At 45.1% G+C, this 121,896-nt stretch overlaps 1 protein-coding gene and 1 long non-coding RNA gene across 3 annotated transcripts; one reads left to right on the top strand and one right to left on the bottom strand.

The window, feature by feature from the left end:
- The first annotated feature begins 320 nt into the window (after window positions 1–320).
- Window positions 321–93,288, top strand: NEK7 (NIMA related kinase 7). Of its 2 annotated transcripts, none has more exons than XM_066379880.1 (10): window positions 321–439; window positions 34,604–34,688; window positions 44,791–44,931; window positions 52,365–52,427; window positions 53,868–53,978; window positions 65,896–66,004; window positions 66,965–67,072; window positions 77,106–77,200; window positions 81,275–81,388; window positions 91,524–93,288. In XM_066379880.1, the coding sequence occupies exons 2-10, from the start codon at window positions 34,629–34,631 to the stop codon at window positions 91,632–91,634; spliced, it is 912 nt and encodes a 303-aa protein (XP_066235977.1). In that variant the 5' UTR covers window positions 321–439; window positions 34,604–34,628; the 3' UTR covers window positions 91,635–93,288. The 2 variants fall into 2 exon arrangements, with proteins under 2 accessions (XP_066235977.1, XP_066235976.1); XM_066379879.1 differs by having other exon boundaries at window positions 335–618.
- On the bottom strand, window positions 78,821–86,610 carry LOC136402037 (uncharacterized). The gene is made up of 3 exons (XR_010750940.1): window positions 86,495–86,610; window positions 84,438–84,505; window positions 78,821–79,682 (listed from the first exon to the last, which is right to left on the bottom strand). It is a non-coding gene; the product is annotated as an uncharacterized lncRNA (long non-coding RNA).
- Window positions 93,289–121,896: the final 28,608 nt, after the last annotated feature.

Below are 121,896 nucleotides of genomic sequence, written 5' to 3'. Positions count from 1 at the left end.
CGGGAGACCCCCTGGGAGACCCCTGGCTCGGAGGGAGGTGGGCCCGAAGGAGGAGGATACAGTTAGGGGAGCAGAACGACAAGTCCCGCACCGCCAGGCCGGTCAGCACCAGTCATGTGCGGGGAGGAGCTCCTCCAGGGCTGCCTTGGCTCCAAGGTGAGGCTGCCAGGCACCCTCGGCTCGGCAGGGAGCTGCACGGAGGCCCGCAGAAACCAAGGGGAAGAGGACACGCTGCGCCAGGGCGCGCGGGAGGGGGGGGGGGGGGGGGGGAGCTGGCCAGCGGCACAGGGGGTGTGGCCGGCTGCCGCCCCGCCCTCTCCTCGGGGATGCCGGGATGTTTACACTCCTGACAGCGCCGTCCGCGGGAGGAGGAGCGGGAGCTGCAGGAGAGGATGGGCCGCTGCTAGGCTCGCACTCTGGACGCGCTGCGCCGTGCGAGGTGGGTGGCCGCACCTGCAGCGTCCGCGGGGGCGGCGCGGTGCGAAGTGGCCTGCGGATCCAGGCCCCGCAGCCACAGCCCCCAGCCCAGCAAGCTTTTCCGCGGCGCCCACTGGCCGGGCTGCCTGCCTGCCCCCGAGTCCCTCGTGGGCAGTAGAACAGACGACTCCCAATTTCCTGGTGAGTCGCTGCGGGGTCGCGGGCGCGGGGCCACGCGCGGGGGGTGGGGCTCCGGGCCCCACAACCGGGACGTGCCGCACTCCGGCCGGGTGGTCGGGTCCAGCTTGTGGGCCGTGCGGAAGCTTCACGCCTGCCATCGGTTTCGGCGGCTGTGGCCGCGGTAACTAAGAAACTGCGCGGCCACGGCGGGGACTGCAACAGGTCTTCGGTTTCAGGACCTGAGGAACTTGGGCGAAATCCCGCCTCCCGCCGCCCGGCGGGTGGTGATTGGTGGCGCCGGTTATTTATCCGTCACTGATTGGTTAGACCCAGCTGTCAGGATTCGGTCGCCACCAGACCTGGCAGAGGGAAGTTCCGTGGAGAAGGTGGGCGGCATAAAGCCCCCTAGAGTTTTGAGCAGTGCGGGAAGGATGAACGCCTTGTTGAACAGTGAGATTTCGTGGGACTCCAGGAGGGTGAGAAATGTCAGAGAGAGGAATGACCAGGCCCTAGCGAACAATGGTGGTGATGGTGGCAGTGGAAAAGAACGAAATTGAAAACTGAGGCCAAAGCCAGAAACACGAAGGAAGTCCCAAAGGAAAAAGGAGATAGATGGGAGGGCCACATTGCCCAGGACAGTGTCAGGAAGCGAACGCAACCCAGAGCATGTTGCCGCGGGTCGCCCCTTTCCTTACACTGTAGGCCTTGGGGCATGATGTCGCCAACAAATGAATCGTGTCCTCCACAGCCGTAGTCCTTGATAGGGTTAAATACTGAAGACATATTTATTTACGGTAATATATGCCCATCCTTGGGCAGTGGTGGTGACGGAGCTGAAAGTTACAGAATGAAATGATTTTCCTGCTCCTTGGAGACTAAGGATGCTAAGGATGCAGTTGAAAAACTCAGGATGCCCCTAGTTTGTTGAGCACTGTGTACCCGTCATAATTACAACCACTGTTTCTAATTCCTCCTCCGAGGGATTTTGAATTTCAAGAAGTGTGCACACTCCCTGCAGGCGACAGCAGTGTCATGTCAGGTTGCATTACAGAATCAAACACAGAGTGTACGTCGATAAAATCTGTACAGGAGCTTGAGCTGCTGCGGGTCGGTCGAAGAGTGGCATAGGACTTTCACTCAGAAAGCGTGTGGTACGTTTGGGACAAGCCGACCAATGCTGACCACAATGAGTCATTACAAGAGATACAATTAACCCTGCCATGCTTTGGAGCAACTCTCGTTGAATGGACACGCAGTGTTCTTGGCCATCACTGTTGGCGAAGGCCAGTGCACGTAAGACGGTAAAACGTTAAACTTAGTTATTTCATTTCTCGGGGAAGCTATCCTCTCTGCTGGCCTCAGGAAGATCCATTCCGCGGCTGGTTCACTGCTCAGACCCCCGCATCCTCTGTTTGGTCTTGGCCTGGGAGCTTGCTGGGGTGGGGGAGAAGAGGAGGAGCTTGAAAACTTTGGGCAGAAACTGTGTGGGGATGATGGAAGAGGGGCCCATGAAATAAAAGGGCGAAGAAACCCCTTTTGGAAGCTGATTGCTTTCTCGCGGGCTCAGGGAGCCCTGCACCCTGGGAAGTGCGGGCCTGAGGTTCCGCTCCGAGGCGCGAGGCCCCGCCCTCCGCCACACTGATGCGGTCCACAACCAATGATCTGCGAGGACAGCCCGCCTCTCAGACGGGGGCGGGACTTCCGGCTTCAGGGCGGGGCAGGTGGGGACTGAGAGTCCCTGCTGGAGGGGAGTTTGTGGGCGGTGGGCCGTGCAACCCACCCAGGGCCAGTGAAATTAATTCTATCTGGAAGTGAGGGCGGGGAGGCCCCCCGTTTCCTCTCACCCCCTTGTACATGTCCCGCCCCCCCCCCCCCCCCCCCCCCCCCCCCCCCGCTTCGGCTGCCCCTTTGTCCACCGCTGTAACTGAAACCGGAGGGCCCACAGACTAAGTGTGGCCCCGTGACCTATCGGGCTTTCCTCTGAAGTTGTCTGGCATGTCAGGGTCCATCCACAATGTTCAGCAGCGGGCACGTGGGGGTCTTTGCACGATTAGGCTTGTTTGTCAGGCGGGCAGCGAAGACGTGCCCCGGGTGTAAGCAGACTGCCCTGGATGGGAGTCCCCGGCTCACTACGTATCTCCCCGGTGGGGCGGCAGGAGCCGGGGCAGGCTGCTCGTCTACTCCCGACACAGGAAATCAGTGTCGCGGGTGTGTGCGATCCCAGGAGCAGGTGCTGAGTGTGCAACCCTAGGAGCAGGTGCCAAGTCTGCGCAGCGGAATTGAACTCCCCTCCCCGCCCCTCGAGCGGACAGCTGGGGGCTCCAATGTGTGCAGACATTTCTGCATTCATCTCCAGCATCGTGCATTTATCGAGGTACATTTGCACCTAAACACGTGGGTTGACGTAGCATTAGAGACTTTTACAGCATGTCTAGAACCAAACATTGTTTCCTAGGAGCCTGATCTGCTGTTTCAGAATCTATCTGTGTAATAGTATTAACATAGTTACCACCATTCCGGGCATTCGTAGAGAAGAGTGGTTTCTGAAAGCAGTTTTGGAAAAGAAGTTGCATAATTAGATAATAAGTTCCAAAATTCCTTTCAGGTTTTGTTTCCTTTGAGGTTTTTTTTTTTTTTTAAATTAGGTCTTGGTATTTAAAAAATGTGCGGTGTAGCTGCAGCTGCACGAAGTACTCCGTCCACATTCCTGGTGCCATAAAAGCAAAAAAACTTGTCCTTTCAGATACTTGCTCAAGAGGTTGCAAGGGTAGGTATTTAGTACCTTATATATATAAGACAGGGGAGCACACTTACTCTGATGCTTGAGGGTGTCTCAAGAATGACCTGTGTGATTATCATTTGCTCTGAATTCATTTGTTAGCATTTCTATCAATATGTAGCAAGGTGTTTAACAAATGTTTGTTCATACTTTTGAATATTTCAGTTTAGCTCCTCTTTCATTTTTGTAGGGCATATGGGTGAACAATGTTATATAATTGCAATCAAATGTATTTATTTGCAGGATACAATGGGAGTTGAGAATTTTTAAACTAATAAACTAATGGAGATAATAAACATAAAACTAATGGAGAACCATTCACTCAGTTACAAAACTTCTAAACTGCTGACTCCTTTTTTGGTGATTAATAGTTGGGTTATCCTTATGTGTTATGTATCTTCACAATTTCTTTTTTATTCTGAAGAAAACAATGTTTTTCATGGTTTTTAGTGAGCAGTGGGAAGAGGACAGACAGGTGGTCACGAAGCATTCCTTAACTTTGAGCAGTGTAACTTCTTTTTTTAACCTTTGTCAAAATAACAACTTGGTCATACTATACATATTTTCATAATGAGTTTATACAATAAACTATTTTGTAATAGTTATATAGAGTTAATCAGAACAGTATATGAGGACTTATTTAATTGGCCTATAGAAATACATATGTGTGTGTGTGTGTGTGTGTTTGTGTGTGTGTGTGTATGTATATATCAGCGGTTCTCAACCTGTGGGTCGCAACCCCGGCGGGAAATGGACCTTTTCGGTTAATCTTGCCAGTGTTTTTTTTGTTGATAATCAGTATAAGTACCAGTAAGTAGTTCAGGGCACGCTTTTTATTTCAGGTTGCTTTTACCTATTTCTCTATTCCGAGGTGTACACACTTCTTTCTAAAGGGTAGATAGTAAATACTTCTGGCCTTGTGAGTCATGTGGTCTCTTGTCGTGGCTACTGCATTGTAGCCGTGGGCAGTGAGTGTCCAAACCGATGGGTGTGGGTGTGTTGAAGAAAACTTGATGAATAAAAGAGGCTGGAGGGTCACCCCTGCTTTCGAAGACAATACCGAAGGTCTAAGCAGGACTTGAGGCCAGCGATACTCGGGTTGATGTGGCTTTTCTGCAGCTGTGTTTTATAGCTGATTGGGTCCTCAGACTCTCGTGACAATCTCTTGATTTTCTGCAGTCCACTCAGAGGAATGCCCAGTCCTTCATTCCCAAATTTTGTGTTCCGTCTCAGAGGCTTCCTAAATATAGGAACTTCTTCTAGATTCACTCACCATTTGAGGGTTTCCCAGCCTTCTTTGCGTGGGAGGGACCTCATCACTGTCCTGTGACACTGATTGACAGTGCACCTCTCTCCAACTTCCTCCTCACCAGACCACGATGCGCTCCAGTGCCAGGCATCTATTTTCACCTGACTGACCGATAACACTAACAGGAATGAGTTTTGGTGGTTTAGCCGTTTTCAGTGTGAACCTCCCACATTAGCTGCCTTCCTTCCTTTTAGAGGGAATTTTGGGCATGAGCGAGAGGGCAGGCAGATTTTATTTTTCTTTTAAAAACAGTTGACTTAGTCTTTTATAAAATACTACTTTTCCATTAAGAAAAGGAATACTGGGAAGGACCCGTGCCGGTGGGGAGAGCCACAGTCAGCGTGTATACCACGCCCACCCCATTATCTGACTCTGGGGCCCCAGTCCAGTGCTCTTCTCTGTCCCCCATGGGATGAGGAATCTCAGTATGCCCCATGTGCTCGTCTCAGACCTCAGTTTTCCCAGCTCAGGTGAGAATGCTTTGATGAGAAGATAGAACATCTTTGTAAGGTGTGGTACTGGGCTCAGTGAGTGTTTTTCATATCACCCATTTCTCTATTCCAAGGACCTTCCGTGGTGTGGACACATGGTTCTGCTTCTTCTGATGACCCGCTTGTTACCCTCTCTGCCTGGGCCAGCTGGGTCTGGGCAGGCCCTACCCGGCTCTCCTCACTTCACGTTCTCGGCTTCCTCTGTGCGCTCTGATTTCCATATTCATAATTTAGTGGTTTCCACATTTGAGTCAGCGTGTTTATAATTTTTTGGGAGGGATGACAGGGAGAGGCAGTAATCCTTAGTTTCTCAGGTAGGAAAAAAACAGAAGTTGGGGGAGGGGCTATATTTTAGACAGCATTAAGTTGGGAGTTGCAAAAAAATTCCTAAATACCTTTTCTAATGGCAAAATTAAAAATAGTCTTTCTAGTATGCTTATAATTCTGTGTTTTCATTGTTAAAATATTGTCCTCATTGTTAGGTTCAGGTCCAGGGCCCCCCACCAAATGCCTTGGCTAGCCAGGCTGAACTTGGGTGACTTGGCAGGAGGGCAGTTCCCATAGCTCTCCACCGGAGCAATCCTGATCGATGTCTTCCCGCCCTCCCCCCCACCTGACCCTCGTCATTCTGCCAGTTAGTCATGTCCCCTTTACTTACTGAACATTCTGTTCCTTAGTCAGCACCCCCCACACAAAAACAATTGTTTAAAGGCCACAGGTAACAGAACTTTCCCCCTGCAGCAGGAATTACCATCAAACCCCATTCTGTATCTCATGAGGCTTACATTCCTCTCACTGCCGAAGCCACGAGGGTCTCAGCCCATCTGTTCTCAGATGCATAACTAAATTTCCTATAAAACTCCTCAGGCCTTGTGCATCCCTCCTTAAGTGACCTAGCACTCATATTCTCATATTTACCTGGGAAATTGCTCCAGTTTTTATTGTGGTTGTAACCATAACAAGACCCACATCATTTCTCTTACGTTATGATTGGGAAAATTAAATAATGTGCTTATGAAAAATTCTTATGCTTCTAAAATGTAAGGCATTGCATATCTTTCATTGCCTTTTATATCTGGCTGCTGGATGCTGTAGTAAAATAATGTGACATGTTTGCATACTGTCACAAAGGCACCATGGACAATAGTTCATGTATTTTAGGCAAATACTTATTCCTTATTCCTAACAGTTTATGTCTAGGCGTGGTGTGTTATCCAACAAACATGGGTAAATTGAAAGGTATTTATTATACAAGAAGAATGCTTACTGATGGATTTGGTTTTATGGAGAGGAATTTATGTTCTCTTCTTAATATCTAATAGCAACCTACAAACTCAGGCCTTTTGCTTTCTTCACTGTCTTTGGTGTCAGAACTCATGTAGAATAGTGTGGTGGCAGGTAGGCTATTCAGTGAAAACTGGCGTTTAAAAAATATTTTCAATATATAACTAAAACAAAGTTTTAATAAACTTTCTACATTTGGTAAATATTCTGATTGTTGAATGGCATTTGTTTTCATCTTCACTTTGTCATCTTATGACCTAGAATGTTTACCTGTCAGCTGCTAATAAAGAGTTGTGTTTCACTAGGCAGTTCTCCCATGACTCTTCTCATCACTCTCTTTTTTAATTAGGAAGGAATTTATTACACACTGTTTAATGGCTGGCAGGGAATTTTAGCTCCCTGCAAAGTTTCCCAAAACCAGGCCCGCAGGGGAGTGCTGCCTCTTCTGTGATGGGAGAGACGCTAGCCAGGACGGCACAGCCCACTGCATTTTGGGGAGCCCAGAACCATGCCTGGACTGTGGTGGTTTAGGCAGTGGATTGATAGGTCCTTGCCTTTAACATCTGGATTAGTGTCCTAGGGCTGCCCCAGCTGGTCAACACAAAGTGACCAGCTTAAAACAATAGAGATTTATTGTCTCATACTTCTTTCTTTCTTTCTTTCTTTCTTTCTTTCTTTCTTTCTTTCTTTCTTTCTTTCTTTCTTTCTTTCTTTCTTTCTTTCTTTCCTTCCTTCCTTCCTTCCTTCCTTCCTTCCTTCCTTCCTTCCTTCCTTTCTTCTTTCTTTCTTTCTTTCTTCCTTCCTTCCTTTCTTCTCTTTCTTTCTTTCTTTCTTTCTTTCTTTCTTTCTTTCCCTCCCTCCCTCCCTCCCTCCCTCCCTCCCTCCCTCTTTCCCTCCCTCCCTCCCTCCCTCCCTTCCTTCCTTCCTTCCTTCCTTCCTTTCTTCCTTTCTCTTTTTCTTTTTTTCTTTTTCTTCTTTCCTTCTTTCTTTCTTTTTTTCTTTTTTCTTTCTTTCTTCTTTCTTTCTTTTTGTACTTTGTGAGGGGCAGGGAGGCAGAGACAGACTCCCACATGTTCTCAAGTGGGGATCTTACCTGGCAAGCCCACTAGGAGCAATTCTCTGCCATCTGGGGCTGTTGCTCTGTTGCAACAGGAGCCATTTTAGTGCCTGAGGAGAGGCTATGGAGCCATCCTCAGAACCCGGGCCAACTTTGCTCCAATGGAGCCTTGGCTGCAGGAGGGGAGGAGAAAGAGAGAGAGAGAGAGAGAGAGAGAGCGAGAAGTGAGGAGGGAGAGGGGTGGAGAAGCAGATGGGTGCTTCTCCTGTGTACCCTGATTAGGAATCAAACCTGGAACATTCACATGCCAGGCTCATGCTCTATCCCTGAGCCAACCAGCCAGGGCCAGTCTCATCCCTTCTTGAAGGTCAGGAATCAAAAGTCAAGATGTCCATAAAGATGTCCATAGAGAATGTGTTCCATGTCTGTCTTTTAGCCTCTGGCATGGGCAGCCACCCCTGGTGTTCCTTGTCTCTCCCATCTGCCTACATCCCGGTGTTCTTCTTGTGTGACTCTGTCTGTCTATCCTCCTCCTCTTCCTCCTAAACTCACACTGGGTTACGACTGCCATATGACCTCTTCTTTACTTCTGATCACTCTTACACTTAAAATTTAAAGTCCATACCTATCCTTTCAGAGCTTTACCATACCAAAGGTTTTTAGATTTCTGATCTTTTTGTTGTGAACAAAGTATTTTAAGGTTGTGCAGAGATTGTACCTAATAGAGAAAGGCCCCCAAGTGATTCTGCACATGTGTGATCTGCAGTGAGTGTTCTATTACTTCCACAGAGCAGCTGTTCCCAGTCAGGTTTTCCATTCTCCATTATCTGGTGGTTTCCTTAGGAGGCCTTAAGTGCGTGGTTCACTAAGTCACAAACCTTTAGACTTAGAAGGACACTCCAAGCTGTCCTTTTCAGTTAATGTGAGAATAAACTGTAACCCAAGGATGTCAGCTTGCTGACCCACATCCCTTTGGATCCGTGACAATCAGTGCTGTCTGGTGTGTTACCCTGGCAGTGTTCTTGGTATTAGGCAGCGTGTTTGTTTTCCCCATGTCTGCATCAACAGAATTGTGCTCTGTTCATGGTACATACTCACTGCAGACTTGCTGATAGAGCGATGGCGACCTCTGATTGCCCCTAGCAGGGCTTTGACTCAGGTCAGCCAGTATGTGAGTGCCTGGTGGACTGGGGGTGAAGCATTTTTGTTGCCTCTGAAATGAACATTAGGTGTGTTGCTCTGTCCTCACTGTGAAACAGGATCAAAGAAGGAGCGGCAATGACCATTTTAGAGGCTACTCCTAGGCCAGAAAGGTCACGCATGGTCACAGGCTTGTCTGATTATTTTTTCATAAACACATATTTCATTATATCAGAAACCTTGATTCGTAAGAGCTAGCCCCTCGTTGCATTTTGGTATATTGAGTATAACTTACGTGCCCGTTGCTTCTTGTAAGTGTGTCTGAAGTGCTCTGCATGCCCTCTGATTCTCCTCCCCTCTTGGATTCAGAGATCGCAGCTCACTGTTTCCTTTACCTTGGTAGCCGTGCCTCTCTCTTGAAAGTTGATTCTCATTTATTATACGTGTTGCCTGTGAAAATCCTACCTTACAAAGCAGAATGATTACAGGTGAGTCACATTAATCCTAAAAGATTTATTTCACGAGTCCTTGAAATAGTTGTAGTATTGTTTGTACATTGAAAATGATTTTTTACAAAATTGCTATAGCTGTTCAGTAGTATATGGGTGACCTTTCTGCCCCGACTGAGAGAGGCTATGCTTTTAAAGCATTCCTGCTGTGTCTCTCAAACTACAGCCCTCAGAACAACCATGTCAAAGATTCTGATGTGATGGGCACAGGTATTTGGAAACAAGCACCCTGGATGGTTTTGTTCGCAGACTTGGAAGGCTGCTGGTCTGTGTTGGGGACAAGCTTTAACGTAAGCAGGGTAGGTTACTCTGCTGCAGGTGTTGCTCAGGCCACACTGAGAAATGGCACATGGTCTTTTTAAAAATATGTTTTAATTTAAAAAATTAGTGATTTATGTATAGAGGCCATTCCTACTGTTGGTGTCATTTCTAGCCAGGGATGCGCAGCCTCTGCAGTCGGTGAGGCCTAAGAATCAGCCTCTTCCGGCACCTGTCATCAGCGTCTCCGCCCAGATGCTGACTGGTAATTGAAATCACTATTATAAATCAGTTGAAATGAAGTTTGAGACAGAAGTATAAATATTTTATCAATAACCAGTGAGTAATAACAAAAGAGAAAGTGCCACTTCAAACAAGGTAAAGGAAATCGTGCATCTAAGTGTTAAGTTTTGGTTCCATCCCAGCCCCACGGTCCCTGTCAGTGTCCTGCTTATGCTGCGTGCTGTTCTCACCATTTTTGGCATTTCTGCAGTATTTCTCTCGGCTGGGTGTGAAAGCTTACCACTTCCCGTACCCCGGAGATGGTTTGCAATCCCGTCATCTGAGTTCTGACTCCCGGGCCTGGCTGCACACAACTTTTCCATCTTCATATCTGGCCTTGTGGCCGGTGTTCAAGACGTCACGATGAATAACCTGTTCCTTTTTCCATGACCGCCTTCTTTCCGTTGATAACAAGTGCTGGTGCTCAGGCCCTTCTAACTGCCCCCTCCCGCATCATGTGTCAGGAGACAGGGATAGGTCTTCGCATGTAAGTAACGGTATGCAATCCAGGAAGCTGAACGGTCATTTCTTTTTTTTTTTTTTTTTTAAATAAATTTTTGTTAATGGTAATGGGATGACATTAATAAATCAGGGTACATATATTCAAAGAAAACATGACTAGGTTATTTTGTCATTAAATTATGTTGCATACCCCTCACCCAAAGTCAGATTGTCCTCCGCCACCCTCTATCTAGTTCTCTGTGCCCCTCCCCCTCCCCCTAACTCTCTCCCTCCCTCCCTCCCATGTCCTCCCTCCCCCCACCCCTGGTAACCCCCACACTCTTGTCCATGTCTCTTAGTCTCGTTTTTATGTTCCACCAATGTATGGAATCATATAGTTCTTGTTTTTTTCTGATTTACTTATTTCACTCCGTATAATGTTATCAAGTTCCCATCATTTTGCTGTAAATGAGCTGATGTCATCATTTCTTATGGCTGAGTAGTATTCCATAGTGTATATGTGCCACATCTTCTTTATCCAGTCTTCTATTGAAGGGCTTTTTGGTTGTTTCCATGTCTTGGCCACTGTGAACAGTGCTGCAATGAACATGGGGCTACATGTGTCTTCACGTATCAATGTTTCTGAGGTTTTGGGGTATATACCCAGTAGAGGGATTGCTGGGTCATAAGGTAGTTCTATTTGCAGTTTTTTGAGGAACCACCATACTTTCCTCCATAATGGTTGTACTACTTTACAGTCCCACCAACAGTGAATGAGGGTTCCTTTTTCTCCACAGCCTCTCCAACATTTGCTATTACCTGTCTTGTTGATAATAGCTAATCTAACAGGGGTGAGGTGGTATCTCATTGTAGTTTTGATTTGCATTTCTCCAATAACTAATGAATCTGAGCATCTTTTCATATATCTGTTGGCCATTTGTATCTCTTCCTGGGAGAAGTGTCTGTTCATGTCCTCTTCCCATTTTTTTATTGGATTGTTTGTTTGTTTGTTGTTGAGTTTTATGAGTTCTTTGTAAATTTTGGATATTAGGCCCTTGTCTGAGCTGTTGTTTGAAAATATCATTTCCCATTTAGTTGGCTGTCTGTTTATTTTGATATCAGTTTCTCTTGCTGAGCAAAAACTTTTTATTCTGATGTAGTCCCATTCATTTATCTTTGCCTTCACTTCTCTTGCCATTGGAGTCAAGTTCATAAAATGTTCTTTAAAACCCAGGTCCATGATTTTAGTACCTATGTCTTCTTCTATGTACTTTATTGTTTCAGGTCTTATATTTAGGTCTTTGATCCATTTTGAATTAATTTTAGTACACGGGGACAGGCTGTAGTCGAGTTTCATTCTTTTGCATGTGGCTTTCCAGTTTTCCCAACACCATTTGTTGAAGAGGCTTTCTTTTCTCCATTGTGTGTTGTTAGCCCCTTTATCAAAGATTATTTGACCATATATATGTGGTTTTATTTCTGGGCTTTCTATTCTTGAACGGTCATTTCAAACTGACTCTCTGCCAGTGTTTGTTTTGTTTTTTTACCTTTTTCATTCATTTTGGAGTTTTGCTCATGACCATTCGTGCTCACCTTTTTTAAAAAAATGTTAAAATGTGTATATATACTGAAAAGAAGTACTTGCAGAAGAAGGTTTTGAAGTCCTGGATGAAGTCCAGGTTCTGGTTTATATCTTTTCAGCTGCCGACCACAGAGTTTGAGTCTCCGTGTGAGCTGAGTTAGCACCGACGGACTCAGCTGGAGAGGCGCGGCAGGCCTGGGGGTGAGCGGTGCCCATGGGGTGCATGGGCAGCCAGTCTGCAGGGGTGGATAACGGGTGTTGAGTCAGGAAACGTGAGGACCCTGAGGTTCCAGCTGGTGGTCCCTGACAAGGTCTTTTGTTCACACGCTGGTTATCATCCCCTGAATGCCAGCCTTTCCCCAGTAAGACGTGAAGGCCCGTTTGTTTCTTTCATATGGACTTTGTGGGGTATTTGCACATGCTTTTCAAAATGGGGCCCGGCGGATGGTGCAGCAGCATCCAGTGTTACAGTGAGGTTCATGTCACGGTCAGCTTTCTCTGAACTTGGAGGCCCATGTGCCAGGACACAGAGACATGGAGCATTGGTCTCGGGAGACTTCCAGCAGCCACGAGACAAATGCGGCCGTGACTCCCTTTGCGCCACGTGCCTTCTTTCCCATCTGCCCCTTCATTCTCCCCACTCTCCTAGTGGGCCTGCCTGGTGCACAGGTGGGAGAGAGAAATGTGGGGGTGTTGGTAGGCTGCTGAAAGTGAGCAGCCATCTAAACACAGATCTAGCTTGTGCTTCTAGAGACACATCGGTTTCTATGGCGTGCAGAACATGGGAATGCAGAAATGGCCGAACACGGCACCATCCAGCCTGACCCACCCATTTCCCACAGTCCCACATTCAGCCTGCCTCTGACTGGCCTTTCTGGGTTCATTCTTTGCACTCCCCTATATTTTAGTCACATAGCACCACTTACCATTTTTTTGGATAAATTTTTCACCCTTTCTGGCTTCCTTTGTGGTTTATCTTTATGCTTTTTTCCCCACCGTTTTTAATACTTGTTTTCTGCACTTCAGCCATCCACTCTCAGTGTGTGAAGAAAGTCTTTGTTCTGTGAGGTTCTGCTTGGATCCGACACAGGAAGTTGGAGGAAGTCGTCCTTTGGCCGCCTCAGGGTTCAGCACTCTGTCCCGTTGTGTTCTCCCGGCATCTTTTGGTACCATGGGCTTCTGGAAGGTGTGAGTCACCTCCCGTGTGTCTCTATGTTGGCTCTACAGCCACTTGTCAGAACTGCTGTTGAGGGGATGGTGGGTGACCCCAGCTCCTCCATGACTTGGGCAGAAAGTCTGGGCGGGTCTTCGCAGTGAGAAAATGTCCAGGGCAGTGGAGCAGCTGGTTTCAGGGAAGTCTGGGATGAGTGCCAGACACGAGTCCCTGCAAGGCCCGGGGAAGGGCATGGATGAGGGGTCTCACATGTGACAGAGGTAAAGGATTGATCTGCAGGTGGTCATGAGCATGTCATAGATCTGAGCACAAAGTCTGGGCTGGTGTCTGGTTTCCGAATTTTAATTTCTGAAAGGTCGCGGAGTGGGGTGCGATGGGAACTGGGCTCGGATGGGAACCAGGAGTAGCAGACATGAACTTGGGGAAAATCAGGAGAGTGTAGGGTCAGTACAGACAGACACACGTTTGGCGATGAGGTGTAAGCTACAGGCTTGGGCAACAAGGAACAAAGAACTGAGTTCTTGGAATGAGGAGACGACGTTGAAAGGATGAGCAGTTAGGTTAGGCTGATTTGCGGCTGATGAACTGAAGGCCCCTCCTTAGCAGGTGCGCCCCCAGATCCTGTGAAGGGGTCTGGCTTTCCACAGGGGGGGCGCCATGAGAGGTGCTTATTATAGAGGCTTGCCAGATTAATTCCATTCTGACTTTCTGACACTCTCCTCACAAAGAAGACATCATACTGAGCTGCCTAAGGAAATGACTAGCTTAACACTGAAATTATTTCCTTCTTAATAATTACTAACTGTAAATTGATGGAAGATTGTCATCTGGTATGTGGCGGTCAGATACTGGCTTAGAGAAAGGTTGTTCCACTTCTAAATAGATACATTTTACTTAGTATCTTTTCATAGTTTTAATGGCTGGAAGCTTAGAAGAAAAATCACAATGTCAGTATGACATCATGTTGGCTGCTCCTACTATTAATTTAAACTAATAATCTTTATTCTTTGGATAGTATCTGTGAAATTGTGGCTTTATATGATAAATGCAGGTGTTTTTGGTGTGTGTGTGTCTGCGTGTGTTAAGGGGAGTACACACTGTGTGGTGTGTGCTCCAGACAGCGAGTGACGGTGACGTGCCCTCAGTGAACTGGTTCGGGTTTGGTGAGACCACCGGCCTGGCGCTGCTGCAGTGCACGGTGCGCAATCCGCCGAACTCGAGTTCAGCTCTGTGGTGTCAAGAAGAACGTAACAGCAGTTTAGTTTGTCAGGAGGCAAATTTTAAAATGTAAAATATAACCATTATTGACCTGATGAGCAAGAACGTTGAGAAATCTTATTAAAAGCTGGGACAGTTATGGGCAACTCTGAGTCAGTGGCTTTTACATACTTGCTTTTTTCTGTCCTTTCTGAATTTTCAATTTGCATTGGAAGTCTGTGCAGAGTGAACGAGAGCTCAGGCAAACCCGGAAACCCAGGTATTGTTCCTCTCTCTGTTCGGAGGGGGGAGGCTGAGCAGGAGGGAAAAGGCAGCTCTTAGCAAAGCGGGGTGACCAGTCAGTTTGTTGTGTTAACCACCAGTTATGTCCTCCTCACCGGTCTCCCGTTGAATAGACTGGTGGAAGCCTAGCTCAGATCCTAAGCCTGTCACGAGGGCCCAGGGGAGGGTCCAAGTGACACTCTCTGGGAGGGTTGCAGGGGATAGATTCTGGCCACTGTCTCCCCAGGGCGCTCTGGGCCTCAGCTCCCTGGTCTGGGTTTTAGCAGCATCAGGCGGAGTAATTGAGAGAAGGAAGTCTTTTAAAACTACTTCCTGGTTTACTGTAAACCGTATTATATGAAAAGAGGATTTTGGAAGTTCAGGAATAACCTGTGCATAGATCAGTGTCTGATAAAGTACATATGCAAAACAAATGAGTAAATAGCATTAATAAGCTTTTTATGAGGATTGAATGTAAAATCATGTGTTATTTCTAGAAAACCTATTACATTTTTCTTTTATTTAAATGAAAAGTGGTTTTTTTTTCTGATGATTTTTTTTTGGTTAGTAAGCACTTGTTACAGACTGAAGGCTGTTAAACAAATGACCTTACAATAAATAATTCATACTAATGAAAGCATTTCCAAGAAAGAGAATGTATTCCATAGGGCCTTATCAGTGGCACTATGATAGAATCCACTGCCATGAATTATTTAGCACAAGGAATTCAGTAGAAATTTTTTAATAATTGGGTTTGGAAGATGGGTTCAAGCTGCTCATCTCAGCCCTTTCTGTATGCCTGTCTCTTGCTCTGGGTGCTTCTAGTTAGGTGGCCATGATCTTTCTAGTTTTACAATGGAATGGTTGTCTAGTGACCATGCCTTTGCCAGGGTTTAGTTGTTGCTGTGTGAGTAACTGCATGATCTGGCAGAAATATAATATAATATAATATAATATAATATAATATAATATAATATAATATAATAATGTAATATACCCACACTTAACCTAAAATTAGAAAGTCTATCAAAAATTTTTTGGACAGATTTTGAAAGGGCCGAATGGACATCATTTACCTTCATAGGGGAATTCTCCTGTAAGGAAAGCAGAAGGAATATTACTACCTTATACCTGCGTACCACTTCATACTTTGAGAAGTATTCAAACTTAATTCTCTTAACCACTTTATTACAGCAGAAAGCTTCCTGGACTTGTTACTGTGAGATAAGGATTTGAGCCCTATCCTGTCATCACAGACTCTCTGCTCATTATGAATTCTCGCTGGGGGGAGGGGGGGGTGTGAGCTGACCTCTGGGGTGTGACTTGTCTTACTCATTCAAAGTAGATGCTCATGTGAGTTTGAACTAGGCCTGGTGGTTAGATCTGTATTGTATTCTTTATAATTCTTTGTTTTCTAAACTCAGTTATTTAACAATATTTATTGGGCTTTCATATATAGTAGAGGTAAAAAAAAAAAAAAAAAAGAGGAAGAAACAGATTCTTCCCTTAAGTAGTAGTTGCTGTTGCTGGTGTCAGAGGTTAGGACCCCAGACGGACAAGTAGCTGAGTCTGAAGCAAGGCTGTCCAGGTGGCTAGCCGGGAAGGCACGCGGCCGGGAGCTGCCCTGGCACTGGGAGAAGTGTAAACGGTCCACTGCGGCCAGAGCACAGCATTTATAATGGGGACGTGCAGCCTGGTGAGGAACAAGGCGAAGAGAGTGTGTTCCACTCAATGAAGGGTTTTAAGCAGGACTGTGTCCTCATTAGATTTTCTCTTTAGATGGATGGTTATTTATTTATTTATTTATTTATTTATTTATTTATTTATTTATTTTTTACAGAGACCAAGAGAGAATCAGAGAGAGGGATAGATAGGGACAGACAGACAGGAACGGAGAGATGAGAAGCATTAATCATCATTTTTTGTTGCGACACCTTAGTTGTTCATTGATTGCTTTCTCATATGTGCCTTGACCGTGAGCCTTCAGCAGACCGAGTAAACCCTTGCTCAAGCCAGCGACCTTGGGTCCAAGCTAGTGAGCTTTGCTCAAACCAGATGAGCCTGCACTCAAGCTGGTGATCTCCGGGTCTTGAACCTGGGTCCTCCACATCCCAGTCTGACGCTCTATCCACTGCGCCACCGCACGGTCTGGCGAGATGGATGATTATGTTGAGTGTAGAGAGTAGGAATTAAATGACCAAAGTTGGCAGAGCAGCTGGTAGAGCTGTAGCGAGAGTCCTGAGGGCCTGGGAGAAGTGGAGAGGCGATGGGGAGATGGATTTCATAGTGGGGACTCTTATACAGGTGAGGGAATAAAAGGGACTGTGACCTAGAAACTCCATGGGGCGCCTGGGTAGCAATGCCCTTCACTGAACAAGGGATACAGAATAGAGCGGATTTGAGGTGCTTGGGATTCTAGACCTTTCTGGTTTGGCTGCCGGGCTGGGAGGTCCAGTGTGGGCGGAAGTGAGATCCTGGGGCCACCAGTTCATACATGGTCAGTGTGGAGGAGGCAGGTTGAGTCTGGCTGAAAATGCACGGTTATTGACTTAAATAATCATGGGACTAACCATTAAAAGGATCTCGGGCAAGAGAATCAGCAGACTTGCTTATTGACCATTGAGCAAAAAATATATTTTGTAGGCCCTGGCCGGTTAGCTCAGTGGTAGAGCGTTGGCCTGGCGTGCAGGAGTCCCGGGTTCGATTCCCGGCCAGGGCACACAGGAGAGGCGCCCATCTGCTTCTCCACCCCTCCCCCTCTCCTTCCTCTCTGTCTCTCTCTTCCCCTCCCGCAGCTGAGGCTCCACTGGAGCAAAGATGGCCCGGGTGCTGGGGATGGCTCTGTGGCCTCTGCCTCAGACGCTAGGATGGCTCTGGTCATGACAGAGCTACACCCCAGATGGGCAGAGCATCGCCCCCTGGTGGGCATGCCGGGTGGATCCTGGTCGGGTGCATGCAGGAGTCTGTCTGACTGCCTCCCGTTTCCAGGTTTGGAAAAATGAAAAAAAAAATATATATATTTTGTGTAGAAATGAAAAAAGCAGATAAAATATTTCCTTAACACGCCGTTTATAGTGCTGATTCACACTGCTAGCCTGGTTTATTTCAAGTAGGTACTAGATTAAGTAGTTTCAAATATGTACATATGCAGTTCTTAGCAATACTGTGGTCCCCAATCCCCGGGCCGCAGACCGGTACTAGTCCGTGGGCCATTTGGTACCAGGCCGCAGAGAAAGAATAAATAACTTACATTTTTGTTTTATTTATATTTAAGTCTGAATGATGTTTTATTTTTAAAAAATGACCAGATTCCCTCTGTTACCTTTGTCTAAGACTCACTCTTGACGCTTGTCTTGGTCACGTGATACATTTATCCATCCCACCCTAAAGGCCGGTCCGTGAAAATATTTTCTGACATTAAACCAATCCATGGCCCAAAAAAGATTGGGGACCACTGCTGTAATTGATAAAAGTAAGACACTGGAACTAGTACCTTCATCCCAGAAACAAGGGATCAGAGTGTTCTCTTAGTATCACAGAGGCCAGAATAATGGACAGTCACGTTGGATGCCTGCTGGGAACAAAGCAGAAGGCTGTGACTACAGAGTTGTCTGCACAGGTGAGGTGTTTGCAGGGCCGAAGTCCTGTTCGCGTGTGAGGACCACGAAGCGCTGATACTAGGTTGGCCAGGGTTAGAGATATGTGTCACGTGTGTGCCGCCCAGTCTGATTATGTGAAAATGTGTTGTAGAAGGAAAGTCAGGATGAGTTTGGGAAAAGGACATCTTTGTCAAGCACATTGGGAATGAGCCCTGAGACAGAAAACACATAGAGGCAAGACTAAGCGGTGTTACACAGGGTCGGGAACGGGGCTGAAGGCCAGAAGTAACTTAGAAGACAGGCTGTACCTAAGAACGTGGGGCCGGCGGGCTAGGGGAAGGGCACAGCGCAGCCAGCCCTAGATAACTGGACCAGACTGCATTTCCTGATGTGGATTTCAGGTAACCTTTGATAATCCACCAAAATCTGGTTAAAGGATTGAAATGAAGTTGGAAGCCACCATACAGAGCATATGTTTGTTAAAGTCATGGACAGTGTTCAGGTGAGCAAGGGATGGCAAGAGGTGAACAAAATAAACAGCAAGGAAATGAAAAATGAGAACAAAGATGATAAGTATCCATGAAGTAGTTCCCTGTTCGTATTCAATTTCTCTGTTACAAGACAGACTCAGGCCCTGGCCGGTTGGCTCAGTGGTAGAGCGTCGGCCTGGCGTGCAGAGGTCCCGGGTTCGATTCCCGGCCAGGGCACACAGGAGAAGCGCCCATCTGCTTCTCCACCCCTCCCCCTCTCCTTCCTCTCTGTCTCTCTCTTCCCCTCCCGCAGCCAAGGCTCCATTGGAGCAAAGATGGCCCAGGCGCTGGGGATGGCTCCTTGGCCTCTGCCCCAGGCGCTAGAGTGGCTCTGGTCGCGACAGAGCGACGCCCTGGAGGGGCAGAGCATCGCCATGGTAGTTCTATTTTTAATTTTTTGAGGCTCCTCCATATTGTTTTCCACAGTGGCTGCACCAATTTACAACCCCACCAACAGTGCATGAGGGTTCCTTTTCTCCGCATCGTCGCCAGCTCTTATTATCTCTTGTCTTTTTGATGATGGCCATGCTGACAGGCGGGAGGTGATACCTCACTCTGGTTTTAATTTCTGTTTGGGACAATATGGGTGAACCTTGAGGGTGTTTATGCTAAGTAGAATAAGTCAGACAGAAAGACAAATACTGTATGTTCTCACTTATGTGGAATCTAAGAAAACAAACAAGCAAACAAAATCCCAAACTCATAGCAAAAGAGATCAGACTTGTGGTTCCCAGAGGTGGAGGAAGGGGGTCAGCAGGTACAAACTTCCAGGGGTGGGATAAACCGGCAGTAGGAGGTAAAGACAACATGACTATAGCCAACACTGCCACGTGATACATAGGAACGTTTAGAGGAGATCTTAAGAGCACTCATCTCAAAGAGAATATTTTTCTTTTCCTCTTTCCTTTTCTATCTGTATGAGCTGATGGATAGTAATGATAACTGAACCTATTGTGGTAATCATTTCACAACAGATGTAAACCAAATCGTCATACTATATGCTGTAGACTTATACAGTGATATTTGTCAATTATTTCTTTTTTTTCTTTTTTCTTTTTTGTCAATTATTTCTGAATACAACTGGGAAAAAGAGGATTATCCTGACCCAAAGTGTATCCTTGGTGAAGGAAGATTCCTAAGGACTCCTGTAATGGCGAAGGGTTCATGCAGGGGCATCAAGGGATTGGGGGGGGGGGCTGCGGCAGGCTCAGCACTCCCCAGGATGTGGTTAGGTTTTGAGCTAAACACAATTTTCTATGGTCTTGAGGACTGCCATGCATCCCATGAAACCAGGGCTTTGGACTGTGGCTTTGCAGGGCCTGAGTCAGTTGTGTTCATACAGATTTCTGCAGTCTTTCAGTTTCCAGGAAGAGACTGCAGTTACACAGGGCTTGGCATGTATACAAGTGTGTGTGTATGTGAGTAAACACATAGACTGGATATAATACCGATTTACAAGTGTCAGAAAAATCTGAGTGCTGTGATTGTCTCTTTGTGTGATCTTCTGTCAGTCATGTGACTTCTGTAGTCTGAAAGTGATTTCCCTTCCTCCCTGTGAGGTGTGAGAAGACACCCTGCAGAAATGTTACAATGTTAGTGAAGCATGTCACTCTCATTTTGTGGGAAGAGGTCACATGAAACATAGGATTTAGAAGCCCTAAAAATCTTGGCAACGAAAAAGCCTGCAGACCTCAACCACCCCTTTTTTTCTTTTAGGTTTTCAGTTTAAAATCAAACATGAAGTTTTAACTTATTTAAATGCCTCCACATTACAGAGAAAATTGACCAGCAATGCAGTTGTGTTGTAATTCACATCGGTTTTTATGTTGCTAACATTCTGTTAATCAAAGTAATTTATTCAAGCTGTGCACCGAAGCCTGTGGTTTTACCTGTGCAGCCCGATGGACTAGGACAGAAGAGGACAGAGCAAGATGTCCGTCCTTTGTCGCCGTTGGCTGGAGGAACACAGGCTTCTCCTCACTTGCCCAATGGCACTGGGAGACCCTGCCCTGACAAGGAACGGGGTCCCCAAGCTTGTCTTCGCTGGGTGGTGATGGAGTCTGTCCTGGAATTCATCATTTTTGTTGCTCAACGCAATTTCCCCCTCGGGTATGTTATTGTTATTGTTGTTATTATTATTATTTTTGCTGATAATTATGACCCTGCACCAATTTTGATAATTATCGTAATCTTTTAGGAAGGAAGACAATTGATGTGTAGCTTTTGCTTACGAATTGAAGAGTCACAGAGAGAACCCATACAGAGTATTCTCAACAAGAAGATGTGTTGAAATGTGTTTCTTTGAGAAAACACATTTTCAGGCTTGTTAAGTAAAGGAACATTCATATAGTCACTTACTAAAAATAAAAGTGTGAGTAAGTGGTGGGCTTATAATTTCACGCATTTTCCAGAGTTGGTTTATAATGGGGAACACTGTGTTTAAATACTTCACAAAATGATGCTCTCAATATGCATTCAAACCATGATTGACTTCTTTTTAGTGTAAGAGAAACATCAATACAGGGAAGACTACAAGGGGATAGATAAATTATGAATCTGAGATTGTCACCTGTATTGCATAGTTTTCCCATTAACTTTAGACATGTGGTAGTTTGCTACTTTGATGAGGTAAAGACTTATAAATTGGAATCTTCGAGCATTACATCTTTAAACAGTTCAGGGAACAACAAATGCAGAGCACTAACTTAGTTTTTTTGTGGGTCAACTGTATACTTGGTATATAAGCAAATCAAAGCTTTTTCTTCCTGGTATTTTAGACCTCAAATTCATTGATCATCAACTGCTTTGTAATAGTGCTGCCCTTCATGAAGATACTCATGGGGCGGGGGTGGGGGTGGGGTCTCTGAAGATTTACACCTGTATTACCACTTAGTATGTGCATAATCTGATGGCCTTTTTTCAGTTAGGAAGGTGTTCTCGGACAGACATTAGTAGTAGTTTCACAGTTCTGGTTTTTTTCTCTTATTTAATCGTATATTAAATGCGTAGGATGCATAGGCCGCCCCTTCTATGCGGACAGGTTGTTTATCTCTTAGGCTTTGGAGAGAAAGCGTGATGGGTGTGAAAGTGTGTGTGTGGTGGGTGCTCCTGCTGCCAGGCCTGTGCCCTCCGTGTTTCAGTGACGTGGAATCCAGTTGATAATCAACAGTTACCTACTGTAGCTTGTGAAGGCATGTTGTGGGGACACAGCCGCTTGATGGAAGGGGGGTTCAGAGGAACCCCGCACAGCCTGTACCATTAAAGACTCTGTATCTGACTGATAGTGTCATTACCAGTGTAGGGAAGGTCTGCCGTGCCCATGGAGCATACCATGCTACCACATGGCACACTGCAGAGCAGGGCTGCCATGGGAACTGCAAGGGATGCGTGTGGTTGGGACGGACTCCGTGCATGTCCCATGGGAGCAAAGCGCCTGTGCTGGGCTTTGAGGGGAAGCCACAGTGGCAGGGAAATTCAGATTCCTGAAGCTCAGAAATGGGCCAGTTTGGCAGAAATAGTAGGACATGAGGCTCTGACTCATTCTCTTTCTAGCTGCCAAAGCGGTGTCTGTAAAATGAAAATCCACTGCCATAATGTCCTGAGAAGCCGTCTTTAGAGGCAGTGCTGAGTGGCCCGAAACGTGAGCCATCTCCCGGTTTTCCTTGGGCTGTGTCACTGGCCAGTGCTTCTGAATGCTTCCTTGCGAGGCGATGAGCTCTTCAATGGAAGGGTGCATCTGCTGCACGTCTTTTATCCTTGCTACCTGCCTGCTTCAGAGAAGGAATTCAGTGCATTGTTGTGGAATGCACAGGGGCCAGGCTAAGGAATGTGGATTTTATTCTAAAGACAGCAGGGAATAATTAGTTCTTAAAACAAAGGAATGATATAGTGAAAGTTATTTTAGGGTGATTCATTTATTTGCAGTGAATTATTATGCATGCCAGCCTTCTAAACATTATACTCTGAAATACTTCGGACTTATAATAAATAGTGTATATAGTGAATGATGTCCTAAGCACCTGTGGTAGTTAGTTGATGGAACCAAGGTCAAATACCTGCTGCTTATTTATTTTTTTTTACTATAAATTAGCATTATAATTAGTTTTTAACCACTGGTTTTTAAGTTCACTAAGACAAAGCAGGATTAAGTATGCTTTATTTTTTCATTCATTTGGCAAATATTCGAGTGCTTGCTATGTGCTCATCATGTTCTAAGTACTGGGGACACAGTGATGACAAGCAAACACAGGATACCTGTGACTACAGGAAGCATTTTAAATGGCCAAGTCACTGAGAACTCGAGTTCAAAAATCATGTGAAGAAAACGTAAAACAAAAAAAAAAGTTTTCCTTTCTCTATTCTGTTTTTCTCAACAGGACATCACAGACGGAAGTCTGGGAGTGCAGGGACATCCCCTGGACTTCCTTGGACATTGTGCATATTGGTGGTTTCTGGACCATTTCTTAATGTGATGCCTAATTAACAACGACTTTCTTTAAAATGATCTTATAACGACATATGCACATGCCAGACTTCAGTTTTTAAAACCGTATTAATGCCATTACTGCTCAGTATGCGTAGATTACTCCCAGTACGCTAGTTCGAGCAGTGTGTGAGGCTTTGGCTCTGTTCATTGGGCAGGTTTACAAACGGGCGCACGTTGTGAGGACAGGTGAATGTTGTTTCTCTCAGGCATCAGAATTCTTTATCAGTCTATGGCTCTGTAACTAAGTGCTGTTTTCTGAAAGTGCATGTGAAAAACCACCATGAGTTTTAAACTTTGTTTCTTCAGTTGATAAGCTCAACGTACTTCCTGTCAACCTATTTGAGGGAGAGACAATTTTTACATGGCTGTTGCTGGAAAAATCTGAATATTTTTTGCATTTTTAATAAGCTACTTATATATTCATAGAAGTTTTTTATTTTTATTTTTTTATTTTTATTTTTATTTTTTCATTTTTCTGAAGCTGGAAACAGGGAGAGACAGTCAGACAGACTCCCGCATGCGCCCGACCGGGATCCACCCGGCACGCCCATCAGGGGAGACGCTCTGCCCACCAGGGGGCGATGCTCTGCCCATCCTGGGTGTCGCCATGTTGCGACCAGAGCCACTCTAGCGCCTGGGGCAGAGGCCACAGAGCCATCCCCAGCGCCCGGGCCATCTTTGCTCCAATGGAGCCTTGGCTGCAGGAGGGGAAGAGAGAGACAGAGAGGGAAAGCGCGGCAGAGGGGTGGAGAAGCAAATGGGCGCTTCTCCTGTGTGCCCTGGCCGGGAATCTAACCCGGGTCCTCCGCACGCTAGGCGGACACTCTACCGCTGAGCCAACCGGCCAGGGCCTCATAGAAGTTTTACTATCTATCTGGATCATTCAAAAATCTAGATGATTTGTAACTAATGGTTAACTTGAGGATTTTTAGATGATGTTTGGACTGTGCTGAAAACAGCTTTTCCTTCTGTAAAACACATCTCCACAACATGGGCAGGGCAACAGTGACAACATGACACTCTTCTTCTCAAATGAAGTGTCAGGATGTTCTGAGCCACAACAGAGCATCCCTGGTGGGTCTGGGAAAGTCCGGTGACAAGACACTTGCAAACTATTAGAAAAGTTTGTATCGAAAACAGTCTGTGGTTAACAGGTAGAGGGGCTCAACTGTGTGGTTATGAGAGGAAGTTAGACTTTTGGGGGTGAGCACAAGGTAGTGTATATACAGATGTCAAATTATACTGATTGTGCACCTGAAACTTACACAATGTTGTAAACCAATGTTACCTCAATAAACAAAACAAAACCAAACAATGTCTTCACTGTCCTGTTTCCGAAATATATACAAGCATGCTAATGGGGACACTGGGCACATTGTTAGTATCTATCCCCTCTCTGAGGTGCTTCTTTTACTAGAAGTTGCTGTCCACATTCTATATTATTTCTTTTCCCCAAAAGAGAAGGCTTTTGCTTAGTGATCCTGTATTTGAACTTTGTGTTGACATGATGGGAATTGTGTCTATCAGTTGAATGAGCCAGGTTTTCGGGCAGATATTTTGTTTTAAAGAAGTGTTATCAGTGGTCACCTCCTTTTGTGTACCGTTCAGATTGTGAACCCACGCCATATCCCACATTTTTTTCACTTCATGCTGCTCTGGGAGGGAGCAAATGAATTCTACCCGTTCCAAATGTGCCCCATTGTGGCTTTCATGGTGATCTACAGACATTCTGCTCTGGCCTAGGAACTGAGAAGCTCATTTCTTAAACATTATAATGGTCTAATGTAAAAAGATTGGAGGGTTAAGAGTCCCATTGCTTTGACATGTTAAAAGTTGCCAGCCACCTCTGACCACCCATGAACTGACCTTTCTGTATATGAGGCGCAGACTGAACACCCTGTGTTGGGCAGTGCTGCCACATGCCTCCCCCATATCCCCTCGCGGGAGGAATTCCTGCTTGTCCCCTCAGCAGAAGATTGAACCGCCCTGATGACGTATGAAGACTATAGAGTCTAGTCCAGGGGTCCCCAAACTTTTTACACAGGGGGCCAGTAGTTCACTGTTTCTCAGACCGTTGGAGGGCCGGACTATAAAAAAACTATGAACAAATCCCTAAGCACACTGCACATATCTTATTTTAAAGTAAAAAAACAAAACAGGAACAAATACAATATTTAAAATAAAGAACAGGTAAATTTAAATCAACAAACTGACCAGTATTTCAATGGGAACTATGGGCCTGCTTTTGGCTAATGAGATGCTCAGTGTCTGGTTCCATATTTGTCAATGCTAGCCGTAACAAGTGATATGACGCGCTTCCGGGGCCCTGACGCGTGCGTCCCGCATCGCTGCGCTTTGTGGCGCCACCAAATACAGCACACAGGATGCATCCTGTGCTCTCTCACTGACCACCAATGAAAGAGGTGCCCCTTCCGGAAGTGCGGCAGGGGCCGGATAAATGGCCTCAGGGGGCCACATGTGGCCCGCGGGCCGTAGTTTGGGGACCCCTGGTCTAGTCATTGGGTCTGTAGTCTTCTGTTTACTGTTAAAATGTTAGTTCAGTTCACATGTGGCTCATTACATATTATGAATATAATTCTGAATTCAGATTTTATGGGGTTTAATGCCATAAAGGAAGAAAGTGAAAAGAATGTCATTTAAAATAGACATTTGAAAATTTTGTTTTTGGTTAATTATTATGTAATAAATCCCTGATTCTATGAGCCGACATCTTATCATTTGATTATATTGAAGCACAATTGAGTGAAAAGGTAGATATCTGCGTCTTTCAAATGATAAGAAATAAGGACTCATTCTAATTCTGGGAGTCGGACACCACTCATAGGATACTACTGAGTACAATATTGTAGCATTCGGCCAATTTTAAGTCAGACTTTCCATTATTAATCCTTCTTTTGGCTTATATAACTTTTGGTTGAAAATTCTTTCCAGGGAACAATTTGTACACAGACTTTTAGCCTGGGAACCAGTATCATGAGCCACTTACAGGTCTCTTTCAACATGCCGACTAATGTTAAGGGCTTTTATGATGAAGGCAAATTTTATGTTTCAAGATATTGATATTTATTCATTTGGGACCAACAAATTAAAATTATTTAATTCATCCCTCGGGAGGCTGCATTATTTTTCATATTATACTCAGAATAGCTTCTAAACTCAGATGATAAACAAAAAAAGACTTGTAACTCCTCAGTTCAACAGGATTTAGTTGATTTTAGGAAGCTGTTGGAAAGAATAAAGAATTTGTATTTCGATTTAAAAGTTAAACTTAACTTTAGATTTCAATGATCAAGAAAAAAGGAGAGGGGATTATTATTTTGTGTTACTTATGTGATTTGTGTGCTATATAAACAAATGTTAATTTCAGAATACAAGGCTGCTGGTCAGGGCCCACCAGGGAAACAGAACCAGTAGGGTCCACATGCAAATGCACACAAACACACTTCTCTCTGTGTGTGGTTGCCTTAACCTGTGTAACTAGCTATATCTACACACACACACACACACACACACACACACACACACGCAGGTTTAATGTAAGGAATTGACTCACATGGTTATGTAGGCTGGAGAGCCCCAAAGTCTGCTGTCAGCAAGCCAGACACCCAGCAGAGCGGGTGGTGTGGCTCCCATCTGAGCCCAGAGGCCTGAGAACCAGGGGTGGCAATGGTGTGAGTCCCCATCCAAGGGCAGGCAGGAGCCAGAGCTGCAGCCCCGTCAGGAGGCACCCCCCCCCCCCCATTGTTTCCTCCAGGTCCTGTGGACTGGCTGAGGGTAAATAATTTTTCCTGTGCTCTTGGTCATATCATTTCCAAAAGTGCGTGCAGTATACTGGAAGCAAGTGAAACAGGTGAAAGTGTGTTTGTGAAAATATGAAACTCATCATTCAGCTTCATTTTCTTAAAGATGTAGATGTAGAGGTCCCCCCACTCCACAACTACCCCCCACCAACAGAGCTGCTTTCAGAATCCACTGTGAAAACCTGCAGTTTAGTCCATTTTAGGGTTCTCGTCTGGGAACGTTGCCAGTTTTCAGTCAGATGCAACAAACATAAGCAACTGGTAGAGATGCCTCTGAACCCCAGGGTGCCCCCACGCCCCAAGTCCACGCCTCGTATTTTCTCATCAATTGGCACGCAATCCACTCAAACCGGGAGAGTGGTGACATTTTTCAGCCGTTATTTTTCTTTAACACTGTGGGATGACTTCCGCTCGAACAGAATGACTATGAATTGGGTGTGCTGCTTTATGGGGAGCTAGTGTTACCATGGCTCTTTCTGGTGGGCACATCACCTCTCATGTGGTAACGTGAACTGGTCTGTGGGCGGAGTGCCACCTGAGTTGTCCCTGGTGGTGTCCCCAGTGGCTCATGTCCACTGATCTCTGCTTTGCTCTCCCTCCCTCCAGGTGGCCTTTCTACGGTCCAGGGTTATTGGATGGACTTAACTGAGCACCTGCCGTCTCTTTTGTCCTTACGTTGTTGAGGTCCATAGACTTACAGATGGTGATTCTTGTAGCATGTGATGCGCAGGTGTATTTTACTGCATAAGACTTCATTAACTGACTGACTTTCTGGGGAGGGGGTGGCGTTGGTGCGTGTTCTGGTGAGGAGGGGGTAGCAGACGTGTGAATTCATGAGACCCCCCAGCACTTATTCCATAGGTCATTTCTGTGTAAAGTAGGTGGGATAGCCCCAGAATAGTTCAGTCTTATTTTAGTATAAATTTAATAGGTCTGTATTCTATTCTGTTTCAGGGATTGATTTTATTAATCCCACTGGAAATGGGCAGAGGGTTTCAGATCACCTGGGCCAATAAAATAGTGATATCTCTCAGGTCCCGAATTGTCACTGGGCCAGAACATGACTGACATTGCTCGGATCAGGGTGAGCAAACGATGACCTGCAGGCAGATGTGGCTGCTGCCCATCTTTGTCAATAAAGCTTTATTGGAACACAGCCTGTCCTTTCTGCTGCTTTACCATGTGGTTGTGTGGCTGCTGTAGACAACAGGGCCTGTGACGCTGTCAAGTCCCCCCTCTGCGCCTGACGTCTGCTTTGTCAAACCTAGAGCTTCCCTTCTTTTTTATACAGCCTCTTGTTATTGTTGCAGTGTGCTGGCCAGGACTTAGAAAGACACAACTCTCTGGTTGTCCTTACCTGATTTTTACACTTGCCTTTCTGCTCCCGGGGCTTTGCTCTGTTGACTGTCATACCCTGGAAGGATGAGGTGACTTTGAGGGATGCAGGGTTCCTGCACCAGCATGGGGGAGGGGCAGTGAGTGTGGAGGAAGCAGTGGGGGAGGGAGGTGTGTCTCCCCATGTAGAGACATACTTGAAGGTCACATTCAAGTTTAGGGCAGGATGGAGCATGTGTTAAAGTTGACTGAGAACACACCCTGGTTCAAAGCCGTTGGAATCAGGGAGCCCCTTGTCCAGCAGGAGCTTTCCCAGAACCACGCGGGGCTGTCCCAAAGAGCATGGTCACTTGAATTCTGCAGCAGGGTAACATTGTGTGTGTGAGGACAGGTTATCGCAGTCATCCATCGCAGGGTGTCCGGTCTGCTGACTCTTCCTGGCGGGACGTAAAAAGTCAGAGGTGCTGCAGCCACGTCTGTTTCCAGACCAGAAATAGCTCAGACGCGGCCTGGGCAGCTCCTGAGTGCCACATTCGTCACACTGGCTTAGGCCGTGGCCGTCCGGTCTGTGGGCATCAGTTGCAGTCTGTCCGCGGGCGCGGGCGCTGGAGCAGGTGCAGGTGTTGTTGGGACCCGGGAGATGTGGCCAGCCTCCGTGCCCAAGGGGGACTGAGGCCCCTGTCAATCACCAAGTGAGTAACTCGCTCAGGCCTTGTGTGGAAACTCCTTACTCTGGAAGGTGTTATTTTTGGGCTGGAAGCAGATGACTGGGCCCCAGCAATGCTGTGAGTGCAGCTTCTCGGCGGAGCAGGTGGATGTGCTTCATGCGCCTCTTCTCTGCTCCCACTGTCCCGCTGCGTGCCTGCTGGGCTCCCCCTCGTCTGAAAGGGCTTGGGTACCAGATGGGAAGAGGAAAAAAGGAAAGAAAAAGAAACAAAAATTTGTTGGGAAAAGACCTTCCTGCCACTTTAAAAAAAATCATTTTTAATTAAATTTTTTTTTTTAAGTTAGAGAGGTGGAAGCAGACACTGACTCCTGCATGCTCCCCAACTGGGATCCACCCAGCAAGCCCCCTGCCTGGGGATGCTTTATGCATCTGGGGCTGCTGCTCCATTGCTTAGCAACTGAGTTACTTTAGTGTGTAAGGCAGAGGCTCCATGAAGCCATCCTCAGCACCTGGGGCCAAATTACCCCAACCATTTGAACCATGGCTGCAGGAGGGAAGGAGAGAGACAGAGAGAGAGAGAGAGAGAGAGAGAGAGAGAGAGAGAGAGAGAAAGAGAAAAGGAGGAGTGGTGGAGAAGCAGATGGTTGCTTCTCCTGTGTGTCCTGACTGGGAATCGAACCCAGGACTTCCACACACCTGGCCAGTGCTCTACTGCTAAGCCTATCTGCCAGGGCCATGCCATGTTTTTATATAATGGGTTTAGGGGAAAGGAGAGAGGGAAGAGAGTAACATTTGGAGGGTTTAGTAAGGGCCACGTATTATTATCTTAGCTTACAAGTATACAGTATAGGATTTTAATTTGTGAAAACAAATAAAAATTACCCTGTATAATAATTTTAGATATTTCCATATTTTGGCTTTTTAGTTTGTTTTTTTGCTTCTAATGACGTCACCTACTGGCTTTTGAAGTTTAAATTAAGTTTTAACTTTAGTCTCAAAAAATAAGGCAGAATGAAAATATTAGGTAATAGGAAGTCTGTGTTAAGTACATTTACGGTGCACTGAGTTATAGTAAATCCGCAAGACCTATGTCAGTAAATCTGCAGGACATGGGAACTGGTGAGTTGGCCGAGGTATGCTCTTGCGTGATTTGGGTCCTTGGTCCCTTGATTATTGGTCTACAAAGCCTTTGTGTCTAAGACCCTTAACATGTATGTGTTCATTAAGGAGGAAGATAAAATTGAACCAGCAGGTGTCAACAGCCTGTAATCAAACCTTGCACTGAGGTGAGGCTTTGCTTTGTCACTGTGCAGAGATTCTGCATGTACCAGCTCTCCGGGGTGATGCAGGGGGCATCTGCGTTCTGTGCAGAGTTCTCCTTTACATGTGTTACCCCAACAGGAGATGGTCTGTGTTTCAAAGAGCATGTCTCAAGTGTAGCAGTGGCCCTAACAACATTTAGTTCAAAGAAAAAGATGTTGTGAACTTTTCTTCATTTCAGTGTCTTGAAAAAAAATCCACATAAATTATCCCAAATCAAAAAAGCTTACATTTAACAGTTGAAAGATTTCTCTGGTTCTCCGTGCTGTACTTTTTTCGATGTTCCATGCCTATTGGCTAGTTAATAGCCATACGCATCTTATAGGAAACATTGGTCCCTATAATGGGCTTAACTTTTCGATGAAAGTATGGCATTTACATCCCTTCAGCATATAATGAGCTGTTTTACTTTAGATCTATTCTTGTTCATTGAATAGTCATAGGAAGGTAATGTCTACTTTTCTATAAAATTGGAAGGTCCATTACATTGCTCAATTTTTAAATAATTTTTATTGGAAATGCTAGCTTTTATTTCCCTCTCTCTCACTCGATGACTTAAAAAAATACAAATCCAGTAGGCAAATATATTCAGTCTTTTGCAGTAATCTCCTTAACTTAGTAACAGTACAAGAACGATTAAGGAAATCATCAGAGACCTTAAGGGAGATGTGTGGGATACAGGATGACCTGTAAAATTAGAGTAAAACCTCATATTCCTCAGCAGTCCCAGTCCTGGATATTTATTTACTCAAATAAAATGAAGGCTTGAACCTGTACGTAAATGTTTATAGGGCTTTATTTGTCATTGCCCCATGCTGGAAGCAATGGCAATGTATTTGGGTTGGAGAATGGATAAACAAGCTGGTACATCCATACGCTGGATATGTAGATGCCCCTAATTTCAGGTCATGTGTGTTTCCTTCTGTTTAAATCAGGGTTTGCAGCTTTGGCAGGATTCTCACAGAAGTGTTTTCTTCTAAGTGCATCATGTTTGGAAGTATGTGATGTCTATCTAACTTTAGTTTTCTGGCTAAGGTGAGGTGTGCTAGGTTCTCTACTGTAAGATTGCCTTTTCTCTTTGTAATTAATAAATAATTTTTGTGTGTGTGGGGGGGATACTTTGAAACACTGTCATTGACTTGCTCCACTAGATTAGCATCCATTGATGATTCTTGCCTGAATCAATTATTTCCCTGAAGACTGGCAAATAGTGATTTTTAAATTCTGTCACTTATTCTTTGTTACGTGGCATTATCTAGTAAGGAGTAACTTCTTCCTTTTCCACTGTTTATTGTTTTCTATCTTTTTGACTCATGAGTTTTATTTTATTCAATGGATTATAATGTTACTCTTAAATGGTTCCAAATGTGGCCAGTGGGAACCCATTCAAGCTGGCTGGGTCCTTTTGACACGTCCACACTGTTCTTTACACACTGACTTATTTTCTGGCACCATAGAATGTTTTGGGCTCAGTGTATACTTTCCTAGCCCCAGCCCTGTCACCAGACATCTCCTGGGAGCCCTGAGTCCTGTGAGTGGAGAATGGCATTTAGAAACCAAGAATGGGTGCTGGATCACTTTCATGGTTTTCACTATAAACATTGAGGTTGGGGTGCTTGAGAAACAAATCCTTCTCTTCAAAGACCCAATAGTTATCTTAGTAGCTCTTGAAAACTGACTCATAATGACCAGAAATGTATGAATGAACTATTGATTCTGGTACTTATGCTCACTTCTCTTTCTCTTGTTTGATATGGAAATCTTACTGGCTTGATGATGGGAAATACTGCATGACTCAGCCAGTTAAATTAGAGACCAGAGGGTGAGGTCAGAAATATTCCTGCTGAATGGTGAGTTTGGGACCAAGAAAAATATTTAGCTCTGGATTTCACTATTTAGGCTGTATCAAGTATCAGTCACTCTAAAATTTCCATGATACCCTTTTTCAGTATATAGGTGTCACATGGGATGTAGGGTTAAGCTGATGACTCTCTTTTGTACTAAAGTAGTATTGCTGTTTTAATACGGCTGATCCTCATTACTGTTATTCATAAGTTGTAGCTGTTTTGCAATGATGTATAGCTGATTTCTATTTCCTCATAGATTATTTAGATGTTACTTACAACTTGAGATTTTATGAATAACCTTGATGAGTGAAGGGTACCTTCATTTCAAGAAAAGGAAAATCTTAAATAAGTTTGAATTATTATGCTTCAACTCTTCAGAGTTCTAAAAAAATCAAGAAAAGAAAAACTTCTGCCTGACCAGGTGGTGGCAAAGTGGATAGAGCGTCGGACTGGGATGTGGAGGACCCCAAGGTCACCAGCTTGAGCGTGGGCTCACCTGGTTTGAGCAAGGCTCACTAGCTTGGACCCAAGGTTGCTGGCTCAGCAAGGTGTTACTCAGTCTGCTGAAGGCCCACGGTCAAGGCACATATGAGAAAGCAATCAATGAACAACTAAGGTGTTGCAACGAAAAACTGATGATTGATGCTTCTCATCTCTCTCCGTTCCTGTCTGTCTGTCCTTATCTATCCCTTTCTCTGACTCTCCTGTAAAAGAAAAAAAGAAAAAAAAAGAAAAACTTCTAAAGCTTTTATCTGAAATCTCTCTTTAGACTTATATGTGCATAGCTTTTACATTGAAGATTTCACGATTTCATGTGGCCCTGGCTGGTCACTCAAGTGGTAGAGCATTGGCCCGTGTGTGGATGTCCTCGGTTTGATTCTGGGTCAGGGCACACAGGAGAAGCAACAGTCTGCTTCTCTCCCCTCCCCCTCTCACTTCTCTCTCTTACTCTTCCCCTCCTGCAGCCATGGCTAGATTGGAGTGAGTTCATCTTGAGTGCTGAGGATGGCTCCATGACCTCCACATCAGGCACTAAGAAGAGCTCAGTTGCTAAGCAGTGGAGCAATGCTCCAGATGGGCAGAGCATTGCTCAGTAGGGGGCTTGCTGGTTGAATACTGGTAGGCGAGCATGTGGGAATCTGTCTCTGTCTCCCCTCCTCTCACTGAATAAAAAATAAAAAAATAAAAAAATTTCATGTTGTGTCAAGAATTGGTTATAGAGAAACTATGTAGTGTGATGGAATCATCAAAGTGCATGTTTGAAGAAGGAAGTATTTTGAAATGAATAGAATCTGAACATACATTTATTGTCCAATCAGATTTACTCTAAGCTTTACATTGTTAGAAGTTTTTAAAATCTCATGTGCAGAGTGTGGTGGGAGAAGAGAGACCAGGGTGGGGGCTGCTATAGTAGTCCCTGCTGGAGAGACAGTGGCCCCTGCTGCAGGTTGTGCCGGTACTGAGAGAGACAGTGGACAGATAGACCTGAGGGACTCTGGAAATAGAACCAGTGGCAGTCACTGGTGTGTGGCTGCGGGAGCAGCAGATGTGGGTAAAGGAAGAATGAAGAATGGATTTGGGTGTTTGACTCAACTGGCTCCCCTGAGGATGGTGGGGTACAGGGTGGGGTGTGGTCCTTGACCCCCTCTCGTGTGGTCTGCAGGATGGGCATGATTTCTGCAATACCACTAAGTCATTATTCATGAAACCACTGATGCCCCAGCTTGAATCCCGCGCTCAAGCTGGTGACCTTGGGGTCTCGAACCTGGGTCCTTGGCATCCCAGTCCGACGCTCTATCCACTGCGCCACCACCTGGTCAGGCATCAGGAAGGTTTTAAGAAGACAGGACACAGGATAGAAGAAAATATTTGTAATACAATGACCCACGCCCAGAATATTTTTGTTATTTTTTAAAGAGGACAGTGAAGTGAGGCTGTTTGTTTCCCCACCAGCTAATTCCATTTCGGAGGATCCTGGTTTGGGCCCACACGATGTTGCTGTGGAGAGCTTGGACACTTGGCATTGTGGGGTTGGTGTGGGAGCATCTTCTGGAGGACATGGCCCATGCCCTGTTTGCAGCTCAGTGTCTGTGTCTTGTGTGGGCCTGGCACGCACCTGATATTCAGCCTGTGTGTGCGAAATTAGTGGAATGAATGTTACAGTTACAAGAATAAATGGCCTCCTATGAGAACTGGCCTTTAAGTTCAGACCTAAAAATCACAGTCTGCATTATAACTGAACAAGCAGAGCTAAGTACCACCCTTAGTAGAACATGACCATGGGGCGCATTTTAGGCCTGTTGGACACCGAGTGTAGTTGCCGGAAGCTTCCTATGGCCTTTTCCTCCTCAGGGTGGGGAGTGGAGGGCGGAGCCTCCAGGATCCATGAGGCCTAATGGGGAAGGAGAATTTCATCCCACAGGCTCGGGTTTGCCAAGCACAGAATGCTGCCTTGGAGTACAGAAGCGGTGAAACCATGACTGTTGGTGTTGGCTGGCTGGAGCCAGGGGCTAGTGATGGCAGTTTTTGAAGTGCTAGGTAGTTCTCTGGTGCCTGATGATCAACACACCCTGGTAATGATGTCGTTACTTAAATTTTGTCTGTGTGTTTTTGCAGAGCTCTCAAGTTGCTGTTGCTTCAGATGATGGATGAACAATCACAAGGCACGCAAGGGCCACCTGTTCCTCAGTTCCAGCCGCAGGTAATGTTCTCGTGAGGGCGGCAGAGGGCAGACTTCTGCATTAGTGTGGCACTCCCAGTTCCCATAGGAAGTGAAGGAAGGAGCCCATATGCTGATTATGAGTGCCTGAGTCACAATCAGAACTGTTTATATTTTCAGAGAGTATTTTAGAAGACTTAGCTCTCCTGTAAAAAAATGAAAAAAAAAAAAAAGTGACTTGTGGGCTGTGAGGGTTACTCTTAGGCTTAGGAAGTGAAGGCCAGAGGGTAGTACCCAGGGTGTGCCTGTATTTTGTGCCCATCTTTGCTGTGGCCAGTGACCCTGCTTGTCCACACTGCCTTCCATCAAAGCCACTCTTCTCACTCTCGGACTGGTACAGTGCTTCTCCTGTTATGTAGTTGCTTGGTTTTTTATAACATAACATGGAGTAAGAAGAATGTTTCAGTAAAAACTGCACCTACACCACTGAACTTAATTATCTAGTGTCCTGCGTTAGCTGCAGAGGCTGCCGTTATGGGGAATTGGCACCACCTTCCTGCGGTGGCACCTTGATCTGGTGCACCTGCCAGAGGCTGCGTCTTTGTTTGCCAGTGGAGGCATTCTGCACTGTGTCTCTGTTTTCCTCTGCTACTCTTGTCTCGGTTTTGCTTAGACAGTAATGCAGAAATTGTGTGCAGAATTGATAGGTTTTCCAAATGAGTTCTGTGGTCAGATGGGTTTGGGAGACGTGGGTTACATTCTATGATGTTTCTTCCTCAGAGCCTCTTGTACCCTGATGTGCTTGACTCTCCCAGAGGAGGACTTCGGGCGTTGTGTTTTCCAAGCTTCCTTGCAATCCTTGCAATGGGACCCTATCTTTCTCTCTTTCAGCCCACCTAGCGACTTCTCCCAGAATCTATGTCTGTGAGTCCAGTTCAGAGTTAACTGTCTTACCTGTCTAAACTGTCCTGCCTGCCGCTGACTTTGTTCCTTGTGACCTTCTGTCTTTTCCAGCGTTTGAGATCCTGCCCATCTATCAAAGACCATCTAGAATACCATCTCTATCAGGAAGGCTCCCCCATTTTTTAATTTAATAGCTTTGCTTGGAAACCTAATTATACATTCTTTGTCAGTCTATTCTGGTATTTCTGACACCTTCGTGCCATTTCCTGTGGACACTTTCCTCCTCTCTCCTGTTGAGTTGAGAAGAGTACCCTGCACCGAGGAGGGGACCCTGTGGCCGTGCAGCCCTGATGTGGGGCAGGGGCTCGACATGAATGTGCCCAGAGCCAGCCAGGACTCCGGCAGGCAGAGCAGTCTCAGTGTGCCCTTCAGCTCGCTGGGTTCTGTGTGGCTTTTTGTTGTCCCTTCTGAATTCTCTGTGTTCAAGAAAGAGACCCTTCTGCTTAGAGTAAGGCAGTGTCTCCACTGGTTAGATAGGATGGTTGTTTGAGGTTTGAACTCCATCTCTGGTGTTGTGGTCATAAATTTTCAGGATTATAGGAAGCAGCATCTGTCAGATACAAACATGACTTTGTGCCAGTTTGACACACAGACACACGCGCTACCGTCTCTTGTCACACTGTCTCCAGTAAAGACAGCTGAGGAAGCAAGCACTTCCAAAAATGAGGTCGTGTGTGTTACAATTTTGAAATTCACAGTTTTGAACAGCCCCCAAGTTGCAAAGCTCAGAAAACCAAGTACTTTCAGTTCTGCCTCCTACTGGCTCGCCAGCCAGAGAGGTGGGGGGTGGAAGGAGTTCCAACATTTCAGAAATGAAAGTGATTGTTTTCCTGAGACACGTCGCACCATGCAGTGTGCGTCTCAGGACGCTGTGTGTGGTTCCCACCTCCTTTCACACTGTTCCTTCTACTCCTGCCTCCTGCTGCTGTTTCCGTTATGGGGGGACTTCAGTCCCTGCTGGAGTATCATCCTGTTCAGGCTGCAGGTGGCAGGCAGGGGAGGGAGGAGGCTGTTCTCTCTGTAGTCAGAGTGAGGGTGTGAGGCACGGGGGAAAGATCACTGCACAGACACTTATAGGCCTTGTTGCTGAAGACATCTGTGAGAAGGGGTGCTGCTCTCATCGTTATTCCAACAGGCTTGGGACGCGTGGTCCTGCACAGAGGCGACTGCCTGCCGCTGTTTCCTCCCATACTGGCCTGAGCCATGGCATGACGTGGCAGCGTGTGGTCAGCAAGCGACTCGGCCCTCTTCTGTGATGCCGACAGCAGAGTGGTGGTCAGCCTCTGAGTCCCTGACGGACAGTAGGGTGGGTGCTCCTGGCACAGCCTTCCTTCTCTCGTTCAGAGAGGACACTCTGACCCCATGATGCATAACAGGTGGCCTCATTTTTGGAACAGTAGGAATTTATTTTTAAGTTTTACAGTGTGAGACTGTGAGATTTATGTATCTTTATTATTATTATTATTATTATTATTATTATTGCATTGCTGTCATTGTCTTGAACTGAAGGATAATTTTTTCTCTCAGGTTCTCCTTCCTTATTTCTGTTGAGTCCTCCCACTAGAGTCTAGAAAGTACTGGCAGGACAGGTTGAGACGTTTCTGCTGTGTATTCTCATTGCTTTAGTCCCAGAGAGAGTGCCTGTCATTTGTCTCCCGCTTGTCCTTTCTCACTCTGAAGTGAGCTCCAGGTGAGCGTCCTCGCCAGCACACTGCCCACACTTCCCTGTCCTGTCCCAGGGACCTCCTGCTGCTCAGTCCAGGGTCAGATCCGAGTGTGAGCTCTGAGGTCAGATTGAGGGGGGACTGTCGGGTCCCCACCTGCATCTGTGGATGGAGGCCAAGTTCTGTCACACCTGTGAGCCTCACTTTCCTAACCATGGACGAAGAGACTGGTTTGCACCATGCAGAGCTGACCTGGATGTCAGTGTGGGGCGTTAGTGATGCTCTTCCCATACTGGTCCCACCCACAGGTTTCTCTGCCCACTGCTGCTTCTGCATCACACTAGAGGCTTTTGTTATTACCTGTTTCCTGCCAGAGCTCTTCTCCTGTGACCTATGTGTCCCAGTATGTGTGACCTATGTGTTTCCATCCCGGTGCTCGCACCCAGAAGCTGTGACTTACCCTTGGTCCCCTGTCCCTCTCCCCTCACGCCATCCCATCCGCTGCCCACACCGCATGGTGACACCCAGGCAAGTTTGTACCTGTGTCCAGTCTCCCTGCATCCACACCTGCTCCACACGCCCCCCTCATGGCTCCCTGTCCACGCAGCCCGCACGCTCATGTTGTTCGTGTGGGTCACAGCACAGTGCTCCTTGCTCTCGGTGTCCTGCACGTGTGGCTTTGTCACCCCATCGCTATCCCCACGTCCCTCATTCCCACAGTGTCTGGGCGGTCCTCAAGCTTGGCAAGCTCGTTCCTTCAGTTTACATGTTCTCTTCTGCTGTTTCTCCTGCCTCTTCCTTCCCTCCCAGACCCTTCCTTCCCTCCCAGTCCCTTCATCTCAGCGTAAATGTCGCTTCTGAGCAAGGTCCCCCTCAGTGCCCCATCTGAACTCATCATCCACTTGTTCTCTGCACAGTCCTTACACCCGCCGGATAGTAGTACATACTGCTTGTCCCTGTCATCGTCATAGTATGCATATATGTAAGCTCCTCCCCAGTTAATATCTGTGCAGTAAAGGGACATATTTTAGAAAACCTTCCCTCTGTTTCTCCCTGTCTCTGTCCTTGTCTGTGTTTCTCACCATATTTTCCTTTCCCAGGAAGAGCTGCCAGGGATTGTGGGAGAGATGGGGTCTTTGTCATTAATTAACGCTTATGATGAGCTGGGCACGATTATCGCTGTTATTGGGTATAGAACTTATTATATTGGGTTGTATAACTAATGATGATTAAATGATACAAATACCAGGGTCTTATCAATGTTTAAGTAGATAATTGGTTATATTTGGTCACTCATTTTTCTTATGCCATAGTGAATTCCCTCTTTTGTTTGATAAAAAGCCGGTTATAATGATTAATAGTGTATTGTTCAAACTGCTGTAAATCTCCAACACTTAGTATCTATATTATAGGAATAGGTTACGTTTGAAACATGCCAAGAAATTTTAGAGAAAAAAAATTTTTAAATGGGAAGAAGCATGAACAATTTGGCTTTGTTATCACCTGTGGTGTTTCTGTGTGTATGTGTGGTGGTGTTTTGCTTTTTTGGTTTACAGTGAGGTTTGTAGCAAATAACATGATAGAGTTGTGTTAGACATTGTCAAAGTGTATTCTTTTCTGTGTAGTTTGGAGATGACTGATATTTGTTTCAAGATCATAGGATGAGCTTTATTGACAAATAAAAATCAAAGAGCATTTTGAAGTTTTGTTACTTTTAAATTTTGGAGAAATTCAACAACATTAATATAAAAATATAGAGTAATTCATTAATTTGCATGATGGGTAATATGAAAGTCACCAGTAACAGATGATTGTGATGACAATGTAAACCTTACTAATGATGCTAACTTATAATTAATAGTGGCTTGTATATTAGATCATTGATAACAATACCGCTAGGAATTACGAGGACATAATTTCCTCTCTGGGGAGTTTGTTCAGTCCATGTGATGACTCTCTTAATTTCCCCAGAGAGGATCATCATCATAACGTTATCTCATTGCTTGGTAAATGTCCTCGGCTTCAAGTGTTAAGCAAATTAATCAATGTAGTCCTAGGGAATTGTTCAAGGAGTCTGTGCCTGCGAGAAGGGGAGCACAACGGGATGAATTTTCTTTTAAAGGGAAGAGTGTTCATGAGAAGGAAGCCATTCACATAGGCCGCCAGGTGGAAGTTAGCCCTTCAGTTAGCCTGCCGGGAGGTCTGAGTGTGCCCCGCACCACATGAGAGCCCCAGGAAGACCCGGGACCCTGAAGCTAGGCCAGGTACTCTGGGAGTAGATTTCTTCCTTGTCACATGTGATTTTGAATATCTATTTTGTTTCCTAGATTTCAGGTTGCTTTTTATAATATGACCCTGTTCGTTTATAGTTTCAGATCTCTCAAGAGATCTGAACGTAATACTTTACCACAAAAGTGGAATATAAATGTTTCCAAAATCAGTTTTAATTATGCCTTTAAGTAAAAAGTTGTGGGTGTCTCATAGTCATTAAGAAATAAAAGTCCTGTTAAGAAGCAATGTGTAGCCTGACCTGTGGTGGCGCAGTGGATGAAGCGTCAACCTGGAATGCTGAGGTTGCCGGTTTGAAACCCTGGGCTTGCCTGTTCAAGGCACATATGGGAGTTGATGCTTCCTGCTCCTCCCCCTGTTCTCTCTCTATCTCTCCCTCTCTCTCTCTCCCCTCTCTCTCTAATAAAAATGAATAAATAAAATCTAAAAAAGTAAATAAATAAATTAAAAAAAATAGATTTAAGAAGCAATGTGTAGGCTTACGTGATCCATGGTAATTAGTTACGTTTTGAGATTTTTCCTAAAGATGAATCTGTTTGAAAACAGTCTCTGTTTAGGAGTTGTAGACAATATGAATCCGCATTGTCTGGGGAGCAAGCATTTTCCAGCTCCCGAGGTTCCTGGGCGTTGACCAGTGTCCTCTTGTTTGCCTGTGATCTTAAACTCTCAGCATGCTCCTGCCAGATAACCCAGTTGCCACCCAACATAGTTTTATTATTAAAAGGATTGGGGGCAGAATAACTATAGATCTACTACATTGTCACTCAGGTAGCCTGTACCCAAGGGGTTAGACTGTCTTCATTCCTGAATTAGGAAGCCAGTCTATATGGAAATGGGGTCTCCTAGTTGGAGGCGGAGCCCAACAGTGGGTGGTACTTAGACCTCCTAGTAAGCAGGCCATTGGCACAGGGGAAATGTCACATAGGTAGTGGAAGACTACAGTTGTGTCAACTTCACAGTTGAAGTCTGTGCACACACAAGAGCCCTGTTACAAGGGGGTTGGTGGACAGGTATCCCTGCTGGCCCTTGAGGAGGGCAAGTGACAATCAGTGCTGACATGTGCCGAGTGCTAGTTCTGTCTGGGTGCTTGACAGTCACTACTACCCCACAGGCCCAGGTCCTCAGGGGCTTACCCTGCCCTACAGAAGTGGGGAACCAGGCTTGGGTCGCTCACCCAGCTCAGGAGGATGCTGGGCATCAGACTGGGCTCTGAGCCCCGCTGTGCCGACCGCTTCCAGACCTGTGCCCTTTCTGTTGGGCCGTATGGTAACTCCGCCTCGCCAGGCCCTGGAGCAGGACTGATGGGAAGCACAGTGACCGGTGTGCTCCTATGTCCCTGTAATGGGGACAGTGGAGTGTTCCTAAAGTCTCTGAATGCTGGGGACCGACGGGAGCTCTGTGTCAGCTGTGGGGAGGCTGTTGGAGGCAGAGGTAGTGGGCTTTCCTTGCAGGTCTGCACTTTTACCCACACGCAGGTAGCTCTGCCCCAGAGTCACTTGGAACCTGGGGTAGCTGCAGTCACAGAGTTGTCTGGGCTTCGACATTCCTGAGGGCCTTACATTTATACTCACAGCTTTAGGAAATACATGTTGTCTGCTTCATGTCGGGCTACCTCATCCCTCTGGATACAGAGATAAAAGTTGGATTCTGCTTTTGAGAAGCACAGTATAAGGAGGGAGAAGTGTGTACGTGTAAAGAAAGAGCTTACCTACAGTGAGACGCAGACAGAGTGCAGTGCCTGTGGTTGGTTTAGTGCTGTTTGCAGGGTGGCTGTTGGCTGTGCTCGATGGACGCACGGGGCAGAGCCAGGGAGTGCCCTGTGGGCCAGAGAGGACGGTCCGCAGCTGGGCCAGACCAAATCTCATGGAGGAGGGAGGCTAGCTGGTGTGAAGGTGGGCGATCCCAAAGCCGTGGGCAAGAGTCAGTGACGAGCACAGTGAGGCCGGGGCATGGCGCACTTGGAGAACAGAGGTGTGGTTGGTGGCTGAGGCCCAAGGCCAGGTACAGGCTTGACTAAGAGCTCTCTGTCATTGTAAGGCACACTGTCTTTGTAGCATAAGAAGCAGACCAGTAGTTTTACTTTTATAAAGTTGAAGGTCCTTTAGGTGACTCATACAGCTCAGAAAAATACCTGGTCCTTAAGGGACTGCGGGTGACTGAGACCTAGTTTATACACAAGATTGAGAACAGAGAAAAGGCCATTTAGTGATTTTTATTTGGTTATAATTCATCCTGATTTGAATCTCTTTATTTAGCTGAATTTTTAAATTTCCATTATAAATGTGATTTAAACTAATATATATTTAAAGTTTATATATATATAATATATATATATAATATATATATATTATATATATATATGTATGTATATATGGAATTGGAACTCATTCAAAAAAGAGAACATGGCTTTTCCTAAAAGTAGTTCTTTAGTTGAGTGGGCACTCATTGATGACCCTATCTTTGTTGAGCGTACCTAGCACAGTGCTACCTGCAATGGGATATTCCTGTCAGCATGAAGTGTGGCGTTGAAGACAGTCTAATAGTGTCGTCACCGAGGTCTGTGTTACCTACCTGTCTCACAGTCTCTGAGAGGAGACCTCTTTCCGCATGAGCTTGTGTTTATACAAATTGCAGTGCAGCAAAGAGACCGAGGGTAGTGGCGATGTGCAGCTATGATCCTTCTCGTGTCAGCTCGCCATGTCTACACTGGCTGACAGGACATGAGAGCAGATGAGACAGGCTGTCACTCAGACACACTGCCCTTTGAAGAGAGGCCATGGGGGGAAGAGGTGCCACAAATGGGCTGCGAAGTTTACATACACTGCCCACTGTTAAACAGATTACGTCTAATGAAGTGTCTAATGCTCGGTCATCTCAGCCTAATCCTTGGTGGCAGTTCATCCCTCCACTGCCAAAACATACCGCCCTCCGGCCTCTCTTGCGACTCTGGCCGCCACGCACAGGGAGGTGCCCAGTCCTAATAAACCCAGACTGTGTGTGATCTGACATGCAAATGTAGGTCATTGCATATGTAAATGTGCGATTACAGACCTGCATGCCAGAACACATTAGTGAGACTCTGTGCTCAGCATGTGGCTGTCGCACTGCCTTAGCGGTTCCCGTGCATGTTTGTCAGTCATGATGCTGACAGAGGACGGGCTTCCCCGTCAGTAAAAGTGTGGGGACCATGGGGAAGTGTCCCTGTGATGAAGCTGTAGCTCACTGTGGAGACTGACACTGTTGTCAGGAAGTGCGGTCTGGTCTGCACCGACCCTGGAGAGAGGGGCTCTGTGTCTTACATGGCGTGGGCTGCTTAATAACAGGTGCATTACTTAGAAAAGCACAGGCAATTAAAGAAGTCTCTCCTCTTGAAATAATACTTTTATTGAAAGTCAAGCAACTATAACAGTTGCTACTAATTAGCCCCTTGAGTCAATGGGAGAAGAGTTACGTTGTAGGTTGGCTTTGTTGCGAAGGCTCCTGTTTTGTCCCAGTGACGATTATGTATATATTCATCTCTGTGAGGACAAAAGGAAATCTTGTAACTAAACAGCAGGGTACATTGTCTCCCTTCATTTGATAACTTTATTTTATTTTGTTATTCTTTAGTGTGGTATATACGTGTTTGCAGTTTCATTTTTAACCCGTGTTTCTATTCCCAGTCTTTCATTTTTCCTCCAAGACTTGAAACTGAAAAATATTAGGGGGTTACCATTAGGGTCTCATAATACTGGGTTGTAGGTTAGGTGCCCTTGTTTAGTAACTGTTGGGGGAGAGCCAAGACTGTTCTTGGAACTCGGGGAGACATAGGTTTGTTTCCATAATGTGCATTATTGGAAGGTCATGAGAAATCAAATTAGATGGTGTATCAAGTCCTAATATGCACAACCTATTAATTTGGAGGTACCACAGTGGACTATGGTACCACTATGACAATCACTTACGGTCTCATTTATGAAATGCATGTCTGAGATGTCTTGTAGTCTGGTTATTGTGCATGTCTTAAGAGAAGAATGACACTTTTCAGTGACAGTATTTTGGACTGTTAGAAGAGAAGCCGTGCAAAGTGACAGACATCACTGCTCCTTTCTCCTCCTTTTGGGAAACACTATGTTTGAATCACAGTGCGACTTTAGCAGAACTTTGCAGAGTTTTTTGCTAGCATCCGCACATAGGAAGTACTGAAATGTGTTAGTTATAAAAGGAAATGACTTCTCCATGAACAAGATACCATATTGTTTAAAAAATGTAATTATGCACTGAGGAAAGAAGTCTATAGACCATGTCACCCCAACGATGTGACCTAGGATAAGCAAAAGTAGGGAGACAGTCACAGCACCAGTGGGACAGAGGATTTTTAGGGCAGTGAAGATACTGTGTAATACGATAATGGACACACGTCACTGTGCATTTGTCCAGATCCGTAGAATTACAGCACCAGGAACCCCAATGTCAGCTGGGGACTCCGGGGTATGATGATGTGTCAGCTAATCAGTTGTAGCAAATATGCCATCTGGTGGGGACGGTGACATTGGGGAGGCTCTGCATGGGGTGGGGGCAAAGGGTGTAAGGGAGCTCTCTGGACCTTCCTCTCAATTTTGCTGTGAACCTAAAACTGCTCTAAAAACATAAAGTCTTTATAAAAAAAAGCGGTGATGTGACTGAACTTTTTGCCGCTGGAAATGTCCTCTGCGGAAAGTAAACGAGTGTCGGGACCCTCATAGGTGTTCATGTGTTAGGCGGCCCATTGGGCTAAATGAGTATATATTTATCCCTTTTCATTCAAAGCTACTTTGAAAAAAGAAAAGAATTATCAAAGAAGTACTAGGTTGCATAGGACGTGATTATGTTCTGTGAACAAGAGACAGTTTATAGGAGTTCCTGTCTAAAATTTTAAAACTTCCTCGTCCTCTGACATTTCACATCCTTCTTCCTTAATTTCTTTTTTCTTTTGAGTCCTTTCTACCTGATGTACTGTGTATCTATTTTCACATTTGCTGTGTTTATTATTTGCCTTCCAGTCATAGGATAAGTTCTGGGAGGGCAGATCATCTGTGGCTCATGGCTGGGCCCGCGGCAGGGAGAGCAGAGCCTGGCCAAAAGGGGCATCGGCCACCATTGAATGAAGGCATGTCTGCAGGCTCACCGTGGGGCTCAGCCGCTTATGTGAATACAGTCCTTGTGTATATCATGTGAATGAAAATTTTTCTGACTTATTTTAATTGCAGAAAGCCTTACGACCGGATATGGGCTATAATACCTTAGCCAACTTTCGAATAGAAAAGAAAATTGGTCGCGGACAATTTAGCGAAGTCTATAGAGCAGCCTGTCTCTTGGATGGAGTACCAGTAGCTTTAAAAAAGGTGCAGGTAAGATGATTTCAATTCTCTACATCAATGTGACATTATCCATATGAATAATCAATCATGGATAGGGAAGTTTGTCCTGATGGATTGGGTAATAACATTACGTCTTGTGGTGGGAATTCTGGGGAAGAATAACAGTTGTGCCCTCCAGGCTTGAATTGAGGGCAGTGCACAGTGGGAGTTAAGTTCCGTTTTACTGTTGCCTCTGGGTTTGTTCACACTGACTCAGTCATGGCCACAGTGAGCCTAGAAAAGCTGTCACAGCCTGGCTTCCACGAGGCAGGCTTGCTCTGTCACCTTGCTCCTCCCTGGACATGAACTGGGTGTTGTGTGCTCCCTGGAGCTGTGCAGCTCTGGGCTTGAGGACAGGAAGGAGAGTGAGGAAGGTGTCACCTGTGTTAGCACACAGCAGTCAGCGTTAGGGTGAGGCATATGAATGAACTAGAGACCACAGCTCAGTGAGTGAAGGAAGCTGGAGAAGATGCAGGCAGAGGACTGCCCTCTCGCCTTCGACCTCCCTGCTGCATTTGCATTGTTCTAGAACAGGGGTTGGGAACCTATGGCTAGCCAGCCAGATGTGGCTCTTTTAATGGCTGCATCTGGCTTGCAGACAAATCTTTAATAAAAAAAAATAATGTTAAAAATATAAAACATTCTCATGCATTACAATCCATTCATTTCCTACCGCTCATGTTCATGGTTGCGGGTGGCTGTAGCCAATCACAGCTGTCCTCTGGGACAACACCAAATTTTTATTGGATAATGCGTAACGTACATGGGTTGTTGTATGGCTCTCACGGAATTACATTTTAAAATATGTGGCGTTCATGGCTCTCTCAGCCAAAAAGGTTCCCGACCCCTGTTCTAGAACCTGCCTCTTGTTTCCTGCTCAGGCTCCGCTCCTTCTCCCCGCGGCCCTAACCCTGAAACTGGCCCCGCCCCACCACCCGGTGCTCCCTTGCCCTCTGGTCTAGAGAACTGTCTTCCTGCTTCTGAGGACCTCTGGCCTTATCCCTTTCCACTTACCTGTCCCAGTAAGGTGCTGCTGTTCACTGCTACCCCGAGATTCCGCCTTCTACAGTCCTGGTATCCTTTCTCTGGGACACCTGTGAAACTGGTCTCCTTTCTTTTCAGCTGATGAGGGTATCCACAGTGGAAGTCAAGCATTACCCAGCCTCAGCCACCGCCTGCGCACATGCACGCACGCTTAGCAGCGAATGTCCCCTCCTGTGTGCGGGGGTTTCACTCTCTGCTGTCTCACAATTGCATGGCTGCCCCTGACACGCCCCCCCCCACACTCCCTGGTACCCTGGGTGAGATGCCCCCCCACACTCCCTGGTACCCTGGGTGAGACCCCCCCTCCCTGCCTTCCTGGAGCTGCCCATGTCTCCCACCCAGCCCATCTCCCCCGAGAGCAGTAGCAGATGACCTGCTTGCTGGACTTGTGTGGTCAGCTGCCTCAGCACACAGCTTCTGACACCACCTCCCCTCCCCCATGTCTGTGTCCGTGTCTGTGTCCATGTGTGTGTGGCTTCCTCCACCTCCAGGGTCCCCTCTTTGGTCCCCTTGGTGGCCTCTCTCTGCCCACTTCTGTTGCAGTGGTCCTCACCACTCTGAGATGGGGCTGCTTGCTCCTCCTACACCCATGTTGTCACTTACAGCTCCTCTCCACCTGTGCACTCACTGTGGAGCCCAGCTGGCTGTGCTGAGCTCCGGCTCATAAACCTGAATGACAGGTGGGCTTTCTGCTTATCCTGAGAGGTTTTTTAATGTTGAGGGAGCCTATTGAATGGAAGCTTGTCACTGTGCTGGTGCAGTGAGTCAGAGGCGCCCCTCTCAAACAGAGGTTTCCTCAGTCACAGAACAATCAGTGGTGCAAACAGGTATCTAGTTCCGTACCATCATTGCTGGGACCTTAAGGGATCCCCAAGAAAGAAATTGAGGCCTTTTTCTTAAGTTGAGTTTATTGGGGTGACACCGATTAACATAGTTCTATAGCACATCTCCGGACACTGTATCGTGTGTTCACCCCTGACGCCTTTTAACTTGTAGCTCAGAGCGGTGGGTGCATTAATAGAGGACGTCTGAGAGAAGCGAGGGTCTGGGCCATCAGGCAGTTGGAGTAGAGGGGTGAACACGTGGTTAGGGCAGAGGGTTGGACGCACGTCGGGGCAGAGGGATGGACGTGTGGTCGAGGCACAGGGATGGCACAGGGATGGACGCGTGGTCGGGGCAGAGGGATGGATGCGTGTCAGGGCAGAGGGATGGATGCGTGGTCGGGGCACAGGGATGGACGCGTGGTCGGGGCAGAGGAGTGGACGCGTGGTCGGGGCAGAGGGGTGGACGCGTGGTCGGGGCAGAGGGATGGATGCGTGATCGGGGCAGAGGGGTGGAAGTGTGGTCGGGGCAGAGGGGTGGAAGTGTGGTCGGGGCAGAGGGATGGACGCGTGGTCGGGGCACAGGGATGGACGCGTGGTCGGGGCAGAGGAGTGGACGCGTGATCGGGGCAGAGGGGTGGAAGTGTGGTCGGGGCAGAGGGATGGATGCGTGGTCGGGGCACAGGGATGGACGCGTGGTCGGGGCAGAGGAGTGGACGCGTGGTCGGGGCAGAGGGGTGGACGCGTGGTCGGGGCAGAGGGATGGATGCGTGATCGGGGCAGAGGGGTGGAAGTGTGGTCGGGGCACAGGGATGGACGCGTGGTCGGGGCACAGGGATGGACGCGTGGTCGGGGCACAGGGATGGACGCGTGGTTGGGGCACAGGGATGGACGTGTGTTAGGGCAGAGGGATGGACACGTGGTCGGGGCAGAGGGATGGACGCGTGGTCGGGGCACAGGGCCAGGAGAGGCAGGGGCATTGGGGTGAACAGAGGCGCTGTTGGGGCTGAGATCAGAAAGGGGGTGGCTGAGGCCGCATCAAAGGGACTCATTTGCTTGGGCTCTGAGAAGCTGGGGCACCCAGAGGATCCTTGGTTATGATCCCCATGGATGGGAGATTTATTTAAAGTGAGTTATACCAGGTTTGTCAAACTCTCTTATGTGTGTGAATTTTTAAGTACTCTTGCTGCTACATTTTAAGTGTTTTTTGTTTAACAAATTGACACACACCTTTTCAAGTACGTTCCTGCCCAGTTCATTTGAAGGCCTCTCTTTCCTCTTGAAGGACACCCAGCATTAGCCTCTTTAGCTGCAGTGGTCATCTGTAATTTTGGCAGAATTTGAAGATGCCAGAGGAGAACTTTTTAGATGATTCACAGAATACCATGAACTTGTCAGCCTGTACTTGTCTGAACACTACCAATAGCTTTGCTGTGACTAAGTAGAAACTAAATTTAAAAACTGAAAGGAACTTTGGTAGAGCTGAAAAAGATAGCTTCTAAAGACAGACTTATAAATATTTTATGAACCATATTTTTCCAAAATCCAGGTTCTTTTTCTCCCACATGTGTTGCCTTCTCGTGCATATGGAACGAGACAGATTTGAATCCGTGTCTGGGAGTGATTTAATCTGAAGGTTTAGTTTTTATTTTGTCTCGACTTGCTGGCTGAGAGGAAAAGAAAGATACTTCTGAATTTCCAATGGAATGTGTTTAGAACTGTATTTGGTTCAGAATTCAGTTTTGCCTGAAATGTGCCAAGCAAGGCTTGTTTCTCTCTGGGTTTGAGGAGTGACTTTTGGTTAAAAGTCAATTTGTCATTCTAAAGCCTTGTGATTGTAACTTGGAGAGTGACGATTTCTGCAGCGAGCATGTTCGTCTTGGTGTCTTGTGTCCAGTTAGGACTTCCTAAGGCTCTAGTACACATCTCACGCACATCTCACTCGCTGTCTTGTGTTTAAATAGTTTTCCGTTATCAAGACATTGATTACTGGGAGATTAGATGAATATGTGTCTCCAGGCTAGTGACTTCTTTATTTTTAATCAGTAGTATAAGAATTACCCTTTCTCAATCTCCTGGAAAAAAAAAAGTTTTCGGGAATTCCTTCAAGGTCTGAGACATTTCCAGCTTTGTCATTCCCCACATCTGAGTTCTCTGCAGTCCCCATGTGACTCCTATTTCCTGAGAATAGTATCAGCATCCGGGGTTTGGCTGGAATCAGTGGTTTCTCTTGCCATTCTGATTTTTTTTAAGGGCTAAGTAGTCTGTGTGCGTGTGTGTTTCATTCCTGTAACTAACATCAGGTGCAATATTTCCTGTTTGCATTCATATCATTATTGTTTAGCGTGTTACGTAGTAACATTGCTTTCCTGGTGTCATTTGGGGTACTTGGGAAGGAGTAGCTTCTCTTTGGGAAATTGCTGTGTTCAAAGCTTATACCTTTCCATAGCAAACTCTCTGTGTTGCTTGTTTCTGTGAGAACTCTGCCCGAAGTGTGTTGTGCTTGCCTGCATCTCTGAGTTGAGTGTCCAAAGCCGTGCTCTCTGCCCTTCAACCCCGGGGGCCCGGCCTCCACTGTGTTCAGGCGGCACCTGACCGGTGTGCAGTTTCTGTGTCCAGGTCCGCACTCTGCTCCCGACAGGGGCGTCTCTTGTTGGCTTTTATAATAAAGCCTGATAATGAGTTAGAAGTCAGCGTGGTTTTGTAAGGACAGAGGCAGGAGCGTGAACAGGGACACTTGTCTATGTCAGCCTTACACATCGAGTGAAGCCATGAGGATTCAGGAGCACTGTTGTCTGTGAGGCTTCTCCTCCTGTGAGTCCTTCATGAGGTCCGAGCTTCAGTACAGGTGGCCGTGTGCCGTTAGCCCTGCGTTAGTGTCCGCTTGCTTCAGGTGTATTCTCTTGTTCCACCCAGCTGCGAGATGTGCCAGGGCTTGATGGTTGCAGACAATTCCTTACTGATATTTTACGTAAACTTTCTGCTAGTGGTTTGCCGCCTTTTGTCCTTTCTTCCTTACCCTTTTCTTTTCCATTCTGCTTCATTCCATTCTTCCCTCCTGAACCCCGAGCCATTAACAAGCTCCCTGTGGCTCAGAGAGTTGGCATCACTGCGGACTGGGAAGACGCTCCTCTCTCTGATGCGTGTGCCACACGGACAGCTTCTTCTGTCACTCGAATTAAGTGGAAGGTGGGGGGGGGGGGCGAGACCATCAGCTTATGTCTCGTTTTGTAAGTCGTTAACTGGATATGAGCTTGCATTTTTTTTTCAAATCTTAACACTATGCAGTGCTCAGCTGTTTAACATTAAACTTGAAAAACATAAACTTGATATTTGAAGTTTTCATTAGAGACAGTACAATCAAAGCAAGTTGAAGACCGTAGAAATAGGAAGTGTTTTTCTGTAACATTAGGTGGGAAAGTATATCCTGCTTCATATGCCCTTGTTAGTGTCACCACGTAACAGACATATGTTTGTACAAGAAATAGAAGGAAGTGATCAAAGGCCAACATTGTTTAGGGGAGTGAGTGTATGGATTTATTTTTGTTTTAAAATTTTATATTCTTCCCACGTATTTTTTTTGAATGAAAGAAACATGAGAACCGTGTGTGTGTGTGTGTGTGTGTGCGCGCGCGCACGCGCGCATAGTAAGAATGGTGTGGAGCCGAAGTCGCCTCTCAGGAGCTGTAATTACGCCCCCTGTTCTGTAGCTGTTTCCACGTTACTTCTGGCTGGCAGGACCTTGCAGTTCTTTCTAGGTTCGGCTCTAATGCGACCCCTTCCTACATGGGAGGCCTTGTTTAGGTTTCGGCTACTATACTTTGCACACACATGTATTTTAGAACTTAAGGGTTAGTTGTTTAAGCGTTAGGCTTCATAACAGCCGGGGCCGGTGGAGAAAACACAGACCCTGGAGCTGGACTGAGCTGGGTTCAGTCCTGGTTCTATCACTGACCAGTGTCACAACCATAAATGTGTACTTAACCTCTCTGAGCCTTGGTCCGGCTCCTGAGGAGGCGAGGATCATCACAGCAGGTTTGGAGAGCTGTGCCCTCTGGTCAGTGTTTAGTAATTCCTGCTGGACTTAAAAAGACTCTACCATTGCCTTCCTTGCTGGTGCACACCTGCTTTTTCTGGAAAATGCTAGCTGTTGGCATCAGGAAGACTTGATCAAGTTGATGACTAGAAATGTCATTAAAGTTGTTTTGTTATGGAACTACAGTTTTAATCAGCTTGTAGTATTGACTTATTCAGATTTTTTCTATAATATTCAGGATACTAGCCTTGGCTGGTTGCTCAGTGGGTTGGAGCGTTGACCCAATACGCTAAGGGTGTGGCTTGGATCTCCAGTCCGGGCACATACGAGAATCAACCAGTGAAGGCATGGATAGGTGGAAGAACAAACTGATATTTCTCTCTCTCTCTCTCTTTTATTCTTCCTCTCTCTCTAAAAGCAATAAATAAAGAATTGAAGAAAATATTTAGGCTATTGCTTTGGCTCATTGTCGATTTTCCATACTTAGAACATTGAGAAATTTGTTTTCAGAGATATTAAATATACTTTGTATGATTTATTTTTTTTTTTATTCATTTTAGAGAAGAGAGAGAGAGAGAGAGAGAGAGAGAGAGAGAGAAGGGGGGGTAGTAGCAGGAAGCTTCAACTCCCATATGTGCCTTGACTGGGCAAGCCCACAGTTTTGAACCGGCAACCTCAGCATTCCAGGTCAACACTTTATCCACTGCGCCACCACAGGTCAGGCTTATTTTTGTGTTTTTTCACGAGACCATATTTCCCATCCTTTTCTTCATTGTCACTCTCCAAGGAGCCTTTTCAGACATTTTTTTTCTAACTTTCCCCATGAAATTTTAATTCACAGATATATCTGTTGATGTGTTATACTGTATATATAATTTCTGTGCTTTATACCTGAAACGAGTAAGATTGTGTCACCATTCTCTCCAAAGAACCAATCTCTCCTCCTTGGAAAGCTATTACCTGTCAGGAGGGCCAGCCTCAAACGTATGAGACGTGACCGGATTGTGCAGGTTCAGGATTCAGAACCTCGCTTATAGTTGGATAAACCTCAGAAGTGGGTCCTGGCTGCTCCATCAGTTAGCTGTGCGGACTTCTCCCTGCTTTCTACACCTGCTCTTCTTCTTCATCTGTAAAATGGGAGTGCTGATAACCCCATGAGGATTAAATGAGTACTGAATGACGTAGTTTATTTAACACATGATAATCATTCAACATACTAGATTAACTATTCTTTTTTGTATTAACGATCACAACTTCATCCTGTCCTGTTTGAACTGAAAACTTGAAATATCTGATTGTTCTTGTCTCCTGTTTAGTACCGACTGACTCTGGGGGGGGGGGGGATGTAAGCTCTAATGGTAACATCAAATAAAATACCCACAGATCTCTGCAGCTCCTAAAAGCTAATAGGGAATAAAATCTTTTTAGCATGTATATGATTATGTATAAACTATAATATATCTACATGGTAACTTGAACCACAGATTATTATTTTATTAAATAATTCTGGATTCTATTTTTAGATCTTTGATTTAATGGATGCCAAAGCCCGTGCTGACTGTATCAAAGAAATAGATCTTCTTAAGGTACATGCCCAACAAGCAACTATTGACCATTTTGAATATGTTGATACATTACACTTAAAAACAAAAGGATTTTAAAGATAACTTATGGTCCTCTAATTTCAAGTAACTATAAGTTTGAATCTCAGTATATTTGAAGAATATAGTTACCTTTTGGAATCATTGTAAAATAATTTAATTGGAACATTTGGTAGGATTTGCTTTTTTATTCTCGTTTTCAAACTGGGAAATAGATAGAATGGGCCTAAAACATTGAAGAAATTGTTTTCCTGACTATCCCAATTAGACAGATTGTCAAGATCAAGTAATATAAATGCATAGTAGTATTATCTCAAGACATGATGTATTGAAAACGTGGGCTAATCCAGAAGCTCCCATGTTCTTAATGCTATTTGTATCTTCTTTCCAGGTTTAGGGAGGTGATGTAGGGAGTGTGTCTGAGTTAGCTTCTTAGCATCTCATTTCTCAGAGCACAGGAGCGAGATAGCCCCTGCCCACTGTGTGCAGGTGCAGCAGCCGAGCCGAGCCGAGCCTGTGTCCTAGCGTTTAGATGAGGCTCTGCTCTTCTGCATGCCGGGCAGTTTTGTGTGTGTGTCTCATCAGTCAGATTGACCCAAAGTGATAAAAGGAGATCAGATGAACGATGCTTTTTCACTGTCCTGTTATTTGTAGTTTCTTCCTAGAAAATGAGTAACTAGTTTAATATATATGTGAAATTTGTGGGGGAAAAACACTCAAGTGGAAAGAAGAGAAGAAATTCATGTATATTTTCTTTAGAATAATTTTTGAATAATGTTCTTTGAGAAAGTATTTGTCTTGTGTTAACTTGTTTAAAGATAGAAAAAAAATTGTACAAAAATGTCATAAATGTGTATAGATTTCATATATTTCTACATGCTGAGATTTTTTTAGGGTGATTTTATGGTAAGTTCAGTATATTTCTGTTGATGTAAAAGCAGCATTTAGTTATAACATATCAGATGACAGTTGTTAAAAATTTTAAATGTTGTTTGTTTTGTTTTCTAACTTTTATAGAAGTAAAAAGAAAAACTTTATTTACCATTGCGGGCCCTGAGAAGCCAGTTCTCATTTTGAAGGATATAATTTTTAGCAGTTGATGACTTAATTATGTCATTCATTTTTCTCTCTCTCTATATATATATATAATATATATATGTTTATCAGACATAGCAATACTTTTTAAATTTTTAAGTGTATAATTTATTCTAATAAAGGCTATTAAAATGAAATTAATTGACACCTGGTTTTACTTCCAGTAATTACAATACTTGATTTAAAATTCTCAAGATTATAGAAAAATACACTGTTGTGTTAAAATTCCTGTAACTTAAAAATGAAGTGCAGGAACTACGTTTGTTCTTAAGTTATGAAACTATTGGGATTTTATAATAAGGACTTTTGATGCCTGTTTTTTCTCTTTAGCAACTCAACCATCCAAATGTAATTAAATACTATGCATCATTCATTGAAGATAATGAACTCAACATAGTTTTGGAGTTAGCAGATGCTGGCGATCTATCCAGAATGATAAAGGTAAGGTTAAAAAAAACACAAAAAACCTTCTAAAGATCTACTTTTACTGACAGAGTTGTTTGTTAGATATACAGGTATGTACGTCAGGTGCTTTAAGACCACATTGCCTTTCTTAATCTCTCGTGGACGTGTGATAAAATGGGGTGGGGCGGTGGCAGGGACCTCTGAATGTGCAGCTGGTTCACCAGGGGACGTCCATGCTGGTCAGCTCTGGGGCACGAACACTCCAAAACCAGCTTAGAAACTGACCAGGAGACTTGTCTTCTGTGAGCTACAGGTGAAACCCTGCCTCTGAATTTCTGTGAGCAGACTGCCCTTGTTCCTTCCTGTGTCTCTGGGCATCATGCAGGCAAGGCTGGAAGCAATTTTGGGGCAGCCTGACCATTCCTGGGAGGGGTCATCAAAGAGGAAAGTGGGCTTTGCTTCCAGACCTTGCACATCAAACCCTGATTTGACCACTTAACAGTGATTTAACACTCTTTTCTAAAGGCATGTTAATTGGGGTTATGTTCAACTATGTCATAGAAATCCCCAAATTACAATACCCTAAAACCTGCTTGTCCTTGGGCAACTTATTTCTGTGTGCCACATTTTCTGAAAACCATCATCATCATCATCATCATAATTATAATAGAACCTACTTCATAGGGCTATTTTAAATGATTAATTAATTAATTGATATTTGCTAAGAGCTTAGAACACATAGTAAGAGTGTGAGTGGAAGCTGCTGCTGTATCATTATTGTGCGTGTATCTCTTTGTTTTGTAAAATTCTGGGGCTAGTACAGCAGCTCTGTTCTATCAAATTCTTAGAGACCAACCCTCTTGACAGCTGACCAAGTCACCATCCCAACCTGAAGGGACAAAGTGTACTTGCTGGCTGATTCCTAAGGCCCATTACTGGGTGACACCACACAGCCTTTTCAGTTTTATCTCATGGGTCATGAACGTGACGAGCTGCAAGGGATGATGGAATGATAGTCTTTATTTGGCTGGCGATATGCCAAGCTTGTACTCTGGAAGATGAATTGAACAGTGTGGAAATCTGAAAACCAACCAAATAAGAAAAAAAAGGCTATTTATTCTGAGCTTCTGATAGCAAGAGAGGTACCCAGTGCCACTAACGTTCTGGCAGAGTTCACAGGCAGGCAGAGGAGTGGGAGGTCTTTATAGTGGAGAAGGAAGTTCCAGGGTATCCTGGCTATAAGCTGTGGGCCTGGAGGCACTGTAGGTGGGCTAGCTACGAGCCGAGCATCTCCTGTATTGGCTAGGGCAGCCAGGCATCTCCTGTATCAGCTAGGGCAGCCGGGCATCTCCTGTATCATCTAGAGGTGCATATTTGGCTTTCTCTGGTTGGTCCTGAGTTGGAAGCAGGGACAAAAATTAGGCTGTGAGTTATTAAGGAAGTTCTTCCTTGTCCATTTGTAGCTGATTGTCACAGAAGTTACTGTATAGCTTCCTGGATTGTCACTAGAGGTAGCAGGCCGGCTTCCTAGAAGCCTGGCATGGCAGGCTGGCTTCCTGGGGGGGTTGGTAGAGGTAAAGGGTTGGTGTTCTGGTCAGGTTGCTGAAGGTTGTGGTCCATAGTTCTATTTTGTGTGTGGTCCGGGCATTGTGTGTGTGTGTGTGCAGTCAGCCTCTGCAGATGCTGGAGCACAGAGGACTGCTGCCAGTCACTGTGAGGGGGATTTAGAAGCAATGCAGGCGCTTCGCAGGCATTGCCCCATTGTGTGTGCAAGGACTGGGAGGTGACTGGCCCTCAGAGAAGACGGTGGCAGCGCCGGCACGCAGCGGAGCTGGCTGACGCAGAAATCTAGTGTGTCCTGTCAGTGATGCTTGCAGACCTTGTGTTACAGAACCCTTTTGAGAAACAGGTGAACACCTAACACCTGCGCTCCACTACCCGGTGGCAGGTTCTGAGCCAGGCGGTGGCTGGTGCTCTGCCATGGTGGAGACCCTGCTCCTGGTGAGAGATCAGGATCAGCCCCTAAACACTTGTGTCACTAGGCTCCTCTCAGGCTCAGCTTGCTCACCTGTGAGGCAGAGGTGGTGGAGAGCCGCTTTCCAAGCAGTCAAAGCGCAACAGAGAGGAAGGTGTTGTTCTTACTATCTCGGAATGCCATTGGGCTGATTCTGTTTGAAGTCCCATGGTGAGAGTGACTCACTTTTCATCGCTTATTTGATGTTCTGTGTTAGGGATTTCCCACCACGAGCACCAACGATGAACCACCAACAAAGTGTCTGTGAATTAAGGGACATTAAAAAAAAAAAGGGTACTGTCCCAATAGTAAATACACAAATGCAAAGTTGTACAGAACAGCTGTCTATCAATATGAGACGCATTAAAGGAGATGACTAAAATAAAATTCTGCTCACAGAATTTAACGTGGACAAGAGTTCTTGTTAGTGGGAAGGAAAGAGGGCCGTCCTCACTGGGCAAACATCTGCTGGGGGCACATGAGTCTCACCCCTGCCCGCATTCACAGAGTGATGATCTGGGGCTTTGATTGTCATGCAGACGTTTGCTCTTGTCCAGTTGAGTTTTCTTCCTTTGCTACTCCTACCGCCCCTCCCCCATGCAGGTGAGACCATGCATTTACCTTGGACAATACACTTCTCCCCTCACCACCTGCGGAAACTAACGCATGGCCCAACCCAGCTCTGTGCACCTCCGCCTCCTGTAGTGCGCTGGCTGGCCAGTGAGGAAGGAACACTGTGTCCACGTGATCTAACCTGTGCTGTGGAGACGAGCTCGGCCCCTTTACTGAAGCAGGACTGGCCGTCCATCATGTTGGGAAGGACGCGATTACAGTGGCTGACCCAGTGGGCCTGATTAGATGGGTCAGGACCGCAGGGGTCTGTGTTTGGTGACAAGTAGGAACTGACCAGTGGACAACTGGTAACTACTTTTAAAAGACCCTAGGGGTGTCAGACTCAAATTTGGAAGGATCTGTCATGTAAAAGACTCATTAGGAAGCTTTTTTAAAACACAAAACATCAGCTGATTCTTAATAAGCTCTAAGCTTACAGAGCAGGCCCCAGCCTTCTTTGTCAGGAATCTCACCATGTATTTAATCAGTGCTTCATCGACAGAGAAAGCTCAGTTATAAAACTTCGTATATATTGATACAACTGTCTCTTACCTACTCAGTTAAATAGGTAAATACAGAGATTTCTATAAATAGTATTTCTGAGCAGTAAGATATGGGCATTTTATATCACAACAGATACGGCCAAATGACTCTCCTAAATAGTTACACCAATTTGTAGCTTTCATGAAAAACAGCTCTTTAGTTTACTAATTTATTGACATTTACTGTGTGCCAGAGGCATAGGGAATATCCTCCTGGAGGTCCTTGTCCTGGGAGGGGGGGATTAGCTGTCACCCATGGGAGTGTGGGTCAGTGCAGGTGCCATGAGCTGACGGAGGGGCATGGGCTGGGAGCTTGTCATGGGCAGGTGAGCTGGACCAGGGGCTTGTGGTGGCGGTGGATAGGCTGTAAGCAGCAGTGCCATGTGACCTTGATTAGTTATTAATCTTAGTGACTGAGCCACAGCTTCCTTTCATGAAACTGGGTTGATAATAACCTTTCTCATGGTGTTATTTTTAGGGCTAGGTAATATAAGTGTGTGTATTTATTTATTTTATAGGTGTTTATACAAACTTACGCACATACTTACTGGTGCCTGTCTGGATACATGACACTTGTCAGGATACATGACACCTGTCAGATAGGCTCACAGATATCCTTTGTCCCATTCAGTCCCCTGGTCACCACTTCGCCCCGTCTCCTGGGGTCACTCACAGCCGCCCTTCCTCACGCCACAGATGTCACCGCCTATTTCCCGGAGCAAGTGGGAGTCATCACTCAGGAGTGCTGTCACCTTCCCATGGCCACACCTGCTCTACCTGCTGGGTCTGTCTCCGTTCCTTCTTCCCTGCTGTGTCCGTCTCCTTGTTAGGCAGGAGGTGGCTTTGTGCCCCTGGCTTCTGCCCTTCCCCACCCAACTTGGGGTTCCTTCCCCGGGCAGTGCCCAGCATGCTGTGCATCCCCTGGTCTTCCGTGGTCATTGGTGTATGCGCCAGTCAGTCTTGGTGGAGGTGGGCGAGGAGGGTCAGGGAACGGTGGGCCCCTGTGCTCAGACCCGTCCAGACCCGGCTGAGGGCGCGGACGAAGGTGTCTGACCAGACTCTCTCAGCTCATGCGCCCTGCCGTCTGAGGCCTCAGAGGCGGGCCTCTGCCTGGGACCCCCACACCCCTGGTTCGGGCACAGGGCCTGGCACACAGTGGCTGCGCTGGCCCTCGCGGGGCCCCTGCTCTGCTCCTGTGCTCCAGCACCTGGTCTCTGGGCATGGATCCCTGCTGGGCCTGGTTCAGGGCATTCATAGCACAGCCTCTGCCTGGGCGCTCTGCCCACTCACAGCTGAGTGTGTCTTCGTTCCGTTCTCCACTCAGACGTCTCCTCTCTGGGGGTGTCTTTTTGTCACATACACTGTTTTTGCTATTCACATCTGTGCGTACTCACCCCTCATAGCACTGGGCAATACCACCAGCTGGTGAAGAGATCACTTCCGTGTGGGGCGGTTTCACTGGTGTCTCTGTTCCCTCATCCACTCTGCCGGGTGCAGGGACCACGTCTGCTATAGCGTGCAGTTACCATCATGGTCCTTCATGACAGGTTCCTGCGAGTTCTCCCTGTATAGTCTCCCTTACAGAGATCAGGATACAGCAGCAATGCGAATGTGGGAGACATTTAGTCTTTCTCAGGGCTTGCTGCCCTGCATCCTGGGCAGTGCCCACTGCTGGTGGCTCGAAAGGGTGTATTGACTGCGCTTGTGGAAGCTGACTGTTGTACGTCTGTGAGCACACCTGGGGGCACAGGAGTCATACCTGCTGCTCCCCACCCCGTAGCACTGCGGGGATACAGGGCACTGAGGGTGGGGGAGGTGTTGGAGGAGGGGGCAGAGCTACTGCTCAGGGCGGGGTCTCTCCAGCCCTGAGAAAGACTGTAACTGTCTCCCACATTCGCATTGCTGCTGTATCCTGATCTCTGTAAGGGAGACTATACAGGGAGAACTCGCAGGAACCTGTCATGAAGGACCATGATGGTAACTGCACGCTATAGGAGGGACAGCAGCAGGCATGTGACTTGTCAGGACTGGGATTCCTTTCTCTGCAGTGCGGAGGGCTATAAGTCACTGCACTTGGCCACAACTGCTCACCGTCTCACGTGTTCTGCTTAATTGGGGTAGAAGAGGGAATACAGCTTCTGGTCCGCGTTCCGGAAGGGACCTCTGGGTAGCGTTGCATCAAAGGTCTTTACAAGTAAATAATTAATTGGTTTGGAGCAGGCTGACAAATGTAATTAAGCAATTGATTGTTGAAATATTCAGTCTTTCTCTAATTAGTGACAGAGGATTACCTGAGGCTGGGGTCAGAGGAAGCACTTCCCAGATGAGTTTTAGGATAAAAGGAAGCCCAGCATTTTTCATCGTCTATTTCTTTAGCACCAGTCATCAGGCTTTTAAAGGGAAATAGACTTGCAGAAAACAGATTTCAGTTTATCAAGTTGTGATAATGCAGGCAGTGAATTTTCTGAGCTGTGGTAGGTGCTCCATTCTGTAGCATGCCTTGTTAGCACGTCTGTTTCAGTCTTGTAATGGAGGAAGTGTATTTGGTGATTGAGACAGAGCGTGGAGGGGAGAAACACAAACAGGAGTCTGTGTCTGCCAGCTTGCCCGGAGCAGTCTCCCTTTTGCTGGACTCAGCTGTGGCTGACGGGGAGATGTTACTCCTTCGCGGCACCCCCTCTGTCACGCACGGTGACATGGTAACACAGTTCAGGGAGGCCAGCTCTGTGTCCACAGCTTGGCCCACGCTGGGGAGGGGCAAGGTTGGGGAATACCGCTTACCACAGACTTGGATCACTTAGCTCATATATCAACAGAGGTTTGGAGAGAGTCATGATCTTCAAATAGTGTAACTTGTAGATCTCTTTTGCCTTCTTGGTGTGGCAGTTTCTTTCATTCGCAGACACGTCTTTATTTGGACTATACTTACCCAAACTTAGTGGTTATGCTAGAAATAACATCACTTTGAGATGTCTCTTACTTCCACTTTTGACCTTTGGATCCTGGAAGCAAGAAAATCTTTTTTCCCGTGCCACCTGTCCTCCATAACTCTGATTTGTAGTTCACCCAGGTACCACCCTCTCCAGCTCAGCCCTGTAAAGGAAGGTGGATGGCCCCACCAGACTGCTGTGCTTGAGAACAACCCGCGATTCCATGTGCGGTCTATTGTATACGATTGTTGTCTACCGTATAGATCACCTCAGAAGTATTCAGAAGTCTTGGGGTTACAAGTTAGTGGCACTCTCTAATGAAAAGCTGTATGATATCCCTAGGCACCTGCACATAATGCATACACCTGTGTGTGTCCATGCCGATGTGTGTCTGTACATGATGGGTCTGTGTGGGGTGCCACACAGAATTCTGACAGGTGCAACGCTACTGATAAATAGCACTTGGGTTGTCTGTGCTACTTCAGTAGTTTGGTGGAGAAGTAGTGTAGAACTTAGTAGTATAGAACTTAGGGAATTTAATAAATTGAGTATCTACCATGATGGCCATTATGCATTAGCAAGCATCACTGAGACATGGTGTGTATGTTTTGAGCTTTTTCCTTGAGGAAAACAACATCTTAGAAGGTCATTTTCATGGAACGCGTAACTCCTGTGTTTGAAGGTGTTGCTGACCCAAGGCTGCTGTCTGTGCAGCGACCCCACCTCGAGTTGCAAGGCAGGGAGAGTGAAGACATGACTCCTGTCTTTTCCTTCCATTTAGATGTCCACCAAGGGACTGTGACTCCTCATTGTTGTGCTGCTGTGTTTTCTTGTTAAGAATATTCCAGGCTCTTTCCAGCTGTCTTTCTGTTGCCGGGATGCCATAACCAGACAGAATTCGCAGGAGCCCATGTTTGCATTTCTTTTATCGTCTGACGCAGTAGCTGAAGCATCTCAAGTACCTCCCGGACCTTCTCTCCCAGGTTCAGGGACAGAAGCTTCTCTTCAGGGTCATCCCTGAAGCAGCAGTGCAGGGACATTCCTTGTAGCAGTTCTGATGTCATCATGCGTTCTTTATTGCTTTTCAAAGTGTATCTGGACTTATTTCCTTGGTAGTAATGTCCCAGTGTTCAGAAGGCAACTTCTTTTGGGGGGAAGAACTTTGTGACATTATAGGAACATATTTTCCTTGTTTGCTAAGTAATTTAAGCTTCTAGTTATTTTTTTTCAAGACTTAGTTGCTTGGAAAAATCTTCACCAGTTTCACATTTTCTGCCATAAGATGAAATATATTTTCAGCTTTCATTAATAACCTGTACCATTTTGGCTTTGGGGAATGAAGAAATTCCAGAGATAATCTATTATTATTTGTAATCTGGTGGCATCTGAGTTCTCAGTGGGTTTTCCTATGTTACGGGAAAGGAAAATGACAACGTTGCAGGGAAGTATTGTATCAAGGTGGCTACATCAGGTGCCCGTGATAGGTGTGTCAGTGATCATGGCTGCCAGCCCACTCTGCTCTGCACCTTCTAGAGCGACGGAGTTCCCTGGCTTCCCACAGGGCTCTGGGGGTGAGAGTCCTCATGCACTGCTGATAGGGTTCCACCTACCAAGACTCTAAGTGAGACCTGACTGTCTCACACCTTCACACAGCTCCCGAAATTGTGTGTAGCAAGTATTTGTGCAGCTTAGTCGGTGAGAACTCATACCTGTGAAGAAATAATCTTTCTGTAGAAAGATGAGTATTTAATAAAAACCACACTGGAGTTGTCCGTTTTGCCTTCAGAAGCACCCTGTCTTTTCTGTCCCCCAGTCTCTGTGCACTGAGTCCTTTGAAATAACCACTGCAAACTGTAGGCTTCAACATGCATAATAATTAGAGATGTTTGGGAGGGTCACATCCCTTCTGATGGTAAATGTTTGACCTAACTCTAAGTTTATAACGGAACTCGAACGACCTGTCTGCTCATGTGAACCACTTACAGTATTGACTAGACCTGGGGGGACCTCTGAGGTATAATAATAATTATTATTATTATTTGCTTTGTTTTTATTAACTGTGGCTTTGGAAGATAGGATATTCCAGGAAAATACTACAATTTCAAAGTTAGAACATGTACTTTATTTGCAGCTGAGTTTGTGGAGCCCTAGATTGTTGTTTGGAGGTGGTGGGGACCACAGAGAGCACCTCCAGACCCCTGTTCACTGTGGTGGGAAAACTGAGTGCAGTGCTTGTGCAAGGTCAGACAGCTCGTCAGGCCTGTTAATTTAAAGGTGCGATGGCTTGTGTGAGTGGCACATTAACCCTGTGACAATACTCAGGAGCAGGAAACCTTTCCTCACGTGAATGTAAATTGCGTCCTGGCTCGAGGTGGCCCTGGAAGAGGTGGACAGCTGCCACTGGCCCTTTCTCATGATGGCGCTGCTCTCATGGTTTCCTGGTCACGTTTCTGATCTCTTCAAAATGCCTTGCACAGCAGGTTCGCTTTGGCTACTTTTTAGTTTGTTTTAATGCAACGGTACATTTCTGAAGGATGACCAGCATCAGCTCCCTGACCGTGGCTCCTTGGTTAGCAGTTACGGAGATGGTCAGGGTGGCCACCACAGTGTGAGCCAAGCTGCATGGCCTGACGGCACTGCACACCTGGGAAGCTGGCCCAGGCTTCCATGGCTTTGTCTGGAATGTTCTTCTCCAGAGACGAACATACCAGCTGTGGGCTTCAATTGGTTAACCAGGAAGATTCATTTGTTTTATAAAACAAGAATATAATTTTCTGTTCTTTCTCTGTGGATGAGTTATTCTGGGTAATACTTGAAGCTTTCCCCAAGATCTCTTGAGGAGGAATGGTAGGTTGCCGAACTCAGAAATGAGTAAGCTGTGTTCTGCCTGGTGGTAGTTGTAGGATCTAGAACACAGGAGCCAAATGACCAGTGGAGTCCAAAGGATGGTGCTTAGATACGCAGGGTCCATTAGAGAATTGGGGTTGGTCTTGGGCATTCAGTTTGTAGGGGAGAATGCTTGATGATGATGAAAGAAAAAGGTGTGACTATTTTGCCAAAATCTTATTCATATAATTTATTTAAATGTTGATGGAAGATAGGAAATATGCCTGAAAGTAAACAGTATCTGAAACTTAGCCTAGAGAAAAGAGTAGCCTGCTTAAAAAAAAAAAACACTACTAAATCAGAGTGAAGTCCAAGTGACCAGGTATGCCTGGGTACTGGCTGCTGCCCCTTTATTTTTAGATATTTTATTTGGGGGCACACAAAAGTGACAATTCTGTTTCATAACATACATATAGTAAAGGTGCTGTATCATCAAACCTTTTTTCACGTAAATCTTTACTGATACTAACTTTGAAAAAAGTTTTGGTTGCATTGTTTATTATTTTACTAAATGGCACATGACAAATATATGTACACTTTTTTATTTGTTAGAATCTTATTCTAATCTACAGCTAAACATTTATATAGGGCCATTCTTTTTTGAAAAAAACAGGGTTTTTGAACAATAATGCTATTTGACTAGAGAATAAACTTTTAAAAGATATGTATATCTTAGAATAAGTTTCAAGAAAAGATTTCTCCTTTTAAAAAATGCTTTGGCATTATGGAAGTTCTGCTTTGTAGTGCCAGTATGAATTTTGCCAGTATAAAAATATTCACATTTTTCTGTTCATCCTCTTATTTAAGAGACAGTCAACAGTGCCACCATCAGAACAGTCAGGTTCTTCTCATCATAAGTACTGGTTTTCTCAAAAAAAAACAAACCCAAAAAACACAACAACCCGACATGTGAGGAATGATTTTTTAAAAAGTGTATGTTTAAACAGACACATGAAAAATATTGAGAGATACTAATGACATAATCAAACTGCCTTTGGTATATTTTATGATCAAATCAGACTTATAAATTTTTCTTCACAAGACTGTTACTAATTCAGTTGCTTAGATTTGACCAGGTCATTCTCTGTCTGGGCAGCCTTATGTGGACGTCAGGTTATTGTCATCCTCTTAAATTTGTGGTTCAAAGGGAAGATCTCAAAGAAGATATAAAAACATGAAAAATCAGACCCTCTTGGTTGGGGAATAGCTTCCCTGATGTGCATTTTGAGGGCAATTTTTTTATTCTGCCTTTTCCTGAACATGTGATTTATTTTTAAAAAATAATGGGACTTGCTTAAGTAAGCTGCCAAATTAATTATAATTACAGTGATTTTAGAATATATATTAAAGCATAAGAGGTTTCTTTCTTGGTCTGCTATTAACATGCGACAGTTATTTATTTTTGAATGGGAAGAACCCTGGTCCCCACTTTCCTGTTGACATCAAACAGCCCTCTGATATGCTAATTCATCGTTGGGGAGCACGAGAAGGCTGGATGGAGAAGGCTGGATGGGTGCATTCCAAGTCTAAAGGAAAAGGACATGTGAAGAAGTGATTCTGCAGCATTGCCCCCTTGGAATGAAAACTGATGTTGACACCGTCCACAATTAAAAATACTTACTATTGAAATGTGATATAGGAAGTTTTTTAACATTTTAGTAATACCCTGATTTGCTTTTTAATTGCCTGTTCATCTCACTGTTATTCATTTTTGGCTACTGATGTAATGGCCACGGAAATGGCTAAGATGTTCATTGCCATAGCATGTGTTGGGCAAATGATGAAGCTGAAGTTTCTAGCTTTTCCTTCAAGACAGCCTTTGGTCTGTGGCATGCCCCGGAGACAACAGATATCACCACCCGCTGATGGGAAGGAGGGACATTGCCGGTCTCCCTACTGTTTCATTTCAGCCTGCCTGCTGCTTGCTGCCCGCAAGGCTAGAAATGGTCAGAGATGCTTGTTTTGGACTCATCCAAAGTACAGTATCTCCATTTGCAATAACAAAAAAAATCAAATTGGCTGAACTTCTAAGGATACTAGGTTTCCAGATTGAATACGTTCAAGTATATATGTAAATGTTGATATCTATTACTAACTCTATAGTCTAAAAAGTTAGAAAGTATTGTAGAACCTTGTTTAAATACAGTGTTTCCTGTTGGTCATTTATAGATATTGTTAAATAGCAAACCAATTGCATTTTTGTTTTTGAAAAGTAGTTTTTATATAATAATTCTTGATGAACCTTATGCAGCCAAGAACATTGTTCTCGGGCGTTCCTCCCACAGCCGTCACATAGGAATGTAGATGTGAGCCTGCATGTCTGGTTTCCCAGCTCACGGGCTGCATGGTGACCCGCTCCCCCTGACCACCTGGTCGGGGTCAGCTTTGCCCCGGCCTTCCTCTGTTTTCATCTGTGAGGTTCAATTTCATTCATTCAGTGCAAACTGCACGTTTGACTCATAATGTGCAATAGAAATATTTATGAAACTTTTTTACTTACATCCCTTTAATGTTTAATAAATTAAGTGATACTTCAGATCACTAAGATTGTTCACTATTTATTTAAAAGGAGTTCTGTAGTGGAACCTGTCAGTAAAAGAATTGTCTTGTGAGGAACATCATTACCTTCTGGTTTCTAGATGGTTTACTTTGGATGTTTCCTCAAATAAAGCTTGACATCTTCCCTTTTAGAAAAAGGAATTATTTTATACAGATGTTAAGTTTTGAAACAGTCGGACATTACGGAAACACAGTGCTCTGTGGCCTGTGCTGACTTCAGGTACAAGTGGGGGGAACGTAAGCTCTTAGGTCAGAGTTCTGGAACCATCTTGCTCTGGAAGCTCTTGTGCTCTTTGGTTGGCATTAGGTCGATCAAGTAGGTGTTGTTCTGACTTGCCTCTTTCTGCATGTCAGAATCTAGTCCTCCGGTATTTTGGCTCTTCCATCCCTTGTCTTTTGTTTTTACAAAGCATTTTAAGAAACAGAAGAGGCTGATCCCAGAACGGACGGTCTGGAAGTACTTCGTGCAGCTGTGCAGTGCGCTGGAGCACATGCATTCCCGGCGGGTCATGCACAGAGGTAAGGCGGAGGCATGTGGAGCTGGGGCCGGGGCCGGGGCCGGAGCCGGAGCCGGAGCCGGAGCCGGAGCTGGAGCAGAGCCATTTGGCACCCTAGCCGTGCCGGGTGTGAGGACATGAGGCAGCTGAAGTGTAGATGCTCCCTACCACTGCGTAGTGGCCTGCTTTCTCAGGTCATTTATTTCTGAACTGTGGCTTTATCAGGATGATAAGCCCCTAAGTAAAGTCATACTTGGTTTTCAGTAAGAATGAGAGTTGGTTATTTCTCTGTTTTACTCTCCCAAGCACTTTACTGATTTCATTGGTAAAGAAATAAAACAAAACAAAAACATAAGCAGGAAAGTGTAAGGAAGAGGCTTTTTTTTTCCAATGAGTAGTGTATGTTATGACTACTTGGATTTTTAATTTTCAGCATTAACTCTTGGTTATTAGTCACATGGTTGGGCATACTGTGGAGGTTGTATCACTAAGGGATTGACCTCTTGATTTTGGGGCATGAAAAATTTCAGTAATATTAAAGCAACTAAGGACATCTATGTAATTACATGGATATAGTGTTATGTAATTTACATGGATATAGTGTTATGATTTTATATCATGTCAGTACATCAGTAAATTAACATATAGAAAGATATTTTGTTTAAAATTGACATAAAAGGGACACAAACTCACTTTGTGCTCTGAGTCTCACAAGCATTTATTTGAGAACAGGAAACAAAGTGGGTTTTAAGTGAAAACTAAACCCGACCTCCAACACGTGGCATTAGTGACTTCGTCCCTCACCGGACTGAGAACACAGATGGATCCGGATATATGAAAGTTACTCAAAGTCATTGGTTCAAAATTCAAACAGACTTATTTTTTGGATGCCTTGTCAATTCTACCATGAAAAGTGGGTTTTGATCCCTTGACAACAGCTCGGCTGACACCCTCTCTTCCCAACGCCTTCATCTCTTCACAGACATCAAGCCCGCTAACGTGTTCATTACGGCCACAGGAGTGGTCAAGCTGGGGGACCTGGGCCTTGGCCGCTTCTTCAGCTCCAAAACCACTGCTGCACACTCCTTAGGTGAGAGACATGGCGTGACTCTGCTCGGTCCTCTCCCCTCCTCCCCGCGGTTAGCAATGCAGCTGCCGGGTGGCAGTCTGAAGGGCGTGTCAGCTCTCAGAGCCTAAATCCTAATGCTTAAAACCTCCCCATGTCCCAGGAAGCCCCTCCCCCCCCACCTGTCTGTTAGGCTGGGACTTGGTCCAGGAAACTGCTGATGAACAAACCGGCATGTAGCCTGACCAGGATAGGCCTTGTCTTCATGGCCTTGCCTTGTGGTGGGAGGCAGTAGGTGGGGAAAGAAACCCCCAGAAACAAGGTGACGTGTTAGCTGTGTGACCGAGAGTAACCAGGAGGGAAGTCTTTCAGGAATGGCTGGTGGGACCAGGCTGCTGTGTGGAGGTGCTATGTGACCAGATAGTAAAGGATACATGTGACAGAACTTTACAAAAGGACCTGGGAACGAGTCAGGCCGAGTGAGAGTAGTTTGTGCAAAGGCGTGGAGGCAGGCAGGGTGAGTGCCCCTGAGCAGGGGCGCTGGCTGGCATGAGGAAGGGCGGCCTTGGGCAGGTACGTGGACAGTTCATAGTTTATTCTGAGTGTAGCAGCAGGCTCTTGTAAGGACATGATGAGGAGGGGGACGTGATGTGCTTTGAGTGACGACAACAGCCGTGGACCCCTGCTGTCTTCAGGATAAACATGCCCAGTGTTGTCTGCCGTTCGTGGGTCTCCTCTGTCCTGGTCCACAGACCTCTCGTTCTTTGGTTCCTGTCCCTCTCCCACTGTGTTTAGTACCTGAATGTATGTCAAGTCCGATCTGCATTCGGTGCTTCTGTGCAGATGTGGACAGGCTCTGGCTAGGGAAACTGAGTAGGATTGTACCTGTCCTGGTGAATTCTGCCCTTTCTTTCATATTGTCAACCTCATACATGTGACAGACGTTATGTGTACGTCTCTGTCTTTAAATTTTATGATAAGAACACGCCTGTCCCTTGAATCAAGCTTCTTGATGGTCCAGATATGTGGCTTTTGAATTTCTTGACAGTGAACCCCAGCAACAGTGTGACCCCCTGAGAACATAATCTGTCACTGACATGAAAGTTTCATGTCACACTGTTTGCTGTTACACCTACAGTGCATTCTGATACTGTCTGCTCTGTTGTATTTTATTTCACTAAAAATAATGCTAGTCACAGCCCACTAAATTGATTTCACAACTCATTAATGGGTTACGACCTGTGTTGAAACCATTTCTCAGTGTTTACAGTACTTTCGTACCGTTCTGTTTACGTAAAGACAGCTTTCCAGTTCTCTATCTGCTTTAGACACCCCCCTGATGTGCTGTCTGGTCAGCTCAGCTGGCCAGAATAAATTAGCCATTTCCTGTGGTATCTGTGCCGCTGGTGGTGGGTAATGGTCGTCCTGTGCAGTGTCCCTGAGATGCTGGCAGACTCTTCCCGTATCAGAATCTGGGAGCTGAAGTGGAGAGGTGGATAGTGGGGCAGCTGGGAGCCGGCCACCAGGAGCCAGCAACCAGGGAGTGGGTGTGCGGCCCCGGGGCAGGCTCCTTGCCGGACCGTGTCACACGCGCACCAGCAGTGCACGGGGTTCCTTTGCTCCGCATCCTGGTCAGCACATGTGTTTTGGTCTTTTTGGTAAAAGCCATTCTGACAAATGCGAGGTGGTCCCTCCCTGGGGAGTTGATTTGTGTTCCTCTGACAATTTCGTGGAATGGAGCGTGTCCTCATGTGCCTGGTGGCCATCTGTATGTCTTCTTTGTAAAAGTGTCTATTCAGGTCCCTTGCCCATGTTTTTAGTCAGATTTTTTTAAAAGTTAGTTTTATGAGTTCTTTCTCTGTTTTGGATAATAACCCCTTATCGGGTAAATCATTTGTAACTATCTTTTCCCTTTTCAGTAGGTTACCATGTCTTTTTGTTAATGGGTTCTTTTCCCGTGCAAGATCTTTTTAGTTCAATATAGTCCCGTCTGTTTATTTTTTGCTTTTGTGGCTCTTGCTTGAGACAGATTTATAAAACATTGCTAAGACCAATATCAAGAGCTTACTGCCTATATTTTCTTCAAGCAGTTTTATGGTTTCAGGTCTTATATGCAAGTCTTTGATTCACTTTGGGTTTATTTTCTATGTGGTGTAAGATAGTGGTTGAGTTTAGTTCTTCTGCATGTAGCTGTCCAATTTTTTCCCCAAACCATTTATTGAAGAGACTGCCTTTCCCCCCCATAGTGTGTTCTTGCCTCCTGTGCCATGGGCTTATTGACCATGTATGTGTGGGTTTCTCTCTGGGCCCTCTGTTCTGTTCCAGTGATCTGCATGTCTTTTTTTGTACCAGTAACATGCCATTTTGATTACTGTGGCTTTGTAATGTCCAGTGTGTGTGTGTGTGTCTGTGTGTGTGTGTATTTTAATGTTTTTGTCTGGTTTTGGTTTCAGGGTAATGCTGGCCTCATAGAATGAGTTTGGAAGTGTTCATTTCTCTTTACTTTTTTGGAATAATTTGGAGAACAGTTAACTCTTCTTTAAATATTTGGTAGAATTCACCTGTGAAGCCATCTGGACCTGATCTCTTTTTTGTTAGAAGTTTTTTGATGACTGATTTAATGTTATTACAAGTAATCAGTCTGCTTAGATTTCTTATTTCTTCATGAGTTGGTCTTGGAAGATTGTATGTTTTTAGGATTTTATTCATTTCTTTTAGATTGTCCTGTTTGTTGGCATGTAATTGTTCATAGCCATCTCTTACAATCCTTTGTGTTTTTGTGGTATCAATTGTCCTTTCTCTTGTTCCGTTTCTGATTTTATTTATTTCGGCCTTCTCTCTGTTTTTCTTGACAAGTCTGGCTAAAACATTATCAAGGTTGCTTTTCTTTTCAAAGAACCAGCTCTTATTTTCATTGACTTTTTTCTATTTTTTTGCCCCTATTTTCTCTCTGCTCTTTTTAATTTCCTTTCTTCCACTAACTTTGGGCTTTGTTTAATCTTCTTTTTCTAGCTCCTTTAGATATAAAATCAGAGTGTTTATTTGAGATTTTTCTTGTTTCTGGAGGTAGACCTTTATCACTATAAACTTCCCTCTTAGAAGTGCTTTGGCTATGTGCCAAAGATTTTGGAATGTTGTGCTTCCATTTGTCCCAAGTTATATTTTGATTTTCTCATTAATGTCTTTGTTGATCTGTTGGTTGTTTAATAGCATATTGCTTAGTCCTAAAATGTTTGTGTTTTATCCAATTTTCTAGTAATTGATTTCTAGTTTTATACCATTTTGGTTGGTAAAGATGCTTGATATGATTTCTGTCTTTTTAAATGTATTCAGACTTGTTTTGTGTCCTACCATGTGACTTGTCCTGAAGAATGGTCCATGTGCACTAGAAAAGACTGTGTTTTCTGATGCTTTTGGATGGGAATGTGCCAAATTTATCAGTTATGTCCATTTGGTCTATTGTGTTGTTCAAGGCCATTGTTTTCTTACTGATTTTCTGTCTGAATGATCTATCCATTGATGTAAGTGGGCTATTAACATCCCTTACTGTTATTGTTCTGCTGTCCCCTTCCCCCCTTTCACTGCTAATACTTACTTCATATATTTGAGGGCCTTTTTGGTTGGGTGCATAAATAGTTACAGTAATACATCCTCTTGTTTATTGCTTTGTGATGTACATTTATTTTTAGGGAAGAAAAGACCACAATTGGCATAATATAAAATTTGTAAATGTGTCCTTTCTATCATTATTGTCTATTATTAGTTCTTATTAAATATAAAAGCTTATTTAATTGTCAGGGGACTTCTCAGTACCAAACCTGCTTCTGAGGCCTTACTGCATCATGGACTGAAATACAGAAGGAGATAAAAAGTGATTTTAGCAAAACTTAACTAGAGAAATTAATATGCTATAAAATCTCACCAGGTTATGTACTCGAAAGGTGTACACAGGTAATTGGTTCCAGTTATCTGCTCTTACTGCCAGTCTCTTTACATGTATTATATATGATGCGGTACTTCCTGTCTGACTGCTTCCTCTGGTGAAGGGGAGGAAACCCCCACCGGAAACAGTCAGATCATTGTTCCAGTGTGGCATCGTATGTGCCTTCATAGCGTCTCCCAGAAGAGGAAACATGAAGAATTTTCTTGTTGCAGCCACCTTTGTGAATTTAGGTATTATCTGTGCTTGCACATGCTGAAAATAGAATTGATTTTTAAAAGGTAACTGGAATGCTCTGATACCGATCCTTGCGCTAAACAAATATTTAAAACCCCTTGGGGGGTGAAATCTGTGGTTGTTATTGTTCTTGTTAAAGGTAAAGCTCCTCTTTACCTCTCACAATGAGGCAGACGGTTCCCTGGTTTGTGACGGTGCCAGCCGAGTGCACACACGGCCACCGTTCAGACCATAGCAGGATTTCACACAGCAGTCTCCTGAGTGCACGATTCATGTTCCCCACACTGTTTCCAAGTGTGATGTACCCTCTCATTCAGCTCAGAAAGTTGCTGTTTCTGAACCAGGCATGGCAACAGCTTTGCTTGGGTGCCAAGTGCCACCGTGCCTGGGCGCACGCTTGCTTTCCCACACCTTCCCGCCCCTCGCTGGCTCACTCCTCGAGGTCAGCGTGCTTCCGAGCCGTGCAGGAAGCATATGTTCAGCCTGTATTGCTGGCTACTTTTAATGGTTTATTTTTAACTTTCATCCTTTCTGGAGTTAAACAGTTGCTTTGGGAAGAAGCTGCTATTTAATTTAAAACTGTGTGCACGTAACCTCCAGAGCACAGGTATTCATCCATGGCAGAGCAGCACCCGTGTCACACGCAGCCCCTTGAACCTGGGTCTTCATTCCCACCCTTCTCTGTGCGCTGACTTGTAGATGTACTTTTAATTTGGAAAGATGCAGATTTTTTTGGTTGTGTTTTACAGTGGTCAGTTTTAATGAAATCGCCGTGTGTTTTAGTGCAAGGTTCGAACCCAGTTTGAGCTCCAGGTCCACACCTCCCTAGTTTTGTGGTCTTTGACAAATAACCTGACCCAAGAGGCCTCCTCTCTGAGAGAGATAATAGCAGGAATATCTCATGGAGCTCCTTCATGATGTGCCTGTTTCACTAGCCACGAGGTCACCCCACGAGGTCAGGAACTGTCCTGCCGCTGCTGTCCCCCAGCACCGAGGACAGTGTGGTTCTGTGTAGGGAGGCCTGGTGAACATTTGTTCAGATTTCAAATGCATTTAACAGGGCCAGAGACAATGCAGCCTTCCTGGTCTTTCCCCTCACATTGACTCAGACTCTTACTGTTAACAGTTACACTTAAAAGACACAATTTTTACCTAATAAATGTCTTTTGTAGAGGAAATAGCGATCAGTCAGCCATTCTGAGCTGATTGCAGATGATTCTCCTTCCACTTAATAAATCTGGCCCCTCTTGGTCACGTCAGCCGACATAGTTCCCGGCTCACTTAAGAGGAGTATGAAGGAGAGGGTGAAAGTTAATTCCTTATCCCCGAAATTGTGCGTGTCTGAGCATCCTTTTTATTTTTATTTTTTTTTATTTTTTATTTTTTTGTATTTTTCTGAAGCTGGAAATGGGGAGAGACAGTCAGACAGACTCCTGCATGCGCCCGACCGGGATCCACCCGGCACGCCCACCAGGGGCGAAGCTCTGCCCACCAGGGGGCGATGCTCTGCCCCTCCGGGGGGTCGCCATGTTGCGACCAGAGCCACTCTAGCGCCTGGGGCAGAGGCCAAGGAGCCATCCCCAGCGCCCGGGCCATCTTTGCTCCAATGGAGCCTTGGCTGCAGGAGGGGAAGAGAGAGACAGAGAGAAAGGGGGGGGGGGGTGGAGAAGCAAATGGGCGCTTCTCCTATGTGCCCTGGCCGGGAATCAAACCCGGGTCCCCCGCACGCCAGGCCGATGCTCTACCGCTGAGCCAACCGGCCAGGGCCCCTTTTTATTTTTTTTTTAAATCAAATGGAAGTGTAGGATGACTTGTGTCCTCTGAATTCTCCCAACATGATGGAATGTTCGGGACTTTCTTTTCTGTAGTTTGCTCTGGTTCTCAGAGAAAGAAGCAACATTTCTGAACTGAATTTACTTGTTTGTGCACTCTGATTTGAGACACATCATTCAGCTGTCCTAGGTAATAGTGTAGAGTTGGAACGTATTACCTTTTCTGCTCACTTTCTATATGGATTTTTGTAGGGTTTTTATGAATGCTGTAGAATTTTAGAGCAAAAGGGATTTAGGAGATCACCTCATCCTTCTCATCCCTGTGTCTGAGAGATTAGGAAAGTTGAGCCATACTGGCTGGTTAGAAGCAAAGGTGGAGAGTGACCAGATGTCCTGACCATTGACTGTTTTTGCCCCCTCCTCTCTTATTTAAAAAATAAACAACAGGAGAGCAGCCCAGATCTAACTACAGAGAAGAGGCCTCGGTGGTTCTGTTATTTTTTCTCCTTCAAATATTTGCAGGGACCACAGCGCTAAATTTTAAGCTGAAGTGTTGAAAAATTCTGTATAAAACTTGTTATGACACCATGAGCGTCATTCATTAACTTAGTCCTATATTCTACGACAGCCGCATGTTAGCAGAATTTTTCTTCATTCTCTTAAACATAATGTAGAACCTTAGAAAATCAGTCTTTGGTTTGGTCAGGATAAATTTTAGAACATGTTTATTGTTAAAGTATTTATACCTTGTAAACCTTTTCTCATAAAGCTAAAGTAAGTCAATTCACGTAATGAATTTTTTTATATTTAAATAATTCTCAGTATATTTAAAAAAAGCATTTTCAGCTGTTAGCAATCTTCCCTTATTAGTAGCCATTCTCTCTCTCTCTCTCTCTCTTTTTCATAATGTTAGCATCCATTTCTTACTTTTACTCACATCAGGAGGTTAAAATGACATAAATATCTGCTACCGTAAAACAGATTCCCACTTCACTTGCAGCTGTAGACCCTTGCAAGGTGAGAGGGACCCTCTGCCCTGCAGTCTCCACGCTCCTCAGTCCGCGGTCATTTGCGTGATCTTTTTTTTTTTTCATGATCGCCCTAATGTCTAATCATATCAACCCACAGCTCTCCCTCCTCTTGTGGCGCTGTTAAGAGAAGTCACAACATTCTAGCGGCAGCGGTAATAATAGACCCAGCTGTCAGGGATTTTTAGAAAAAGGGTTTCAGGAAATAATTATATATTCATTAAGTCTGAAATATGAGAAGCATAACTGCTGCTGCGTTTAGATGTCTCTTGGCATTTGCTGAGCATTGAAACTTCTCAGCCTCTCCTCCACCAGGTAGGGAGAGATGGGGCTGGGTTGGTGAGGTCAGCTCCCCCCACTCCGCAGGACCCAGGACCCCTGTCCCCACGCAGGCGTTCCTCAGGGAGCAGGTCAGCTGGTGAGACAGGCCCTTCCTCTCAGGCCACTGTCAGCGGCTAATTTTGAATGTGTCCAATTAGTGATCACAGTGCAGGACACAAACTTTCTCCTCCTGCTTCCTGCATAATGGCTCTTTTGGAATGTGTCCATCAAAGAGGTGAGTGGTGTGCTTAGATTTACATGTGAATATGTTATTGAGATATATATGATTTGAATATTAAGATACATCATGCATATATATTTCTTGTACATAACTTGGTTCTTTCTAACGTGGAGGAGGAGATGTCTCCGCCCCAGGCAGTGGTGTCGGGAGTCCGTGTCTTCCCGGACCACCTGCACAGTTGCAGGGCACAGGCCTCCTTTCTCATAGAGTTCTTGACATCTGAAGTTCGGCTTCAACACAGACCCATCCTCCTCCTCCTCCTCCCCCTCCTCCTCCTCCCCCTCCTCCTCCTCCCCCTCCTCCTCCTCCCCCTCCTCCTCCTCCCCCTCCTCCTCCTCCCCCTCCTCCCCCTTCCCCTCCCCCTCCTCCCCCCTCCTTCTCCCCCTCCTCTCCTTCCTCCTCCCCCTCCTCCTCCTCCCCTCCTCCTCCTCCCCCTCCCCCCTCCCCCTCCCCCCTCCTCCTCCCCTTCTCCCCCCTCCTCCTCCCTCCTCCTCCTCCTCCTCCTCCCTCCTCCCTCCCTTTCCTCTCCCCTATCCTTCCTTTGCTTCCCTGGTGCGGGACATGCAGGTGCGAAGCGGGGGTGGGGGGCTGATCTCTGTAAAATGCAGCGTTTGTTTTTCCTTCCCATCATCAATCTTTCACACTCCCACCAAACCCCCAGCGCATCGATGGGCCTCCCAGAGCTACTGGGCGAAATTGCCTCAGCTTCGGGTCAACTCTAAACCTTCCAGCCTCCATGTTTCAGGTGCTCCCTGTGGATTGCGCAAAGCCTCTCTCCACTCATTCTCACTGCCAGTCACCTGCTTTATGTCCTGACACCGGGAGCCTGTGTGCCACGTCTATAACCCAGCTACCTGCCCCCTGCCCGCGTGCAGAGAGTGTGTAAATATCCCCGCAATCACTTCGCTTATGCAAACAACAGGCGGAAGTGCAGGAATCCTGAGCCAGAGCCAGAGCGCGTGCGTGTTTTACCCAGTAGCGAGTCTTTAAACCCAGCTGTCTCAGAGTGGCTCGGCTTTCTGACCCAGAGAGAAACTGGCGAGTTTACTTGTTTGTCTTCAAAGTAAATGCTGCCATTTAATAATTTATTTCCTAGTTCGTCTAACTTACTTCATAGCCGAAGAGTCTGCATTTTATTTAAGGTTCTTTTATCCCCCCATTTGCCTACGCTCTTCCCTCTTTCTCTTCTCCTTCGTAAGTACCTCCCTTTCCTCTATTCTGATGAGGACTATGCGCTATTAACAAGAACGATTCCCATCCAGGTCGCGTTTCTTGTGGGTGCACGGTTAGTGATGTTTTCACCGTGGGCGTGGTGTGTTTTCCACACACAATTACCAGGCTGTCCCTTCCTCTAGATATGAAAACTCTCTGCCCTTGAGGATGATGGCGCCTTGTAAGGGTGTGACTCTCCTGTCTCTCACCAGACCCGGGTCCAGGGCAGGGGTCACAGTCTCCTTAGCATGTGCAGTAAACATGGGGGCGTTCTTGAAAATTAATAGAAAAAGGAGGCTGTCTTTTTCTCCACCAGTAGCAGTGTCTTTTTGGTAGCTCTTGTTTTAGGTAACTGAAATTCCTAGATGTTCTCAAATTTTGATTTTCTCTTCTGCCAAAAAGCCTTGGGCTCATCATGATGGTGGAATAGCCATCTCTCGTTGAAAATTAATATATTCACCTCGAAAGGCACTTAAGCATTTTTATCCTTCAAAATACAATGTGTATGCCTTTGTGTATTTTTAAAATGTTTAATAAATACTTATTAGCATTTATTATGTTAGCATGTCCTAAAGTGGTATTAAGAAAGAGAAAAAGGTGTTAGCACATCAAAAAGATACAAAACCAAAAATTATCTAGAGTATCCTGTCTCTAGAAAGGTCTTGGTGGTGGTAAAACTGACATGGTTTCAGAGATGTCAGTGACCTTTCACATGTTATGATATAACCCTTTGATGAGCGAAAGTCTGTTATATTCTTACTAAAGTAGGAAAAGGAACGTAGTGATGGTTAACGATTATAAAGTTTGTAATTGTAAGAGCCTCATTGTGTCCAAAAGGGTTGTTTCTGTAAAAGTTAATGAGTATGATTTGTTTATGCATAATCTACTTTGTGGTTATATATAATAATTTTTAAATTATTATATGATTGTGCTTATTTGGGGTATGCAGTCATTTTTATAAAAAATAAAGAAATGAAGTCAATGTGAATCACAACCAGGTTTTCTTGTTAGAATTCCTTTTCCCCCCTCAGTTATGTTCCCTCGATTCTCCTTGGGTTGATAATAAAAAGGCAATAAAGTGAAGCTTAGCCCACCACACCCTTTTTAGTGTAGGATAGATATTCCTGTGTATGGGTAAGGGAGTAAAGAAGAAATGTGAAAGTCTTGAGTCCTCTCAAAGACAATTTTCTGATCGTAATTAATTCTCTTGGTGACGTATTGAGTCCAAAAATCTGCATGCAGTTTCTCACCCCAGCGGCACCTGGTTTTGACACCCTCTTGTTCTGTTTGGCTTTGTGTGTTGCAGTGGGCACACCATATTACATGTCTCCAGAGAGAATCCATGAGAATGGGTACAACTTCAAGTCTGACATCTGGTCCCTCGGCTGTCTGTTGTATGAGGTAGGTCATGACCGTGAGTCTCTGCAGTACCCCTGTGTTTACTCACCGTGACAGGTTCCTGTCCTGAGAGTGGGCACTGAGTTCTTCCTGGGTGAGGATTACAAAGTAACGTTTTAATTATGAAGAATTAATTCATTGTCCTACTGACTGCTTCTACAATGGCACTTAGTATCTATGCGTTCCTGCCCCTCTCCTTCCTCCAATATATTTTTGAACTGTTCCCCTTTTGATGGGAATTTTATTTTTTTAATGTGTTTTATGTTAATATGATGTTTCCCAGCATGTCTTATTTATATAAATACACATTTGAACACCTGTGAAGAAACTTGCTCACCCATGCATTGTAGGAGAGGTAGAATGGGTTGGATTTGAATAATGTGAGCACAGTCAAGGTTCTTATCACCTTTTATTTGTCACTTTTACGTAGAATAATTGGGCTTTACGGATAGTATGGAAACAAATCATTCTCCTGGGTTATCACTTAATTTCATTTCTATAAGTAATAATTAGTGTCGGCCAAGCCCATGGGATACTCTCTCCTGCTCCACTGCTGATAATTCGTCAGGGACGTGGACTCGTGCTGCTGAGCCTCTGGCCAGGGCTGCATCGTTCCGCTGGGCAGAGGGGAGCCTGTTACCAGCCCACTCACATCCTGTTACACAGTAATGGTATCAGAGGTCATAGATAGCTAGTGACTTCTGTCGTTTTATTTTTTTTTACTGAAGGGTAATTTTCCTAGGAATATAGGTTTTAAGTCAAAGCTCTTATTTTAAAATGAGTCTATATTCACGTAAATCTTAAAGTGAAAGCAGATAGTACATGGAATCATCCTCCTATTTTAATGTATACAAAGGAAATCTAAGTGGATACATAGAAACCAGTGTTATTTATTACTTGATACTGTGTCTCATGGCCTCTTACCTTAAATGAAACATGTAACGAGGTCACCTATTTTAATAGTTCCACCACTACTTGAATTGGAGAATAAGGTGGCTTTTTAATTTATTTTTAATGTGTCATGATCTTTGTTATTTTACTGATTGTAGTTTCTCAGGTCCAAATTTCAACAGCTTGTTTATTTTAAGATTATTTATTTTGTTCTCCCTACTAAAGTGACTAATGATTACTTTAAAAGAAAGGATTTTTAAATGTTCTTAAATTATATCCCTATGATAATTTTTATTATGAAAAATTATGAATCAGTGATACAACAAATATTTTTTATGTATGCACAAGAGATTACAAGAGATTTATGTTTGCTTTGTTATATTCTGTTAATAATTTGGTACAATGTTAAAAAGAACTGATTTGATTATATTAAGTTACTATACTGTTTAAAAGTCCCTATATGTTTTAAAACTTTTAATACCTGTTTAGGTCATCTTAAATTCCCTCAGACCATAGTCTGATATAATCAAAGCAACATTTTCCTTTCAGATACCTGAAATAATCAGCAAATTGAATTTCACTAATGAGGTTAAATCTAGCAATGAAAAAGAAAAAGTTTGGTAGAAGTTATAAGTGTCTTTTTTGGAAGTTTGCATAGTTCTTTTAGGGAGAGCAGATTCTCATGTCAAAACTGGAATAATTCTTCACATTCTGAATTTGTCTTTGAGAGGCAGAATCCCATTTTTGGGTGCTGAAATTGATCAACATAAAACTATTTCTGCGGACACTCCTGCATCCAGCATGTAACTTCTGTTACATGCTGTGGATGGTTCTGAATTAAAGTATTTATCATGTTGACATTAGTTTCATTTCAGTGCATTTTCTCAATTCCTGCACATAAGTCATTTGGGAGAACTAGAATTTTCCTAGAGATTTAATTGATGTGTATATTGTATCTGCTTCCAGCTAGATTTTAATATCATGTTACTAAATACACCCAATAATTGAGCCTTAAGAATGGGACATAAGATTACATAGATATTTTATACTGTCTCCCACTAAGAATTTACAATGAAGGAGTCGCAAGGCTTTTTTTGCAAATGTATTGGAAACTCAGAAAATTAGACTTTCAAATATTCCTGAAACCTTTATAAAAAAACAAACACAACCCCTCTCCAGCAGCACCGTTTTAATTGATATGCAACAAAGTGGACTTTACTAATTAAAACCAAGTTGCCGTGCTTCGGCGACACGGACCTTTACATGGAAAAGTGGGTTTTACACATTTCCTTTATTGTTCAGCCCAGCCACCGCATCCTTCTAGGGTTGTAGGTTGGTGGCTTACAGTTCAAAAAAAGAGAGAGCTGCCACCAGCCCTGAAGACAGACAGTGGGCTTTCGTCCTTCCCACACCCCCAGAATACTAATCAGGGAAGTCAGACCCTGGAGGTCAAGGAGCAAGTCAATCATTCCCGTGGCCGTCTCAGCGTGGAGGATCAAATTAGCCTGAAAAATTCAGCGCCTGGGAGGAGCGGGCGAGCAGCTGTCAGGGCCGCGCCGAGATGCACTAATGAACCAGATGAATAGTGCAAAAGCTGGAAAATAAAAACAGGACAGTTGACATTTTTCATCTGTCAAAGCAGGAGATGCATGAAAATATACGATTCCTGTTTAACTCCTTGGGGGACGCGCCAGTTCTTTTCACCACTCAGTGCAGTGCTGAGACAAAAGTCCCATGCTGAACTCCTCCACAGGGTAGTGGGTGCGCAGACGCTGGCTGAGGGCTTTTGCTGGAGTGGACCTAGTGGTTTATATATTCATCTGCTTCTTTAATGTCCTGTTTTATCCTTGTGTCTTTGCATTTTGAACAAATGAGCCGGGATTATGATTGGAGGTCCTCATTTAGAAATTTTCCCTCCAGTGGAGTGTTTTCCGTGTCTGGGGCATTCTGTGTTAACTGTTTCCTCTGCCTGTGGAACCCAGCTGGTCCCGAGGTGGTGTCTCCAGGGCCGTGCAGGTTTCGTGTAGAATGCAGGCTGCAGTGGTGGGGCTTGTGGGCATGGTGCCCAGCACTGCCCCTTCCTCGCCAGGATTGGAAGGGGTTAAAGCCCATGTGTGCAGCAGCAGACAGATGAGAGCCATTTTCAGCCCCTCTGTCCCCCCTGACGCCCACTGAGTAGCACAGCATGGACAAGCGTGTTTCACACACACGCCGCTGTCTGGGGAGTGTACACATTGTCCTTCCAGAATCAAGCTTATTAGCACATGGAGAAAAGGGTGACTGACTCTGGGGCAGCCTCCAGCTCCACGCCGGGTTCTTGCCGCTGCGGTTCAGAGATTTAGAAGGTTTTGAACAGGAGGCGAACATTTTAAATCGAATTTTTCGTGTGTAACCCTGCTTACCACAGTGCTTGCTTGCACTTTAAATGTCAAGTTAGAACCTTGTCTGGAAATAAATTTAAATTCAATAATGTCTTTTTTTAAAGTTGTTCATTCTTGGAGTCATTTTTTTTTCTGCATTAAACATCTCATTTGGATGCCTTGAAATAGCATCTGTGAGTCATAGAGCTTTTGAACACATTTAGTGGTTTTTGAGATGTTATCAAAAAAAAGTTCTGTGTCATTATAAACTACTTCAGGATCAGTTATTAGCTTCAAGTGGAGAAGATTTTTTTCCTACAGAAACTATTATGCAAGATAAAATGCTATGTGTTGTGTCCCCTAAACCATTGCTAGATTATAATTAGTTTTAACTTTAGGTTTGTTTCCATTATATTTTGGCCAAAACAAGTTTGATACATACCATTAAGGTATGTTTAGTCATGAGATCATACAAGTTGCTTTTATGGCATTGTAGTTACAAAGAATTTTAAGTTACTTTATATTCTTTTCCTTAATACTGCTTTAGGTTGTGTACATCTATAAATGAATAAATGCTAACCATTTCTCCCTTTTAGGAAATTTTAAATATTGAAAAAAAATAAACAAAAATTGAAATAAGATTATTAGAAGTTACTAAATAATTATCAGAAAGAGATATTCGTAAAAAAAAAAAAAAAAATCACAAGGCCCGGCTCCGTTGATTTAAAGTGTTTGTGATTGTTTTCTGCCCAGTATAAAATACTTGATGAACTAACGTGTAATGTGACCCTGTAACTATACCAGTTTCATTGGGAGCATTTTGCAGATGGCCGCATTGCAGAGTCCCTTCTACGGCGACAAGATGAACCTATACTCGTTGTGTAAGAAGATCGAGCAGTGTGACTACCCCCCTCTGCCCTCAGATCACTATTCGGAGGAAGTAAGTCATTCTTAGTCCATGTCTTCGTCTCGTGTTCATCTTACTAACATCTGCATTTTGTTAAGAACCATTCCTTGATCCTGAAATACAAGCGGCTTCCAGTGTAAGTGGCAGGTGACACTTTTATCCCCTTGGAGACTTGCTGTTCTTTAAGTGTTGACCCTGCGATTTGTGACTGGAGTGGACACACTATGCAGCCGAGGTGTAGACGCGGCCCCTTCCTGGTGCTCTGACCCAGCTCAGACCCTGGCTCTCAGTCTGCATGTCTCCTAGGGCAGCCCCTCCTTCTCCCGGGCTCAGAGCAACAGACAACTAGAACTTGCTTTTTTTGGCACAACTTCCCTCCTGTTTCTGTTTTCCAAAAATTGAAATGTGCATCTCTCAGCTCCATGTCCACTCACCTTGTGCTTTTCCCTCTACTGTCCCTCTTTTGACAGGACCTGTCCTGTCCCCACCCCACTGCCGCACTCAGATTCCCACAGGGAAGTGTTCAGAGGTTATCTCTGAAGAATGTGTGAGGTTCACCGTTATAGACTTGACTTTCTGAAGATCTGAGTCTGAGTCCTTGCTGGCTTTGGGACCTGTTCAGATGAGCTGTTTTGGCTCTACCCAGTGTCTCCCATTTTTGCCTCACACATCAGGGCTCAATCAGTTTTATCATGGTTTCCCCGGGCCGGAGACGTGAAGAATGCAGGTCTCAGGCTGACTATGTGGCCCCCACAACTTGGGAAAGCCTGCTGGGGACTGACAGAGAGAAACAGTCTTGAGCAGGATGTCTCACCTCTCACGGGCCACAGGGCTTTGTCTTGCCCGGGGAAATCGGAGAGGAACAGAGAAAAAATGTAAGCCAGTTATAATACTCACACCAGGAGTCTTGTCCCTCTTTCTTTTTTGAAATTAACAGCACTCAGTTTTAGTTTTATACATAGGAAAACTGAGTCAGTGTAACTTGACTAATAAATCTCTCTTAAGAATTTTTACCATCTGTAAAGCACTTGGGGTCCTGGAATGTTGTGAGTACCTTTTTTTCTACTAGTTTTGATACTGATCATCAATGATGCCTGGCTTTTTGTCTGATAGCATTTGTATTCAGGTAATCAGAAGAAACCCTTCCCAGGCAGCAATGATAATTTAGTAGAAGTATTACCTTTATTTGATGTCCCTGCTATTGTGTTAGCCATTTTTAATCACTGTTTTGGGTACGGACTATAAATAGGGCATTTCAGGAAGGCAGCCTGGGTGCTCTGGGTCCGAGGTCCGGGTGGGTGTGCGCAGCAATGTGGGATGATGGGGGGTGTCAGGGTCTACTCTTTGTTGTGTCATTCCCACTGTCTCCTTTCTTCCACCGGCACATGAATATTTCACGTGTCTGCACCTCATCCCCCATTCTCCTGGACTAATTTTCAGACTGTCTGCATTTGCATTTCACATGGTAGCTGATTAGGAGGAGCCACGTGCACAGTGAGGCCTCAGCAGGCGGTTGCCATGGTGACCTCCAGCAGGATTTTAATGATGATGCCACTGGTGGTTGGCAAAGCCGCCCGCCTGCGGGCTGCAGTCCCGCTGCCGCCAAGTGCGGAGTCAGATCTGTGGGGCTCAGCCCAGGGGCAGGTATCAAAGTCTGGCCCGGATAGAAGGTCCCTGGCTAGGGCAGGAAAGCGGCTGCCACTTCTCACTGCACCCATTCCGAAAAGAGATGGGAAGCAAGTCATATTCCAGGGTGTGCTCCCCCCCAAAAAAAGAGAGAGATGGCATGGTTTCTCCCACAGGTAAAATCTGTCATTGTGCCTGGTTGCACGGAAAGCCATTGTATCCAGGTAAATGCAGGAACCGATTCTTACTAAAGAAGGAAGATGTAAAAGGTACAGACTGGTAATGTGGCTTTCATCTGTCCAGTTATGTAGAGAAGTTCTCAGAATGAGAGCTTTGAAGTACAGATGCTCTCATAAGTAGTTTCTGTCCTTACCCTGTAAAATGATTATTGAGAATAGATGCTAGGAAAAAACCCAAACAGTGGGTGCTGCCATACTTTAATGGCATCTTAAAAATTTCTTTATATGCTGTATTTCTCCATGTATGAGATACTCCCATGTATAAGATGCACCTTAATTTTGAGGCCCAAAATTTGAGAAAAGATGTATTACATAAAGTTATTGAACTCGTTTTATTCCTCATAAAATTCATATAACTCCTCATCACTATCAAAACTCCCATCCATTAGCTTGTCCTCATCTATGTCTGATGACGAATCACTGTCTTCAACTGCAAGCGCAAAAACAAGCATGAAAAAGCGGTAAATGCAGGTAAAAAAAAACCCCTACAACCACTGTATAAGACACACCCAGTTTTTAGACCCCAAATTTTTCAGAAAAGGGTGCATCTTATACATGGGGAACTACGGTAGTAGGGTTTTAGATGGTTTAAAAATCCAACTTGAATTTAATTTTCTAGCATGGCAAAATGTAGGAAACAATGCAAAGTCAAGTATAAAGTTTTAAAACTGAATTTGTAACCACAGGCCAGTTCACTGAGTGCCAATTTCATAGCTTACCCGCTACCCAGCCCTGTAAGGTCTCTGACTCCACCCACCCAGAAGCTACTAGAAGGGCGTGGATTTCCGTGTTCTGAGATACCTTTTCCCAGTTGTTCACCAGGCCAGTGCTTTCTCTTTAAAACCACGCTCAGGTGCTGTCCCCCGCCCGCCCTGCCTGCCCTGCCCTCCTGTGCCCTCCTGAGCGGCACTTGAATCAGCCCTTTGCAGGTGAGGCTCCTTCTGGACCGGCTGCTCTGTTACCTGAGAAATCACTGCTCCCCGTTTGTGTAGCCAGGGCCTGGCACAGTCAGCAGGCCCAGTGGTTGAGGGAGGGAAAAGGGAGTGAGAGAGAGAGACGTTAAAGGCAGCCATGAAAAAGAAAAAAAGAGTAAATGAACCAGTAAGTGATGATCAAATAAGTGAGAGAAACTTCTCCAAGGAACTTTCTGTCTAGTAAGGCAGAAAGTCATTCAAAAGACAGGCTGGATGATAAGATGGTTTCTTTTAGTGTTTTACCTGCTGTCTGAATCTTTTCATTCTTCCAAGCGAGCAACATTATTTCCGGAATACCCAGGATTCGTTTCCTGGGAATTCAGAAAAATGCTTTATTCTTTCAGTTTCAGGATTTAATGTTTTTGTAAGACCTTAGACTGGTCATCAAAATCATATATTTTACTGTTGTTCACTAAATTATCTCATGAAACTCTTCAAGTTAAAAATATAGTGACTAGATGGTTATTTATAAAATATAAAGTGTCACTTTAAACTGCATTTGTTCCTTTTAACCAACATATGTTTTTGACAATCTGAGTGTTAACATCATGCAGATGATGGAGTCTGTATTGTTAAATAGTTTTTATTTATCGTTATGATCTCCTCGTTTAAATAGAGAAAATACACAAATAGTGTTGTGCCTCAGTGGTCGCTCCCCACAGCTCTCTTCATTTGGGTTTGAGCAGATGGGTTTGGAAGGGAGTTCTGAGAAGCAGAGGCAAGGGGTCATCGATGGATGTGGACTGGGAGGGGTGAGGGGAGGGTGGGTCTGGTGCAGTAACTGGAGTGGGAGACCCTACACCAGGGGTCGGAACCTATGGCTCACGAGCCAGATGTGGCTATTTTGATGGCTGCATCTGGCTCACAAACAAATCTTTAATAAAGAAATAATAACGTTAAAAATATAAAACATTCTCATGTATTACAATCCATTCATTTCCTACCACTCATGTTCATGGTTGCCGGTGGCTGGAGCCAATCACAGCTGTCCTCCGGGACAACACCAAATTTTTATTGGATAATGCATAACGTACATGGGTCGTTGTATGGCTCTCACGGAATTACATTTTAAAATATGTGGCATTCATGGCTCTCTCAGCCAAAAAGTTTCCCGACCCCTGCCCTACACTGAGGACCCAAAACAGTGCTTCGAAGGAAAAGAAATTTAAGTGCCCGTGAAATGTTTGTGAGATGGTTAAACCCTTTGTAACAAAGTGGACGATACTGTCATAGCGCAGGCTGTGGGTCTGCACCAGCTGCTAGGGAAGACGTTTACCTGGTCAATATTGATTTTAAACCTACTGTAAATAAGGAGGACTTTTGTGGGACACAGTATTTGTGGGGATCCTTTAGTCATAGCTCTGAAAACTTGCTCATTTGTTAGGTCTTGTTACATCTTTTTATAGGTGAAAAAGCCAAAATATAATTTTGGAAGTAGAATTATTAAACCAGTAATCAGATTTCACACCGTTTAACACCTCTGATGGTATACATTACATTTCTGTTTGTGCTGTGGCTATATACCTCCAGCCCTCAGATAGCAAAGTATCTGTGTTTATTAAAAATCAATTAAAGGGGCTACTTCTCAAGTATACAATTGTCTTTTAAAATATCCACCTACAAGGTCATACCCAATCAAAGAACTAATGGAGAATGACTGAGCTCTCTAAACTTTCACCTCACAAATGAGATGAGAAGCCTGTCACCACCCTCCCATTATTTGTGTTTCTTCCTGGGAGACAATGTCACAGTGACCCTCCTATTTTATTTTCTAAAATTGGGAGCTGGAAGGCAGGGGGCGGGTGCTTTGCCCCTTCTCGCCCCCCAGGCTGTGAGCGTGCAGCCCGGCTTCCCTGCTCCTTTGCTCAGACACCTGAGAATCTTCAGCACCGTTTATGTTTATAAGGATTAAAAAGCATGCTGCTTTTCCTATGCTTATTTACAATAACAAGTTAATAATAATGAGTTTTTAATTAAACTATGCTGAATTCAGATATTAGGTCAGTTTAGAGTATATATATCCATGGATTTAAATAAAACTGGGATGCTGAATTGTTTTCCCAACCTTGAAAATCACCATTTTCTTTAATCCATGCAGGCACCTTCCTGTTAGAGAAGGGCAGTGGCATTGTTCCCATTTTACAGACAAGCAAATAAGAGGCCTGGAAGTGTCAGGCCGTTCTGGGCTCCAGGTGCCCGCCTCTCCCATCCCACCAGCACACGGAAGAAACCTCAGGTGCCGTGTGAGGGGTGTGCCTGCCCGGCTGTTCTCCCCCTTTCTCCTCTCTGCTCCCACCTACCTCACTCTCACCCTCCTGGGAGATCTGGGGTCTCCTTCCCGAGAGGGTGCCATGTTCAAGGGCACAGGCTACACCAGGCATTTGCTTAGAACACTCAGTGCCTGCAGGTTCCGGGGGCTGGGAACACGGAAGGAAGGAATGAGGAAGCATGTGCGGAAGGGAGGAGTCTTCACTGTCTGTACCTGCTGCGTCTTCCCAGGTAAGGTGGAGCAACAGCAGATGTTCACATTTGCCATAGTTCTGCTAATACTCATTTTTCCAAATGGGTAACTTTAAGCAGAGGAAAACATGAGAGGAGAGCTTTAAAAATTATAACTGACTTTTTTTTTTTTAAATCTACATAATGAATAATTTCTATTTAAATTCAGAATATGCTTAAAGAAACTTTTTTTTTTTTTTTTTTTTTTTTTGTATTTTTCTGAAGCTGGAAACGGGGAGAGACAGTCAGACAGACTCCCGCATGGGCCCGACCGGGATCCACCCAGCACGCCCACCAGGGGCGAAGCTCTACCCACCAGGGGCGATGCTCTGCCCCTCCGGGGCGTCGCTCTGCCGCTACCAGAGCCACTCTAGCGCCTGGGGCAGAGGCCAAGGAACCATCCCCAGCGCCTGGGCCATCTTTGCTCCAGTGGAGCCTTGGCTGTGGGAGGGGAAGAGAGAGACAGTGAGGAAGGAGGGGGAGGGTGGAGAAGAAAATGGGCGCTTCTCCTATGTGCCCTGGCCAGGAATCGAACCCAGGTCCCCCATACGCCAGGCCGACGCTCTACCGCTGAGCCAACTGGCCAGGGCCGAAAGAAACTTTTTAAGAAAGCGAGTCAGAAACAAAACACATGACCTGTTGTGTTAGCTCAGAAAAGAGCTGCTTTATTTAAATAAGAAAAAAGAAAAAAGATGAAAAGTATCAGACATGGAAGTTTTTTATTTTTCATATTTTAAAGTTAAGCTAAGTTCATAGAACTTTTTTATTCATTTGAGCAGTCTAGATAGTTCTATTTCATAGTTGCTAGATTCCCTGATTTTAAGTAGACCTCCATAAATTAATTCCCAGGAGTGCTGACTAGAAATTAACCAATGTTATTTGAATTGGTGCTGGAAGACAGTTCCTCATACACTGTCCCAAGAACAAACGTTTAAATGAGGGATATTGTATTTTCTGGCATAAATTATGTTTGGAGGTAAATGTGTTTTCACAGATACTTTGTAGTCCTTAAAATTATATAATCAATGCTAAGAGAGACGAGAATACTGTTCTTTAAAATGTAGAGATTTATACTAATATTTAATACTTTACCATTCATTAAAATTAGCTCAACATTATGTGTTTTCTCAAACATTCTGGATAGCATTAGGTTTTCCTTCCTAAAATGGTTTTAGTAAGTTTCATGTTCTCATCATTTATAATATTAGTTGACCACCTTACTTCAAGTTGCCGTGTAAGGTTTGATCTCCAAGCTTCGACTGTTCTGTTTGTTTAAAAAAATATAGTTTAGCCAGCCCTTTGTTCACGTATGCTTCTGCGGTGGCACTGGGGGCTTGCTCCTTAAAGACATGATCCAGAACGGTGCCCCTTGTGTTGCATAGCCTGTGGGTCCTGGGAAACCATGTCGCTTGTGTGAAACTTGCCCCATGTTTGGAAGACACGGACTGAGCTTCAGCTGTGATGACAAACATCACATTCCCTTGTACCTGTGCAAGATTGCTCCCTCTTCCCTATTCCCTCTACCCCCAAGTCACTCACTGGTGACACTTGGGTGTGCAAGTTGTATATGCCCAAGCTTTGTATAAATATTGAAAGCTTCAGATTGTGTTGTGCTTTAATGTATTAGACCCGCTCCGGGTGCTGAAATGTGTCCTTGAATGGATGGAGCGTGGGCACCTCTGGGTGGCTGATAGAGTAATTGGTCTCAGAGGGATGAAGATGGCAGTGAGGAGGAAACAGGACAGAGACACCAGTCTTTATTGCTCTGCTGAGGACTGTGTTAGTGACCTGAAGCTAGAACACACAGAGCCCCATTGTCCTTGCTGCTCTCGATGATAATGGGGCTGTCACGTGGCCACACCCTCTTCTTTGTAATAGTTTTGGTACCAACATCTATACTCTGGCATTTCTTTAGAAAAACATAGATCAAAATATATTAGTATTTTTCCACTTTATTGACTACAATGTTCATTAATTTTCAATGACTTATGGTTTCATAATCCTTTGGACATGTTATAAATAATTCATTTTATTTTTACTTTATATGCTCTTTCTCATCTAAATGTTTCTGTATTGCTTTTTAAATTTCCCTTCAGCGTCTGAATTAAACAGAATTTTCTTTGATTTTGTAAAGGCTTTTTTGCATATTCAGACTTTTATTTTTGCCTTATTTTTAACTTGTTTCATAAAACAGTTAAAAAAACAATAACAAAGTACATGTTTTTACAAACATGTTAAGTAATGCAAAGTAAACAGTGTTTGAGGCAATGTCAACCAGGACCCAGAGGGCAAAGCAGGAAAGGCTGGTTCTGGAAAGCGCTTTGGCTGTGAGGCCGCCCGGCCGGCTTCCGGGTGCGGCTGCTTTAGGCGCCCTGGCCCAACGGAAGGGGAGGACCTCGTTCATCCAAAGTGGGGAAGCTGAGTCTGATCCCTTCCAACACCTTCCCTGACTTTTCCTTCTCTTGGCGTGAGGCTGATAGCTGCGCTAGGTCACATGCCTTTCAGTACCCTGGACATTCAGATCCTTGGCTGTTCAACACACATCGTGTGTTCTCTGACCAGGGTCCGGGCATTTGAGTTCTGTCCTGTTGGTTAGCTTAGAAAAAATAAGCAGCATGTCAGATCGACACCATTGATCAAAGCCGAGACCTCTTGCCATGGTGCTCACTGATGCACCTGGATAAGGTACCTGAGACATTACTTCCTCCCCTCCCTGGGGACCACGTTCTAACTGCTGTTCCCCATCAGTACCTGCTAACACCTCTGTCTCCACTGGAGCTGACATAGTACTTTAAACCAAGGGACATCTCTTTACAGAGGTAATGGTTTGAAATTCAGACAGTAAGTGTATGTTAACTGAATAATCACATGCCCAGCCGTGTGAGGAATCAAGAGGGATTCAACTCAAAAAGCCAAGTAGTTAAAAGTAAGCAGGCTTTCAACAATGGGAACAGGAAAATGGGTTGCATTAAAAATCAGGTGACTGGTTTCCACGTGGGTGGGAGAAGGAGCCAGCCTGGCTGCTCCGCCTGCGGGGTGTCCAGTCCGGTCCTCCCGTGAGAGGCCGTCCTGAAGGAGGGAGAGGCCTCTGCTCCCCGGGGCTCTCGCTTCCCTGCTTCTCTGTCCCTGGCATCGTTCCTGGCTCATGTGCTGCTGGGGACAGCCAAGGAGCAGCTGTCTTCCTTCCATGGTGCCCCCTCGGGGCTCCCTTTAGTCTGGGCCTCCTCGGGCAGGACAACTCAGGCCCACCCTCTACTACAGTAGGTTGGAAATGTCACCCTGTCCCATATTATTATTGGGCAGGAAGCATAAGTTTCTAGACCAATTTGAAGGATGTGGCAGTTTTATTCAGTCAGAAAACTGTTCTTGCATCAACTTGTGTTTTGTGTAAATAGAGTGAATTTTGTACCACAATTCTTCTCACCCTTTCTACCTCTTCTCTCACTTCTTTAACCACAATCTCTGGCCACTCGGACCTGCCAGATCACGTTATCTTTTCAATACAAGTTTGTTATAAATGCTTTTCCTGCTGTTTTCTGCGCTGCATATAACTGGGTGTGTTTGCTTTCATTTTAATGGCTGAAAGGCCAGCCGCTTTCCGATTTGAGTTTCTCTTGGATCACCGTAATGAAGTGCCTCGCAGGTTGCTGGTCCCTAGGATTCTCCCTGCTGTTCTCTGCTCCACTGTAAGGAGTACAAACCAAAACCTTCAGCCCCTCTCAGTGGGAGTAACATTGCCATCGACGTTGCTGACCCTGCAAAGGGGAAGTTGAGTCCCTGAATGTCATTCTGGTGGAAGCATGTAGTCCAAGCGGCTTGAGTCAGATGAACGCATATAGGCACTCTGCCCACCCTCCCTACTGGGCAGAGAAAAGTAAACCTCCAGGGACACGGACTGACCTAAGGGCCAGGCTCCAGAGCGCCTTCAGTGGCCTGTGCCCCCCTCACTGTCCCATCTCCGCATCAGGGACCTCCCCCGGCGAGCGCCCTCCCTCCATATGCACCTCAGACGGGTAGTTCTCCTTTGCACAGAGCTGATCACCACTTCTCTTCCCTTCAGATGAAAGGATTGATGGTTGTGAAGGAATTATAGTGATTTGATAACAAGTGCTAAGGAATTATAATAATTTGATAACTTAACAAGTGCTAATACATTGGCCAGAAAGAGTTAATGCAAGTTTTTGAAAGATCTAAATTATTCTTGACATAGTTTTAAGGCAAAAGAGTCTGGTTCTTGGTTGTGGAAAATATTTTTCTTTTATTAATGAAATGTATTGGGGTGACATTTGTTAACAAGATGATATAGTTTTCAAATGTGTAATCCTGTGACACATGATCTCTCTATTGCATGTGTGCCCATCACCCAAAGTCCAGTCTCCTTCTGTTATCATATAGTTGACACCTTGACCCTTTACTCCCCTCACACCCCTCTCCACTCTGGGAACCACGCTGTTGTCTGTGTCTGAGTTTTTGTTTGTTGTTTCAGTGTTCTATCCCACATTTGAGTGACATCCTTTGGTTCTTGACTTTTTCTGTGTGACTTACCTCACTTAGCACATAGTGTCTAGGTCCATCCATGTGGTCACTGATGTCAGTGTTTCATTGGGAAAATAGTCCTTGCCTGCCATTCACGCTCACTAGTGAATATGCTTCTTAGGACATTCACCTAATTGTGAACTCTTTGACCGCAGTCACATCTACTTCTGGTCAAGTGAATATTTAGCCAGAAGATGCCCTTTCCCTGTGAATCTGAGCTGCTCAGCGTCTGTCCGTCTTTCATACACAATCGAGCCAGCTTTCTCCAACGTGTCCTGTTTTCTGTCTCCGTAGCTGCGACAGTTGGTGAACATGTGCATCAACCCAGACCCAGAGAAGCGACCAGACATCACCTATGTGTACGACGTCGCAAAGAGGATGCATGCGTGCACCATGAGCAGCTAAGCAGCTGGAGGGTCATGAAGAACATACTCAAGTAACTTCAAGTGTTCTGTGCAAACCATACCTCCCCATGTTTGTCTGGCTGTTGAGATGAGTATTTCAGAGCTCCTATGCTTTGAATCAATCCTTAACCAGTTTTCCTGTAAGCTTCATTTTGTACCAACTTAAGTTGCCTTCTTGCAAAACCCAAGTGACTTTAGAATAATCAGATTGCATGTTAGGAGAGTAAAGGGAACATAATGATTTTTAGTGGCTCAAGATTTTTTTAGACTGATTTAGAGTTTTCTGCTGATAAAGTATGTTCAGATCGACTAGGTGCCAAACACTGCAGGTAGCCCTGGGCTCGGCAGGACAGACTCACAGCCCGAGCAGGTGTCTGAACGGGAGACTGTCTGCTTCATGGACATTTGAGATGGACACAGTGGTGGACTTTTGTGATTACTTTATTTTTAAAAGTTTGAAGTATGTGTTTTAGTTCTTAGCATTGTAGCTTTCAAATATAATTTTTAAGATAAATGTCTACATGAGCTATTTGAGAAACATTTAAATTCTTAGCTTATACATTGAGAATTCAACTCTTAAATGTGAAAACATTTGGAGACAAAATGTGAGTCAGACACTGAAGAGTTTTTTGCTTTATTTTATTTTCATATCTTTGATGCTCTCTTTGTGTTAATGTGGTATAAATGAATCCGTTTAAAAAGTGGTTAAGGATTTGTTTGGCTGGTGTGATAGCAGTTTTGAAGGTTGCACATTGCCCAAGGCTTTTTTTGTGTTTTTATGACCATTTGTACATTTGAAAAATAGCCTTTAAATAGTCCTGCAGTACTATCTATCAGTTTATAAACTTACATGCTCCACTCATAATTGTCCACTCTGGTGTAAGCATATGTTCTTATTCATAGATTTTATTGAAGTTCCTATTGGTCCCCTCCAGAAGTTTTTCTTTGTGTGTATTCTTCAAGTTACTTCCTTATTTATATACCATGTGCATTTTATCCGTGAATGTTTCAGATTTTCTGACAACATAGTACCCTTAAAAAGTATTTGGTATCCCAGGACTTGTCCTGTATTGAAAACATTTTTTCTAAACTTTTCAGAGTGTGTCCCCGTCCCCCCTCCCCCGTCTGCATGTGGGTTGTCCGTTGAAGAGGAAAGGATGTGTGTCATTCTGTGCCTGTGAATGTCGATGCGGTTTCAGCTCAGTTGACAAGGTTGTTGATTGAGAGTCTAAAGACACGTGCACTGGCCATGAGTGCGGCCAGCATCTTGAGATGCGCATTTCTGTTGAGAAGCCCTGAGCACAGTGCTGTGTTCGGGCAGGCGTGGAGAGGTAGAGGTGTGAGGCTCAGAGGGGAAGGGAGTAAGCAGAGTCTGGTCAGTGCTGTGTGGAGCTGTCCTGTCCTGAGTGTCCTTGTGGGAGGGGTGACCTGTTCCTCATGAGCAGTGAGGTCAAAGGCCAAGAGACGATCACTGTCCAAGCACGCCGTGCCACCACAGGACCTCGGGACCGATAATCCTGCTACCATGACAGCCCTGTCTTCAGAGAGCATCTCCCTGTGCCCATGACTGCTGGTTTTGTTTTTTTCATGTAAGTGTTTTTCTTACAATTATTCGAACATGTTCAAGTCATTTTTAAACTTTAAAAATGCATAAAGGGCGAAAAAGTACAAACTCTTTCTTTCAGCCCGGTATCTTCATTGGTGATGACAGCCGGGGTGATTGCATCTTGGAAAGGACTGAGAAAGCCTGGTTGTCCCTTTCTCTGAGGGCCGGGCACTGTTCCCAGCCTCCAGTGTCGTGCGCACACACGGCATTGACACTGAGCGCGTGCGTGTCCCCAGAGCCATGCTTGGATGCTCTCTGCTGCCCACGGCGCCATGTTCACCACAGTGGATGGTGGTTGGAGAGGAAATCTTCAGTTGGAACAGATACTCTTTAAATATCTGTGGATCTAAAATGTATTTCTTAACCCCTCCCGGAGTCTCGTAGGTATAAGCTCCCCTCTCAGGCTCTGGCTGTGCAGGTGGAGTTTCCCGGAAGCACGTGACGATCAGGGAAATCCATTATTGTTTTCCACATGTGGAAACTTTCTGTTTTGGTTCTTCTTTTTTTTTTTTTTTAATCAAAGTGTTTGTATTTTTCCTGAAAAAACCCCACTGTATAAAAAAACTGCAAAAAACAAATTTTAATTATGAATGGGATCATTTCAAAGGATTATGAAGATGATTAGAAGTTTTAACTTTTGTAATCACCTATAAAATGTTGTGTTTATGCATTTCTGTTTATAAATGGATATTGTATTGATCAAGGGAAACATTTGAACTGACTTGAGGAACAGTGAGACGAAAGGTGCATTTGATTGCAAAGCTCACTGAGGTGTCGGCACCGGTCCTCCAGGGGGTGATGTGGGGTAGCGTTCTGTGCGCTGCGGTGTAGGAACGGTGGGTGAAGGGGTCCTTGTGTACGTGCAGCGCTCAGTCGTGTGCAGTGACTGTAAACTTCATGAGACATCACAGCCCCTTCCTGAATGCTTTACTATAGTTACCTGTTACCATAGTTACCTGTTACAAAACACCGTTCCTGTATCGATACGCTTCAGGTGTTGCTGTTAACATTTACACAATATTTATTTTAACTAAAATGTTACTCATATTAAAGGTTCCTTTTTTCTCCTTTAAATGAATGTATTATGTTCATAACCCACAAGTGCATAATTATCCCATGCCTCATATTTTAATAGTACTGTAATACAGACATCTTTTGTGAAATACCTTTATTTTGTTATGCCTCAAATACACATACTAAACAACAGAAACCAAAAATCTCTAATGTTAGCTTTGAAAATTGTATAATATCCTGATATAAATAAACATATAAAATTAAAAAACTGGCACAATGAAATTTTTCTGTATCTGTTATTGTTTTCACTGGATAGTCTTGCTCATTTCTGTAACTCTCTGACGCGGTGGTGATGGGGTCCTGGCGGACCCTGTGAGCTGGCTCCCCGAGGCTGCAAGTGCCTCCCTGTGGACAGGGAAGTCCGGTGCTGTGCCCAGAGACGCAGAGGCTAGCCGCTCCTCCAGGGTGACACCTGCCAGGCTGGAGTCAGAGCGACAGCTGTGCCTTCCTCATCAGGGCCAGACCTGCAGTCTGCGTGGCTGTGAGGTGATAGTAAGTTTGGGGTACACCATGCGCAGTGTAGGACCAGCTATAAATTTTATTGGACTAGGTATCAGTTTTATTTCAAAAGTAGGTTTGTCCAGCTGTGGAGAAAACTGAGGCCCAGACAGGAGAACGGATCTCCTCCAGGTCCCTGAGAATCGTGGGGTTTCGTTCTAGTTCTGCTCCAAGCTTCACACTGTTATTTGCCGACCATGGAGGACTTGATCGGAGGAAATCCGGAATGGTGTTCGAAAGCTGAGATACAGGTGAGCAAAGACACTTGCTTTGTTCTTTAATTGTGCTGCCCTTGGTGGTGGCCTGCTGACAGGCACACTCAGCAGGAGCAGAGGGGAGGGATGTCTGCTCGGGGTTTGCTGGGACTTGATTCATGAAGGACCCCAGGTGACATGGTGGCTCAGCCAACCATGGGTAGTTAAGGAGAAAGCCTGAGGAGGTGGTCCTTCCACACGTGCAGACAGACGTCGTCCACAGGATCCACAGGGATGGAAAACTCAGTGTGTTTGCACTGGGGACACTCTGAGTGTCCGGCCTGATGCTCTCTATGTTTCTATAAATCGTCATAATTCCTTCAGCGAGTAACCATGAATATTACCACATTTTTAACACGATCAGGCAAAGTAAGCTCAAAATGTTGCCCTGCTCAAGGTCACAGCCTGGAAATAGATTAAAAGTAATTGTTGATTATAGACTCAAAAATATTCTGGTGGAACATTCATGGATGGAAAAAAAAAAGTTAGGAAGACAAGAAAAAAGAGGGACGGATTCTGGAGAGAATATTGAGATGTTGCCAAAGTTCAAGGGAAGTGACTCATTTAAGAGAATAACGGCTCTCGTGACTCAGCCCTGGGTGGCCGTCAATTTGAATTCACATTCTGTCCCTTGAAGAAAGACTGGCTCGCGTCTCCTCTGTTCTGTTCATCGCAACCGTGTGGTTTCCGAGCCAGGCGGGTCTGTCTGCGGGATGTCTCCGGCCCTTTGCGAAGGATGGATTGGTCCCGATGCTGAACAGCAAGAACAGTGCGCGTGCCGTCCAGTGGATGGCAAGCTGTGGCGGGGACATCTGAAGGCAAGCTTATATCTCAGAGCCGCTGTACCCTATTTTGAATCGGTAACACTGAGACACAGACCCTCATAGGAACAGAACTGCCTCTCCTTCTACGCCCAGCACCATGGGCAGTTCAAGGAAATTCAGGAAACTTCCGGTGTGACATGACCTAGGTGCTGATTTCTGCCCCCGCGGCCCTTGCAGCTCTCCAGTGAATGCCGGAGATGCCTTTGGTGGTGCCCTGCTGTGCCTCCCCCAGGATCGCAAGGCAATAAATGGGATCAGTTCGGTGTCAATCATATCACTTGGAGTTTTTCCTGTTTCTCTGTCAGAACACTTTCTGGTAGAAAAGCGCACATGGGGACAACTGTTTTCCCTGGGATGGTGGTGGTGATGGGTGGGAGGGAGCCTGCACCCCCGGACTGCAAAGCCATCGTCTGGCTACGGCTCTGCGAACCGGACTGCTGAGCACAACCTCTGTCCTTCCCGTGTGGCTCTGTGTTCTGTGCGTGCGAGGCTGTCCTCCAGGGGCGGGTGCAAGCTGGCTCCTCTGTTCACAAACATCAGAGATGTGTCTCTTCCTGCGGAACGGAGCCATTATTCTGTCTTCCAGCAGATTCTGTCGCCTCTGCATGGGCGCTGGCTGTGCCACTGTCATCGGCCGGGCGCTGTCCCCGCTGTGGCTTCATTAGTCGGAACCCCGCTGGTCCTGACCATTGATCTGGCTGGAGCGCAGGTGCGTGTCCTCCTGCCTCCACTCTTCATGTCTCTCCAGGGACAGCCAGTCTCAGGAAATGACCTGCGTGCTGCTGTTTCCAGAGGCAGAGAGCAGTTTGAGTGCCATTGCCAGCCTGTCCACCAGCTTGGTAAATCCGATTTCGCTTTCCTGAGGCCGGAAAGAGTATGTCGCCTGCGCTTGTGTGTGCATGTGCATACGTGTGTGTGCATGTGTGTGCATGCGTGTGTTGTGTATGTGTATGGGACTCTAAGATCCAGTCTCTCCATAGATCAAAGCGGAGGAATTGACCTACTAACTTCAAAATGAGGAATTTGAAAGGCATTCACTCTTCAGGAGTGGGAGTAGCATTCTATCAATGTGCCATTATTCCCTGAAATTGCAGCTTGCACAGCTAATTCCAGTGATGGAACAAGAGCGAGCTTGCATTTGACCCACCCATGGCAGAAAACCCTCCCCATTTTAAGTATGTGGTGGCGATGTGTGGAGGATGATTTTTTTAAAAACTTGTATCTCTGCTAAGTCATCAACCTAGGGTGGGGGTTTCTTCCAGTAAAACGTAAGAGAAATGGCATTTTCCCCATGTGTGTGCTAACTAACAGTGAGACTGCAGACACCGTCCGGACGAGTCCTCTTGTGGTGTGTGTGGGGGGCCCGGCCTTGAGAAGGCAGGGCTCTGCCTGCCTGCCTTGGGCTGCCATCCCTCTCCTCGCTCTTGGATGGATCACCCGCTTCCGTCAGCATAGATGTGGCCTCTCTAATGTTTCACAGGCGCTGGTTGACCTGGAAGAAGTCTGTCTGCTCAGCCACACATTTTACATGACGATACTTTCCCTTTTCAGGATACATGATTCTACTTTCAAAGACTCCCATAGGTCTCTAATAATCTTCCTCTCAAAACATCCAGCGTGAGTCACTGTTCCAGACCTTTGTCTGTAGTATCAGACATAAACCCCAAAGTTACTCTTGTTCCTGAAGGAATAGAAATGATATTGAACACGACACTTCCTTCGAATCCCTTTTCCTCCCCCGCACCGGTTCGCTCTGTCCCCTCCTGGGTGCAAAGCACCTGTAACTACACTTACAAACATAAAAGCTCAGTGCTGTGTGTCTTTAACGATGTATGTGGCATGCGTACCCCAAACCCCAACTATTTCAAGACAAGAGGTTCAACTTTGCATCTAAGTTTCTCTGAGTCTCCTGTTCGTCGATTTTTAAAATCCTTTCTTGATAATGCAGAAAAATTGAACAAAATTTTATATACATTGTGATGGTTCAGATTATCATTTTTAAGTATTATCTCAGGCAGTCTTATAAAATGATTCGGAAGAGTGACTAGTAGAGTAACAAGCTTTGCTAAAAGTGATGAGTGTTCTTAGAATTTTGTTTAAATTCTGGCTTTGAAGATGAGTTTGATCAAGGCGATAAAAGATCAGTCAGTGCTACATGAATGGCCCACACATCCCGAGGTTCACCCTGGGAACATCCCCAGTGTCCCGCTAAGGGAAGCCGTTTTCATTGCCAAGTCTGTAATAGGAAACGCAGCCACGGCTTTATGCCTCCCATGAATTGCTAGCCATCGCTTAGGCTGACATTTCTCAGAGGAGAAGACTTTACCCTGATAGGACACTGGCAACATCTAGGGACTTAATTTTTTTTGTATTTTTCTGAAGTGAGAAGCAGGGAGGCAGAGAGACAGACTCCCGCATGCGCCCAACGGGGATCCACCCAGCATGCCCACCAGGGGGCGATGCTCTGTTCATTTGGGACGTTGCTTCATTGCAAGAGGAGCCATTCTAGCGCCTGAGGTGGAGGCCATGGAGCCGTCCCCAGTACCGAGCCAACTTTGCTCCAATGGAGCTTTGGCTGCAAGAGGGGAAGAGATAGAGAGGAAGGAGAGGGGGAAGGGTGGAGAAGCACACAGGGTACGTCTCCTGTGTGCCCTGGCAGAGAATTAAACCCAGGACTTCCACATGCTGGGCTGATGCTCTACCGCTGAGCCAACTGGCCAGGGCCCTGGGGACATTTTTGATTGTCAAATCGAGGAGTTGGGGTGAGAGGGGAGGCAGTACTACTGGCATCAAGTAGGTGATGGGCAGAGATGCTGCTAAATATTACCAGCATAGGACAGCCCCCCCTGTAATCACCTAACCCCAAGTGCCAACAGGGTGGAGGTTGAGAAGTCCTCATGGACACAATTGGTGGGATTAGAACCAAGTTGAACACGTACATGGAGAGTGTGTGTACAGAAATGATCTGTATGATCTCTCAATTATATGATGTAGAATAGTTGTCCTTGAAAAAAAAAATAGTTTTGTTTCATTGTTCCATTCAAGTTATATAGAGTGGTTCTCTAAGTCTGCCACCAATAAAAGCCCTGTCTCCTTTCTAATTTGTCTTCACACAAGTTAGGAGGCTTGTTGACAAAGAAACAGGGTATGGTTGAGAATACTAATCTCCAACATCAGCAACAACAGCAACAAAGTTAAATGGAAAATAATCAGTTACTTTGATGTTTTGTCCTCCAGCCAGCTCATTGGGTGGGCAGCGGTAGCTTTGTCCATTTGTGTAACTTTCATTCCTCTGAGACAGTGGTCAGCAAACTCATTAGTCAACAGAGCCAAGTATCAACAGTACAACGATTGAAATTTCTTTTGAGAGCCAATTTTTTTTAACTTAAACTATATAGGTAGGTACAGTCCTTATTGAGGTCGTGCTGCACGTGGTATTTTGTTGAAGAGCCACACTCAAGGAGCCAAAGAGCTGCATGTGGCTTGCGAGCCACAGTTTGCCAACCAGGGCTCTGAGATATTGGTGACCAGCAAAACAGAAGGTGTGTTTTATGTCGCAAGATGTGGCATTCACTTTAACATTGTGCATTCGATCCAAACAGAAAATACCGTTCTGGGGTCAAATAATGAAAAGTGTGCTTCACTGCTCATATCCTGTGTGTCTGTCATGGACTCGCCCACACTTCCGTCCACTTCTTCTTCCACCAGCTCGCGCCCTCTTTGCATGTGCTGACTTGAGCAGCTGGAACGCAGAGGGTCCCTTCCACCATGTTCTCTGAAGCGTGGGTGGGCCTCACAAGGTGTCAGGGGCCCCTTTATCAGGGTCTCTTGGTGGACATTCAGCAGTTTATACCGTTTAGCTGTAACTTTACAGTCAAGAGCTAGAGTCACAACTCCATGACAGGAGTGTACGTTCTAGAACGCCAGTTTCAGCCAACACTGAAGGCAGGAGCCATTCTTCCCCCAGCAGTGTCACGCCTCTGCCCCCAACAATGGCATCTCCTTCTTTGTTTTTATATTTTCTGGTCCAAAGCACTGGCCCCTCCTTCCCACCCCTATTATTTGTAAAAAAAAAAAAAAAAAAAAAAAATTGGGGTTCAACTCAAGTATATCTACTTATTCTCAAAGAAAAAATTCTTTAAAGGACCAGATTTGACTCTTTGTTTTGTTTTAATTAAAATGAGATGTGGGACTGAGGAGGCGTACAGCGTAATCCACAGAGAAAAGGGGTTGCTTTTCCGAGTGGCAGTCATTCGTGTTGGTGGTTGGCATTGTTCACGGGCTTCGATGGCCGCCGGCTGGTGGACGATCCAGCAACAGTCAAAGAAACCCAATTGTTTCCCTGGTTGAATGACCTGACAACACAGAACAATGGAAAACACTGCTAGCAATGGTCTCTGCTCCAATACAAAAGAGAGCTAGGGTTTGCTGGCCCGCAAGTCCGACTGTGGAAATGCCCACGGACTGGTCCCCCCAGGTGGTCAGCAGTGACCCTGATCCCAGCCTTGCCTGCTGTCCAGGCAGACTGTGTCCGGACACCCCCTAACCACGGGGCACCGGGCTGTGATGCCACTCCTACAGGAAGAGACGTGCTCCTGCCTGTGTCCCTGCCCTCCACAGGGGGGGGGGTCAGCTTAGAAAGGGGGCTTTGAAGTGACCGTCCACCAAACTGCAGTGAACAAACAGAAGAAGCGTTATTGATTTTCTTGTGCTTTGAAGCGCTTGGAAGCCATCAAAGTTGTGAAATAGCAATGTCCGAGCACTCCGTGCGGGCACCAAGCAGAGGAGACCACACACACACGGCCACCCCCCCCCCACTCCCCCCGCCCCCGCAGCCCAGAGCCCGCAGGGCTTTGTGTGCGTGCTTCTGAACATACAGCTGAGCAAATGGGCATTCAGCCTTCTCCTTGTTGGGGGGAAGGTTGGGGTGGACCTCGTTTCTCTTTTGATTCCTTCTCTGTTACATCTAAGGTGCTCCGCCGGCCATCGGCATCCAGAGGAAGGGCCCATGAGTCAGAGTCAACCTTTCCTTATTTCTAACCTCCATGTTTACTAGCATCAGGGTCTCTGAGATGCCCTCTCACTCAGAGACAAGGTCTATGATTTGCCCAAGACTCCGCATCCCTAAAGCAGAGAGAATTTTGCAACGGATAAGCTCCCCAGTGCAAACCCTTTGCCCTCACAAACGTAATGCGATTGTTTGGGGTGTGACCATCAGGCGACAGGCTGGGAAGCGGCGTCCACTCTCGGGGACCCCATCCCATGTTGCATTCAGTGGTCACTGGGAACGACTGGCCCCTGGCCTTGCGGGACCACAGATCGCCCTGTTAGCGCCGCCTCAATTACTGTCTCCACATCTGAGCCCAAGGCCTTCTGGAGCTGAACGCAATATTTCATTTCTGACACTTAATCCATGAGGATGCCCTGGGAGATCTGTTATGCCTTTAAAATAATTTACCCTCACCCTCTGATTGCTCGATGGCGAAGGTGGTAATGGGGAGTCTTTGGGTTTTATGAAGAGGTTCTACGAGAAAGTTGGAACAAGAGTCCTGTCATTAGGGGTTCCTGGCAGTCACTCAGAACAAGCAAGCACGATCATTCAAACAGTGACGAACTCTCTGTCACCAGCTAGACGTCCCTCCCAGGACGTAAAGGAGAGAGCGTGGGCTTCATCATCAGATGAGTGTGGCTTTCATTCCTTTCTCTCCCACCTGGAATGATTTGGCTCAAGGCACCTCTCTGAGACAGTTTTCATCTCTAAAAAATATGTTTCACAGGTTGGCTGTGAAGCCAAAATAACCCTTCTCGCACAGCCCCTACTAAACCGGTGGTAAAGCTAGAAACTTGTTTTCAAGGTAAGTTATGCAGATGACAGTCAACTTGCCCTCCCCCTCAGCCACCTGCACCTAGACATTTAACTGGATTTTTGGGGGGACGACATCCCAGTGAATTTTCTACATTGATCTCCAAACTGCATCTCAGGACCAGTCTGTGGGCAGTTGTAGAAAGGGCAGGGAGATCAGGCAGGTTCACAGCAACTGCTAAGAGGACTGCATCATTCACCTGTAGGAGGTGAGATTACAGTCACCCCCAAAGCACCTAACTAATGGCTCAAGTGAGACTGATGGGACCTCAGTGCCTCTTAGCACACCCAGCCCATGTTTCCCGGTGTGCACCTGAGCTGTGTGCTCAGGTTTGGAGCATGAGTCATTGCGGGGAGCTTGTAAACTGCAGGCTTCCCCAAACTACAGCTCAAGGGCCACATGCGGCCCCCTGAGGCCACTTATCCAGCCCCCGCCGCACTTCTGGAAGGGGCACCTCTTTCATTGGTGGCAGCCCTCCAACGGTCTGAGGAACAGTGAACTGTCCCCCTGTGTAAAAAGTTTGGGGACCCCTGTTGTAAAGGTTAGTGGTGGGTGGGGGCGGTGACTCACGCTAATGCCCCCTGTCGGTTACCATCTCTCCTTTAACACACTCAGACCAACACATCCTGAAGAGACAACAGCAAACATTCACACTGTGTGCAGGACAAGCCTGTAATAACAGGAGGGGTCGATTAGTCAGGAAAACATATATTTTTTGATGTTTAAGAATCTCGTGCAAGGTAGCATCATAAAAGCGCAAGGAGAGAAGAGAGAATTCCCCAAAGAAGGTCTATCGTATTGACTGACAGACAGAATCAATGGCAAATAGATTCTTTAAACTTTTAAAGTTTTCCAGTCAAAGATGAAAATTAAGTACAAACCGTCCAATTTGTACTGTTCTCAGGTTTTTAAGACACCAGGAGAATGGCCTCACAAAGAGGTGCTCCCCGGTCAAATACAGGTCATGTGGGTTATGATGCCTTTATTTTTTTTAAGTTCAAAATGAGACGTTTTGGTCTCATCTGTCATGAATTATACTGTCCAGCAAATGCTCTCATCAACTATCTATCTTAGGCAGCTAGAATAATGGAAGTCACTTGCAGTGATCTTCGGTGAAAAGGAAAATGAATCGCGCATATTTCGTCACAGTCTTTCAGGGAAGGGTGCAGCCTGAACCCTTCTGTTCACAACACCATTTCAATCCTGTTTCCACTCGATGTTGTTCCCGAAGCACTCAGCCGCCTAGGTGTCAGCCTGCCAGCCCCTGTTCATGTCAGCTTCGGTGCTTGTTCTGCCGGTACTGGCTGCATTGCCCTCAGGAACACAGTGCAATCATGCTCTGAACCGTCCATGCCTTCTCTAACATAGGACAACCCTGGGTTTCTAAACTACACATCTAATAAAAATATCCCTGCATGTGCACACAGACACGTGTGTTTGTGCAAAGGGAGAACTTGAGATTTAAATAAAAGCAATAGCTGGTCCGAATCAGAATCACGGTGACATTGCATTGTCCTGAATCATGTTATTATTTGGTGTTTGGGTTGAGAGTTACCAACCATTAGAGTTGAACAGATGAGCTCTTTTCTGAGAATTAAGTTGACATAAAAGAAAGAAAGAAACAAAAACCCTCCCCAGGGGTATAATAAGATTCTCCCTGAAGAAACAATATGTTGTTACCACTGGGTTCCAGGGTGAGAATGCCCCCAACTCTAGGGAGCTTTGCACCTACCAGGTTCATTCTATTGAATTTGCCTCTGAGGTGTAGGTTAGAACTCTCACAGAACTGACAGCTCACCATGACCACGAGCCCACAGAGCACCTTTGTGTGAATCATATAAGAAAAGAAAAAAAAAAAAGAATACCTGTCCTCAAGACATTGTATCTTCATCTGTCCGGAATGGGATACATGGACTGATGTGAACAAGACTCTTTACTGCCACCTGCTGGAAAGAATATCAGAATGCATCTACCAATCTGTGACGATAGGAAACACAATGGCTTGTGCGTGGGGGCAGGGCATGGGATGAGCCTTGAGAACCACCAGAGTTTTTCATTTATTTTCATAAAGTTTTAAAAGTTCTTTTTAAGAACTAGACTATTGTAACATAAGGGACGTAACAAAAGCAGGACCTTTGTTTGTGGGAGCTGGTCTCAGGGAGAAGTGTGGCTTTTGTTGATGTCATATTGCATTTCCACCATCATTAGGAATATTTGACTTTTATCCTTTTAAGGTTTAAAAATATATATATAGCAGATAAATATGTAAATGCCTGTCTAAAAGGGACTTGATTTTAAACATGTGTGAGTCCCAAAACATTTATTCGGCAAGGTGCAAACCCATGTTTGTATGTTTCCCCTCAGGGGCAGACCCAGGTTTGGGTGGTTCTGATCATTGTACAAAATAATCAGTCTAGGGTTAAATACAGACGTGAGCATGGACCCAGAATGAGTAAAGAAATTCCAAAAAATAGTAATTTTTAAAAGGTTGACAAATACCACAAACATCACCAACACCAGCGGGAAAAAAACACTTTTTTATTATCGCTCGATGAGATATCTAAAACGTGGTTCCACAGACAAACGTTCTTGCTGCGCGTAGCACGTTGCTGGCGTGTGCCCTGCAACCAAAGGCACTCTCATGGTTTCCATTTTGCCGTATTCCCATCTGAAAAGGGGAAAAAACTGCAATATGCAGATCATGTGTCAGAGAAATGTACACTTGTAACCTATATCATCTTATTAACCAACGTCAACCCAAACAATTTAATTTAAAAAAATGCAGGTGCCCTATAATGGTCCATGCTTCAGTATCAGATGATGAGGACTTCCAAGTGGACTTACGGAGTTGTGAGAGCTGGACCCTCTCTTGACAGATACATGTTCGTGACTGTGAGAAATTCCCACAGATGTGCTCCTGCCTTTGCCCAATTTATACTTGTCTCCTCCTCCTTTGTCCCTGCACTCCTGTCCAGCAGGTCGCCAATGTCGACAGTGTGTGTGAGAGCTCGCCACGTGCCGTTGTGTTGTGTTACAGGGTGCAGTGAAGGGACACAGTGAGTCTTCAAAATGATTCTTACAAGCACAATTAGCAGTAAGTCAACGATGCACAGAGGTGACTGCAAATTAACTGACTACCTACACATTGCACACCACACCAGTGGGTCCACTCCATTGCCCGCAGTGTGGGGACTGGATGTGTGTGATGAGTGGGAATTAAGAAATACTCTAAATGCCTCTGTAATACTGATGTGAATGAGAAGGTCAAACCCTCCCCCCACCCTAGAAATTTAGGGCACTGACCTCCTCCAGGAAGCTTCCAGGACTTTGATGGCCACGGTGTGCTCTCTACAGGGAAAACAAGTTTCCTCACCAGTACCATCTGTGACAAAGAGAAACCTTGAGTTTTGCAGACACAATGTACGGCATTTGAATGCACTGCCGCAGCTCAGCTCAGGAGTAATTGGTGAAGCTGCCTGTGTTGAGTGGACAGGAGAGAGACCCTGGGCTCTTCTGCCTTAGAGTGCTTCTCCCCAAGAGAGGAATGCTGGAGCAGGGTCCCTGTTAACTGTAACTGCACGTGGCCTGTCATCCCAGAACTCGGCAACATCCTGGGAATCAATGGGGCATCTTACTGAATGAACCCCACAAGGAAATGAGCTGCCTGCCCACCATGCCCACCATTCTTTATCCATTTCTCACTTTTTCTACATTTCGTTCAACAAAGAACACAGAACTCGTTCACGTTTTCATTTGAAAATGTCTCCATCTGCGACTTTATTTTTGTCCCTAAGAAAAGTGTTTGACTCTTGAGGTTGGTGTGCCCTGGGGAAGGAAGTCTTCTGTCTGCCTCTTCCTAGCCGATATCCTGTGAGCAAGTCTCTTCTGGGTTTGCAGACATACCAGTATGGGTTTCAAGTTTGGTTACCATGCGTGGCTCACGTGTTGCTTTGGGTACGTGGAAGAGATGCTTACTATTCATGAATAAACCTGTATCTCTAGACACAAGTGTATTTAAAATAAACTTTTGCCTAAAAGATTTACTGATCCCTAGAGTAGAGGAATTTATGATTTAAAAATGGAGCTTTTAGCGAGAATTGTTAACATCCCTTGTTGAAATCCCTGGCCTCTCTCTGTACCTCTTATTTCTATCTTCCAAAATCACCCTTAATATTTTCGTTCATTCTTTGAAGTGAACCATCCAGAACACATACTCCAGGCTTTCATTAGACTGTGGCTAGGTTCATTCCTTTTCCTTCTCCACCTGCTTTAGCAAGTTTAGACACCATTTCTGACGTAAACTTCTTTTATCCCCTACATCTGACATCAGCGAGTGGGGAAAAAAATAGTTTTGGGAGGTCACGTTTATTCATTAACAAAAATGTATGGGTGTTGACAATCGTGTTTACAAACATACCCCTTTGCTTATTGTCCCGTAATGACTGAAAACTATACACATTCCCGGGTTCGGTAAAATCGAAAGTTGCTAATTGTTGTTGGACAAAAGCAAAAACATTTAGATTGTTTACTGTTAAGGGCAGACAGCTTTTTAATTCTTTTGTGTATTGTAAGCCATAGATATTTAGGTGATGACCCAAGTGTGAGCAGCTTGGAAAATGAATGTGTGTACTGTATGTGTGTGTGCATGTGTGTGCTTAGCATGGTTGCTTAAATTGTTTTCCCAGCCTTTACTCCCCATAGAATGTCAAGAGTTTTGCTGTTCAAACTTTTAGAAGCTGAGGACAGATCGGTGACAGAGAACAAGAAACATCACCTCCTTCTGGGGTAGAGTCATGTCCGGCACAGGGGATGTGGTCAAAACAGGAGGGAAATGATTTATTTTACTACATTGTCTATAGGGTCTGGTTCTTGTTATTGTGCAGGTTAGAGAGGCCAGCATTGATTTGACTGAGTTAAATCCATCAGTGAAAACTTGGGAGGGTGGATATCTTTGCATTGGGACCATGTGGATAGTTCCGACTCAGACTGCGTCCAGCCAGGACACCTGTTACTGAGAAAGAAGAATGCGACTTGGACTCGTGGAATCGCCCTCACAGTTTGGGCAAATAAAGCTTCCGTTTCCTTCCACAGCTGAGAGGACTCAATGAGTAAATGCATAGAAAGCACTTAGGATGTGCCAGGCTCACACAGTATAATCTCAGCACACCGGCAAGGATGCTACTGTAATAACACTAAAACAAACACCATTCTTTGTCCATAAAACCTGTTCAGATAAGCTCTTTAATTTTATGTTGACTATCTCATGGAATACTTGGAAAATATAGGAACATTACTTTTTTCTTCCCTGAGATTTTGAATGATTTTTGTTTCACTTTACTTTTGAAAAGGTGCTAATTCCCTTTCAGACCGCTCCGTTGTTTCTATAAACACCGCAGACAAATCAGACCCGGCCAGGACCTTTTCATCAGAACATTTATTGGGCATGGCCCACATCCTCGGAGAAGTAATTTGTGCTTGTTAATTCCTGGCCAAATAAATTACTTGTATACAGAGGCTTCGGAAAAAAGTGAGTAGACAGATGTTTTACGTCTGTAAAAACGGTTGTGGTCAAATATGAACTCATTGTGTGCATACGTGCATGTGCATGTGCATGCGTGTGCATGTGTGTGTGTGTCTACACGCTTGGATATTCTAGCTTCTTTCTGCTCCAAGACATAAGGAGGCTGACATTGTGGATTCATCCCCATCTGTTTCAACTTCATACAGTGCCCCCTACCGGAACCACAAGAATTGCAACACCTGGCCGAGAGCCCTGTCATTGCCCTGCACTGTGTCGGTTGCTTTTGATCAATTACCTGGATTCTCACATCTTGTTTCCCCAAATGCAAAAGTGGAGGTTCAGAGAGTGTAAAGGGCTTGAGCAAGCAGAACGCACAAGGGCCAGCACCGGAGTTTACCTCCGAGTTGTGACATCCCCAGCCTCTTCCCACTCTGGGCCCCCTCCTGCTGAGTTAACCAGGTCTGCTTAGGGAAGCGGGCACCCATCTGAGCGCAGGGACAGCTCTGCTCTCTGGTCCCCCGAGGTTCTCATCCCTCCGTGGCAAGTTTGGCTGGTAACATGTACCGGCTCGTCTTCGAGCGTCGCGCAGTAAGAAAAGGTAAGATAGCTGGGAAAAAGAAACTGAGGCGTGATCAGTGTGGTCCAATCCAAGAGAGACAGGGTGGACGGAAGCAGAGGGGGAGTGACCCCGGTGACACAGTAGCCCGCGGAAAGCCCTCCTATAACCGAAACGTTTGAACGACAGCAGACTTCGCTCTCGGCATTCGTATGGCCTAGGGGGGGCATTGTCTCCCATTCTGTGCCTGGGAGCCCTCCTTAAATTAATTCCTGGAGAAATTCCTAGCCAATAACACCTTCCCCGCCGTGCCTTTTTTTATTCTCTACGATAAGGATTTAAGCAACCCCGCGGCCCAGTCAGAAGCCCAATTCTGCAGTCTCTTTGTAGCGATAAAATTTCTCCCAGCTCTTAGCTCCCACCGTCAAAAAAAGCTATAACCTTTTATTAGTTTGCAGAAGATGAAAATGTTACCAGATGTTACAGTCAAGGAGTGCATTAACGACTTCTGTTTTCAAATGGGTAGGTTTCCATCCGAAAAAAGAAAGGAAAAGGGCCTCTGCTCCCCAGCCCCCGTGTTAAAAAAAAAAAAAAAAAAAAAAGATTTGAGTCATTTCAAACTTGAATTTTATAATTATTTAGTCTAACAGGATTGAGCATTTCGATCATGGGATATGTGCTAATTCCCTGAATTCCTGGAAGGCTTTATAAAATGCTTTCTTTTGAACCCCCAAGTCTTGAGTTTCTGGAACAAAGCAATTAAGTAACTTTTGCCCAGTGACATTCTGGCCACAGATAGGCCATGCCTTGCAGGAAATGGGATTATTGTTGTTCCTGGGGTATGTGGCTTTAGCTCAGCCATGAGGATGTGTCGCCCACTCTGGCCTGGCTCTTTAGTCTATTCTTACTTTATTTTATTTATTTTTCATTGAGACGAGGGGAGGCGGAGCAGCAGACTCCCACATGTACCCCAACCAGGATCCACCTGGCAAGCCCACTAGGGAGTGATACTCTGCCCATCTGGGGCATTGCTCTGTTGCTAAGCAACCGAGCTCTTCTCAGTGCCTGAGGTGGAGGCCATGTAGCCATCCTCAGCACCCAGAGCCAACTCCCTCCACTTGAGCCATGGCTGCAGGAGAGATAGAGAGAGAAGCAAGAGAGGACAGAGTGGAGAAGCAGATGGGTGCTTCTCCTATGTACTCTGACCGGGAATCAAATCTGGGACATCCACACACTGGGCTGACCTGTACCACTGAGCCAACTGGTCAGGGCCTAGCATAAAAGGTGTATTGAAATGACAGCATTTCAGGATTTCAGGGGTCATCTCCTCACTTGATTATTTGTTTTAAAAAGTCAACAACAACAACATCCGTGTCGTTGACTTTTAAGTAACTGTCCTATGAAAGTGGCAATACAGATGCTGAGATTATGGAGGTTGATCTGGGGAGGTGGACCTGTCCTCTTCTGTCCCCAGGAGAAGGGACGCTGCAGCTGGTGAGCGTCTGATGTGCCCGGGGGATGCCGGATACAGGCAGGTTAAGGGCAGGCCGCTGTATTTTCGGGGCAAAGTCAGTAGATGATCTCTGGGGATAGACACCTCAGAACCTCCCTTCCCTTCCCTTCCTATCATGAATGCCTTCCCACACTTGCCTCTTCTGTCTTTCAGAAGTTGTCACAACGAGCTTCCTTTCACTCCTTTCATCCACAAGGGAAGCTGCCATCCTATTCCAACTTTGAACTCGGGTTCTAGGATCAGGCACTTGCAGGGACACACCCTGCATGGTGTTTTCCTGACGCTGTGTGTGCATGTGACTTCCTGTGTGTCCACCTGTGCTTCTGAGTGAGGACCACAGAAACGCACGTGCCTTCTCCCTGAGTCTCATGGCAGAGACCTCATGCCCGCAGAAGAGGGGAGTTCATCTTCCTGCTTCCCAAGGACTCATCCCCCCAAAAGATGATGCACTTCCATTAGTCTGGGTAGTTTCCATGGTCTTGTCAGCTGACCATACACTGTTGATGGGTTCTAGGCATGAGAGGCATCGTTGGGTTTTATTAAGTGATGAATGTGGGAAGTGCAGGATGACATCACTGTTGCTCAGACCCAGCTCCGCAAGGTCTGGGGACAGGGATTGTACCTTGCACATGACCGCTTCTCCCAGAGCCAGGTGCTTGGCAAGGGTTAGCATAAATCTGGGGGCTGAAGACGAACTCTCCGACCAGGGCCACTCTCCGTCAGGATTGCTCTCTAAGGTCCATACTGTGGTGGAAGGCCGTTTTGCTTTGAATATGACAGATAGGTTATGCAGGAGGCCATGGGGAGTCAGTCAGCGTGTTCCTGGAATAGCTAATAAGAACTGAAACGGCAGTCTTTCTCCTCCTCAAGTGCAAATTTGACAAGCGAGCTATGTCTGACTAATATTGAACATCCGTATCGATCTGCTGAGGTCAGTAGTTGGGCTCAGTTATGCTCTGTACTGACCGCTTATATTTTCAAAATGAGGAAGAAATGGCCAAATGGCAAAATTCAATTGTACCTGAAGAAAGGATTTTTTTTAAAGAGTTAGTTTAATTGTAAATGGTAACTAAAGGCTGTCTTTTGAAAATTTGGTTGTAGGTTTCTTTCGCTTTCATGAATCCATCCTGTCGAGTTTAGTGTGTTCTTAGGGACATTAGACGGAAAGAGCTATTTTTATGCAACTCTGCATTGGGTTTTATGGTCCAAGGGATAGCTTCAGAGAAAGGGCCTCTGGCGTTGGCTCCACTGAGCTTTGTCCTCATTCTCTGCTGGATGCTGTCCCTGGACAAGTGCCTTAAGCTACTTGGCTCTTTTTTTCTTAATTAAGAATCATATAGCACCAAGTCCTTTAATCCAATCCAGTCTTTTAATCCAACTGGGATTGGCTGTTGATCAATGAAAATTAAAAAAAAAAGTTTAAATGAGGAAACATAATGATGTGTGGACAACACAAAATTTTGATGGTATGTGACGTGTGCAGAAGTCCTTTCCTTGAATGATCTTCTGACACCTGGCCCAGGGTCCTTCTCTGGATAAGTTTTGCTGATCAGCATTCCATTGCTCCCCTTAAGTCATGACCAGCGTGGGTGGCATGGGCTTCTTGGTTTTTATTTCCGGAAAGTGAGAAGGATGATGCGGCCAACCTAATAAGCTCTGTCAAGTGGTCTGTGATACGTTTTACAGTCACCTTCCTGTCCTTAACGTTTGTCTCATTGACACCTAATTTTGTAGTAATGTATTTTAAGCAGCTGGTTGTCTTCAAGTCTTTCCTAGAAATAGCAAGGCTCTGTCGGACCTTACCATTTAATATTTAATCGGGTTGTGTAATGACAATAACAGTACAATGGGCGGTGGGCAGACGTGTGAGGAATGCAGCCAGCTCTCACTCTGCCTGTATCCCAGCAGCCGAGAGCAGAGGTCACAGCTCTGAGACACTGCGGCCACCCAACCACCACCTTAGAAAGGAAAGAGGAAAAGGTCAAGTTAATTTACCTAATATATTTATCTCAATATATCATGTCACCAGGTACTGAGGTAGTCGCATTCTGTTTCATAAGACGTCTCCCAAATATGGTCTGTAGTTTATACTTGCAATGTATCTCCATGCTGACTAGTCACCTCACGGTTGTCCAGTGGCCCCACGTGGCTAGTGTCCACCACACAGGGGAGTGCAGCCCTAGAGATGAGCCTTTGGTCCCCATGTCCTGAGTGTTGGTCCTTATTTGTGTTGGAGGAGTAAGCAGCGGTGGGCAGTCCAATGAGCAGAGAAGGGGGCTCTCAGGATTGGGACGAAATGTTTCCTTCCTTGGGAACATGTGCTCCCCCAGCCCCCACTGAACTGTTGTCCTGACGATGTCAATGTATATAACATCATTTTTGTTTCTTTATTGCTGCCGTAGCAAATTACCACCAATGGGGTGACACTAACCACAGGGACGTGTTCTCTCTGGAGACCAGACGCCTGGCCTGGGTCTTGTGGGGCTGAATGGAGGTGTTGGCAGGGCTGTTCCCCTCGGGATGGGGTGTCTGGGGGATAATCCGCTCCTTAGCCTCTTGGAACAAGTGGTGGCTGTCTCCATTCCGGCCACCTTGGTCACGACGCCTCCTCTTGGGCCTGTGACAAGTCTCCCTGACAAGGACACTGATGGTGATGCTTAGTGCCCATCGGATGCTGTGGTGGCCCACCCCATCTCAGGATCTCTCCCGTAAACACGTCTGCCAAGTCATTTTTGTCCTACAAAGGAAGGGTCACAGGTTCCAGTGATTCAAACCTGGATGTCCTTAGAGGCCATCGTTTAGCCATGTGTTTTGGTTTTCCAATGGCTTTAGGCGACCCCTGTGTTTTGGTCATTCGACCCCCGCCGGGGTCGCGACCCACAGGTTGAGAACCGCTGGTTTAGCCTAACACAAGCATTTTTGAAGGAAGGGGATGGGAGTGGACGTTTCATTGGGTCCCTTTGGTCCCTTGTTTAGTTTTATGCTTAAAGGAAATGCTTTGTAGATAACTGTGCTTGCCAGCTCTGCTATGGGTCTTGGGTGATAAGGTTTCCATGTCATAGATGGCATAGGTAAGCTTGTCTTATGTGAAGGAAAAGGTTGGTTGATGAATAAAAAAAAAGTAAGATGATTGAGTTTAGGAAAAGAAATTAACCTCTAATCTCAAAAAAATCCTGAGTCTTTCAAAAACCTGGGTGGGGAAGGAAGGCAGAGTCCGGTGTCTGTGCTGCCTCCGGGGGGCGCCATGCACGTCGCATTTTCTGCACCTGGTTTATCTCCGGCATCTCCCGGTGAAGAGTTTCTGAATGTGTGGAACTATGAGGTTCTGTAAGGGTCTCGCCTACAGCACCCGGGGAAAACAAGTTCTCAAGGACCGAGGAATGTCTCTGGGACATGGCGCTGCACAGCTATCACGACCTTTCACTGTGCCCAGCTCCGTCGCTGCGGTGATGGGAGGTCAGTGCACCGAGGACGGTGTGCACATCCTTGTTCACGGAGGTCCCTGGCTGAAGGTGGACACTTGACTATTTTTTTTCCTCTACTCCATTTAGTAACATTTCTTTTTTCAATCTCCATCTCCAAGACTGCCCCTAGCACCAAGAGAAAGTCCTAGAATGAGCCTCTCAATGCAGAGCACCACAAGTAAATAAATAGCATGAAAAATAAATGCTTGGGGGCCCTGTTTTGATTTGTTTTTAGTCACAATGGGTAGCTGATTTGATGGGGGCCTCTGGGGACAGCGTTTGGGGAGCACATCAAAGCAGGCTTTTCAAGTCTTCCTTAAAGGCGCTTGGAACAGGAGGGCCCTCTTCAGAAAGCACAGAAGTAAAGGGGACAAAATCAAAGTATGAGAGGAGGGAAGACATTCTCATAAAAGGTGCATATGTTAAGCAATGTCTCTTGGACCGAGGGGATGGAATTGAATGAAATGGAGGAGACCACGCACAACAAAAGCCCTTTGTAGAAGGATGGGCTTCCTGGAGGGGAGGAGGCTGTTTGATGAACAAGGACGATTAACATGTGTCCGAGCTAAATACTCACAGAGACTAGATGACACAGTAAAACGGAATTCATTCCTAACTGCATTTAGCGCATGTGGGCTTTAGCATTAGCTCTAAAACCTCTCCCTATACCTGCTGTGCAGGGAAGGCTTGACCTTGAACTATGGTTTCAAAGATGTAATGCACGCACAGCGTTGAATTCAAATCCCAGAACTGACTTTCTGAGAGACCTTAGGCGAATCATGTTGTATTTCTCCCATTTCCAATGCATTCTCTGCATTGGAAATTGGGACAGGCACAGATATGTGAATTTAAAACTCAGTCTGAGAACAATGGGGAATATTTTGTGAGCACATGGTAAATGGAAGATGGAAAATACCTCTGGCTTCCATTCTGCAAAGACCATATCACAATGTGGGCAATGGTTAAGGTGATGAAAAAAAGAATTCAAGTGGTACGTCTACTGTGACTACAGAAAGAAAAAATAATCGATAGGGTAGAGATAATGACTAATCTTTCTTTTTGTTGTTTCATCATGACTCATACAATTTTATAAAGGTAATAGGGTGAAAAGTAAGTTGACATGCAGAAGCTCGGATGCGGATGTGGTGTCTTCTTCTTCAGTGTGTCAAGTCCTCACTCACACGCAATTTGGAAATATTGAGATGACAGATTTCTCGCACTCACAATCAGAGGGAACCTCTGTCCCCACACAGCAGAGATGAGGTTCTTTAGAGAAGAAATTAGAGACAAAGCCACCCATTGCCATGGCTTTATCCTGCTTGTATATACCCAATTCTACCAACAGCCCCTTTACCTTAATTTCTATCCATAATTAAAACCCAGATCACACACAGGGAATCAGCTAAGAAGAATATTTTTAACATGTCTAGGAAGATGTGTTCCCAAGTTATGTCTCTTGTTGAGCTATTCTATTGTCTTAAGAATCCCCTGGTCTAACGATCCTCTTTGAAAATATAAACAATCCTGAGAATGGCAAGATAGCAAACCCCCAACCCTTAGTGTAAATTAATTCTTCAATCTGATAAGATGAACCTTCTGCTTCTTGCTATTTATTTATTTTTTTGTGACAGAGAGAGAGACAGAGAGAGGGACAGATAGAGACAGACAGGAAGGGAGAGAGATGAGACACATCAATTCTTTGTTGCGAGGCCATAATTGTTCATTGATTGATTTCTCATATGTGCCTTGACCCAAGGGGCTACAGCAGAGTGAGTAACCCCTTGCTCAAGCCAGTGACCTTGGGCTCAAGGCAGTGACCATGGAGTCATGTCTATGATCCCACACTCAAGCTGGTGAGCCCGCGTTCAAGCCAGATAAGCCTGTGCTCAAGTGGGCAACCTTGGGGTTTCAAACCTGGGTCCTCTGCATCCCAGTCTGATGCTCTATCCACTGCACCACCACCTGGTCAGGCTGCTTTTTACTATTTTAACCCTAGATCTCTTGCCCAGACTGCTTCACTGACTGTTTTAACTAGACTTCCCGCTTCCATCTTGTCCCCTTTCCAAACCATCTTCTCTCTTTTCAGTCACTAGTTCTCTTTCTACAGCTCAGATTAATGTCAGACCCTCCATTATTCCCCGAATAAAGCAGAAAGAGTAACTCCTGGGGTGGATAGAAAAGATATTTTGACGTCTTCACCACTATGAAGGCAGTCTGTGGAGAAGGACCTTCTACCTGTCTAAGTAATCATGGTTGAGAAGTTCCCAGAGGAGTAAAAGGTGAGGTTGACAGCTCAGAGGGTGAGGAACATTCACATACACTGCTCACGATCTCCAGTCTAAGTCCAGGATGCTTAGTACTTTTCAATATTTTCACTGAGCGCTCATAACAATGTCTGTGACACAAAACGGTTATGAATAATTGTACTGACAAATTGGAAACTACCCAGTAGCTCCAATATTTTCTCAATTTTTCCCCTCAGTGATTTTACTCTTTCTTAGGTACTTTTTAAATTATATAGGTTACTTTTTTATATAGACTGCTCACAAAAATTAGGGGCTATTTTATCGCTTCATATTCATTTTGAAATATCCCTTAATTTTTGTGAGCAGTATATATCTATATATCTATATACCTATATACCTATATACCTATATATCTATATCTATCTGTCTATCTATCTATCTATCTATCTATCTATCTATCTATCTATCTATATTGCTTTCTTTTCAACTTTTATTGTTTTTGGTAGAAAACACATTTTTATTTTCGGAATATAACGAATCTCTAAACTTCCCAAACTTCCCAGTTATTTTCTCAGGAGAAAGGAAGCTCCTCTAGCGGTCCACAGTACTCATTCCTATACCTGGTCCATGTCATCTGAGTCAGCTCTATCTAGGTCCCTGACGTCCACACTCACGTGCATGAACACAGCTCGCCGGAGAGTCATGTGTGTGTATGGGGGGAGGGCATACTCACTTATGTCGCTGAAGTGTGTTTAACCTTCCTGTCCCTTGCATGGTGATGATCACCAGACCTGTGGCCAATCTCATTTGAGTTAAAAGAGACAGAACTTGATTAATACCAGAGGGAATTAGCCTTATTAGGGACAAAACACTCGGACTCAAATTTTATTTGAAGAGAAGCCCCATACAAACTAGAACATAGATAGTGAAGTATTTGCTCAGCTTGACTCCTTTGAAGGGGAAGGGGATTCAACAACCTCAGAGCTTTGGTGGAAAAACAGATCTCTTTCTTGATATCATAAAACATGTAAACAATAGGACTGTACTTTCATCTTTAATTTTCTTTTGAATTTTTCCTTCACTGTGGAGTCCTCCTTCTCTGTTGTTGTGGTTCTTTGATTTTCCCTCCTTTCTTTCTCCTCCTTTTTGTTTCTTTCCAGTTTCCTCTCTTCCTCCCCTCCCTGGTTCCCTCCTCTCCTCCGCGCCCCCCCCTCGCCGGGTGTAGCATGCTGTAAACTTGCTTGTTCCCCAAAGGCAGAATGGGCTATCTGAGCAACACTTTGTCAGCATAATACATTTACAGAATGCATATTTATGAACCTTTGAGCTTTTATTGTTCCACGGGGCAAATAAAAAACATGAAAAGTAGCAATATAGCCTTTCAAAGGTCCCTCAAGGAAAACAAAAGTAGCTGGAAATAAATTTGGGGAAAAGGTTCTTCTATGAAAACAGAACCTTGAGTTCATACCTGCAGAAGGTGGAATGAGGGTGGGGGGACCATTATTATTATTATTTTGCTCTTCTTCTTAAACTAAGACTTAGGAAATTTTAAATGTTTTTAAAACAGGTCTAGTCTCCTAAAGTTTGGAAAAGAAAATAATTTTAAAAGAAGGTTGGACATAAATGTTTATAATCCAGAGAATCTTAAAACAGCATGTTGCATTTGGCAATAATAATAATAGTAATAATAATAAAGACAGGGAGGGGGGACTTCCATTGAAAAACCCATTTTAGTTCCAAATGACAAGTTTGGTTTCCAATATGGAGCCTTTCTTAAGCTAAATGATCCAGATGAAAGAGTTTGGGGGTAGAAATGCAAATCTTATGCAATGTCTGTTGACAGTCTCATTTTAAGTGATCTTAACAGACTAAGTAAATTTGCGTTGTGTTCCCCAAGTCACCAAAATGAATAGAGGATTCCTACTGAATGTCTGGTGAGGACGTGGCCACATGTGCCCCTAACTATGTCCAAAGAGAGTGGGATAATCTTGAGAAGGTGAGAGGCTTTGACAGAAGAATTGGAAAGAATTCTGAGGGGGCCCTCTGGGTCCCAAATATTGAGTTAGATGTCAAGGCCCAGCTTCCTTAGAAGAAGCTGCAAGCCCACTTTGGGAAACTGGGCCCCACCCTTGGATGTGTCTCCTGTTTTCTCACAACTCACTTTAGCTGTCCTGTTTCAGACATATGTTGATGCTTCAAGGATAACGATTTTCTGGAATTTGTAACTCAACCACAAGACGTTGACCTGGGTGGAGCCTTGGTACCTAAAGTGTCAGAGGGGACACTTTTATGTTCACCTTTAAATAGGCTCAGAGAAGGACGTCCTCAACGTACGTCTTTTTCAGTGTGTGTGCGCAGTGTCCTGAGACACCTGAGGACATCTGAGTTGTGTTGAGCCATGGGTTCATGTGCCACTCGACCTGGTCATCACAGACCAGCCCGTGTTTCCGAGAATCGTGAGTTGGAAATTTGAATGAAGAAGCAAGTTCCAGTTGATGAGATTTTCCAAAGTGCGCCTGCCGCTTCTCCGGAGGAATGGGGGGTGGGGGGGTGAGGCGGTGGAAAATGGTTTTGGAACTCGGGGCCTACCCCCTTTCCAGGGAGATAAGAATGTTTGGGTGGGTGAAGATTTTACAGAAAAAATCCTTTGAAGGAACACAGCCACGAGGTCTTCTGACAAAGGGGAAGAGTGGGAGGCATTTTCGTGAGGGGACTTCGACGACCACGATATTGGGTAAGATCTGCATGTGTCCATTTTGCGTGGTAATGTGGTACTTTGGATGGTCAAAGCTTGGTGGTGTTCCTCTTAATTGGCAGAGGGGATGCCTGCGTTCCAGGTTTCAGCAAAAGGCACGAACCCCAAGCGGCTTCATTTTCATTCTTAAGAGGTTTGGTATTGAGACCTGGAGGCTAGCCTAAAGGATGTGCCGTCTATGAATCCATGGTGGTGGGAAGACCATCCTTGAACCAGTCCTGTTCATCACGTAGCTACATTCTGATGTGAACTTGCGTCCTTATGGAGCGTTCTTGGGGAAGATGTTACCATGTCCCTCGGGTTCCTTTTATGAAGATTTGGGGAAGACATTTTTCTTAGTCCTTGGAAAAGCTATCCTCCTGAATGGCTAAATGAGCAGATTCTAGCCAATGCTAGAATCTGTAGATACACGTTGCCTTCCTCATGGTTCTTTCATCTAGACAGACACTGGTAATTATACAAAGAGTTATTGAATCTCCACTGAACAGAAGGGGCAGAGTGCTCTAAAAATATTTAATGGGAGGGAAGGTAGAGCCCGGGGGAGCATTTAGGGGTGATACCAGTCCCTTTTCCATTTCTGTTCCCTCACTGTGCTGTTCCCTCTGCCAGGAACTCTCTTCTGCCCACCTACTGTCTCATTCTCTGGACCCAGAACTATCAAGTCTAAACTTGAATGACCCAAAACGCCTCTCTCACTGACTTGTCTCAGTGCCTAAAATGCTACTATTTGGGGAAAGGAAGGGACAAGGGGATCTTTTATTCAGCTTTATTATAAAACTAATGCACAGTCACTGGGGGAAAAAAATCAAACCCAAAGCTAGGAAGTAACCCATAGAGAGCCCCCTTTGCCACACCTGCACTCAAACCCACAGGCATTTCCAGAATTAATCAGGGTTAAAGATCGAGGCATATCTTCCTAAACACTTCTCTACGCATGTTAAGACCAGTAGTAAGATATTTGGAAAAATGTACTCGGTCCCCGGTTGAGAGACATTTCACGTTGGTGATGTTTACAATTGCAGAACAAGTGGATGCTACTACTGTCCTGGCCACAGACGGAACAGCGAGAGGAGCCTTGATTGTTCTCAACCTTGGTTCCATCAAAGAATGTCTTCTTGAGAAAGATCTTCAGATGCTCTTGTTTTTTTATGATAAAGCCTGGGAACCCTGGATGGAGGTCAGTGACATGTCTTGGGGACTGGGGATGGACCAGAAGCAGGTGTGACCATCACTGTTGTCGACAATGACTTCCGTGCAGCCGTGGTGTGAGACATGGTGGTCTCTGTGGCCCCGCCCCTGCATGGTCTGGACTCCCTCAGCAGCAGCCCCCCTTAGACAAATGGCAAAAAAACACCTCCCCAAACCCCAGACTGCTTCGTCACGAAAGGCACTGCTATCCTAGAAATGTCATAGCAGGCAGATCCTTCCACACCCGGCTCTCACTTGGGGCTGACTGTAAAAGCCATCATGGGCCTTGAACATTCTATTTTTATATTTTTGGAATGAAAGAGTAAAATGTGTCTCCTCTCCTTTTACTAGTATAGACACTCGGCTCCACTCCTGGCCCTTTATGGCCTCCCACAGGCCGACCCCAGCCGGGGGCTGGCTCCGTCCTTGCAGCCGGACCTCCCTTTGGGCCCAGCTGCGGGGAGGCCATGCCGGGTGGCCCCCAGCTGTGGCGGCGCCAACCCGAAGAGCAGCGGCTGTGTCTGCGGGGCGCGCATGGTTCCCACTCATCCCCGTCTTATTAGTGCTTCTGTGTCGCATAAAGCGTCATTCATTATTCATAATGATCCAGCCAGAGGGCACGCGGAGGCCTGATAAATTCTCACCTAAGTGACAACAGCTGACAGGGCCCAGCGTTTTATAGCCCGTCTCCTGCCACAGCAAGGTGCGGTGGGCAAAGGTCCAGAAAGATCCTCCACTAATGACCGGTGTGATATACGGGCAGCGGCTGAGCTCCTGACACCCCAGCTCCTCGCAGGGCTCCCACCTGCCTGCTGGACCTGTCAAGGCTGTAAAACGCAGGGATGGACGGACAGCTCTCCGCCTGCTGGGCCCTGGGCCCTCACAGGTTAACTCGGGGACGTCGGAAGGAAGGGAGGAAAAGCACCAACCCAGAGCCCTCCGTGGAACTGGTGTGCATTTGGGATTGTGTCTGTGGGCTCCTCGGATGGGGCTTCTCAGCTCTGCAAACCCCACAGTGCTGTCCAGGGCCCTGAATCATCACAAGTCCCAAGACTTGGTCAGTGGGTTGATCAACACCTGTCCTCTGCTCTGTGAAGAGCATGGGTTGCCTTCTTCATGAAAGGTAAAAGCTTTGGGAGGCTTTGTTTCTGAAGTTGTGCTTCCAACTTTTCTTAAATGTGTCAAAATAAAAGTCTAAAAGTAAACAGAAAAAAGTGCTATATATCTATCTATATCTATTTAACAAGTATAGATTACTGTGTGAAAATGGTGTTATATATCTCTCTCTGTTTAACAATTGTAGATGAAAATAACAATAATATCACCAGAGGGATTTAACCTGGGAAGGTTAATAAAACAGTAATACTTGGTGTTGGTTAGTATGTTGTAACACAAGCACTCTGTCTTATATGCTGCTAGTCAAAGTCTAACTTTAATTGTAGATAGGTAAAAGTTCCTGGAAAGCAATTAATTGGGAAATATAAGTCTTAAAATGTTTATTTATTCCCTCTATGTGAATCAAATGTGAATCAATGGTGACATGTACTTTTACTAATTAGTTATTTGTTAGCTCTATATCATCACAGGTAGGATTAGAGTAGCACTTCATTGAGCCAAATTCCATTAATGTAAAATCTGCAATATTTCAATTGTGCCCTACTCAAATGCACTTTTCCTCTGCCTATTTAGGTTTAATAAGTTAACTTACAGTGCCATAAGTTGACAAAGCTTATTTAATTGTAAAGGCAAATAAGCTCAAATAAGTTATCTCCCTTTTAAAAAAAAGTTAAAAATGTTAATACAAATGATTCTCTGCTATTTATGCAATTAGAATTTAATGCTATAGTGATTAGATTTAATCTTTTATTCTTGTTGCAATAAATGTGTTTGAAACTAGGAGCACCTTTTTTTCCATTTTAATTATATCTTTTCAACCATTCTGTAATGCACAATTACAAGTAGTTTAAAATTTTAAGGAAATTGTGCTTGTCTTAAGGACTGTCAGGTAGGAGGGGATTGTGAGTTACATATATCCAATATTCTGTATTTTTTCTATCTGGCATCCTGCTATTCAGATTCAGTTATTCTGTTATTAGGAAGAGAAGAGACGAGAAGAGAAGAGGAGAAGGTAGGGGAGTTGTATTGCATTTATTTCCAAAATTTCAGTAAGAAATGATGGCTCTGCTCTGTGGCATTGTTAAGAGAATTCTCACCACACTCAACCCACAGTGACATAAACAGGTGACTCACTTTATTTGTTTTGCATTGTAATTTGAGTTCAGTATCACTGCTGTCCTCGAGGTCTCGTCATGAGAGCCACATCTTAGCTGGTTTTCTCCCCTTTCTCTGTTCCGTATTCTTCCTGCCCCCCCCCCCTCCCCTTTATGGTATCTGTCTCTCCGTGGTGGAAACAGTCCACAGGGGTGAGAAGTTATTCTGTTCATTAAGCAACTTCAAAAACACCCCCCAAAAACTAAAACACCAAAAAACCAAAACAAACCCCAAATGACAAAACAACAGAGAAAGAAAATTTTCTTTATGTTTCAAACAAGAGAATTTCATTCTTCTGTGGGTAAATAAAAATTGAATCCCGTAACCTTGTATTTGTGCTTCAAATTTTAAGCTTTGAATAATTTTCAAACTAAAGGACCTATTTCCCTACTTTTAAGGACCATAGGTTTTGCATGACAAAGAGTGTTTCTAGGTCCCCACAATATTTTTAATAAGCGTTTCCAGGCTCACTGGGGGATTGGAATGTTCCCATGGGTTCAGTGAATTGTGCTGCGAGTTCAAAAAGGATTATGAAAAGGCAACAGAGTAGCCATTCAGCTATTCTAGCAAGAGAGATGATGTAGGAAGAAAACTTTTTCTTTTTCTTAAGGCCTAGAAACAACATTCAA

The sequence above is a fragment of the Saccopteryx leptura genome, chromosome 1 (genome assembly GCF_036850995.1).
Source record: "Saccopteryx leptura isolate mSacLep1 chromosome 1, mSacLep1_pri_phased_curated, whole genome shotgun sequence".
NCBI lineage: Eukaryota > Metazoa > Chordata > Mammalia > Chiroptera > Emballonuridae > Saccopteryx > Saccopteryx leptura.
This window is presented reverse-complemented; position numbering and strand designations above follow the sequence as displayed.

Coding starts and splice junctions, on each gene's coding strand:
- NEK7 (XM_066379880.1), top strand. CDS start 34,629: ATGATGGATGAACAATCACAAGGCACGCAAGGGCCACCTGTTCCTCAG. Junction 67,073..77,105: donor CACTGCTGCACACTCCTTAG/GTGAGAGACATG, acceptor TGTGTGTTGCAG/TGGGCACACCATATTACATG. Junction 77,201..81,274: donor TCGGCTGTCTGTTGTATGAG/GTAGGTCATGAC, acceptor AGCATTTTGCAG/ATGGCCGCATTGCAGAGTCC.